This window comes from Lytechinus pictus, chromosome 12 (assembly GCF_037042905.1).
Source record: "Lytechinus pictus isolate F3 Inbred chromosome 12, Lp3.0, whole genome shotgun sequence".
NCBI classification, from domain to species: domain Eukaryota; kingdom Metazoa; phylum Echinodermata; class Echinoidea; order Temnopleuroida; family Toxopneustidae; genus Lytechinus; species Lytechinus pictus.
Genome location: NC_087256.1, coordinates 13,500,519 through 13,618,853, shown reverse-complemented (window position 1 = coordinate 13,618,853; position 118,335 = coordinate 13,500,519). Strand labels below are relative to the sequence as shown.

General features: G+C 36.3%; 4 protein-coding genes across 4 annotated transcripts; 2 read left to right on the top strand and 2 right to left on the bottom strand.

Annotated features, from left to right (window-relative positions):
* Window positions 1–33,502: 33,502 nt before the first annotated feature.
* Window positions 33,503–40,912, bottom strand: LOC129273570 (PWWP domain-containing protein 2A-like). The gene is made up of 2 exons (XM_054910626.2): window positions 40,332–40,912; window positions 33,503–36,912 (listed from the first exon to the last, which is right to left on the bottom strand). The coding sequence occupies exons 1-2, from the start codon at window positions 40,502–40,504 to the stop codon at window positions 35,340–35,342; spliced, it is 1,746 nt and encodes a 581-aa protein (XP_054766601.2). The 5' UTR covers window positions 40,505–40,912; the 3' UTR covers window positions 33,503–35,339.
* A 5,666-nt stretch (window positions 40,913–46,578) lies between these two features.
* On the top strand, window positions 46,579–54,674 carry LOC129273569 (mannosyl-oligosaccharide glucosidase-like). The gene is made up of 2 exons (XM_054910623.2): window positions 46,579–47,431; window positions 47,901–54,674. Exons 1-2 carry the CDS (start codon window positions 46,715–46,717, stop codon window positions 49,794–49,796), a joined length of 2,613 nt encoding a protein of 870 aa, XP_054766598.2. The 5' UTR covers window positions 46,579–46,714; the 3' UTR covers window positions 49,797–54,674.
* Window positions 54,675–56,459: 1,785 nt separating this feature from the next.
* Window positions 56,460–82,273, bottom strand: LOC129273568 (alpha-centractin). Its single transcript, XM_064107322.1, has 10 exons — window positions 82,149–82,273; window positions 74,507–74,571; window positions 72,788–72,902; window positions 71,411–71,497; window positions 66,663–66,787; window positions 65,477–65,693; window positions 64,114–64,206; window positions 63,381–63,617; window positions 62,669–62,709; window positions 56,460–60,979 (listed from the first exon to the last, which is right to left on the bottom strand). The coding sequence occupies exons 1-10, from the start codon at window positions 82,191–82,193 to the stop codon at window positions 60,877–60,879; spliced, it is 1,128 nt and encodes a 375-aa protein (XP_063963392.1). The 5' UTR covers window positions 82,194–82,273; the 3' UTR covers window positions 56,460–60,876.
* Window positions 82,274–82,692: 419 nt separating this feature from the next.
* On the top strand, window positions 82,693–106,758 carry LOC129272428 (suppressor of fused homolog). Its single transcript, XM_064107321.1, has 10 exons — window positions 82,693–83,041; window positions 87,018–87,152; window positions 88,676–88,815; window positions 89,482–89,624; window positions 90,982–91,067; window positions 92,869–93,065; window positions 94,607–94,838; window positions 95,356–95,494; window positions 100,741–100,809; window positions 101,447–106,758. Exons 1-10 carry the CDS (start codon window positions 82,896–82,898, stop codon window positions 101,516–101,518), a joined length of 1,359 nt encoding a protein of 452 aa, XP_063963391.1. The 5' UTR covers window positions 82,693–82,895; the 3' UTR covers window positions 101,519–106,758.
* Window positions 106,759–118,335: the final 11,577 nt, after the last annotated feature.

The window sequence follows — 118,335 nt, the reverse complement described above, 5'->3', positions numbered from 1 at the left end:
AAAAATCCCCACCACCAAAACGAAAATTGTACTTCTATCTTCTTTCTCTGTATATGTATGAGTGGAATATGTAGCTCGGATTGAAATTGAACTTCCTTGATTTAATTGCCCCCAGACACACACCATTTATGTGATAAAGTAAAATCCTTTTTTGTGTTTAATTTCAAAGCAATGAAAAACTGGTACTTACACATGAATTGATAATATATATTTCACCTACACAAATATAGTAATCAAAAATCCGGGTGACCTTTCATAAAGCCGTTTGTAACTTAGGCGAAACTTAAAATGAATGGTGAACTCATATGCTCATTTTTGTTCCATTGTTCAACCAAGGAAGGGGGGGGGGAGAGGTAACATAAAGATATACAATTGATATTTACATTTGATTGGAACTTTTTGTACATGATTTGATGCTTACTGTGAAAATTGTTTGTATTCCGATATAACCATGTTCATGAGGACTAATCACCTTAAACCATTATTCACAGGTTCATTGGACTTTTGTGCTCTGTATTAACCATCAGCACACAAAACCTACAATTAATATCGAGTTCAACATGTTGGCTATTTTAATATATATGATCCAGGGCATTGGTCTCGAGCCTTACGGATCGAGACAAATTGTACTTGCCATGCTCTATTTTTGATGGTTTCAAACTAAATGCTGACAAATTAAATAGCTAATCTAAAGAGATTTGCATCACATTTAACTGACCGTGCATTCAAAAGAATGGTTAAGGACGTTCTACCGCCTAAATGAAGCCCTTGTTTTTCGGCTGCTCACTCATTGTGACATCAATGTGCAGTGTGAAACCAAAATCAGGACATGCATAAACATGACTGGAACATCCCTAAGTTCAATGTTTGTTTGACATATGTTTACATAAGAATGTTGACTGTCTACAAACATGTCTACAAATTCTTGTAAACATCAACTATTAAAAAAAGAACAATAAACCATCATGTATACATAACTGCAGATGGTACTGCAACTTTATTATTTTACAAAGAACTACAAACTGAAACATACGACTCACATCAACAGAGGATAACAAAAAAAAAACGTTTTCATATTTTTGTCTCTGCATTTAATTACACACATGGAATGAATCATCTTTTTTTTTCCTTTACAAAGTTTTTCCTGTTTTGTACAAAAAAGGTCTAGAAATAATACTTCTACATGGTTTTTCTTTCTCATCTGTTCATCTACTATACATAGTTTTACATATTCACAGGTTATGTTAGTTCTACAACACCAAGGACAGGTGTTATTTTTACAAAATGTACAAGATAATGAACAGAGTACTGCAAGATAAGTTTTGTTTTTAATGATAGGTTTAAACCTGAGATATGAGGAGAAGTGAGGGATGAGAAAATAAGTTATACAGTTTTCACATTAAAAGCCAACTGCAAGTCTGAAACATGTATCATTCTCACTGCCTGCACAAAGCCAAGCCTTTTTACTGTGCCATGGAATTTGTGCTGTCTACTGGCACAGAAACATGGACACACAGCTACAGCAGCAAGGGAGGGCACAGCTCCCAGTCGCTGGCCAGGCTGAGGTATGTAAATGAGCACTGAGCACAGTCAGGGATCATCTCAACAGTTCTGTTAAGCAGCAAGTACCAACCGGCACTCTTGAAACTAGTCTGGGTGAAGTATGGAATTGACATGAAGTTTGGGCCTGTTTTTCAGTGATGGGAATTTGAAATTTCAAACCCTGAATACAATAAAGATGTTAGTGGAAAAAAAACATACAGATAACTTATTAAGAATTTATTGCATAAATCTTTCCTCTACATTGAAGTAAAATACAATGCACAAAACAGATGCCATGATCTTTTACCTCCTGACAGATATTTGAAATATTTAATATGATATGACTAAAAGCAAATGACCTATGTTATGAACACCAATTACACAAAACAATGATTGCTATCAAATAATCTTCCATCATCCACACTTTGCCACTTTCCACCCAGGTTTCAAATGGGTGCCCTTTAGGATGTGAAAGCCTATGTTGTATACCTAGCAATTGAATCTTGGTACTCTCGTTGGAATACTCTCCAGGACAGTGCATACATTGTGCGTGGGCATGCCAGGATACGATGACCGGGGTAATAAATAATTACAAAGTAAAGTTCTTTATTAATGCAATTAAATCATCATTATTATATTGCTCGTTTAATTACTCCTCTGAGTCAACTCAAATTGCCTTTCTGTTGGATAAAATTTTGACAAAAATTACCTTGCATAAAAAAAGATTATCACTACAGCAGACAGGTAGACTAATCAACGCTTCATAATCATACTTTTCCCACAATTATGTCTGCAATAGTGCATGAATATCACAAAATTATTTGTCATGACATCAATTAATCACTAATGACTTTACTATTTTTCATTCACATTACAAGCATTTTTTTAATTCATGTCTGGGATAACCACTTCAGGGCCATGTAATATTATTAAAACTGATTGCAACTTTTTGTACAATGGCTGCTATTGACTTCAGTTACTCGTAATTTTACAATAGCCATCTTTTGTTGCTGAGTCAAGGAGTAATGAGAAATCAACCAAACAGTGAAATTATGCAAACCCGATTACATCCAAACATATATATATATACTGTATATTCATGGCTGTACATAGAAATTTTTTTAATAGGGGGGGGGGGGGGCAGGGCACGTAAACCTTTCGTGACCAAGCTTGTCATTGGGGCACTCTTGCATTTTATTGAGTAACTTTCTTAGCCCCCCCCCCCCCCATGCGGTCATGTATATATTACAAGGCCTTGTGTAGGCTCCAGTGAGAATGATACATAATGCCACTTAAAGTTGCAAGAGGAGAAAAGAAAATAGTTTTCAATGTTCCTTTCAAAATTACACTTCTACCAACTACTGCTAATGTTCAGGAGGATTGTTCAAACAAAGAGGCCCACTTCATGTTTTTTTTAATTGAATAGATTCGTTTGTTGGTTGTTACTTTAGTAATACACACAGGGCATGGTGTAAAATCAGGAACTAAAGTAATTCAGGAGACACGATCATGAAATGGTTCTTGAAGTGCATGATATGAATGTGAAAGAAAACGAATCAAGGCCTTGGGTCACATGTTTATACAGTTTACATGGATAGGGTTTCCAAAGCTAATGTTACAATTTTCCAGTTGTGATAGTTAAACTGTAGAACTTCAAGAGTCACTACTCACTGAATAGATCACCGAGTCATGCATTCCCAATGGGTGATTGCTTGCTTAGTCATATTTCCCCTACGGTGGCCATACAGCGAGTCAAAAACAGCAATTTCAATCATTAAATCACTATTTTTATACCAGGCGGTTCGTATAGAATCACATTGAACAGCCGTTTTGGACTTGCCATGCAGGCACTGTAGGGGAAATGTGACTGCGCCACTACAGTGAGACACATGTTGTCCTTCCAGTCGATCAATCACTGTTTGCCAGACATTGCACTCACCATGTTGTGGCCCATATGTTGAACTAACTTGGCCGATGACTGTGACAACGAGGCTCAAACAGAGCCATCAATTGGGAGAGCTATAAAAAAAAAGCCAACCAGGGTCCCGTAACACAAAGGTTAGGGATTGATCGTACACATAATTTTTACGATTGATTGTACATTGTAGTCAATGGAATCATTCGTAGAAAATGTTCTACGATCATTAATAATAATAATAATTGGCATTTATATAGCGCTTCATCAATCTACGACTGTTCAAAGCGCTTCACAATTATTATTACCTGGTCACTGGATTCATAGCATTCCAAGCAGCCTGTTAGGCGCAAACTTGCTAAACCAACCGCAATGACGGTTGTTTCCTACTGGTACCCAATTAGCACCTGAGTGAGAATGGCAAAGTGTGGATTGACGCCTTGCCAAAGGGCGCGAGGCCATGGTGGGATTCGAACACATGACCCTCTGATTACAAGGCGAGAGTCAGAACCGCTACTCCACGGCTCTTCCACATTGCTAAGCTTTGTGTTACGGGCCCCAGGTGGGTGTTTTATAAAGCTGTTTACAGGTTATGAACGACTGGCGATCCTTTCTAAGGCGCTATAATCAACTTCAATGAAAATTTGGTGTATATCATTTACCACAAGAAAGGACCACCAGTCATTCATTAGTCGATTAGTCATTATTCATTAGTCATTATGAAACACAAGTTGGCTGATAGTGCTTCGTCAAGAAGACATGGAGAAATACATATACATCTGTTCTTGGTTCGTTGAGACTCAATTAAACCTATTCTGGCCAAATGCAGTACACAGCAGGTTTGCATGTAGATTTATGATTAACAATTGCAACAAATAGATACAAATTATGAGTGTTCATTGTAAAATTGCTACAGGTTTCAAACTGTCGCACAATCTTCCAGTTTTACAGGATCAAATGAATACATTGTGGATGGCAACATACAACTTAGAAAAATGAAATAAAAATACAAGTACTTGTTTCATATGTCAAAGTAATCCTTCCTTACTTGTCTATTCTTGCCCATCTTGCATATTCCAACAAAATTTATGAAAATTAGAAATTGACAGTAGAAATTTTGACAATTTATAATGATGATGAAAGTTTCGTTAACACATGAAATCATAGTAACCCAGTGCTTTGCCAATCAGACTCCCTATTAGGAGGACCATTTCACAAACAATTGAATTTGAATGCACCTCACAAAAATCAATCACAGGTCAAAACTGTGCATTATTTGCTTTAGCAATTTTGCATCTGTTTCAGCAAAAGGATCCATAATAATAATAAAAAAATTCTAAACCACAGATCACAAAACCTGCATAAAAAATATGATTTGAAAGGGTTCCTTGACTTTAAACAATGCTTGAGAAGATTAATGGCAACGATTGAAAATAAGTAATAACCATGACAATGAGCCAGTATGACATAACACTTTGGTATGCAATTGACAATAACTTAGAAGACAAAATAAAAACTTGAATAACTTTAGCACATGGTATTTACCTTAAAAAAATATACACATTTATACCAATAGAGCTGCAAAAGAAATACAAAAGCTCTCCTTCTCGGAACTCGGTATTAAAATATCTACATAAACGATTATATTGGAGTTGAATAAGCTCCTTGTCTCATGATACTTCTTATGTACAATATCTTGAGGTTTCCATTTATTCATGATTATCAACAAAAATAAAAATGAGTAAATGATTCCCTGATGGTTTTTAACAATTATATAACTACAGTGCATAACTAAATCTTAAGTAATACAATGTGTTAATAAATTAAAATACATTCTTTAGATTCTGGTATGGAGGATGGTTATAATTATCTGTACAATCTTTAAAAATCATGCGTATTCCGACCTGAACTTCAGCTGTTAGCTAATCGTAAAAAATGAAAATATTCAAAGTATTAAAAGGAAAAAGAAATATTTGGAAAGTATATTCCATGAGATGAACGAGATTTTGACAAGATGGATGAATGGCAAAGAGAAACACAATTAGAGACTCAATAAATAAGAGAGTTGGATTTTCATCTTAAATAAGGCCCTGTTGCATAAAAGTTACTATCATGGTAACTTACCATCCAATGGTAACTATCATAGAATCCTTGATTTTGATTGGCTGATGAGCACTGTTACCATGGTAGTTACCATTGGTTGGTAGAGTTACCCTGGGAATAAATTTTTATGCAAGGGGGTCCAGATCTGCTGTTGTGACGTCAATACGCATGATGATATAAATCATAGTATAACATGCTACATGTACATATTACAAAAACAAACAAAAACATTTGAACAAAGTGCCATATTTATTGGCCAATAACAAAATATTGCTACAGAACATAAACTTATTTTCCTCTGAATTTGGCATGAACACTTAAAGCTCTCTTTAAGCTATAGGAACAAAAGTAACAATGAAAAATAAAAACAAACATTTTCAACTACTGCATAAGATAAAGCATCTACTTGTATTGCTTTAGTTTGTGGAGTCTTTCCATACCTTCTTTTATTCACCCACCTCATACATTACACATCTACACTAATCTTTTTTTTTTAATGCCTGCAAGCGCAAGTGTATAAACCGGGGAGCTTGGGGGCACTGAACAACCCCCTCCCCCCCCAAAAAAAAAAAGAGAAAGAAATTCACGATTAAAAAAAAGGGAGAAAAGAAAGGAAAAACCGTTATTACATAATTTTCTGAAAATGTCAGTTATAAAATTAGATTTCATTTTATGGAAGTCAATTTTTGCTCACTCGTAACTTTTCAGAAATGTTGCCCTATACACCAAATTGTGCCCCCTCAGATATTTTGGCTCATTGCTCCAGTGCCTGCAAGAATTTTAAGACATAAGCATGGCAGTGTCAAAGTCATATCTCTTGGACCAAAAAGAAATCAGTTTGACTAAAAAAGAAATTTACTTACCGCCCTTTCATACGGTAAAAAAATCGTAATTTGAATGATTCCAGTGAAAAATAAGGCTAATGACGAATTCTTAGCACGTGTGAAACCAACACAGAACATGATTAGAATCACGAACACTAATCACAAATTCAAATTCTACTCCGGAGGTGAATTCCAGTTAAGTTTCACTCAAATCACAGTTTTTGAGTGAGCGCGTGAAAGGTCTGATGATTCTAAATACGAATGATTCAAGATTCATGTGTAAAAAGGCCCTTAGAAATGGTAAAATACTGGTTTTGCATAATATGGACCAAAATATTGCTTCCACTTAGGGGATTATTTGACTGATGTAGGGAAGGCTGACTGATGCCAACTCAATATGTTTTTAAACCAAACATTTGAAAAACCATTATTAAGTTTACAGCAATTGGCTATAAACATCTTGACAAGAATATTTTAAAGAATTTTCGTCTTTCTTTCGATTGGATAAGTGTGAAGTGGACAGTTCTAACAGACAGAGTCCTGCCTTCACAGATTAAATTATAAACCTAATTTTAGGAAAACAGTAAAATTTATTGTGTATCATTCTACTATCATAAGATGACATCATCAAGTGTAGAATGGGGGGGATTTCTATGGGACTATTAAATAGGGTACTGTAACAGAAAGGGTTGCAATCAGACACAACTAAACAAAATTGATTGCAGGTCCAACATGCATGCGCCTGATTTGATGAAAATCAAGTTAGGTTTGATTTGCATTTTTAATGCAACTCTCTCTGCATCAGGCCCCTTCTTGAGCTGATGCCATTCACTGTAGCTGTGACACCCTGACTGCTGACTTCGCAACAGAGGAAGTCTCACATGAATGTTTCCCACGAGGTAGATATCTCATGGGTGACTAACACAAAGAGCACTAGAAGGAAATATATATTACCTTATCTCATGATGGCCTTCCCTTTACATGCATGATCAACCATTGCATACCATTGCTCTGCTACTCTATAAATGAGTAATAATATACTTTGTGTTCTCTACCATTAAATGTTAATGCTGGGATTTTTACATCCATGGTTAATTGTATATCATGGCCATCCCATATGCATCGTCAAACTCTACATACCACAGCAAAGTGCTCTTCTATCGTGTAGATGTCCACAGATATATACACTTTGCTCAAGATCGGTTTTAAAATATAGTTGGTCAGATCTGTACTGAGTTTGTACGACATACATGTGCATGTATTTCTCTTTTTCCTTCAATAATCTGTCCCACAGAGAAAAATCTTTGTTGAATTTTATCAAATCCTCTAGTAATGCCTTTGAAGCCAAATTTGGTTGCAGTGAGCTATAAAATTTTAACTAAAAACTCTTCAAAATCAAGTTTAACTCTTACCATATCATCAATAATCTAAACCTTGTAAATTTATGTAAACCTTGTGAATTTATGTAAACCTTGTGTCGAGATTTATTGAAAACTAGGATGTAAACAAAATAGGCTGAAAATCGCCAACACAGATGAATATACGCCTGCAATTGTATTCTCATGATAATCATTATTACTGTAATTAATAGTGTAAGCTCAAGGGCAAAGAAGACTTTACTATGCACATCACTTCATTTGAAATGTACAGATTCTTGCTGGTATAGTTGTACCAGTCAATCATGCTAATGGACATCAAAAAGTCCTTTCCACATTCAAAGACACAATATGGCCCCAAAGATTTCAGCTATTTTTCTAATATTTTGAATACCTTTGAAGAGAACAGTTGCAGTAGATAATGCGATTCTTTCTAATCATGAAAAGAAGTTTAATCATTATAAGTAATATAAGGGAAGATATTATGTCCGAATGAGAGATGTCCCTGGTAGACACACAAGATTGTGCGTTTGATGTGTTAGTAGCGCCATATTGAAGTCTTGGAGAACACAAAAATATTCTATCATGACCTGTATCCTGTATTAAATACAAAGTTCAGCAATTGCTCATGGGGCTGGGTACTACTCCATGATCAATCGCTATGCTATGTGTTGTGGGGCCACTAGACCCAAGCCTATACACCAGTAGGACAGTAAGCAGTAGGGCCAAGAACAGGGTCATTGCAGGAAAGACGTCATGAAATGGCTTGTGCCATCACATCGGGTTGTCGCGTCAGCTCAGGCAATCGCGAAACCAGACCATTTGAGAGGACCTGCTAAATTCCTGAAAGGTCGGGTCCACTTTACCTGAAGTTTTGCAAAAATTATAGCAAAACTCTCAAATGCTTGGGTAAACTGGACCCGAAGTTTCAGGAATTTCGGGGTACCTTTTCTTGAATGGTCAGGAACACGGGATTCCGCAACCCGACGCATCAACCCGGTGTAATGGCACAAGCCCATGAAACTAGTTTCACATCCAGGTCTGTGGGCTTCATTCCACATACGAGCACGAGTACAGTCATGCGATGCTTCCAAGCTAGGGACGGACCATATCAATGAACTACATTATACATTGAGAGGAGGGATGTTTTAGAAATATATAAGTATGGCTAAAAGTAACACTCAAATTCCCAGTTGCGTGCGGTATTCAATGCATCACCGGGTTGGTCAAAGAATGTGTGCTACTGCGCAGTCATCGATGAGGTTGAGCATCATATACCGTAATGCACTGGCATCTAAGCATGACTTTAACTCGCACCTAACTCTTTGTGGAACCCCCCCCCCCCCTTCAGTCAACCTGCCTTACCTTTGGATGTCACTTTTTCATGCATTTGTTCCTGCTGATACATGAGTTATCAGCTTATCTCAAAAGATCTTTGATTTCCCATTGGTTCCTGTTCTGTAAGAGATTAACTTGTTAACTGCCAAACTCTGTAATTGCTGTGGGTTTTGAACAGGGACCATCCGGTTCATGTAGGGAAGAGATTAAACGGATATTATGACTCATTGCTGATGATCTCTCTCTACCTCAAAAGAGAAGAAAAAAAAGAAAGGCAATTCTGAAGATCTCCTTCACTGATTCCACTTCTGCATGAATACATTTTTTAAATAATGTCTAATATAGAACACACCATTCCTGTCATCCACAATAACATCCAACTACCCGATATGTTACTGAGTATTACCATATGAAACAAAGATTCTGCATACGAGCTGGTTTTCCTGCTACTATTCATTTGAATCACATTTTGTACTAATACAAAATATAATTTTTGGGAGGGGTAAGACTTATCAATTCTTAAATCCTTATTTGACATTTAAAGGGCAAATTTTCCCATCTTTATGTTATATATTTTTTCTTTGGTTCTAGTTACATTGTTTTACAACTGAATCTGTACTTTACTGTAATATTCTAAAGATGAAAATCTCATTCAAGTGAATGATCTATTCATCAGAATATTCTTTGGGTGGTGCATGATGAACCATTTATAGAGAAAAAAAATATTCAAAAAATAAATTCTCCCTCTAATCCATAAATAAGTGAACACACTATCATATACATTGTACCTCCCTGGCAGTTTGAATTCATTGTAAACCTTTTAAAGAAAATGGAGCCAAGAATCGAGACCCCTCTGTAGAAATACAAACAAATCGTCTGGTTAAAGACATCAATCCTCTTCTTCATCTCTAATTTCAAATACCTTGATATCACTTTATCTTGGTATCATTGATATCATCATTACATGTGGGGCTCACCATAAAAAAGTAGTGATTGATTTCATATCAATTGCAAATCATTTAAAGTGAACTGAAGAAACATCAGTTGAGATCAACTCAAAATCATGACTCATTAGAATCAATTGCAACTTGATGGCATCAACATGTAAATGGTCAGTTATACCCAGATCATATATTCAAAATGAAATTTGTGTAAAACAAAGGCTCATGGAAGATAGGCCACAATGCCCCCTTTAGTTTCCTCTGAGGTTGATATCATCTGCCTCTCCTTTAGTGATGGTGGACTTTGACCAGCCTTTCCTTGTGGTGGAATTCCTTGCATTCTTGAGGTTTGATGGAAGCTAACAAGGTCAGTTGACAATCCTCTTCTGCGGTTTCACAGGAGAGGTAGACTTGGCTCGTCAAGGTGGGCTCAGCGAGGGCCAGAGCTGTCTTCCACATGTGGGCTCCAGGATGACTTGATAGTGCTGCCGAAGTACCTGAAAGACACAAGCCAACATTCTTTCACATTATTCAAACTGAAAACAAATTGTAGCTGAATTGCTTTTAAGTCATTCAATGTAAATAAGATTAATTATGTTGTAGCCACACCAATTAAACTGACCGAGATCAGACCGATTGTATGGCATTTGGAATAATGCAATAGCTTTGGTCAATTTGGAATCGGTTTCATGACCTTTAATATGCATGCAATAAAAATTGTTTGGTTGTGTATAAAATGTCAAAGAGCATAAGGACTGGGATTCGAATCCCATCGCAACACTTGTGTCCTTTGGCAAGGCATTTATCTACATTTGCCACTCTCCACCCAGGTGTAAAAAGGAAGCCCTTGAAGCCCATTCCTTGAGTGCTAGTGCGTCTAATCAGGGTAGCTGTGCTAAAGCCGAGGGAATAATATGCAGCGCTTCGAAACGTTATATTATGCGCTATATAAATGTTGCAAATTGTATGAGACATTTTGAATGATGAATAATTATCTAAGCAGTTTAAAAGAGCGAAACAGAAAAGATCATGTGATCTCAATGTGCGTGGGTTCGAGCCCAAGCATGCCGCAAGAAGTTTTGAATAAACTGATGCGCATGCCGCAAGAAGTTTTAAATAAACTGATGCTGGCATTGTGCGTTAGCGTGCCTCTCCGCTGTATTCAGTGCAGGTGTGAATGCAGTTACAAAACACTCCGTCCATCGGAAAGGATACCAATGTTGGTCCAATGTATACAACAGTCATAACCTATGTATTCGAAAAAAAAAAGCGAAAGGCAATTGCCTGCCCAAAAATACTACTGCAAAAATCTTGAGAATTGAAGTAGGCAGTGTAACTCAAGAAGAAGGAATATTAATTTGTATCAATAATACAACTTCCTTCCTGTCAATATTCAAAGTCAATTTTTAAGGAAGTTGATAAAAACAGAAGAAATGCATTTTGAGAGACAGATGGTATGCAGTTCTTGTTTTTTTACACATAAATTGTTAACATAAGATACAAGCTAGTTTCATTTGTTTAATCCAAGATAAATCAATACTCTTTTTGTCGTGCCATGCCTCCCAGAAGAATTCTAAACGGTAAGGTGAACACTATTTAGAAATTGTAGATTATTGTCCGACTGAAAAATCTGAATTTCTTTTATGAAAGTAATCTGGAACGGTAATTTTGGTTTTCCAGGACAAAGAAAAAGACTGCCCTTAAGATAAGTAATATACTTTGTAAATCCAATGCAGTTCAGCTTAATTGGCTGCGATATGTGGATATTTCAATTAAACCTTGAAACCTTAACCTTATACAAGACAACCACAGTAAAAGAGGCACAAAGGAATGTGATATATCCCACTACTACAGGAGAAACGAAACCATTGAAATACTTCCTACATTGTTCTCTACTAAAATTCAAGCTACATGTAGAACCAGTATTAAGAATTTAACAAAATGCAATCTACCCCCCCCCCCCCTTTAGAAGAAGTTCACACTGACACCCAAGTTGGTTTTATTTTTTTGGAAAAATAAGAGAAAAGTGAAGGTTTGGCAAAATATCAACAATGAATAACAGAATTATATCTAAGTATTTTTTTTCATCAAAAGTTTTGATTTTGTGATGCAGCTCCCCAAATAATGTGTGATATGAATTCCACGACAGCCACTTTCTCAGAAAATAGAAAAGATTTCTAAAAGTTTGCATGTCTGATGAAATATATATAATAAGCCACATGATATTGTACACACTTCTGGGATTTAAAAAAAAATCAGTCTTCATGAACTAATACAAAGTGTGAATTCATATAAATGACATACATGTATGAGACAGCTATTAACAGCATCATAAAATCAAAACTGAAAGGTCAAGTCCACCTACAAAAATGTTGATTTTAATCAAAAGAGAAAAATAAAACAAGCATAACGCTGAAAATTTCATCAAAATCAGAAAAAAAGACAGTAATAATATTTTAAAATTCCACTTATAGAATTCAGTGATATGCAAATGAGAGAGTCGATGAAGCCCCTCACTATTTCTTTAATTTTCAATTGTTTGAGTTATACAATATTTCAATTTTAACAGATTTGTCATATGACCAACTTGACTGAACCACAAAATGTTAAAAACAATGGTATTTTCACATGTTAAGGGAGGAATCGAACTTAGTTTCACATGATAATTAGAAGAAAATTAAATATTTCATTTTTCCTATAATGAAATACAAAAGAATTAAATAGTGAGTGCATGATGTCATCAGTCCCCTCATTTGCATACCCACCAGGATGTGCATATAATTGTTTTGTAAAATTAAGCGAAACTTTAAAAAGTCACAACTTTCTTATCTTACATCCGATTTTGATGAAATTATCAGTGTTATGCTTGTTGGATTTCACCTTTTTCTTCAAATCAAATTTTTGTTGGGATGGACTTAACCTTTTAAAAAAATCATGACAATTGTATTCCTTTGATTTCTGCTAAACTTTCATCAATAACATTTGTCTTATATGATAAGAACCTACATGATGTATGCACTCAGGAGTTATTTTCAGATAATTTCATGTCAGAGTGACTTTCTCTTTAATATAAGCTTGCAAGGCTATATATTTAGGGCCTTCCTTTGCTTCAAGGAAGGAATGGTTAAATTGTGGAGATGTGAACCTGTGAAATACAAGCTCGATGTTGACCAACCAAGACATATCTGACAGAATTTGGATCTGAATACAGAGACATAAGCCTGCATTCAGAAGTATCCATAAAGTACATACATGAGTGCATGTGCATGGTCTGGAGCAGACACGCCCACTATATCATGGGTCAAGAAAAGGTCACTTATGAAGGACTGAAGGATCAAGGATTGGAAGGAGAATTAAACAAAATACACGTTGCTGGGTTGGGATGTGTATGTGTGATAACAAGGGGGGTCAATTGGTGATATCAAATACTTTTCCCTGTGGTTACCGGCATACCGGGGTTATACAGTACTACCACTACCATGCAACATCTTGGTGAAACTTCTTTGGCTACGAGTACAGCTGCAGTGAACTTTGTTCCTACATGTGCGTGTGACCATTGGTTTAAAAAACGTCCCCTTAATGTGTTCTTTTTATTAGTCAAATATCCCCTTAACATCTTTATTTCAACATGTTTCCTTGTGAATTGGCTCCTTAAGGTCATTACAATACATTTCATTTGTTTGTTGTTGAATAGTTTGAATTCATTTAACTGCATGGTTCATGTAAGCCTACAGGTATTATACAAATGCATGCATCACTCACGCTTAGACCAATCAACATGAAAGCCAGCAGGTACTTGACCTTTGACCTCGGTGCTAAATAATGCATGTAGAAACATCGCTCACTGCTGCTGTAAATGTAAGCATCAGACTTTGACTTTGATGTGCAATGATCCATGGTTTTGGAAAAGGTTGAAATTAGCAAATAGGGATCAACATGAACCTGTTTAAATTAAAATAAAATAGTATGGTATAGCCCATTTTGTAGGCCCAGGAATTTCTGATCTTTATTATTACATATATAGGGTACCAATTCGGAAATTGATGCCTCATATTCAGTTTCCAATCCAAGTTGAATGTATACCGACCATGATTTCATGATTCCGATATGTACAATTCTGAGTACATCAGTGAAATTTTATTTCCATGAAGTGAACAACAAATTTGATAAGGAAAGGGCTCTCTCCTGTCCTATATATATATATTGATATATATATATATATATATACTACCTCAATTTCAATTGATTGCAGAGTTTCTTTAAAAATTGCCTTAGAAAAATGTCAGAATACACATTCTGTGAAGCATGCATCAGTATTTCATTAGTCTAAATTAATTTGTCCTCTGGACCTCAGTCTGCTCGTAAGTATGATAAATGAGATGGGTATAAACCTAATTAATATATATAGGCCTACTTTTCCAAATTCCATGCAGTCATAAAATGGCCTTCAGTTTGAGTGTTTCATAAAGGAGCAGTGTACAGAAAAGTATAAGTTGAACTACACTGGCTATTTACCAGCAATTTACTTTTATTTTTTTCAGAAAATGAATATGAAATCATGTATGGTACATGTACTTCAAAGACTTACATGTAACATTCTGTACACAAAAGGATATGTTTTTAACCATTCAAAGTGGCATCTAAGAGGGTGGGATTCATCACATTCAAATGTAATGACTCATCTTGAATTCCCTGAACAAGCTTTCAGTCAGCAGCAAGCCTCCATTACTACACATACATTGTACCATGAGCGTTGAGCTTCCCCACAATGCACACACTGCAGAAACTCACCGTACAGTGCGTTATTGTGCAGTGTGTTGTGTGGGTTGACAGTACACAGATGTCTTTTTCACTTTGTACTCAAGGTTAGATATCTTCACTCCCAGCACAGTGGGCCCTTTAGAATCTGGCAGCCATATTGGATTGGGTACAAAAAAAAGAGTGATACAGAAACATCAACTGATGTCTTGCACACAGATCTAAATGTATTTTTCATACATTTATTGTGGTTTATTGTATTCACAAGTTTTTAGAACATGCATTCTCATCTCACCTACTTACAGCATAAAGAGTTATTGGCAACATGAAGCTCAAAAAAGGATATAATTCCAAAATAGAGATGCAGCTAGAATTCTTTCTGTTTCCCTTTGCAATCTACATTGTAATTCATGATATTCATACCATTAGTCACCCTTGCTGTGATGCCCTTAGCTGCACTAATGAAGAACATTTAAAAGCATTTCATTGTTAAGATTTCAAAGATATATTGCTATAAAAAATAAAAATAAACTGAAGAAATAAAGCTAAATTAAATGAAACAGTATTTGTGTACTGTAGTGTATGTGTTATAGATTTTCCGGAAACAACATGGAGTCCCTGGTTGGAAAAGCATATCAAACCATTTTCTTCAATTCTAAATGAGTTGAAATACATGCTCTTTTGCTTGATGTAGGCCTATAGCTCCCTCAAACGGCATGAAGCCTGGAAACACTATGGCTGGCGCATATCCTGACATGTTAGAATACATTTCCCCCGGCTGAAGTATATGCATTATGCTAAACATGTTGACCAGGGGCAAGGCATTCTGTATTAGTACGTGATTACTCAGTATTCATAAATCTGCTGTGCCCTTTCGTGGCATTTAACATCCAAATAGAGACAAATTGAGGCGATACTTTATATGATCTTTCAATGTGAATTCTTGCTGATAGAGAACACTACACTATTTCTGCCCCCCCCCCTTCTTTCCCAACATGTAGAATCTATGAGGACATCAAATGTAGACAATATTAATCGTTTCAATTATTAGCATAACAACATGTTGTGCCCATGAGTGAGTGGCACAAACAATATGATGGCCATTTCCTTTAACATCTGTTGTACTATTTTCACTAAAAGATACAATTTCTGAGAACAATTCAAATCTCATAAATGCATCTTAAAAGGATATAGTACGAATGAAAAAAAAGTATCAAGTACGATGTAGGCCAACGGTAATATTTTCTGGTTGACACCTCTTGTATTTACGATATAAAGAATTATTTCAATGGATCTGCTTACAAGAAATAGAGCATGGGAAGTTGTTGTTGATGAAGGGTATATCAACCTTTTTCCAACTGATCAGAAATTGTTGAGTCACATACATGTATGTAGATGTTGGGTTCCACGACATTTGCTCCGGCAACTATTGCTCTGCTCTAAATTCCACACACTAATAGAATGACCAACTTCAACCCTGGGTTTAAAACCATACCCTACCCTAAACTCAACCCTAAACCTAACATGAAACCCTAACCCTATATCTTAGACGAATTAAGCCCGGAGCAAATGCATGTTATCCGCCGATATAGAATACCGACGAATATTCTGCTAGGATCGAAAGCTTAGGCCCCTTTTTACTTTCTGATATAGAATACAAAAAGATTTGTTTGCTAATCAAGTTCTAAGACTTTCACATTCAACTCAAATGTGCAAACTGGACATAAATATCCCTATGGAGATATATATCTAAATGGCCAAACATTCCTGGTTTCCTATCCATTTTTTCAAAGGGCTATAAAACTGCAAGTTGCTCAGATCACTGTGATTAGATACATGTACATGGATTAACATTATTGGGTTAATGCCATTATCATTATCTTGGGTACATACAAAGGATAAAGACACACAATGTTAAAGTGTAAAGAGTAGGTCATCATGTGTAGACACTCAACAGCCAATCTTGACAAGGTCTATGGGTCTTTGTTCTCTTTGTTCATGTTTGAAGCAAGGATTGCTGCACCCTTCTACAAAGAGAAATAAAGGATGACTTGGCACCAGACAAAGGAACAAGCCGTATTGGATCAAGCATATTGTCCTCTTAATCAATGCTATTCACCTGTATGTGGATCCTTAAAATAATCTGATTGAGTTGCCAAAATATATCTGCAAAAAAAAAGCATGTTGCCATTAAAACTAAGCGTATGTTTTCATAGAATTTTTCTCTCCTGAATCCTGCATGCCAATTTTCATAAAAAATTCAACTTTACTATGTCTGTAGTATATTACATGAAGGAAATGATAAAATCAGACCATCATAATCTTGACTGATTACTACAATATCTCACAGATATATGTAGGCCTACATGTACATGAAATGCACAGTGTACAGAGTACCACCACAGAGATTGTTGGAAACTGAAAATACAAATTTTCTGTCAAAATGCAAAAGAAGAGTGAGGAAGGAAAATTCAGGAGTTCTGCCTCAACTTTTAGCTCAAATATGGCTTCCAAATCCATAACTACTTACATTTGAATTATAAATCCTTTTCTAAGATTAGTGCTACATTGATTTAACAAAGATGAAATTGAGTCATTAAAAGCTTTATTCATGTCCCTTTATATGCAGTTAAAAAGATTTGCAATACTGGTACATTGCCTGTTTAACAAATAAAATATGCATCAAAGGACATTATTATATATGCCAAATCTTTGTTACATTTACAACTTTTTTCCCAGGAATATAAGCTACAATTTTTTCAGTATGTTAATGGAGAAACACAAAACAGTGCACAGAGATCAACGTATTTTCTTTTCCGCAATTTCTAGCCCTTTCTCATAACGCTATCAAAGAGACAAAGGGACATGACTGAGAGAGCGAACATACCACAGGGAATACTCCCAAGTAGATCTTGGTGATATGAGAGATAATCTTTGCTTTGGTTGGCAATGCAGGTCATTGACACTGGGGTCAAAGTTCAAAGTGGATATTGAGGGTGTGGGGGTTCCTATACTTGCCATTTGGCTCAATGCCAAAAACACAAGTTATTTGTCTCTGAAAATTCTATCTCTATCATGTACGCCTAATGCTTCTCTCTCTCCCCCTCAGTCTTCTTCTTCTCTCTCTCTCTTTCTTCAAGATCTTCCAGCCTCCAAAGTTCTATGATATCTGTATCTTTATGTACTTCTTCTCTCAGTATGGCACATCTCCATCAATTTTATGATGTAAATAAAACACAAATACATGTTCAGCATTTCATAATGCACTATAAAATTCATTCTGAGGGATGGGTAATAATTCTTTGAGGAGGCCTGTTGATGTTTAATTGCTTTTGTAAGAGGATTATGCAAGTACTGTTGTTTCTTCTCTATAAAAAAAAAAATTGAGATGTCTTCAAACCTGTTTGAAGTAATTGAAGCTATAGCTTTCTTAATACTTGATACAAACAGTCAAGTAGAGAGATCGTAAAACTTAGGTAATTCTTCAAATTAATCACCGCCATCATAATTTTGTCCTACATTCTCTCCAATACACAGTGCACACACGTATATGGGCATTGGAGTCTGCCCCTACATGTAGCCATAGAGAAGTGCTGAATCATGCAGTTTGATTGACAAAGATGAAATATCCATACTGTGGATAACGGTGGGGAGGCTACCCAATAACCTTAACTTGTCCCTAGGGCATGAGTTACATTCAGGTATTCAAATTTAAAGCAATTGTGGGATTTGGAGTGGTGGCAAGGACCTTATCTGGTTCAATACACAAATTCAAATAAAATGAGATCTGTTCAAAATGTTCAACTTGTTTACCTTTATACAAAGGAGCCTATTTCTGGTCTCTCTTCCATATCATGTTACAGGAATCCTTGGTCAATATTGTTAAAACATTAAAATCTGTATAATGTTCAAGCAGATACACGAAGATGCAAGATCCTGATAGCACACATCGTGATTAACTTTTGCAGTCAATGACTGACTGAGACATCACAATGATTTTTATAAATCTACTAGACCTATTAAACTGCAGTACTTATTATGTTGTAAAAAAAAGCCCAATTTGATTCTGTTTTTTGGCTCACAATTGGCATTCTTTCATGGTATACTTGCATTCGCAAAGCAAGAACATTACAATCATCCTAAATTTGCGCTATATGGTATATGTATGAGCCAATTTCAATATCACTGAGTGACACTGACTCAAGGATTGCTCATGTAGTGCAACCTTTATCACAAATCTACTGATGTTATTCAGAAAAGGAATAAATGCATTGCCACCTCTTCCTATTCCCCTTCCTGAAATGCTGATTTACTTTTTTCCTTCTAAGATTTCAACTAGTTTCCTTCATGTAGCTATGTGATGTAAAATACACATACATGTAGATAACAAACACTGAGCATGCCAGTAATTATTGCAGCAAGAATCTATTTCCTGATGTAGAGGTCTACTCCATCTGTTATAAAGAGATCTATGAAAACAACTTGTGGTCAAGCACATCAGTGGTTTCAAAGGAAATTTTGAGAAGTGATTGGACAATGATAATAGTCAACAGTAACCAAGACGATTTAAGATGAGAGCCTATGGGATTCGTAATAAAAATTTTCACTTCAAAGGAGTAGAGAGTACTGTGAATTATAGATCAAAAGCCCAACATAAAGTAAAATCACTTTACTTTATCATCAGGATTCTGTATTATTTAGGATGAAAAGAGGAAACCACAAAAAGCATTATCTAACCAATTCACTGTACAGATACAGATAGCGGCAAAGACTTTGTGTGACAAGGAGTGACCATTAATAAATTATCACAGTGTTGTGGCAATTCTTGAAATCAGAGTGTTGTGTGTTCAAATTCCTACATGGCACTAAAAAAAAATTACAAGATAACAATCAACAATTCGCTACTCTCGACCCAGACCTTGGTACCCGGATAGTACAAAGGTCAAATTATTATGCATCTTTGAGCTTAATAGACGTTCATATTCTGATATTGTTGTCCATGTCCATCTTACGATTCGAGATTCAAGAACAGAGTAGGATTGATTCATAATGTTCAATTGGCCCCGTCATATAATAGTGTCAAAGGTACACACCGGTACACAGGGGTTTTATATTGTGCATGTATGGTGTTATATAACTCAATGGCATGCAAGGCATTAAGTGCAATTATTGCACTGTAATGTATTTTCTCTCCTTAAGTACGGTAATGAATGCTCTATACATGTATGTTTTTAAGCCTCTATTCAGAGCTGCTGACCTATGGAAGAGCAAAATCAGTGTTCATTATCTCCAATATGTGAATCTAATAATTTTCCACAATAATTTGTACGTTTTCAAAGAACTATATTTTTTTGTCATTTTCAATACTACCAATTTGCTCTGCAAGCTACAATGTGCTCTATAAGAATGATAACACAGATTCTAAATGCCGCTGCTGAAACTTCCAAAGAGGTTTACTACGAACGTTTGCTATATAGAGCACATGTACGCTAAAGAAGATACTCCACTCAAGTGAGTGCCCAATCCAGCTCTCACTTATTTAGCAGACAATGCACCGTAATACATATGCCTGTATTCCGAGGAAAGCTCTTTCATCCCTCTTTGCAGACAAGAGCCCCTATAAAAGACTCTGATCTCACTTCTAAATTATATCTGTAAGTCTGCAGCACGTTTTAAAGCAATGTGTCTAAATCATAAAATTCAAAGTGATAATGATTTTACCTCCCTGGGATGTCTCCTAGTCCTAGATCAAAATAAAACACTCCCTAGATGCGCACAGGGGGGCATGGGCAGGCCCAGGTTTAAAACATAGATAGCAGCACTCGTGAGAGCAATAAAATATAATACAATTTTTAAAAATATCGCAGGTGACTGACAAGGCATATACAAGCATTTTTTTTTTTAATATTTCTGTGAATAACAGGTCTATGGGGTATTCAAACTCTGACACCTATCTCAATTTCAAATTCAATCTAAATTTTTATTTGCAGATAGATTATCTGTATCCATATTCACAGCCTAAACCAATGACTTATCTGGATTTGGTTACAAAAAATTACACGCTGTCACACTCTCAGTTTCACTAAAGCTACTTGTCAAGAGTCTTTGCTATGTCTTTAAGCAGGAATACTGCTATTGATGATTTGTAATGAAAAGCTGCTTGCAGATTCCTGCAGGAAAGATGCGGCTCTGACCATTTGCAAGGTGCCTGAACGATCAGAGGTGATTTCAGAATATCAAATGATATTCTGAACAATCAGAGATGATTTCAGAATATCAAATGATATTTTAAAAAAAATTAGGTCTTTATTCTACTACAGATTTCCACCTGATGCTTGGTTGGACCTGTATGCTTTGGAGTCCAAAGCAGGAAATCAATGAAAATTCCGAAGAGTCTTAAAAAATTCAAATATTGCAATTATATTACTTTGGGGCATTTCTGGTTTCGCCAAGCTTCGAACTCCATAGCCCGAATTCACAAAGGTGTTTTTGAAAACCACCAGTTGAACCCATGGTTTATGCAGATTTCCTGTATAAATAACGTTAATAATTTGCCATGTATACTGAAAAGTGTCCAATGCTGATGCGCGCTTTGGTCACAGTGCGCCAAATTGACACAGGTTGCCATGGTTAAGTACGCTATTTCATTAATGAGTCCACTGTTTTGAACTGTTGAGACAGTGGACTCATGAATAAAATAGCGTGAATAACCACGGCAACAGGCATCAATTTGGCGCACTGTGACAAAAGCGCGCATCAGCACTGGGCATTCTTAAAATATATGGAGTAAATAAGTGCAATTCATACAGGATATCTGCATAAACCATGAGTTCAACCGACTGTTTTATAATCACCTTTGTGAATTCGGGCCCATGAATCTGCAGTGCAATACAATCAAAAGTCCTGATAGGAAATATCATCCAACCAGAGACCCCTCACAAAAAGCTTGGGGATTAATCATGGCTGATTTTTATTATTGATAATACACAATAATCAATGCAATCGATCATAGAAATCAGCTCTGCGATCAATCGCTAATCTTTATGTAACAGGGCACTGATCACACCTTGACTTAAATGAAGCTTTAATCGGCACTGGGTAACATCGCAGTCAATCGCTATTAAGCTTTATGTAACAGGCACTGATCAGACCTAAACTAAAATGAAGATTTAATCAGCACTGGGTAAAATCGTGTAGAATACAGACCAGGGGGTGTTTCACAAAGACTTAAGTATAACTTAGAGTCGCACTTGAATGACGCATACATGATCTTATTGATTAATACGCAGTAATGCGCATCCTCATTGAACGATCTGACCAACGCGGTCAAGCCTTGTTTATACTTAGTCTTTGTGAAACACCCCCCTGGTGGTGTTTCACAAAGAGGTGTGTGTGACTTTAAGTCATGCTTAAATGGCGACGCGCATATGATATTAAAAGCGCAATCCCACTTATTAAGGCACAGTAGCATGCATCCTTTGAGCATGATTTAATTAATGAAGTAATGTGATATATACCGCACACACTAAACTGGAATTTCAGTACAACTCTGAGTCACACTTGAATCTTTGTGAAACAAACCCCTGACAATTGAAAGACTGTTTCACTCACCTGTAAAATCTAAGCAGATTTCCCTTGAGACAAGGCCATCTTGACAACGAATCAGAAGGGAGAGGAAGACGAAAGAAGATAGTGAGTACAGGCATGGATGATGCGGATTGATCTTCAGCAAAGCTCACAAAGAAGATCTGTCTAAATTAACACTTTGGTCCGTCACTTGCTTACTGCTAAACAAAGAATGCTTCAGATGGAATTCAATATTATTAATTATCAAGTTAGGCTTAAATATGACATACATTGAAATATGACAGTTGGTAAAAGAGCAAGACACAATTAGGTATATGTGGTACTGATAGATGATAGTTCAATGTAAAAAGAACCTTAACACATTCCTACCCAACCCCCCCCCCCTTAGAAATATATTATAACCTATCATCTATAAAAAAAAAATAATAATAATAATTTTAAAAAAATGAGTTAAATTCATATATACTGTAAGTACCAAAAAATTTATTTCATGATTAAATTCAATTCGGTCAAATGATTCTTCAATTTGGGCCCAAGTCATAAGGGTTAAGTATAATTCAATCATTTACTGTTGTTTTTGTAAAAATAAAATTAACATCTGGCAAACCCTGTCAATGTCCATATTTCCTTGAAAATATTTTTATTTGGTTGTCTACAAGTAAATGAAAAGTTCATGTCATGTATGTGGGACAAGATCACAATCTTGTGAAAACACAAGATATATCATTTTTGAAGTACAAAATAAAAAATCCATTTCAAGAAAATGGAAAATCCAACAATCAATTGAAATTCCCTAAAGTCAATCTTTCGGAGTCCAAAAAAAGATAACATCTATTTTTTTTTCTTAGATTACACTGTACACCCAAACCAAAATAAGAAATAGAGACAATTGAGGGGTCGGATGTAAAAAAATAGGATATGAATTTTAAGTAAACTTCATAGAAGTTCTCTTTTTCTATATTTTTTACGGTTTAAAAAATTGCAAACAATTATGCTTTTAGCAGTTGTATAAACATATGTTTTTGACTCGGGCCTAACTAAATTAATGCAAACAATTAAATTTAGGAATGAATTCTCAGTAAATATACTTATCGCAAAACCATGACAGTTATAAATGAAGGTATAAGGTATGAAAAGCAGATTTAAATAAATAATTGCAAAAATTGTATAAGCTCAGCTCAGATGTTAAGCAGATTAGTTGAGATTAAATGCTTTGCAGAATTTTCAATCCAGTTGGGAAGAGTTTTCTTGAGGGAGGGTGGGTATTTTGAAAAGGTTGAAGCCTTACATGAAAATGAATTTAAAAACATAAATATTCAATACGAGAATTTAGAATCAATTACTTCTATATCAAATTTTAAAAAAGAACATGAATAAGTTGAACAAAATCATATTATAAGTGAATGATACAGATTATGCATATTGGCATTTTCATTGACTAAAATAATATAACAGCACAAAAGAATTTCATTTCTCTGATTACATGATGATAGAGACAATACAGTTAATGAATGTACAATATTGGGAATCCACATTATCATGACAGTTTGAAGGGAAAAGGAAAAAAACTGGACAGAACTAAGAACAAATTCTTAAATTTCACATTTGGAGCAAGATTTATTCAGAAAAGTCAATTCAAATTTCACTGACCTTTATAACATTTTATCAGTCTCTAAGTGCTCTACTATAAAGCAGCATAATTACCCTGGCTTTAGTTCAATTAGCAGTGCAGCTAATATCATAAAACAAATGGAGGTATAAATAATTGTCAGACAAGAAATCTGCTTGGGTCTGCAATAAATCTGTATGAAATCATTGAAAAGGTACAAAAAACAAAAAAAACATTGCCACAATCCACTCACCCGGGTCCAAAGCAACGAGTTGTAATATGTTCAGGGAACTGTTCAGCTAAACATTTTCTCCTTATCCCTTGAACCTGCTCAATCCTTATCTTGTACAGAACTAAGGGGGATTGGCCTCGATAGGTCTTTGGCCTTTGCCAATCCCATACATCCACACTGCATTTTGGTTTTAGCCTTTTCTTTTGTCATTATATTGATTTTTTAATGTATTGATTGATTTTGTTATTGTTTATGTAAATATTGTATGTGTTGTTGTACCTTTTTAATGGATGTGAATAAAGTGAATTTGAATTTGAAAAGAAAAATGATGTACATTGACTATTCATGGAAGCGATATCACTACATCATAGTATTAAAGCTTGTTACAATACTCAAATATTCTGCAACTATTAGGCCAACTATACAGTACAGTACTAAACAGTACTTCACCCCTTCCATATCCTTCCTCCTTACTGAACCCAACCCCTGTACAATGTCTACAGTACATGAACCTCCAACCTACAGTATATACCCCAGAATATTTGGCCTAAATTACCAAACCCCCTTCAACATCATCCTGAAGTGGAAAATTGACCCCCCCCCCCGTCATGAAACATCTTAAGAACTATTTGTACCCTGCCTTTATTGCCTACAGCCCCTCCCCATGCAACATTCTTCATTCTTGACAAACCATCCATTTATATCTATTCATAATCATTACAGTATGTACCTCTCCCTAAAAACAACAGGTTCAGACTTATCTAAGTTACACCTCCCCCACCACTTAACAATGAGTTTCATGTATGATTGAAGCCTTCCCATTCGCCATGAAGTATTGTCTGACATATTTTAGCCTGTCTTTATTCCATATACAAACATCCATCAATCTTCATTACTCTTAACATCGACAGCCCCCCCCCCAAACAATCATCATAAAAAATATCCAATACATGTACATGTAATAGAGAGCGGTTCCTTTACCACATCCCAAGTTGTAACATGTCTCACTGTGCTACGAAGCATGATTGATTACTAGCTAGTATTGTCAAGCTATGCATCTCACTGAGATCATAGAGTTCTTTCAGTCAGCCAGCCTCCAGGTACTTCCTGTTCATCAGAAATCCAAGAGCCTGAAAATCATATACATGTACATGTCTATAGCCAGGAAAATACAGAGCCAACCTGCAACTTTACCATACATGTACATGTACTGTACAAAGATACTAAAATAATATGAAGTGTTTTGTTAACAAACAACGTTTTTGTGCATAAATTTGAATGATTAATTCAAATCCAAGTACACTATCTTTGTCTGTATACCGGCATGGAGTCTATGCTGTAAGTGTAATGAAAATGAATGCCAAACTTTGGTGTGGTTGACTGCTAAGATCAGATAGGGATAACCAAAACCTCGTCACTCCAATTCCACGATACAGGTCTATGAAAATACCCAGTCCTGTTACAGTTAAAGGGTACATTTACTGCCAACTGACCAAATTCAAGCACAGGAGTCAATGACTATAAAAATTGAGCAAAAAAGACAAAATAAACAATGGCCTGTGAATAATTATTTGCAGTAATGACACATGAAAAGATCAAAGACTTAACATATGTGTGTACTTGAAAAGTATGGTTTTTACATGCTCACTCAGTCAAATGCATAAGCACATGAACATCCATGCACTTAACATATGAATTCCCTGTAGACAGGCCACCAAATGACTTCACGCTCACCAACAAGATCTATGAAACAGTGACAAGAAATGACCTTTGACCTCAAATTCATGTTCATGTGTCCTATCCAGTAAAGCACTCTCTTGACAAGTATAGCATGTGGACCTACATGAAGTGTTAGATGTCTTCATAGTTAGGCCTATATTGAAAATACCATCACAACTACACTATGTTAAATGTTTAATGGTAGGCCTACATTGTTATTATTCAACGTTACTACATGTATTTCTACTCTTGTTTTGCTAGACATAATTTCCTTCCAAATTCATAACAGATTCAAATAAATTGGTGTGAGAAAACTGTGAATCACCAACTCTGAAATGTTCCATATTCCTCCATGAGAGTGGAATTTGATCTTACATAGCCTTTGGCCTAAAGAAAAGAGCCATCTTGTCATTCTTTTTAACTATAAAGACAGCTATTATAGATGAAGTTAGAGTCAATGACCAATCTAATATAGACTTTATGGAAAATTTGAATACAAGATTTAATTTGACCTTTGACCAACCCACCTCCCCCCCCCCAAAAAAAAAAAAGGCAAAAAGTTATCTATTGCCTATTATTGCCCATCAATTGTCACATTAGAAAAAATATGTCCAATCTTATGTGACTGTACTTTGACCTCAAATTCCCCATTTGGGCATTTACTGATCAAGATGAATTAGAAATGAGTTATCAACTCCAATCATCCTAATTTGATATTTCAACAACAACCCCCCCCCCCTCTTATCTTAAAAAAAAAGAATTCTAAACATGATCTGCATTTCAAATGCACATTTTGATTCGAAAATAATATCAAAGTTCCTGTTGTCTAATCCAAGGGCACTGTATGCTGATCATCCATTACCCTATTGTGCTTTTCTTGTGTATACAAGAATTAGTGTGTCCTGACTCTTATGGCAATTCTACATGTAAATGCTCTGAAAAAGAGGATAGAGAAAAGAGATTGGGCTATAGTCACGTTACAATAAGGACAATGGATGCAAATTCAGAAGAAAACTGCCAGTGATGGCGCATTGAATACTACAGCCCCCCCCCCCCCCCCCCCCCCCGCCTTAAAGCTCATATATTTTAACCTTTGACATTGGAATACTTTTTCCACAGTAAACTTATAGCAATCCCTTTTATACTTGTCTAGTACCATCTAAGTTTTCAGGGACAAAAGCCATTATAAAGGCAACTTCATATAGTCAAAATCACCCAAATAACCCCTCAAAAAAAAAAGAGAAAAAAAGAGAGGAACAGCTAAAAGGCGATTCCCTATGTGTCATACGGGACATTTTGATAACAATTTATAGTCTCTTAGCTGAATGCTTGACCAATAAAACTTTCTTTTTTGTCAATAATGAAGTTAAAGAGGGTAGTGATGTGAAAAACTGATAACCAACAAAAAACGTTGGAGTACGGATCAATTAAAGGTGAAATGGTGTGTGTCGTACGGGACTCAGAAATGTCCCGTATGACATGCCACATTTTCACCCCTAATTCATTAATGGAAAACATATTTTTGTTGGTTGTCATGTTTTTACATGATTACCCAGCAGTACTTTAATATTACCGCAAAATGAAGTGCCTTTTTCAAGTAAGGACAGCAGGTTGAAAAGTGTTGTGAAAATGGCTGATTTTTCTAGCATGGAATCGCCCCAAACAGATAGGGACAAAAATTTTGAACTAATTCAGCAAATAAATAATTTTTTTCAATTCAAAATCATAATCTCCCTCTATCTTTTGAAATTTTATTTAATTTTTTTTGTTTCTGGGTGGACTTCCGATATGGAGCAAATACATGTATAGATCTCAAGAATACATTATTCAGCATGATGTAAAAAAGGGTATTAGTCTGACACAGGATGTGAGTCAGACACAAGGTCTAAGATTGAATAAATATCCAGTAGCTCTAGCTCCTATGGGTGGAGGGTTCTCTTTAATGCTACACTGTACGTTGTGTGTGTGTGTGTGTGTGTGTATTTCAGTTTTGTCAGACGTGTATCAATCAAATATGATTATTTACGTCTGGGACCGACCTTTAACGTCACCATTCGAAAGACGTGACCAGTGTAATGAGATGAGTTGTATCTATTTGTACTGCGCGTATGTACACCCCTTTGCATGCGGGGTAAGGCGCGGCACTGTCCGAAGTAATAAATAAAGGATTAGTCAACTTGTATTATGGAACCTTAACAAATTGCCTTCGAGTCCTTATTTGTATGGGAATACAAATCACAACATGGTGGCAGCGGTGCAGAACTTCTATCATAGAAATGACTGGATCGATTTGATTCGATATATCTACCCTAAAGATCAGATGAGAAACGTTTTATATTGTGCCGTGTGATTGACGGAATTGACTGAACCGGCCTGGTTGTTTGAGCGAAAGCCCAGTGAGACACCGTGCCGAAGTCTTCCCGTTGTGTGCCGAAGGAATCCACTACGGCGCTTGGGGTGATACGTTATGGTACACACACCCATGAACTTTTCAAGCGCAGGTTGCCATGACATCGACGCGGACTGATATTGATTGGTCAAGCATCGCGACATAAATTATGTTGATGAGGATCGTCGACGTCACAATACGACCGGACGGGACCCTTTTGTGATAACGTCTACATCTAGCTCTTTATTGGGAACGACAAGTAGACCAAGACTTGCTGAACTGGATCCCGGTGAAATTGAGATGTAACAGAGGGCCTGCAGTTCCATCATAAGAGAGACTTACCATAAGTTTCCACGGGCTGCCTAACTGAGTATCAGAATGTTCAATGATTATGAATCTTAGATTCCAGTTGAGACAATGAGAGACAAATTGGGTGGTTGACTTAGACTGGATCTGCCAGAAGATAATTTTCACAGATGACAAACTAAGACTAAGTGACCGCATCAGTGAGTATGTGAAAGGACATGTCAAAATCAGAGCCTATCTATTTCAAATGAGGAACTGAGACTATGAATGTATATTGAGCATTGAGGACACTTTCTATTGAATTTGATGTTCTTACTCTTTCTATTGAAATTGATATTCCTTGATGTGTTAGACTTAAGGCAATTCCCTGAAATTATTTATGTATGAATGATGAATTATTACATGTTTCTCTATTTTGTATGTAGACTATATTTGATGTATAGATTCTAGATTTAGATCTAAGGTGTAACACAAGGTTTTACCAAACAGATCTGTACACAAATCTTCATCTGCACAAAAGAGAAAATTAAGCAAATTTATCACACACAAATAGTGACGAGTTAATAATTTCAAAATGGGGGAAATGACCGGTATTATACCACCTTGTATGGACTGGAAGTCCCAAGATCCTCCGTCATCTTTTCAGAATTTTAGACAATATTGTGAAGTAATTTTCAAAGGTCCATTGTCAAAGAAATCAGATGAAGAGAAATGCAATTATACTCTCCTGTGGCTAGGACAAGAAGGGATACAAGTATATAAGTCCTGGGCTAAGGAATTCAAAACACCTGATGAGATTTTTGAAGCTTTCTCCAAGCATTTTGAGCCTAAATCAAACTTCCGTGTGAGTAGATTCAACCTCCAGAAGTTCAGACAAGATCAACATGAGACAGTTGATGATTTTGTGGCCAGGTGTAAACTTCAAGCAAGGAAGTGCAAGTTTACAGATGCTGAAATGGAAGAACGTCTCATCGAACAACTCATCATTGGTACCAAGCATGTCAAGGTTCAAGAGAGACTCTTAGGAAAAGACGAGACACTCAAGCTGGATGCAGCACTTGACACGGCCAGGACACATGAAGCAACAGAAAGCCACATGAGCATGATGAAGGCTGTTGGGAACCCCAAGATGAACATGGACGCAGTTCGAAAGAAAACACACACCGAAAGTAAGTGGCAGAAGAAATGCCAAAACTGTGGTAGATCTCATCCGAGTAAGCAGTGCCCAGCATATGGTACCCAATGTCGCGGATGTGGAGGACAGAACCACTGGCAGAAGTGTTGCAGGAAATCTTCCCATGGAAAGAAAACCACCTCGGGAAAATCATATCTGAAGAAGCAACAGGGTGAGAAGTATGAGATGGGACCAAAGAAATACCAAGGTCGCCATTCATCAAAGCAAGTCCATGAAATGCAAGAGGATGATTATCCAGAGGACGAGATTGAAGTATGCAGATTTGAGACAATTACTATCGATTACATTGAGAAGGATGAAGCTTTTGCAGACATCGATATCATGCTTAAGCCAAAGAAACCAGCAGTCCTAAAGGTTAAAGTGGATACAGGAGCCCAAGGAAACCTCCTACCTTTACGTCTGTATAAGCTAATGTACACAGACCGAGTGGGCAAAGATGGCCGACCACTACCTGGGATGCTCAAGAAGTCAAGGACAATTGTTACAGGATATGGCCAGAAGGTTATACCATTGCTCGGAATCCACACAATCACATGCATGCGAGGCAACAAGAAGATTGACGCGAGATTCTATGTGGTGAATGCTGATGGACCAGCCCTAGGAGGATTGCCATTATCGCTGAAGTTGGGTCTTGTGAAAATGAACTGTGAGGTGAAGGAGTCCTCAGACTGCACTATCACAGACAAGGAGCAGTTGAGAAAACTCTACCCTGATCGATTTGAAGGCATAGGACAGTTCAGTGGAGAATATCACATAGTCATTGATAAAGATGTACAGCCTGTCATACACCCTGCAAGGAGATGTCCAATACATATCAAAGATGAGATAAAACAAGAATTGGACGAGATGGAAAAACTAGATGTGATAGAGCCTGTTTTCGATCCAACAGATTGGGTATCTAGTTTGGTTTATGCCCAGAAACCAAATGGACGTTGGCGTGTATGTCTGGATCCCAAAGACCTCAACAAGGCAATCAAGCGGGCGCATACCACAATTCCTAACCTAGAGGAGATAAAACACAAGTTTGCAGGAGCTCAGGTATTTTCAACGCTCGATGCCAAGCACGGATACTGGTCAATAAAGCTGGATGATGAATCAAGTACCCTTACTACCTTTAACAGTCCATTCGGCAGGTACAAATTCAAAAGACTTCCGTTTGGATTGTCTGTATCCCAGGATATATTCCAGCAGAAGATGGACCAGATACTAGAGAAATGTCCGGGGGTAATAGGCCTAGCTGATGACGTCGCCGTCATTGGAGCAAACTCAGAAGAGCACGACCAGAATCTACACCATCTCATGCAAGTAGCAAGGGAACATGGTCTAGTATTCAACATAGAGAAGTGTAGAATCAAGAAGGACCAGATCCGATTCTTTGGATTGATTTTTGACAAGGATGGTGTTCACCCAGACCCTCGGAAGACTGCAGCCATTGATGCCATCAAGGCACCAGCAAGTACGAAGCAGTTACAAGAGTTCCTCGGAATAGTGACCTACATGTCTCCATTTATCCCCAACCTTGCAACACAAACAGCTCCACTTAGAGAGTTGATGAAGAAGGATGCAATCTTTGCATGGACAGCATCGCATCAACAGGCATTCGAGTCCATCAAGAAGCTGATCAGTGATGAAGTCACCCTAGCGTATTTCAATCCTGAGGAAGATGTGGTGATCGAGGTTGACGCTTCATCTAGAGGACTCGGGGCTGCCTTGACACAGAAAGGCAGACCTATAGCCTTTGCATCAAAGTCACTGACTGACACAGAGAGAAGGTACGCCAACATCGAGAGGGAAATGCTCGCTGTGATATTCGCTTGCGAGAAATTCCATACATTCGTGTATGGCAAGCCATTCAAGATTCTTTCTGACCACAAGCCACTTGAGATGATTCATCTAAAGAACCTCGGAGCAGCTCCCCCAAGGTTACAGAGGATGCTTCTACGCCTTCAAGGTTACGATGTAGTCATCAAATACAAGCCTGGACGTGAGATGTTGTTATCAGACGCAATGTCCAGACTCAATCCCCTACCAGGTCCGACTATAGAAACACCAGTGCGCATCAATCATGTCATGTTTTCTGAAGAGAAAATTCAGCAAGTTCGAAATGCAACTGCCCAAGATGATGAGTTATGCGCATTGAGAGATGTCATCCTTCAAGGTTGGCCTGGAGATCGACGTGATGTAGCACAACCACTGAGAAAGTACTGGGCATACCGAGATGAATTGTCCATTGAAGATGGTGTGTTGCTCAAGGGGTCAAGAGTGTTCATTCCAAAAGCCATAACACAAGAGTTTCTAGACAAACTACACGATGCACATCAAGGAGTGATAAAAAGCCAGCTACTAGCCAAAAATTCCATCTACTGGCATGGCATAAATTCACACATTGAAGAAAGAGTGAAGTCATGTCCAATATGCCAGGAATATGGAAAGTCACAAACACCAGAACCACTGCATCCTCATGACATCCCGACAAGACCTTGGCAAGTCATCGCAACCGATCTATTTCACCTGGATGGGAAGGAGTATCTGTTGGTTGCGGACGTCTACTCCAAGTTTCCGATCGTGAAGAAACTCCAGCATACAACAAGTGCCAATATCATCAGTTTGATCAAAGAAATATTTTCAGAACAAGGCACACCTGAAAAGTTATTGAGTGACAATGGCCCACAATACAGTAGCGCACAGTTCAAGACCTTCGCTGAAGAATGGAGGTTCACTCACATAACCTCAAGTCCAAGATACCCCCAGTCCAACGGTTACATTGAACGACAGGTCAAGACCATCAAGACAACAATGATGAAAGCAAAGCAAGCCAAGCAGGACATCAACAAAGCCTTGCAATACTTGCGAGCCACTCCCATTGACCATCACCTACCATCACCAGCAGAAATACTGTTAGGCAGGAAGATACAATCAGATCTTCCAACTAGGATCAGAAACCACGATCCTAACAGAGACGCTATCAAAGAACGCCTCCAAGCAAGACAAGATCAGCAGAAGACCTACTATGACAGGAACACACGTTCCCTTCCACCACTACATCAGGGACAACAGGTTCGAGTGCAGAATCAGGAGAGCGGAAAATGGGAAAAAGGAACAATCCTTAACAAGAGACCTGAACCTAAATCTTATGAAGTACGAACACCTAGTGGTCAAACTCTACGCCGCACCCGTAGGCATATCCGGGAAACCGGAGAAAAACATGAAATGCAACATGAAACAGAACAGGTCATTCCACAGCCTGATCATGACAGTACTGATGCAAGTAGTGATACACTCAATTCACAAAAGTTCAGTGACAAACAAACTCAAGACACACATGTCAGAAAAAATGGCAGACAATCCCAGAACACATATATCACTAGATCAGGTCGTCATGTGCACAGACCTGAACGTTTTGACCCTTAAGTGTATTATATGTAAATATGTTTAGGCACGCAAAGTTAAAAGTGCTAAAAGCTTGTTAAATATTATTAATATGTACGATGATTCAGATAACTGAGAACTGGAAAAATTTTTGCAAACAATTTACGTTAAAATTTATATGTGGATTGATGCATTACAAAGCAAAACAAGTGTGTTTTAAAGAGTTCAAACTTTTAACTGTTCATTTTTATAGTGAAAAATAATTGCCGAAATCATTGGCATTGTCTGGAATTTTTTTTGGTTGACATTGATGAAAAGAGAGATTTTAAATAGTTGAAGGATTGAGCATATGTACAGTTTTTTTTTGGGAGGGATAAGTTTTGTGAAAATGTATGACATATGATATTGCAAATGAATAGGAAATGTGCATGCCTAAAAGCTTTTGCAAGTGAGAAGAAATTAAGTAACCAAAAGAAATCATTCCAAAATGTTATGGAAACTGTTCAAATTGTTTTTAAGGATAAACACGATGTTGTTAAAAGAAGGGAGATGTAATGAGATGAGTTGTATCTATTTGTACTGCGCGTATGTACACCCCTTTGCATGCGGGGTAAGGCGCGGCACTGTCCGAAGTAATAAATAAAGGATTAGTCAACTTGTATTATGGAACCTTAACAAATTGCCTTCGAGTCCTTATTTGTATGGGAATACAAATCACAACAACCAGGGCTCGAACCCCGAACCTCTGTATCAATTTGTAACTTCCCCACAGCTTTGATTACAGGTGCACGCCACAACGCCTAGTGTATAAATACATGTAAATTAGTTCCAATATAGACCTCATTCATTATTTATTTCATGTATGTAAACGTCATGGTTAAACTAAATTGTATGGTACATCTGATAACGTTTGCACCGCAATATAAAATACCCAAAATCATTGTGGACAGACAGTGGACTACCTTTGTAATTTAGAAAAAACATTTGGATTCCTTGTAAATTTTGGATTTATTAAAGAAAAAGAACGTAAAAAAAGTTTCCTGCAAACAAAACCACATCCCATGAGAGTTCATAATTTCTACATGTATGTATGGACTAGTCTGGTATGGACTATAAGATGCCCAGCCAAACACACCCAAATATGAAGACTTTGAGAGAAAAACACAAGCTATTAAAATGATAATAATAATAATAGGCATCTTTACCCAGGGGAGCCACTATGGTTCCGAAGACTGTTCTCCCAGTGGGCCCTGCTATTATTATTACCCCGACTTTAGCTGGGCTGCCTAGGCACTCAAGCATTCAAGGAATTTCTTCCTACCGGGTACACATTCACCTCACCTGGGCTGAGTGCAGCACAGTGAGGGTAAATTTCTTGCTGAAGGAAAACATGACATGGCTTGGATTCGGACCTACATTCGTCAGATTGAAAGACCAAAGTTATAACCGCTAGACCACGAATGTCAAATATTAAATGTAGAGCGAATGTAGATGAGTACAGCCAACACAAGATGGTAATGAAATTAGATGCCAGTGCGTTGGACTTCTTTAACAATCAGATCATATACCAATAAATATCCACATTATGTCAAGATTTTTCTATCTATCAACATATCAGCTCCCAGAACTTATGAGTAACCCAAAGGGGAAAAACAATTATATCTTACCTTACTGCACATCAAGACCAGCCCTATATCAATCAGAAGATTTGCGAATCATTACTGATACTTCACAAACTGTTTTCTACACAAAGAGCTGAAATCTTACAGGATTGATGCTCATCAAGTCTGCACAATAAGGTTGGATGACACCCCTGGAGATATGTTGCTGACAGCTCTTTGACTATTAATAACATGTTATCAAAGAAGTGTCCTGGATGAGAGACTACCAAAGAAAAAATACTATGCATAAAAAAATCTGGAATAGGTAAATTTGCTAACATCTTTGTAAACAGAAGAGCTTGAAAGTATTGAAAGTTATGATCCCTCAAATTTAGAATGCAACTACGTGCCACAATTTTATGTCATTTTACAGAAAATGGTAGAAAAGGAAATTGTCATGATAATGTGGATTCCACTGGAAAAAAAGAGAAATGATGCAGGATTAGCAGATGAATCTACAGTGACTCACCTTGGGTTAGGATTTATTAAGTGGAGTTTCAAACATAGTATGGAGTTCTCGTACTTCACTGGACAGTGCCTCTGCAGCCTTGGTTGCCTGAGTGATAGCCTCCTTGTACAGCCCCTTCCTCTTCTTGTCATAGTACTTCTTGAACTCCCCCAGGAATGGTGGAAGCTTGGTGAGTGGCATGAAGGAGATGGAACGTGATGCAAACCAAGTGATCTGAGCCTCCTGCAGAGTGATGCTACCTTCGTTGCTTCGTGTCACGATGATCTGGACGATGCGACCTGGCCACCAAGGGAATCCTGTTATCTTCCCCCAGATGATGTCACCTACACAGACTGTCCTGCCACAAGGCATGATGCTCTTTGTCACATTCTTCTTGTGAATGTTGGATTTCACCTCTATTTTCTTAGAGGCTTCCTTTGATGAAGCATCAGAGTCAAACTCACATTCTGAATTGTTGTTGTTGATAGAGCCATTCTGCTTTCCTTTCTTACTCCCTCTTCTTGAACCCCTACTAGTATGAGATGAACAATCACTGGCTGTATCACTGATATAAAATGGTGGCAAGATATTAGGGGCGGAAGGCAGTTTCTCTTTCTTCTGTGGACTGTTCACTGAACGATACCCATTAAGTAATGGTATCGGCTTGACAGTGACATTTGCAACCAGTTTGTTTCCTCCGTTCACTATCTTTGGTGACCCCGGGAGAGGGCCATAAGTTCTTACAGGTAACTTTTCTGTAGGAATTGTGTAAGTTCCTTTGGACTTTACAATCCTGATTTTGTCATGCTGGGTTTTCACTGGTGAATTATGCAACCCATTCGCCAACGGTCTCTTCGTTATGGAGTCAATTTTATGCTTACCAAGTGAAGATAGTGGTGATAATGGAACAGTTAGTACTCTGTTCTTGCTCTTAGATCCTATCCCTTGAGAGGTAGAACTTTGCTTGAAATTGTTTGTGCGAGGTGGTATCCTCACAATCAATCTTTGTCCTTTCCCAGGTGTTGCATATGATATCTTTATCGCAGGGCTGGTTTTCTTGATAGACCTGTTTTCTGACTTTGCTGGAGTACTCAACGGACGGGAACTTGAAGCCCCTGCATTTGTTTTACCCACATTAGTTCCACCATTTGTTGTGACTCTCGGGTCGGGCCTGGGCTTTTTACGGACAACATCTCCTGAAGAATCTGCTTTCCGCTTCTTAAGACTACTCTTGTCAGTTCTGTTTCTTGTGGCAGTCTTTGCTTTTACTGACTGACAAGTTCCTTTGCAGTTGCTGCAAAGCAACTGCCGAGGTCGCAACCGAAACTGTCTGGACCTTCCATGAGCGATTGTCTTTTGTTTGATTTCTGGTGTCTTTTCTTTCTTACCAAAAAGAAGTGGTCTTGCGGGTGGCAATGGCATATTCTGGAAGTAGGATTGTCTAAAGCTCAAGGCTGAATCCTCTACTTTTGTAGCAGTGTCCCCTGTCCCTGGATCTTCTTTGGGTAGGATGACAGCTGTGTCCATGACCTGCACCCCAAAGTCCTTGTTCAAACGTGAACCAAGGTTGGTTGTATCTGGCACACCTACAGGACATGCTCTAAAGAGCATAAAAAACAAAGAATTAGAATGAGAATTGAGTATATTCTTGCCTGCAGAATAAAATATCTTTCAAAATGTGAATCCCTAAAAACTGTTTCAATTGTTGGAAATACCTGGATATCCGCTCTATTTCATTCAATTGGGCATATTTAATCTTGGCCTAAATCTATTTGTATTTTTCTATAGACCAAAGTTGTCATTAGATAAACGGAGGAGAAAGTAAATTAGACAGATGATGTTGCAACTAGGCAGTTTGATAATAACTTTAAAAAGTAATACTAATACTGTAGGTCCCCACAACGTGATAATTGGACTGAAAAATTACAATTAGACTAAATTTTTCTCAGATATAAATTATATATACCAAGGACAAAATTCCAATTGAAACCCATTAAACACCCACTGAATTTTCAATTTGGATTCAATTGGTATCAATTTGTTTTAATAGGTCTAATGGGTCCAAATTAGATACCATTTGAGGTACTATTTTATAGTCAATTGGTCTCAACTGGCCCCATTAGAATTCGCAATGTGGGGACCAATTGAACACCAATACCCATTAGATTTTCAATTGGTTTCAATTTGGATTCAATTGGTATCAATGGGTTTCAGTAGGTCCAATGGGTCCAAATTAGATACCAGTTGAGTTCCTGTTGTAGGGTATATTGGACTCAATTGGGCAAACTGGTCCCATAAGAATTAAATGGTGGACGAATTGAAGACCAATTGATGTCTAATGGGGCCAATAGACCAGTTCGTAGTTACTTCATGGACAATTTTGGTCAAATGACCTTTCATTTCTTTCATTATGATAGGCAGATTTCAAAGCAAGATATTACGTAAGCTTGCCTTACATAGCAGGATGAAGAAATTGAATAGACCAGGTGACTAGAATAGCACACCAATGAACACTTTATGAAGGTATTTGTTGCATTCCTACTTTGAATGCATATCATAGCATGTTGCACAATGTACTTGGCAAACTGTGAAATACCAGTCGTTCGTGGACGCATCAAGACATCAAAGTTGGTGCTTATCTCATTAGATTTTAAACCACCATGTCACTTTAGTACAAATGACCTTCCTCTGATCATGCATAGAATCTTTTGATCATGCGCAGAAAGGAACTACGAACTGGCTTATTGGTCCCAATGTGTCTTCAATGGGTCTTCAATTAGTCCCCAATGGAATTAAAATGGGACCCCGCAAATGCCCAATTGGTTTCTGACTCGTTTTAATTGGACCCACTGGGCCAATTGGTCCCCGAATTGGTTTTAGTTAATTGGGACCAATAGCCACTTGGGTTCAACTGGGACAAATAGCCAATTGGTTTCAATTGGTAATCAATTGGGATCGTGTAATACAATTTTATTGTTCTTGCAATATACTTTTTAATCATTTACCATTTTCCAGTGATACATTAGTTTAAGAAACAAGAATGAGTAACAAACAATTAATATACCCATAAATGATAAATGGCTCAATTGCAATAGATTAAAAGTTTATTAGTAGAACACACCCATTGCTTCCAATTGAAACCAATCGACTGTAATTGGTTTCAATTGGTGTCCAAATTGGGGACCAATTGAGACCAGTCCAATTGGCTTTATTTCCAGTTGAAACCAATTGGGACTAATAGTCAATTGGTTTCAATGGGGACCCATGGGTACCAATTGTTTCACTTTCCATGTACTCCAAATTGAAACTAATTGTCAATTGGTATTCAATTTGTATTCAATTTGGTTATTCAATTGGAAATTTATCTTATACTGCCATCAAGACTCTTGAAAAAGAGGCAACATTTTCAGACCTTGGGCCTGGTCATTGAAAATTAAAAGTCAGAGATGAGTATCCAGTTGTTGTTTTTTCTAATTTTGAGTATTTGCCCTAAAAATATTGAAGTTTAGGGCCTGCACACAATAACAAATCTTTTCTTTATTAACAAACTAGGTCTGAATTGATTCTGAATTTTTCTGGAGAGCACTTTTCTTGTTACGCTATCCTTCAGAAGTTCAGTGTGGGTGCACTAAATAGTCAAGATCTAGCTTTTCCTTTATCTGAACTTCAACAAAAAGTCAATATTTTTATTATCAACAGGTAAACAATAAAACACTGGATTATCAACAGCATCAGAAGACAAGAAAAGTTGAAGATTTTTCCAATGATCCAACCAGACCAGGGCTCTCAGCTTGATATCCTGTCTAAATCAGGGTAAAAAAAGAATTACAATAATAATATTTACATACCATGTATCTACCCACATACATATCTATTGAATATAGATTGGAAGCTAGATATATTGTAAATCACATGCATTAAGGCTCTCAGAAACAAAGAAAATTCTCTTTTGCTTTGCCTTGATCTAGGCCTAAATGTAATTTACCCCGGTAATCAAAAGAGCTGGCCTTTCAATTTCATACCATTAAGCCTAATCACCACAACATAATTTATGAAGTTTCTGAACAATATATTAAAATTCTACCAAGTTACTACTTTCAATGACTAACATGGCACTGCATGGGTACATTTTTATGATAAAAAACATAGATCTACATAGATCCATATCTTTAACGACTATTCCAACGCAATAGGTACAGGCCTAGTCTAGATCTAAAAGATCTAGACCTGACTACCCAGGCCTGCGACTACCTCTCCTTAATTTGTCCGTTATAATATTGTATATAAACTAGTTGTGTGTCCGGACTCCGGACGATCAATCTTAGAAAGTCATTTGGAAAAATTTACAAGCAAAGTTTCATCAATTTTTAGTACAAAATGTTAGGAAATATTATAAATAATATAAGAACAAAATAGAAGATGATTATAAACTATTGAATTCATATTTTTAGTGTAATCCAAAGACAAAAAAGAAGGCTTCAAAATATAAAGACTGTGTCCGGACACCCGACCCCCCCATCCTACACTGTACAGGCTACAGCATTATATTAGAGAGGTATTGCCGTACTGATTATTCATGTTTTCTTAGAAAAAAAAACTTAAAAAAGGCATTTCATTAACCGTCAATCAGAGAAAGAGACTTATATGCCATAATAATCAATATAGTGAATGTGGGCATTAACGGAAAGAAGAAGATCGAAAGAAGACTTGGTTTGGCATGTCATTCACACCCCATTAAAACTAAAAGTGACATTTTGTGATTTCATCACACACATAATTTTACAAAAACTGCAGAATATCACTTCCCCGTCACATTATTTCATCGTTCCAATATCATAATCATGTAATTTCATCATACTTAATAAAATTTAACTTGATAATATGAATACTGACAACAGTAACAAATTTGACAGCACCCCTTTTCATCAACAAAACATCTGCACTTCATTAGCTGTCATGTCAGACACTTCTCAATTTTCCAAATCCATAGACGTGCTTTACACTTATTTTTTTACTTACCCTGAATTCGTGTCAATCAGAACACCACGAAAAACTTTGCCTCCAGACTTCAGTGACACCATTAGCAGATCTGGAAGAGCTTGTTCTACTTCGACCGGCAAGACAGATCCAATTTTCGGACCGTCTTCAGCAATTTGCGAAGCCATTTTTGGCTTCGGTAATACAGCTGACATAGCCAGCTTTTATGCGGGATACGGGTTCGCTCTGTAGCGCCGTATAGCCTGTATTCACGATCGCTTGTATATATATACGCTTCATGAACACAAACGCAGCAGCATCGAGAACAAGGGAAAGCTGTGTGTATCCCGCGCAAGATAAGAGAGCGCATGCGTAAATGTAATGCTCTAAACCCAATCCGTATTTCGGGAGCTGTCAATCTGAATTTCAACCCAAGATTGCATCATTTTGTGTGTTGAATAGTGTAAAACGGATGGTCAAGTTACATAATTTCACAATCAAATTTAACGTTTTTATAAGTTTCAAAAGACGAATTATTCTTAATAAAATGTAAATTTGTTTTCAATCATTGGTGCACTTTGCGATTTATATGTTCACAGCAGCACAGACAGCATACCGAGTGTAGTATTATGTGAAGGGATCAGCTTGGAAGTTCAGAATCTTGCAACTGGGCTCTCCATGTCGAGGCCTACGACATGCAGCCGACATGATACAAACTATTTGTCAGTTTGGTAATTAAAAAAAAGAGTTTCATGAATATTTGGATAATCAGAAAGCTATCGATTTAAAACATAATTTAATTTCGTTTATTTCCATTTTCAACAATTACAGTTTGTTTGGTACATTTTATTAACAAAACATATTAAAAATACAAAATTTATATATCAGGTTGGAAATGGAGGAGGCTGCTAAAAAGAGGAGCTTGTAGAGTGCAGCCTCCTAATAAATATTCTTGTAGTTACATAGCATATAAAAATCAAAATAACAACTTAAGCATAAACCAGTTAAATGAGAAAAAAAATTAAATAGGGGGAAATTAAAACAGAAAAGGAAATACGAAAAAGAGAGATTAAATTAAGGTCGCCAGCATCCATGCAACCCCAGTATACTCACAAACGGACCTCGCTGATCAACAGGAAAACGAAAGAGATGTAAAAATACGTCGATGGGACATGATGATGTTTGATTTAAAAAAATACAAGAGTTTGAGTTATCCAAGTGGACGGATGCCACCGACCGGCAGATCGACCCCCCCCCAAAAAAAAAAAATAATAATAATAATAATAAGAAGAAGAAGAAATTGACACACGCCGCGCACTCATTCATCATATAGGCCTACATATATTAATATGGTTCCTAATCAACAAAGAGTTATTCCCAAAGTATTTTCATCTCCACTTAAACGACGCAGAATAAGGCCGATTGACCTATTTGAATTTTATACAGGTCGGCTTATTTTAAGTGACATGAAGTGACTTTGGGTTAAAATTAAAAGGGCCGAAAGTCTCTTGATTATATACGGATCCAAGATTGAAAATCACAGGAGGGCCGGAGTGGTGGCTTTCTGATGACTCAGAATTAAGGGCACTTTCCTGCGAGTAACCCCCCCCCCCAAAAAAAAAAAAAAAAAATAGATAGATAGATAGAAAATATAAATGATTAAATGAAAATGAAAATAAAAAAGTTTTTTTTTAATGGGTGTCTCGACAAGCGGGGGGGGGGGCACTGGCTGACATATGAAAAGAGCATGGAGTGATGAGGAAACGAATGAAAATATTATAAACAAAAAAGACAACTAGTGATCAGATCCAGTTGCAAATATTTTTCTGCAACGGGCCTGGGGGTCGGTATATATATGCCGCCAAACAAGAAAGAAATAATGAAGTTTAAAAAATGTGGATTATGCTTTTGATTTCAGTATAAAATTTGGGGTTTTTTTACTTATAATTGTTATTTGGATATTCATTCTAAAACCGATCTAAAGTCGATTCAAAACCATTCATTGGCTTTGATTTAAAGGCACAATCAAACATACAAGTTCATTTTCTAAAGATATACTCCGCTATATACTTTGCTGCGTAGGATGGAGGTCAGTCATACATTGAACATAAGATGCTACAGCGTATGATGCAGGCACCATGCAGGATTTGGAAGTAAAAGCATAACAAAAATATTTATATGATTCCTGTTCATTTCCCCTAAAAAGCCGATAAATAACTTTTTTTAATTACTATTCTTTAAACATAATATAAATCGCCACCAGCTATATTCTTGATGAACCTCACTCATGCATGGGAATTTTAAAGTGCATTTTACTTCATGAAATAAAAGAGGGGGACAAAGGCTTCACAGATATGAAATGTTTTGCGATTAAGTTATCAGTTTCGTTTCTGGTGGGAGGGCATAATATATTTTTTTTTAATCTGCCAAGCGGTCTTATCTAATAATTATTGCAGCTGAATATTCATCGAAGAAACTGACTTATACAAATCTATGGCTGCCCTTTTCAAAATTTTAATCGAAATTACTTGAATACCTTTTATGGCAGGTTTGACGAAGGGCCGATATATACTATTTTTATTATTTTTTGCTTTCATTGATTGGGGGGTCTATAGGGTTTTACTCTGCATGTGGGAAATTTGTCATTATGGCAGTGTATCCAAAAATTCAGTCCCCTCGATTTCTTTAACCAATGATTGAATGCTACTATACTTTTCAATTACCAATTACAGGTACATATCTTTTTTCCAATATGAAATAAGACCAGTTATTTTGATTATCATAGTCGGATTCCAACCCGACTGAATCCGTCCCATGAAGGTGGATAAAAATGATCAACGGCATGCATCAATGGCAATAGCGCCATCTCCTGCCTTTGAGCACCAGTATGAAATGTACATCGTACAGAAAATAGTCTTTTATGAAAAAAATTATAAGTCAAGCGTATGAATCATGGGTCACATGCACGGGGGTGCTGCGTCCCCGTGGCCTTACGCAGCGGGGGGGGGGGGGCAATCACCCCCAATTTTTTTTACTGAAAATTTTACCAAAGTATAGGCCTACAGCTATCCTTTAATTCCACTTTGTAAAAATGCAAAACCGCCCCAATGACAAGCTCGGTCGCTTAATCGCTCCCTCACTTTCAGCATGCGTGTTGCCCCCCCCCCCGCGAAAAATTTCTGTGTACGGCCATTGCTGCGTCACCTGCGTATGCTCATATAGACAGCACCCCCTTTAAATCTGATAATGCTAATAGCAAAATGTCGATCACCACTCATCTTCATTTCTTAGCGGTGGAAACATTTTTTTGCATTGCTTTTTCATGGACCAACCAACATCACCTTCATTTTGTAGCAGAACCCTTTTTTTTTGGGGGGGGGGGGGGCAGGGTTACTTTTCAAATTTCGGACACTTTCATTTTGTAGTGAATATATACCCTTTTTGTCTTGTTAGATTTAAACCAGCACCCCTTTGAAAAAAAAATTGTTTCTAGGGCCCTCACCCTGGCATGAATGATTGAAAACTGCTGCTGGAAAAAATAAAGTTTATTCACTGAACATTCCTTAATGTTTTAAGTTAACATCAATCATAATATTTTTTCCCAAAATGAATGAAAATTAAATTAATGAATTATTATGTCACTACCCATGTTACACCAGGTAAATGCAATGGTAAAAGTTTCACAATATCTCCCGTTGGGAAAGTGCCCGGGGGGGCCACTTACATTGACGACTGGATACCATGCGCGACCAAAAAAACACATAAAAAGGATGTCTTTTTCAAGATAGGGCACGTACGTTATTACGTACGTAACGTGATAAGGGTTTCAAAAACAAAAAAATAATGAAAAAAGGGTATCTACTTTCGCTAGGAAAGCTACGCGTTTAGGGTCAAATTTGCGGGGATGATAAAACAAAATTAAAATGTTTTATAAAGGATGTCGTTTTTGCCCCCAACACTACGCGTTTAGAGTCCGATTTGCGCCAGATGTGGAAGGTGGGGCTGTACTTAACCAAATGATGTGTAAAGGTAAAACCGACGACCGACGGACCCGTGACATAACAAATATTGCTGTACTTGTTTAGGGGTTCATTTCAGGGAATACTTGCCAAGAGTATCGTTTTGTTTCCAATACTTGTTAAAGGGATGGTCCGGGCTGAAAATATTCATAGCTTAATAAATAGAGTAGAATTCACTGAGCGCAATGCCGAAAATTTCATCAAAATCGGATAACAAATATCAAAGTTATTGAATTTTAAAGTTTAGCGATATTTTGTGAAAACTGTCGTCATGAATGATCAAGTATGAAATAATGAAAAAATTATGATTTTATGTAATAACATAAGAAAACGGAAAGTGGAGATGTGACATCATCAGCCCACCTAATGAATATTCATGACGACTGTTTTCACAAAATATTGCTAAAATTTAAACTTCAATATCTTTATTATTTGTTATCCGATTTTGATGAAATTTTTGGCATTTTGCTAAGTGAATTCTACTCTATTTATTAAGCAATGAATACTTTCAGCCCGGACCATCCCTTTAAGGGTAGGGTTTCACACGCCAATACTTGTTAAGGGGTGCATTTTCAGAATATGGAAAATACGTGTTTAGGGTGCTTTTCGAGACCCCATGGTCGCGCATGGTATCCACTCGTCAATGGAAGTGGCCCCCCGGGGAAAGTGCTCGAATTTTGGACAGAAAAGAAATAGCCTCATAATAGTCAATTAAGTTGCCAAAAACTGATCGATGAGACATCATTGGATTGGCACCCCAACGCGGTCGCGATCGTGGAGCCCACCCTCCTCCTGACTTCATTACATTTTCTTTATGGATTGTGTATATGTATTTAGACCTTTTGTTCAACATGCAACCAAATAATATGCCGGGATAATGTGGAGTTGTTGTGATAGTCATACCAGGAAGGGTATTTTCTAAAGCTTCCCTCCCTGATATGACAATATATATATATATAACATATAAATATATATATATATATATATATATATATATATAGTGTGTGATGATAATAGAACTTATCAGAAAACAGCATAAATCAATCATACTCAAACGAGAGTCATATTGGATTCTGAAACTTAAGACACTTGTACCAAACGGCATCAATGTAGAAGAATAGATATTTTCTAATTAACCTCAATCGTGTGTCACATTTGTTACATCAGTGTCACTAGTTAAATGATTAAATGATTTTTTTTAAATACTTATTGTTATGTATTTGTTATGTGCTTTCTAGATGACCTAAGCTTGAGAAGTGAGACTTTTGGTCATTACGCGAATTATCAACAATTTTATTTATAATCTCAATTTGATTTCAAAATTTATATCGTTTCATAGAAATTTAATTACTATGCTTGTAAGAAACAATGTTTTCGACATCATCCTCCAGCTTACGATATCTAATATCATGAAAATTCATATTTATTGTGACATAAATTAAATGCGCATACCAATGCGCTTTGCGCTTTCACCACCTAGCAACCAATGTTTTCATTGTGCAATTTTTGCCACTTTCCTAAAGAACGAGATAGGATACGGTCATACTTAACTATCACAATAGTCTGTAATTACAGGTATGTCTTCTTCATTTATATCATTATTATTTTAATTGAATTAATTATTTATTATTCATTAATTTATTTATCTGTTCATTCATTAATTTGTCATTATGGAATATATTCAACTTGGTGATAATAATGTGCAAAACAAACTTGGATGTTGTATCTCCTTATATTTTTCAGACGCTTCTGGGGCTTCTGACGAAGTCTCAATTAAAAGACGAAAGCTAAAGCAAATAATGGTGTCCTGCGTCATCTGTTGAGTTGGCCTCGCCTCATCTCATTATATATATATATATATATATATATATATATATATATATATATATATATATATATAAAGACGGTATATGTACTTGATAAAGACGGTATGTACTCGTCGAAAATTTGTGGACTTCAATAAATTTTGTTGGATTAAAGCATGAAAGTTTCAACCTTGTTTCTCTTAATATTACTCCAACACGTGGAATATCTACCGAATATATATATATATATATATATATATATATATATATATATATATATATATAACCAATGGGTCATTATCTTATTATTACTGATTCGTATGTTGAATATTGAAATAAACTAAAAAATGGGTTTAAAAATCTAGTTATGGGGGCTAAGGTATATGCCATCTGACGTTGATTTACGTCCGAAATATGAGACTACGGGCACGTGGCGACTTTTGAGAGTATATCCGATATCGATACCGAATGAGCTGGGTGAAAGACTAATACCGGCAACGCGTACGTAGACTTGTTTGAAAAAAAGGAATGAATGTTTAGCCATCAACCAGCATTTTGCGGTGCAAAATGCTAAATTAGCTGGAGTGGACTAGAATTGTTCATGAGTATTATATTTCAAATTTTGAAATTTATTCATAATAGTGGCAAAAACCTAGCAAATCGCGTTGCTTTCAATCACCCGATCAAGATGCCGAAGCAACGTAAGCAAGCGGGGGTATCTCCCCGATCGCGGTTCACTGACGGAGGGGGAGGGGCCCGCAGCCGTGAAACTAAACTTGCGAAACTTGGAAATGGAGCACAGTCTCGGAAGGCAAAGGATGAGGCGGCACAATCGTCTTCGAAGTTCATAATGTTTCTGTTGACATCTCTGATGATTAGCATACCACTCATGATCTTGTGGTATCAGCATGTCCTTCGATCAGCTGTGAAGACGCCGCTAAGCGCTCCACTTACCATAGCGAGTGATGCCAGTTCCGCCGCCAAAAGTCCCGGGCGGTTTTGGGGTACATACCGCCCCGGCGTCTATTTCGGCTTAAAGACACGCTCTCCAAAATCACCTGTCGTGGGTCTTATGTGGTTTCAACAACCAACTTCTCCTAGTCAAAATCCAGATCTGAAATTCAGGCACACATGTGAACAAGGAGATGGGTTGGACAAGTATGGTTGGATTGAACATGATGGTGTTAATTTTGGAATTCAAGATATTTTTGATGGTCCATTCCATATCAAAACGGCTTTTGCAAAGAGTGGAGGTGGACTTCAAGGAGGGGACTGGTCAGCATCTATTTCTGTCCGATACAAAGATGGAGTAGATATTGTAAGTAGTACTACAACTAAATACTGATGATACTAGGCAAAAAAACTTAGCATTATGAATTTCTACAAGATAAAAATTGGACATCACAGGTTGATAAATAACAATGTAGATCTACATGAATTATGAGTAGCTGTAAGAGTGCTACGATGATTTTGAAAAATATATTTTATTATATGGATTAACCAAATCTCTACACTGTTTTTCATATATCTTTTCATTCTATTTTGAGAATTCCAGTATTATAATGATTGCTTCATTGAATTGGTATCTAATTCGGGAGAATTGTATTGTGTTTGTGTTTATGTTTAACTCATATGCTCCACCCAAGGCTCTTGCCTAAGGATGGGGGGGGGGGGGTGTCGGCAGAGTGATTTGAATGTTGGTGATCTTTGTAATTCTTACCTTCTGAACTGATGAAAATAATATACTGATTATCATTAATATTATACTTGTAATGTTAATTCTGCAGACAAAGGGGAAGAAAACACTGAGCCTCATGTTTTACTTCGCTCTCGATGGTCAAGGATCAATTGAACCAATCCTGGATGGAAATCAGCTGCTGGGCATCAAGGGCACCACAGAAGAGCTCGGGAAGTTTGTCCTTCGATTCCCACAACCAACAAAAGTCAGGATGAACAACTACTTGGTGTCCTACACTCCTGGCCTCCATGCAATCAAAGACCTTGTCATGCGGCGGTTGAAGTATCATGAGTTGAAGAAGAAGATCCAGCTTCTTGGTCTTGTCGGGAATGACCAGCAAACGATTGCAGCATCACCTGATAAGACAGCAAACATCATCGTCTATCAAGTGACTGTAGAACCTCCATACATCATGGATGTTGTCTTTGAATCTGGAAGCAAAGCGGACAGGGAAAAGGAGCTTGCTGGTTCCGAGTTGACAAGTCTTGTGCAGAGCTTCAGCAATAATTTCAACCAGCTTTTTGAGGAGAAGTTCGGGTTGATTGAAAAGGGATACGCTCCTGATGAAGTAGTGTTTGCAAAAGCAACAATGAGTAACATGATAGGAGGTATTGGGTATTTCTATGGGAGTTCGGTTGTTCAATCCAAGCATAATACGGAACCGGTAGCATACTGGGTAGCTCCTCTGTACACTGCAGTGCCTTCACGATCGTTCTTTCCTCGTGGTTTCCTGTGGGATGAAGGGTTTCACAATCTGTTGATTAGCAAGTGGGATCCATACATCAGTGTAGACATCATAGGCCACTGGCTTGATTTAATGAATGCAGATGGTTGGATACCTAGAGAACAGATTCTAGACTCTGAGGCTAGAAGTAAGGTGCCTGCAGAGTTTGTAGTTCAACATGATACAAATGCTAACCCTCCAACATTTTTCCTACCCCTCCAATCATTATTGAGGGACGGATCATCTGTAATCCCAAAGAAAGAGTTCACATCCTTCCTAAAGCATATCTATCCCAGGTTAGGTAAATGGTTCCAATGGTTCAACACAACTCAGTATGGTCCAGTCCCAACATCCTATCGTTGGAAGGGTCGTGATAGCAAGACAAATCGCGAGTTAAATCCCAAGACATTAACCTCTGGATGTGATGACTATCCTCGAGCATCCCATCCCTCAAGTGAAGAACGTCACATTGATCTGCGTTGTTGGATGGCATTGGCTTCAAGTGTGATGGTTGAGATAGGCAAGACCATTGGGTTACCATATGATCAGTATGAGCATACATTGCAGGTCCTAACTAATAATGCCCTTCTTGAGAAGCTTCATTGGTCCCCAAAGGCAAAAATGTTTAGTGACTTTGGGAACCATACAGCTAGAGTTGTGCTAGAGCGCCCTCACCCACCGCCCCGCCAACCAGGTCAACAACCTGTCCAGATGGAGATGGTTCGTGTTGTCAAATCAAAAGTTGGACCCACCAACAAGTATGTCAATTCCTTTGGATATGTCAGCCTCTTCCCATTCCTTCTCCACATCCTTGACCCTAACTCTGACAAACTTGGCAAGACCCTCACCGACATGAAAAACCCTGACATGTTGTGGACCAACTATGGACTTCGATCCTTATCAAAGAGCGATCCGTTGTACATGAAACATAACACTGAACACGATCCACCGTACTGGCGTGGAGCTGTTTGGATCAATATTAATTACCTAGCTCTTCGTGCCTTGCATCATTATGCTAATGTTCCCGGTCCTTATGCTGCTCAAGCTAAAGAAATTTACAGTGAACTCAGGGCAAATGTTGTTAGTAATATTATAAAGCAATATAATAGGTCAGGTTATGTGTGGGAAAATTACAATGATATAACTGGGAAAGGGCAAGGATGCCACCCTTTTACTGGTTGGTCAGCTCTTGTTGTACTGATGATGTCAGAATCTTATTAGTCATGTAATTTTAATTTTTTTTCCTGAAATGATGATATTCTGTTATCTGATTTGTTTCTTGATTTTATCCCATTAAGTTCATCAAATCTTTGATGCTGGTACCTGGAATTTATCATGTGAATATAATTATTTTGAATCATAAAACTTGCCTTTGACTGTTCTTCTCTGGTATAAAATGAGAATTTTAAGATGAAATACTGTATTTCTGTACCATTTTGTATTTCTGTAACTTCCCAAAATTGATCACGCGACTTTAGCCAGCCCCCAAAATGCTGCTTTGACAACAACAGCTTGATCACTGGGTCAGAGAATAGAAACAAAACTTGCCCTTTAAAAATATGATGTGATGGGGAATGTAAATATACGTTGTGTCCCTTTGGCAGACATCAATTTCAGCAACACTTCGGCAAAACAATAATAATCCTCTGTTGTTGTTTGTAAGTTGTGAACAAAATAATATGAATGTCAATCTGTCCTTGTAATGATAGGTGATACACCCCAATAGCTTCCTGTTTTAACATAGTGGAAGTGAAGAAACCCAAATCAAGTTTGACAATGTAAACTGCATTTAGATGCTTGTAAGAATTCGAATCTACAAAGATTGGATTTCAAATTACGCTGGATGGAAAAGAAAAGGATTAAAGAATCTAGTAAGGCACCTAAGAACAGTTTGCCAGCTTCATTAGTACTGCATTACCCTTAATACTTTTGGACACATATTTGGTGCAGGGGTTAGTTAGTTCTTGAATCAACAGGCTATCGATAGTCAAATTATTATGTTGATACATACACCCTCCAAACATGGTTATTGTTTATAATATATGTATACTTTCTTATTGTCCATCTAATTCATTCCATTTTCATTTTGCCATAACCGTTAGATCTAAATGTGTGTCCCATTGTAAACTGAATGATTTTACCATAACACATATTCTCCATAGACTCCAGCCTGCATATATGCAGGCTCACTCTTCAACGGGTTAATTTGATTAGTTTAAAGGTATCTGCTAATGAAGTACAACTTCAAAGCCATTATACAGTACCTGCGAATGTCTTGTTCTCGTAAAAGAACCATTTGTTGGATAAACCTCAGACTTTGCCCTCAGGTGTTATTTGATGGACGATGATCAATCTAATTATTTTTGGAATAACAAGTTCAAAAGGATATAAAGAACAATAAAAAGGGATTGTTTTGCAACAAGCTGATTTAAACTTGGCTTATTAACAGGACTGGAAATTTGCACACTCAAATAATTACCTTCTACTTTGTGTACTTTCTTATGATAGACCTATCTCTAGTAATATGTTCATTTTATTTTCAAAGCAAGACATAAATGTTTCAGTGTGTGAAATTCTTAATACATTCAGTTTAATGTTTGAATAGTAGCACTCTGATAGGAGTACAAAAGTTTCGGTTTTAGTATATAATTTTTTTTTCTTTGTGTTGTGACTTTTGTTGTATAGTAATTAAACACCTCACCTACTTGAGTATTGTACTTTTGTGTATTTTAGATTGTATCAAGGAGCAATACAGGTATATTTGTGTATACATGTATTTGTCAATTCTAAAATTGTGAATTTTCTGTGGTATTTCCTTACTAGATGAGAGTTGTATGTTTTCCCTCCAAATTTAACATTTTAAAATCCTTACAGTAGATTTGGTTTAGTGCTTTATTAATATCTGAATCTTAGGACATGTTTTTAAGATAGCACGCACACTGGTTATGATCCAGTTTATACTTTTTGAAGGTGAAGGTGTACACATGGGCTAATATACAAATAATGCACGTAAGCGCGTGCATGCAGTGCCAAATAATGAACGATGTGCGAGAAGAGCCATTGGATATACGGCACCGAGGTCCACAGGACCGAGTGCAGTGTATCCATTTGGCGAATCGAGCACAGAGTTCATTATTTAGGTCCTCTATGCCCAAGAATGCGTGCTTTGTTTGTTTTATAAACCCCCCCACATGTTCCGAGTTGCCCCAAATGCTATATTTGATCTAAATTCTAGATTATTCCAGACCTCGCACTATCCTGCACTCTGACGTCAGAGTGCAGGATAGTGCATTTGGTATGACGTCAGAGTGCAGGATAGTGCATTTTGTATGACGTCAGAGTGCAGGATAGTGCATTTGGTATGACGTCAGTGTGCAGGATAATATACATTTGGATGACGTCAAAGTGCAGGATATTGCATTTTGGATGCCATAGTGCAATTTACTCAATATCATACGATCTGATTTGGACCAATCAGATTACAGAACATTCTTGGGAGTTGTATAATATGCACTTTTTTGCATCCATTTTAGTGCTCTTCGTGAAAAACATAAATGGTGTTTTTATCCCCATCTTGGCTTTAACATATTTGTGACTTCAACATATACAGTTGAGACCAGAAGTTTACAGTACATACACCCAGGATATTCAAAGAAAAGTTGACATTTGCCAAACATCATAAAATTTACTGTATCTTATAAAATATTTGCGCTATCATGACGAATTTGATATCAAACAAATGAGTATGTCATGCCCCTTCATCACATAGCTTTGTCGTCAGGAGCTGAAAAATATTTAGGTGTCATTTTTTCCAAAAAAATCTTTATATTTTAGACAAATTAAAAACAAAAACTTGACAAAAACATTTCATATTTGTACTAGTTACTTCTCAACAATTTTTTGTTCAGTGGTGACATATGATAGAAAATGTAATATAAATCATAAATTGACATTTCTGTATTTCTATGAAAAGATGTTTGAAAATATAATAACTAACAAATAGAATACAGGGAAAGAGCTTAATATGCTCTTTCATTTGATACCAAACTTGTTGTGGTAGTATTTATATTTCTGAAAATATAGTAAATTTTACGACGTTTGGCAAGCGAACACTAAATCCATGGGTGCATGCAAACTTTTTGCCTCAACTATATGTCTTTGTGATATGTATTATTAAAAGGGATCACCCATTGCCTTTCCTCCTGTACAAGAAAAAGGCTTTGCTCACAAGGAAAATTGAGAATTGTAAAATTCAGATTTCACTGTGATATATTACAATGACAAATCACATTTAAAGAATTATAAAGACTTGCCAGATTGATCAAGTGATGTCTTAGCAATTCAAATTCAAGTCCATCCATTCTCTTGATCAAGCGTGTATATTCATTCCAATTCTTAGACAGGAATGTGTTTTGCATATTGAAATCATGTTTAATCCTTGAATCCAATGTTTGTAATGTATAGCTGAGTTTATCCTATTGTATACCGTACTATGTTGTGGCATTGGCCCAAATCTGTACACTCCTTATAATATAATTTAAAATTAAAACAGCATTTTAAAACTCAAGCATTATGACCTTTGTTATCTATTTGTGCAATGGACATAGCAACTGTAAACAGTTTATTGTGATTTAAGCATTAGAGGAACTGGGAAAAAAATCTCCAAGAATTATACTTTCAAGAAGTAGTAATCATGCAGTACACAAAGAAATGACTGTACAGTATATATGAGGTATTTCCTTCGGTAACAAAACATAAAATTGAGCTCTATAAACTTGCACATATGTTTCAGTTTCACTGTCAAATTCAAACAGAGACATTGATTTGGAACCACTCTAAGACATGTATGTATTACAGTGTATCTGTAGTGATGTCATTTAAACTGGATAAGAGATGCTTTGTGTAGGGAATATGTGCATTTTCCGTCAAATCTTGTATGAAACTCCCAACAGAATTCTGATTTAAAAAGTGGAACTGCATTTCCTTTCATGCTTTCAGCTTTCCTCTTCTCTTTCAGTGAAGCTTGTAAGGAGAGATAAAAGGTCTGGTATTATTGGCAAACTCCTTGTTCCTTTTTTAAGGATCAAATTTAATATTATTTGATTTGATTTATTAAGGATCAAATTTAATATTATTTGATTTGATTTATTAAGGATCAAATTTAATATTATTTGATTTGATTTATTAAGGATCAAATTTAATATGATTTGATTTGATTTATTAAGGATCAAATTATATTATCTGCTCAGGACATCACTTTAATAATTTCCTATACTATTTGAATATTTCAGATGAAAGCTTGGGAGCAAATGCGGGTATGAAATTCTGCAAAATGCCTTGGTTTAAATTGTCTTTTTACACTGACTTTATTGCAATATTTAATTAAAGTGAAATGATATTGTTTTGCCCAAACATTTGAGACATCTTGTTTTAAAGAAAAAATAGATACGGTAACTGATGTATTGTTTGTGATTGCAGTGTTAATTTAAAATAACATGCAACTTATTATTCTGTGTATCTTACCATAATACTACATACACCTGTTGCATGTTGATGCCGGGGGGGGGGGCAGTCAAATTTATTGCAGTACACATGCGTGACCAAATTATTTCCAAACACCCCTAAACGAGTTTTTCTCTGTGTGCAAAATAACCCCCTAAACAAGTTTTAAGTGATCCAGGAGTACATAGATTCTCAACGATTGATCTTAATCCCCTTTTAACATGGGAAAGGGGGGAGGCACTTGGGTGGGGTGGATTATGCCCCAAAAGTGCTAAAAGAGCCTTCGAAGTGGGAACTCAAAAAAGAGCCATCCCTATTCATTGCATTGTGAAAGCTTATCCAATGATGCAGATTTAGGAAGTAAAGTCTTATTTTTTCTCTTTTAAGTGTTTTTTTTTCTTCTTTTGACTTGGGTATTGTTTTTGTTCATCGATGTAGACTGTAAAGTATTTATGAATCTGTTTGGGAATTGTATTTGAATATAATTTTCATTGGGGTCATATTTGGCTTTGAAGGTGCTTCATGGAAGCTTATGTACTTGTAAATGATTACAACATCATGTTGTGTAATGTCACAAAATAAAGATTTATGAAACTAGTAAGTGTCTCATTTGTGCAGTTCTTGATTCTGCATGGTTCATGTAAGTAATCAATTGCAAATATTCAGATTACACTCCATGTTGCAAGAAGCAGACCTGGGTCCCCGTCTTACAAAGAGTTGCGATTGATACGATCAGCCACAACTATGGAAAGCCAGCAACAGACTAAAATGCAAGTTTGTTCAAAATATTTACTAGATAAAAGCTAGCTAGGTATGAATGATGCGCATACATTCGTAATTCCAAAGCTTTGTTATTCCGAAGGTTCGGATATTCCGAAGGTTCCTTATTCCGAAGGTTCGTATTTCCGAAGGTTCGTAATTCCGAAGGTTCGTTAGTCCGAAAACGAAATGAGGTTCGTAATTCCGAAGGTTCGTTAGTCCGAAAAAGAAGTGAGGTTCGTAATTCCGAAGGTTCGTTAATCCGAAAATGAAATGAGGTTCGTAATTCCGAAGGTTCGTAAGTCCGAAGACGAAATGATTAACGAACCTTATTTCGTTTTCGGACTAACGAACCTTCGGAACAACGAACCTTATTTCGTTTTCGGATTAACGAACCTTCGGAACAACGTACCTTATTTCGTTTTCGGATTAACGAGCCTTCGGAACATCGAACCTTATTTCGTTTTCGCATTATCGAACCTTCGGAATAACGAACCTTCGGAATAACGCCACAAATGTTCGGATTAACGAACCCTTTTACGTTTTCTGATTAACGAACATCGAGGTATAGGCAATTTACGTGTTTCGGAATTACGAACCTTCGGAATTACGAAGTGTAACCGAATGATGCACATTCATCAACATCATTCTCTTGAAAATTCAGTGTGTTTCTCTTTGTTTACTAAGGATATTGTGCACATTTCCTGTAGAAAAAAATTATATGGATGGATTTCCATACAGTTGAGATTGATTGGATCAATTGTAACTCTTTATAAGATGGGGCCAAGCAATCAATCCTAAATTTACAATTAACTGCAAGACATATGATTGATAGACTTGCAATTGATCACAAGTTTCTTGCAATACCCCGTAACTCAGATAACATAATTCCTGGTTTCATTTTTTTTTTTTTGGGGGGGGGGGGGACGCTGTGTAGTAAATGTTTGATACATTGATATGATTTGCTGTAGGTCGTTTCCTGGACACCACCATCACCTTCATGATAATGGCATAATCCTCACCAGCATCAGCTTAATAATTTCATCATCACCAGTGGCGGACCGTGACCCGGAGGAGACAATGATTGGAGGGGCACTGTATTGTGAACAATGCTGTGCCCCTCCAAGGCTTTGTCTCCTCCGGGTCATGGTCCGCCACTGATCATCACCACCTTTATCCTCATCATTATCATTGTCATCATCCATAAAAGTACAGTCCACCAGGTTGGTGTATCATCGTACTTGTAGAATTGTGCAGGAGTATGTACAGTGCTGTGGAAGATCTATTCTACGTGCGGTTCAAAAGATTCAGCGCAGTCTTAGAATAGTTGGATTTTCTGCACCTCTGCCTTAAAGCTGGCCACTGAAGTGCAGTTTACTGTAGCAGCAGAGAGAATATTCCACAGGCATTATCTCCATGACTATCATCATCCTCCTCTGACACTTTCCCTCACAATATTGTTCTGACATTATTTACTCCATCTCTCCATTCAGAGCAATCTGCCATTCAATTTCATTACCCTACGTATGTTTTTTTTTCTTCCTCCTTATCCATGCTTAAGTTAAATTGCATAATATAGTAACACATTAACAAGACAAATGCCAAACCATAGAAGATCCAGTATTCAGAGTCACAGTTACTTCTTTATTTACACTACATAGAATTGCAGAAGTATCAGTAATATTTTTCAGCAGAAATGCAATTTCTACAGGGTTGATCTATTCTAAACATGCCATCCATGTATTATACAGTGGAAATAACTAGATCGGTAACAGTCTCAAAGGTGTATCTTCAAAACTCAAGTAACGTATCCATCAAAAATCTTCTTTTGGGGGTAAAGCCCATCAATAATAGATTATGGGTAAGGTATGCATCTGCACATTCTATAAAGCAAGCATCTTCAGCTAGTTACTCAGTGCAAAATACAGGAATGGAAGGTGCGATTCATCCGTTATATTCTAAAATGTGTTCACAATCAGTGACAACAATTTTGTCACATTTAAGTATAAAACAAAAAGAGGAAATTAAAAATTATAGGAATAGGTTATGTTAAATAATGTGTAACTGCATTTAAAAAATCAGAATATTAATCATATACACAATTATAGTTCTGGCCTACTGCAGAAAGAGCCGTCTTAAAACAGACATCTTTAACAATGGTAGAAAAATGAACAAGTATAATAGATATTTACTTCATGAAAAGCTCCTTGAAAAAAGATTTTGACTTTTCTAAACAATTGTAATAATTGATGGCGACATGATGGACAGAATACATTCATTACATGTATTTCTCTCATTGACAGATTTCATTTGCATGATACACCCCCCAATGAATAGTGATCAATTTGCTGAGATACAGATGACAGAATTACTCAAAACCACTGTAAGTTCAATTTTTTTTTAAACTCCTGAAAAGAATGAAAAAGGTCAACACAAGTGCTTGTTAATAATCTTAGATGTAAGCTTCATTTTTTTCAGCTCGAGAAAGAAAGAGCAAAACCAAATATTGTTGTCACCAACCAAACTGGGAAGATTACAGAACATGGTATCAAGAGGCATACAACTTAATTGTAGGGTTGGAAAGCTGTCCTTTTGGACCGACAAACATAAGTCGTTTCTTGTTATGTTAACAAGCATTTATGCTTTCTCAGAAGTAGAGTAAAATAGACAATGGAACACTCGGCAGGACAACTACAAATAACATGATACTAACAAACTAAAGAGCAATTTTCATGAACTAAAACAGTGATCATTATCACCACAAATCAAATACTCATTCCTTGATTCCCCAAAACAAAACAAAAACAAAACCGGTATAAAATAAAAGATTTTTAAAAAGAACTTTGTCATTCCTGTACATCTTTAAATTCATCTATTGAATTTTCATTCCTAAAATAAGATATATTTCATAAATAAAAACAATCAAAGATTCAATAGAAAGGGAACATATCAAAGCAAAAAGAAAAAGTTTACAGTGTATTTACAATAAATAATAAATTAAAAGTAAATAATGCTAAATGTTCTATGAAGACTTGCCATGATTGCTAATCATTACCCAAGTTCCAGATAAAAACAGGGCTCATATTAATCCATGGTAACCAAAGGTATGACCGTGGATGCCCTTAAGTTTGATTAGGCTCAATGCCTCTCTCATTAGACTTTTGCGTGCCCTTCATAATTTCACTTACATGTGCAGTGATATAGTGCCCTATAGATTATATCAATATTTTATTTTTATTTCCTTTTTTTTAAACTAAAGGACGTGTCTGAAATTTTTTTACTTCCTGACTGATATCTTTTTACTTCCTCATGAAGTATTCAGTATACAGGCAATCAATTGTCATGCAGTATTGATTAAAATACAGTATACTCTGCAAAAATCTACCTTACGTATTAAAGTAAAATAATCACATATACTCGAAGCATTATTTCAGACCAGAATATGCAAAACCTGTGTTAATAACATCAACGCCAAATTTCATCAAAGTCAAACCGTTTTTTTTTGTACCAAACAGGCAAGTTTCATAAAACTTGTTATAATAACAAATTGCAATAACAGTTTAAAGTTACTGAAATCCTGCAATCTGATTGGCTGATAGTAAATTTGTAATAGCAACCGTTCATTAGTTATTTATAAAAAGTCTTGAAGAAATGGGATCCAGTAGTGATTTCCATCATTCACTGTAATTCCCATGTAAATACAAGCTAAGGGCAGCTTTATCTGAAGTTAAATGATAAAATCTCTACCGATTAAATTTGGAATTAGGATTCCATATAGTCATAAAAACAAAATATAAATGTGATTTGAACAAATACAATCAGGAAATTTTTTATCACCTACAACATATAAACATATGTTCTGCCATGGAGTATAATGCAATTCATCGCATATTTCTGGTGCTTAATTTTGATGTATTCATGACTACACTGTACCAAAACCACTCCAGATTTTCTATACCAATACACTTAGAGCGGCTTATACTTTGATGCACATGCCTTCATTCATTTTGATAATTCCACAATAATAAATCTGTTTGCTTAGGTATGGGGCACTGAAACCAAAACAAGTATGCAGCACAAGATATTGGTACTAAAAATAGAAACAATAAATACATTTGTTACTCGTTCTTGTAATCAGAGTTTACACTCACAAAGTCTTCTATTTAAAACAAATGGAAATGGATTGATGATGGAACTGATGTTTCTTGTATCAATGTGTTTGATTAGTAATGGGTTTTTATCAATTATATAAATTTGGGGGACAATTTCATCAGGTATCTCGTCAGTGGTTTTCACGAACAAATATGTAATAAAATCATATTATATTGACACAGAATACTATGACTACGCAGAATACTGTGATTACACAGTAATGGGAAAGATATAATCATATTTTAAGAATGAAGCATTAAATATGAAACATTATTAATTGGTGATACTTGGCCCTGTCACATAAAAGAAACAATCAGTTGTACCATAGATTGTAACTGTAATGGGGTGTTGCAATAGTAGCAAGTCAATATAAGATCCCAAAATCAAGCATAAGTTTTGCGATTAATTGCAAATTTACTACTGATCAATGGTCTTCTTCTTGCATCAACAAGAATAACTTGATTTGTTTTATTCAAAATGGACATATCACTTGTAATTTTTCAACTCAAAATTGATTGCAAATATATTCTTGCAACACCCCCTAAGTCTGTGATAATCTTCATAAAGAAATTACGATCAATTACAAAACATTGATTGCATCTGTTTGTATTAACTGGCCCTTGTGAAATATATTTTAAGGAGACAAGACCACAGCACACATTACATCACTACATACATTGGTTTCAGGTATACAACTAGTCATAGGGAACTGACAGAGGAAAACATGCTCCTGGCTCATGGGATTTTTAACAAAAACAATGAAAAAAAAAAGAAATGGGCAAGAAATATATAGCACATTCATTTTTTAGTTCGTTTTTATTTCTTTATAGTGTGCAGATTTGCAAACTTTGAAAATCAAGGCAGCACTTTTTTTCGCTCTAAAAAGCTTTTTGCCTTATTGCTGCAGCAGAAAAGCATTGATAATGCATAAAGGCTAATCTTTGGAATGTCATACACAATTGATTTCAATATTCAATGTGCTTCTCGTTTTCTGTCTCCCAGCTAACACTAAGATGGTATCACTAAAATATTACATATTATTTTCTATAACATATTGACTAAAAAAAGAAACTAATTGTATAAAATGATATAACTTTCTTTATCACAATTATGAACCAGATCCTGCAGTAATACAAGAAAACTACAAAGGAAAATTCAACGAGGAAGGTTTTTTTCTGAATGTTCCCGCCTGGAGCACATTTTCCCTCTGCATGCATGTCAAATAGAAGTGGACAATGATATCAACATTGAATAGAAAGCTCTGTATACCGGTAGGCTATTTATCATAGGCATACATGTGGAGGGCGTGACAAACTTCTGCTGGGACTAGGACAACTGGTGACTACAGAATTTCTAAGATGCAAGTAAAATCCAAAGTTACCTTGGAATATTCTGTACAGCGATACTCAAACGTGCAGATTTCTTGGAATGCTGAATAGAAGATATGCAAAATTTCTTTTCCATTCTACCCCTCCATTTCCGGTTCTTCTGTTTCTTTGAAATGAGATAGTTTCTTCTAAATTCCCTTTGGTGTCAATTCACAAGGCAAGGAGGCTATTCCATAATGTATGTTTGGGTATAAATTGCAACATTGGCAAGTATTATTCCATTCACAATGCAGTACCCAACCTTGTGAATACTGGCCTTCATGATCAAATGCAAATGACTAACTACCCGAGGGTTACAATTTTCACTAGCAATGGAATATGTTTCCATTATTCTACATGATAAGGGAACTCGGTGTTTATCTACACTAGCTAAAGTCTGCCACACCCCGCATCAACATACAATTGTTCATTCATAATTAGTTATAACTGTACAGCTGTAATTAAGTATCTTATTTTACTGTTAAAGTTACTTGGTGATAATATTACACAGTTAGAGCTTGCTAGAATGTTTTCCGATGGATCGCTCTTACTCCCTCATCATCGTATTCTTTCTTGGAGACCCACATCTTCTTGAAGGTATCCAGGGAAGCCAAGATAGAGCCTCTGTATTGTGAATAAAACAGGGAGAGAACATAAATAACATGGTGATGAAGGTGGGAGTGGTGATGATGGTGATGATTATGGTGATGATTATGGTGATGATTATGGTGATGATGATGGTGATGATGATGAATGATGATGGTGGTGATGATGATGGTGATGATGAATGATGATGGTGGTGATGATGATGGTGATGATGGTGATGATGGTGGTGATGATGATGGTGATGATGATGAAGGTGACGATGATGATGATGGTGATGATGATGACGATGGTGGTGATGATGATAATGATGATGGTAGTGGTGGTGATGGTGATGATGGTGATGATGGCGATGTTGATGATGGTGATGATGATGGTGATGATGATGGTGGTGATGATGGTGGTGATGATGGTGATGACTGATTATGTTAATGATGGTGATTGTGGTAATGATGATGATTATGGTAGTGGTGGTGGTGGTGATGATGATGATCATCATCATTGATAATGATGATGGTAATGATGATAATGGTGATGATGATTGATGATGTTGATGATTTTGGTAATGACGATGATTATGGTAATGATGAAAATGGTGATGATGATAATGGTGATGAGGATGATAACAAATATGAAAATGAAAATATTATAATTATACTGGATGGGTCAGAGTGGGATATCAGAGATATTCAACAGGGATGCCAGTGGCAAATGGTCCCAGGGCCTGAACTTTTTTTGGAAGGTAAATTATGTGCGCAAAGCGCACATGACGAGCTTGAAGCGCGAAGTCCCATTCGGCTGGGGTCTAGGGTTCTAAATGGTCTCTGATGCAATCTGAGCCTATTTTAGGGATCATTTTCCCAAAAATTTAGCTCAAGTTTTGGGCATTTTTTTATGTTGCAGAGCCTCAACTTACAATTAATTCATGAAAAATAATCTGAGAGAAACGTTCCACTATTCATTGTCTTTGACTGTTCTCCAACCACTTCCACTGGAATTTGTTCTTGATTCCACTGTCTATTTGCTTAATGTTGGTTCCTCTTTCAACATCCATACTTGTTGAAAATTATGATTAAATCCACAATCGAAACGGAGAATCAGCTCAGTATAACAACGTGAATTGAACGGGAGCGCGAAAACACCGTGTACGGCCGGTATAGGCATACACATCGCGCAGCGAATGCATGGCCATGCAACCCATGCCACTACCGTTGTTGTTGTTGTTTTAGCTTATACGGCGTGTATCATTCATTAGTGAATATTTGCGCCAGAAAGTATCGCAGTGGTATTACACTAGACTCAAATACAGTCGTTTTATCAAAATTCAAAGTTACGTTCAGAATCCATACACATTATAATGTACGGCGATCAGTCACCACCAATCACATTCATACAGTGCAGTCTAGCAAAATGCGACCATATACACACACACGCACAAAAAACCTTGATTAAAACTAGCGTGTCTAATTCCATTATATCACAGGATTTTTTCTTGCACAATAGCTTAGGTACATAAAACAGCCGTACGGAGCAAAGACATCTCATTAAACGGCCGGATCTGGCCGTTGACAGTTCTGTCCGGCCTGAGAAAACTTGACCAGCCGGAAGGTAAAAAAAATGAAAAAGCCGGAATTCCGGCTATAGCCGGAACTCTGGCATCCCTGATTCAAAGAGTTAGGGCCAATATTTTACGAATCAAGTTACACTTACCCTATCCACGTTGAGTATAACCTCTCTTGGGGAGCTGAAATCTGTTCAAATTAATACCAGAAATTTTTATTAAAAAATTTACATAGATACACACATATCACAATGCATATGATAGAAAATGTTAACACAACAATGTGTTTTTTAAATTTCTTATCTGACTATACAAAACACTGACACAACAGCATCTTAAACCATAACTTCCAAATGTTGTTCTTTTCTTTTTGTCACTGTCACATTTATCAATATTTTATAATTTCTCTTGTAGTGTAAGATTTTTGAAAAAAAATAACCTGGTACTCTCAAAACACCCCTTTACTTTCAATGGGCTCAATGCAAATGATAAAGTTCAAACTACCTTTCTCTTCCTCCTTTAAAAAAAAAAATCAATGCACACATGGAATATTATCCTTTATCTATATTTAGCATGCCAAGCTAGTGAACCAGATCAGGGGCACTATATATTTGTTGTTAATATGTGTACATTACATCCACATAAACATAATTTTCAATTACCCATACAGGTGTTTTTTCTTTAATCAATATGATCAACACCAACAAAACATTTCTCAAACTGATAAGCAACTTGCATAACTACCAAGTCCCCAGTTTGAAATTTTCTAAGATGCAAATTCTGTCTACATTGGCGACTCGTACAAAACTTATACTTCTTAACAATCGTAAATAATGAAAATCTTGTAAAATGAAAGCTTACCCTAATTTTGACATCTTTAGGGGCAAGATTTTTGACCTCGCTTAGCAGACGATCACCAAAGCCTTTGAAGAGCGTTGAACCACCAGACAAGACAATGTTGGAGAAGAGCGTTCTCCTTAGGTCCATATCAGACTTGTCAATGGCAAAGGTCAAGACCTCATGAAGACCTTCACATTCCTCTCCTATAAGGTCAGGTCGGAAGAGAAGCTCGGGTGCTCGGAACTTGGCTTGACCAACCTGAGAACAAGAAAATTATTCTGAAACATTTTGGTCTTTTGTATTGAATTGTACATTATTCATTAAATAATGGGATATGGAAGTGGATAACATAAGAGGAAAATGAAGTCCAAGATTACATGGCAAGGTATATTGTGAAGAAGAAAAGCAGTAATGTTAGTCTGAATGAGGAGGATGCTCATGACTAAAAAAGGTGGAAGGAGGGAGTGTCATTATGGTGCGAGGGTCGGTAACCCTTCATAACAAGAAAAATAGTAACTGAAATAAATGATGATGTATTGCAGTTACCATTACTAAAATCCACATGAAAAATAAACAACTAAAATCCACATGATAAATAAACAATTTTGAAAATCGGTATGTTTTAAGCAAATTCCTTTCAATGAAATAAAATGCTTCTGGAGCCACAAGACTTTGGACAAACTAGATGGAATCTTGACTGCAAGTGGAAATTTATGCCTCTGCCATTAGTCAAATGAATTGCCAATATACTAACCTCTAAATGGCTGCCGTCTGGTAGAGTATATACAGTCTTTTCTGCTTCTGAAGTCTCATCCTTCTGAGGATTTATTGACAGGTAACACGATTGCTACATGATCAAAAGTAAAGGAGAGGAAACTATTAAAATCACTGTGTGCCTTGCCTCTACCTCTGTCTACAATAATTTGTTTCTTGAAAGGCAAACTACGTTCTGAGTTGATTTTAACTATAAAGAAAAAAATAGAAAGAGCATATCAATGTTTTGATTTAATAGCCCCAGCCACATTATTTACCTGTGTGATTTAATTATGTTGTATGTTTAGATCTTTTATATGTAACAATTTTGTATTTGTATTTCTGTGATTTTCTGTCTTTTTCTGTATGGTTTTTCATGTGGAATTAATAAATGCAATGAATATGACTTTAAAGGACAAGTCCACCCCATCATAAAGTATATTTGAATAAAAAGAGAAAAATCCAACAAGCACAACACTGAAAATTACATCGAAATTGGATGTAAAATAAGAAAGTTATGACATTTGTTTTGCTTAATTTCACAAAACAGTTATATGCACATCCACTTATCCACATCCACTTATACGTCATCCACTCACTATTTCTTTCATATTTTATTATATGAAATATTCTAATTTTATCCTTATTGTCAAGTGAAACAACGATTAATTTCTCCCTAAATATGTGGAATTAGCATTGCTTAATACTATATGCTTCGGTCAAGTTGGTCCTTATTGTCAAATCTGTAAAAAATGAAATATTGTATAATTCAAACAATAAAAAACAAAAGAAATAGTGAGTGATGGACATCATCATCTGTCTCATTTGCATGTCACTGAGTTGTGCATATCACTGTTTTGTGAAAATAAGCAAAACTTTAAAATTTCATAACTTTCTTATTTTATGTCTGATTTTGATGAAATTTTCGGCGTTATGCTAGTTTGACTTTTCTTTATTTATTCAAATCTACAGAGATAAGGGAGCTGAGGGAGGCAAAAATTTTATACACTTCATATTCATTTATAAGTTCATTGCAAGAAAAAAAAAGGGTAATAGAGCAAAGCTGCTTTTGTTGGTCAATACTGCACATTTTGTTTATACCATCTCCCGTAAGGAGGATGAAAATTCTTCATAAATGAATAATTTGATGATGATAATCTGTCACATATTCAAATATGTTCAGTTGTCAGAAATAATCAAGCTTGGTAGATTCACCAAAATGGACGATGTGTTAATATTAATATTATAAGTAAAAATAGATAAGAGCAATCGAACATTATTTAAGTTTCCCTAAACTATAAGGAGTAATGTTTGCCATCTACTATACAGCAAAAGACTTCTAAAGACAAAATTACAAGTGGTACCTCTTTAATGAACTTGACTATTTCTAGCTCAGCTGACGTATGGAAGTCAAAGCCCTCTTTCCTGAGTAGCAGTCGTAGATAGCGTGTGACATCTCTCCCGGCTAGATCTACTCTCATGATTGAATGAGGAAGCGTAAAACCTTCATAGATGGGTACAGCATGCGTAACGCCATCTCCTGAATCTAATACAACACCTGTCGTTCTACCAGTAGCATATCTAGGAAATTATAATAAGATGCATAATGAATATTATGATTACAATACAAAAACAATTGCAAACAGAATCCTACAAGACAAAATGACCGACATTTGTGTTTGTACATGTATGAATGAAAATGATGCTGGTCGAAAATAAGTTACGTACTAGTAATTGTTCAGAAATTAGCAAAATAAGGCATTTTGCTGGTTGATGGGTCTTTTTCCATGCAACGATAGTACATTTATGCCAGTGCGTTCATCTTTCAGGGTTCTAAACTTTCACCATAGATAACAACACAGCAGTCTATTCATTAAAGTAACAGCATCAGGACAATTCAATCTTATCCAATCTGTTTGATAGATGACGAGACGCAATCAAAAATCCAATTACATGTATCAAGGACATTCGTATAGAGGGACGAATATATTCACATCAGTTAATAAATTGACTATAATGAAGGATACATCACAAAATAAAAATATATTCATCACGGAAAGAGGGATTTGTCATGAATGAATTCAAATTAAAAATGAAAAGTTACTGGTACCATCTTCAATGGTTATCATATAACAATAAAAACTCTACTCATTTAGTAATAATTCTTTATAATTTGAAACATATGATATGTAATAATAATAATAATAAAAATTATAATTATCATTATTATGTGTACATGATTTGAAACATGTTGGTATTATTCACATGCATGTGGAACCAACATGATTTCAATTTAATCAATTTAACACACAATTCTGTGCAGGAGCTGGTCACACAAGTATAGACTACAGAAGTAGATATTTGATATATTTTTCCTGCCATTATAATTAGGGGCAACTTGGGCATTCAAAATGTGGTACAAAAACACTTAGCTAGCATCCCATGCCTATTGCATAATTGTATTATCAAGTGCAAGTCTTTGATTCCCTTTGATTTGTTTTCCTGTTGATGTTGTCCATTGCATTTTCAAGTGGACAATTCAATACTTACAAACTAAGAATGGCTTGCATTGAGATGTAAAGAGCTGGTACATTGAATGTTTCAAAGAAGACTTCTGCTGCTTTCTCTCTATTCTTTCTGGGATTTAGAGGGGCTTCTGTCAGTAATACTGGGTGCTGTATCAAGAAAGAACAATGAAATACAATACAGGTTACAAAGTTAATGGAATTGAAGATTTGATGAAGCAAGATGCCCAGAAAAATGTTCAAGCTACCAATGATGTCAATGCATCTATCTATTTTATTGGCATGTGTCTTATCGCACATGGCAAAAAATATGGACAATAAGATTTTCAAAATAAATTCTCTTTGCCTCCCGAACTATTTGATTTTTTTTTTGTATATCATTTTAAAGCATCTTCTATTGAAGCGAAAAATATAATTCATATTACCACATGGTTGTTTTGTTGATAGGTAACACTTCATTTCAATAAGCATTCCTCAACTATTCCAACATGATATATAAACCAAAATAATTGCCATTCTCAACAAGTCTACCCTCAAAGGTCAGGAAAGAAATGAAAAATATTAAATTGACCTTATATATCATAACATATATATCTAATCAAGTTTAGCTCATTGGTGCTGCATATAACACCCAAATTCTCAAATGATGTAAAAATATTGTGTGAAAGAAAAGATGTCAAAAGCCTGGTATAGTGCAGGCACATTGCTATGGACAGAAAATCATTCTGAATGGGCATCCACTTGGGCTCTTCTTAAAAAAAATTGAATGATTCTGGGTAGTTTGTAGTTTTCAGGGGGCCCATTTTTATAAAGGACTTTAAGGACGTTCCACAGTTAAAATGAAGTCCATGTCATTTTCACCAAATTTTGCAGAGAGTTACTCTGGTATTTATACATTATGAAAATGCAAAAAATAATATAGGTTCATGTGCTTATTTTTTTTCTACGGGTCTTCAAAGTCGCCGTATTTGAATGATATGCAATCTTGCGCAATTTAAGAGAATTTTGCCTCTCTTAGACCTCACGAATTCACCAAATGAGTTTAAATCATCTTTACTCAGTGGATATCGCATCAAACTTCATCAAATTTTCAAGATATATAACAAAGTGTATACCAAAGTAAGAGAAAGCCTTTTAATTGGTAAAACTATATCTATTTGGAGTCAGCAGCGCCCTCATTTGGCAAGAATGGTGCAAAAACTCGGAAAAAGCAAATCTTCAAAGACGTGAATCTACTAAAAAAGCTGCACTTTTTTCAAAATCCATGTCATTTTCATCAAATTCTGCTAATTTGTAGAGGAATGCATATCGAAGGTGTAGGGAAGTTAAAAATATGGGGTCCATGTGCTCGTTTTTTAACTATGAGTGTTCAAAGTGATGCGAGTTGGCATCGAAATCGCCGAAAATGCGCCCAAAACGTGCAAAAGTCTAATAATATCGTCTAAAATGCGAATGGTTCCGTAGTTTTGCCCCCGAACATTCAAAATCCATGTCATTTTCATCATACTCTCTAGATTTGTAGAAGAATATATTCTGAAGACATTAAAATTGAAAAATATGGGGTTCATGTGCTCGTTTTTAAACTATCAGTGTCCAAATTGTTGCGAGTTGGCTTGAAAATATTGAAATGCACCTAAAATGCGCCGAAAACGTGCAAAAGTCTATACCCTCTAAAATGCAAATGGTTCCGTAGTTTTGCTCCCTAACATTCAAAATCCATGTCATTTTCATCATACTCTCTAGATTTGTAGAGGAATATATTCTAAAGACATTAGAATATTAAAAATATGGGGTCCATGTGCTCGTTTTTAAACTATCAGTGTCTAAACTGTTGCGAGTTGGCTTGAAACAGCCCAAAATGCGCCGAAAACAAGCACAAGTCTTATAATACCGTCCGAAATGTATAAAATACGAATGATTCCGTAGTTCTGCTCCCAAACACTCAAAATCCATGTCATTTTCATCATACTCTCTAGATTTGCAGAGAAATATATTCTGATGATGTTAAAATATTAAAAACATGGGGTCCATGTGCTCGTTTTTAAACTATCAGTGTCCAAATTGTTGCGAGTTGGCTTGAAAATATTGAAATGCACCTAAAATGCGCCGAAAACGTGCAGAAGTCTATACCCTCTAAAATGCAAATGGTTCCGTAGTTTTGCTCCCGAACATTCAAAATCCATGTCATTTTCATCATGCTCTCTAGATTTGTAGAGGAATATATTCTAAAGACATTAGAATATTAAAAATATGGGGTTTATGTGCTCGTTTTTAAACTATCAGTGTCTAAACTGTTGCGAGTTGGCTTGAAACAGCCCAAAATGCGCCGAAAACAAGTAAAAGTCAGATAATACCATCCAAAATGTCTAAAATACGAATGGTTCCGTAGTTCTGCTCCTAAACATTCAAAATCCATGTCATTTTCATCATACTCTCTAGATTTGTAGAGGAATATATTCTGAAGAAGTTAAGATATTTAAACTATGGGGTCCATGTCCTCATTTTCAAATTATCAGTGTCCAAAGCATTGCGGGTTGGCTTGAAACAGCCCAAAATGCGCCGAAAACAAGCAAAAGTCTGTTAATACCGTCTAAAATGCGAATGGTTCCGTAGTCTTGCTCCCAAACATTGAAAATCCATGTCATTTTCATTATACTTTGCACATAGATACTTTAGCACCTGAATATTTCAAATATACAAAAATTTACATGGGTCCATGTGCTTGATTTTTTGCTATAGAGCTTCAAAGCTTCAAATGGATGATGTTCTTAATAATTGCGCATCCAAAATAATTTGGCATTTTTAGACCTCACGAGATCACAACAATGAGTTTAAAGCTCTATTAATCAGTCAAAATCTATAAATATTTCATCAAATTTTGCAATATGATTAATAATTGTATCCGTAAGATTGATAATTGATTTATATTGCTGTCAATTGTTTGCTCATTGAAGTTTAACAACACTCTCAGTTCTTAGAAATTGCGGGAAAGATACTCAACCTCAAAAATTTAAAATTTCAATAACAAACTTGAGAAGTAAAAGAAATGCTGCACTTTAGTCAAAACCCATGTCATTTTCACAAAACTTTGCAAAGTTGTAGAGGAAGGTATACCTAAGAGGTGCAAACATTAAAAAATATGGGTTAATGTGCTTGTTTTCAAACTATCAGCACTCTTATTAGAGCAAATTTGCTTCTTAAAACACCCGAAAACGCGCCAAAAGCTTTGTATCTATGTGAGGAAAAATTCCGAACCACTTTTCCATTTATTCAAACTCGGGGTCCGGCATATTCATCATACTTTGCGGCACTTCAGAGAAACTATTTTGAAATTGTAGAGGAATAAAAAAAATGGTCCATGGAATAATTCCAGTTTATTAGCTTCATAAAATAACACATCGGATCTGCAGTTAGTAAAGATAAGGAGAAAAATCAGCTCACAGTACAGCTGATTAATCACTAGTTCATCCATTGTGACGTCAGCGCGCAGAGTGTAAAATATGCGCAGATCATGATGCGCACAAACATAACTGTGGAACGTCCTTAAGTAAAACTGTTGTAACTTTCCTATTATCGCAACTACCATGGTAACAGGTCTCAGCAGCCAATCAAATTCAAGGTTTCCAAGGTATCTGCCATAATGGCAAAGTTACCATAATAGTCACTCTCTATGAAATGGGCCCCAGGCGGTATACGTGATCTCATTTAAACTTAACAAGTGGAATGCCTCTGGCCGTCTGACCTGCATCACGCGATTCAATATAGCAGCAGTGCTGATTTTGAAAACTACTATAACTCGCACAAGATGTTCAGTGATACTTGGTTACTCTTATTTCCACGTTTTATGAACTAGACCAATACACTTATAGAGATATGATGGCAATTCAACAAATACCCCCAACGTGGCCAAAGTTCTTTGACCTTACATGACCTTTGACCTTGATCATGTGACCTGAAACTCGCACAGGATGTTCAGTGATACTTGATTACTATTATGTCCAAGTTTTATGAACTAGACCAACACACTTTCAAATTTATGGCTGTAATTCAACAAATACCCCAATTTGGCCAAAGTTCATTGACCCTAAATGACCTTTGACCTTGATCATGAGACCTGAAACTTGCACAGGATGTTCAGTAATACTTGATTACTATTATGTCCAAGTTTCACGAATCAGATCCATAAACTTTCAAAGTTATGATGGTAATTCAACAGATACCCCCAATTCGGCCAAAGTTCATTGACCCTAAATGACCTTTGACCTTGGTCATGTGATGTGAAACTCATGCAGGATGTTCAGTGATACTTGATTAACCTTATGTATAAGTTTCATGAACTAGGTCCATATATTTTCTAAGTAATGATGACATTTCAAAAACTTAACCTTAGGTTAAGATTTTGATGTTGATTCCCCCAACATGGTCTAAGTTCGTTGACCCTAAATGACCTTTGACCTTGGTCATGTGACATGAAACTCAGGCAGGATGTTCAGTAATACTTGATTAACCTTATGGCCAAGTTTCATGAACTAGGTCCATATACTTTCTAAGTTATGCTGTCATTTCAAAAACTTAACCTCAGGTTAAGATTTGGTGTTGACGCCGCCGCCGCCGTCGCCGTCGGAAAAGCGGCGCCTATAGTCTCACTCTGCTATGCAGGTGAGACAAAAACAAGGTTATGCTCTCCAAGATCAAGATGCCTTCAGTAACACATAAATGTAAACAAATTTAGAAAAAAAAGAAAAGAAAAAGAATGAGTTTAAAGCACCTCACCTCTTCTGAAAATGTCTGTAGTTGATCTTTTGAATAAATATAGGACCATATCCTCTCCATATCATTCCAGTCTTTAACTATACCATGCTGTGAAGAATAACGAGTGAAAATAAGACCATAAACAGAGATAAAAGGTTAAATTTTTCTAAACAACACCCCAACCCTGCCCCCCCCAAAAAAAAATGTGAATGAGCACTCTTTTCCTTATAATACTGAGATACATGTATGATTCTACTCAAAACTTATAACAAATTTAACATGGCAGTGATTTTTTTTCAAATTTTCATGCAAAAATACAGAGAGATTATGAGTTTCATGATTCATGGGTTTCGCGCTTGCTATATTTAGAGAATATAAACCTGTAGGCCGCAATCACATTCACACTTCTTGCCAGAAATGCAGAAGGAATATTCAAATGAGGTAATTAACATGCACATATTCTATCATCACTTTGCATGGGTAACATTTTGTTGTGTCAGTGCAGGAACGTCCTTAGCACCACACTTACGTGCATTGCTGGCACACAGAAACGCAATTAGATGCGAACATAAGGGCATTGCGCAAGGGCCTTTCTGCACCAATGGAGTGCGCGGAAGTGTGATGCGAAGGGCGTTCCTACATCGACATGATGACTTGTGCCCAGGGCCCTATCTTACAAAGAGTTACGATTGATCCAATCAATCGTAACTCTATGGAAATCCATCAGTGTCATAATTTTTTATACAGGAAATTTGCAAAATGTCCTTTGTAAACAAAGGAGAACACACCAAATTGTCAAGAAATCAATGAATTTATGGATATACATACATACATCTAGAAAATATTTTGAACAAACATGCATTTTATATGTAGACTTTGCTGGCTTTCCATAATTGCGATTGACCGGATTAATCGCAACTCTTTGTAAGATGGGCCCACCCACATTCCAAGCGGCATCCAAATTTGAGTTTGCTTTCTTGGTCAGGTTCGCCTTTTTGTGGTGAAATGGTTGACAAGAGACATCCATCCAAGCGAAAGCTAAGTGTGCCTTCCAGCACGCTGGGCGGCCCACAAAAACTGCATTTCGGGGGTTTTCCTATCAATCAATTTTTTTTCCTTTTAACATCAACATTATGCCACATGACCAAGCAGAAAATTCACAACACAGCATCAACATTGAAACATCTGATTGAACATTCTAAATATTTCAATATAATTTAATATAATTCTATGGTTTTTGTTTTTTGGTTGTTAATGACTTGCATAACTTTGATTTTAATCACTTATAAAAGAACACTCTTGTGTAATTACTACCCGTGGGCCAATCAAATTCTTTTTTAAGAGTCATACTCATAAATCTGAACAAAGCTTTGATTAACAGATATGTTTTCTACATACCTCCATGGGGTATTTGATACTAAGAAGACCTCGATGTTCCTCCGCCTTTGGACCGATGAATATATCGCCCTCTAGGGCACCTGCCATGACACGTACATGCTTTGGTCGACCAACACTTCAAAAATAAAACAGAACTTATAACATTATTTAATCAGTAGTACATGTATGGTTTCGGCTGAGCTGGTGACAAAGGGGAACATAGCAATGACAGGACACTATATAGCTAGGTGAGTTTCACTGCAAATAAGTGCAATGGGGACGAAGACCCCATTTAAATGATATATCATTTAGTAGAAATTTGAGATTAATTCATGGCACTTTTTAGTTCCCTCAGTTTAATAAAACAGTGATAAGGGAGCTGAGGGAGGCAACTATGTTATTGCAATTTATGTTCATTTGTAACTTTATTGCAAAAAGACGAAGGGGAATAGAGCAATGATGTCTATCGCTTTTCTTGGTCCATTCTGCATATATTGTTTACAACCATCTCCTTTAACCCTAAATAGATTGGGCTATTTCGACGCCTAAGGAGACGGGGGGGGGGGGGGCTGAATCATACCCCCCTTATGATCTCGGCCATCGATCGTGCGATCATGACGAAATTGGCATGCCCATTACCCATGGCATAATCAACAAATATATTGGACCAAATTCTGCAAAAAAATATCTTTACTAATTAATTATGCTAATTGTGAGAGTTTCACTGCAAATAAGTGCAATGGAGACGAAGACCCCATTTAAATGATAAATCCCTTAGTAGAAATTTGATATTCCAGTCTGATGGTCAAGGTACCTGCTAGTGTCAAACCCTCCCTTAAATACAATAATTGAAACAAAACGCGAACGCAAAAGAGAAAATCAATAGATGACACGTTGACAACAAGATGGCAAAAATAATCACTCCAGTCTCCAATCTCATCCTTTTTATTAAAAACATGTTTCAGATTACTTTTTGCAATGGAAAAATAGTCAATCCTCCCCTTAACAGCTGGAATAGGGCGGGGGGGGGGGGGTTGAGGGTGAAATCAATTAAATGTACATCACATTCGCATTACTTTCTTTAAGACTAGTGAACTGTAAAGAGTACAAAATGACTGAAAGAGTAAACAGTCATGACTCATTGTCACATGGTATAATGCATGGACCTTTATTGACATTTCAAACAAATGATGAGCAAGCTCAATGCTCTTTAGTCTTTAGTATTTCAATGTATCACTTGACTGGATACAGTTTATAATCATTTGAAGCCAAAGCTTTATTACCAAAAAGTTGAATTATCACTATGAAAAGGTGTCAAAAATTCCCAGACACTTATATTTGTAGACAAAAATCTTGAATAGAACGTGACATTATATTACGAACAAGGCACGTTTCAATGTAATCGAAACCAATGCTCAGTCTGAAAATAATTAACTTTCACTTATTTTCTGAACAATTGAATTCACACACTATATCCCATACCTTTGAAATCTAATGTAACTGCATTCTTCAAATTTACCTGACATCCATTTGCATATAAATTCCAATGACTCTATTTATAATTTTCAGGCTGAGAATGACATTTGATTACCTTGCAACATGTTCTGTTTACTAAAAATTAATGTTCAATTCATTATTTTTCTCTTCAAGCTCATCATCTCACTGTTTTGGTATAGATTTGCATGTGATGAGAATTTCGTATTCTTATTTACACTTTAAAAGTTATAATTAGTTACTCACAAGTTTGGAAAGTGATATTTTGGAATTTGGTCACCAGCGAATCCCGCCTTGATAACGCCAGAGCCCTGCAATCAGAAGAAAAATATTGAAATACAAATATGACAATAAGGATTGTAATTATTGTATGTTGTGTTACAGTTTCAGTACTGAATAATGAATTAAGTACGGTATACACTCATGAATGGGAGTAAGTATGCAGTCATGAATGAGAGTTTTAACAGAAAATGGAATGATAAATATGCGCGATTTAGGTAATAAAAAACAAACAAACGAATGCTACCAAGCAAGATCAAGAAAGATTCATGAGCAATCACCAATGCCAGCGCAGCTAGCTTAGAGAAGTGAAGCCAGATTCCTTGGAGCAGAAGGCCGTGCTGATGACCTGAATGAAGCCAAGCCGACAAGTGCCAGCACAATTATCCCATATGAACGCAAATCGTACTTGGACTTTGGTACTCGTACTTGTGTGAATTGAAAATGGACAATCCAGAAACAAATGGGAAAACTTGAAATGCCAGACTTCTTTTTTTAGCATCCTTTAAAAAAAAAAGGGAAGAAAAAAAAATTACTGCCCTTCTTGTACATATGTGACGTTTATTTGGCGGTGCGTGCAGTGACAATTTATTCAACCTAAAGAGCGCCATGAACATCACGTGCACACTGCATTGTATAAAAAATGCACAGAGTCGAGTGATGTTCTGACAGGTACTACCCACATGTACCAACTCTCAACTCTCAGCAAAACTTTTCCAGCAAGGAACAGTTAATTTCACAAGGAATCTCCCGGTGCATGAAAGCAAACAAATTTGCCCTTGATGAGGTAGTGAGGTCTGAACGTGCAGAAGACCAGCTCAAGCAAAGGTCTTTTTTGGAAGACTGTCTGCATGTGAAGTAAACACGACTGCTCAAGGACATGATGAAGTGTCTGACATGCGAAAGATCCTGAAGGTATTGTTGAGGACGACATGCATCACATGGCTTTGAAGTTCTTATTTCAAAAAATTCTAATTTTAAAAAGGTAGAAAGATAGTTACCTACAATGATACCTCAATGATTCATTAAAAGAGGACATTTTATTTTAAGATGCCAGCAAAGTTTAAGAAGCAATTTTTAAATGATGACAGCTTTCATTATATATCCTTTATACAAAGCAGTAAGACCTTTTTTCTTTGAAAATCATAATTAAAGGAATGAAATTGATAAATTACAAAACAATAATAATATGTTACTGTCCAATTTTGCATTGTGTACTTTCACAGGTACGGACTGCAGGCTGAAGAAGAAGACTAGCAAGCTGACCATGGGGTGGAGCTCTCTTGGCATTTCTAGGTCTGGGTCCTGTTGCATAAAAGTTACTAGTTACTATCATGGTTACTTTACCATCCAATGGTATCTACCATGGTAACAATGCTAATCAGCCAATCAAAATCAAGGACTCAAAGAAAGTTGCCATTGGATGGCAAGGTTACCATGATACATGTAGTAGCTTTTATGTATTAAAGGGGGCCCTGCCCGGGGGGGGGGGGGGGCACTCACATATTGGCGGTACGGGGATGTGCCGCTTTGATGGCCCCTTTTTCAGACCTAATTTTCAGTTCTCTAGATACTCCGAATGACAAAAGTTTCGCAAGACCCCCGTTACGAAACATCTCAGTTCCCTAGCCCTGCCAAAATTGTCCAGCACGAGCACCGCATGGGAGAGCTGTATGCATGGCTTCACAACTTCCTCCGCTAAAAGCTCTATGCACCGCTTGTGCACGTATACATAGCACTAGTATGCACCTTACCTACTGTACTGCGATCCCGTTCTGTAGACCGTTTTTCACACCGATCGGTATATATCTAGATCCCAAGATGGCCGTATTTTACCTTTGTGGTCAGTTCATTAGACCCCCATTTCTGGGTTTTGTGAGGCACGCCCCTATCAAAATATAATTTGAGTGCCCCCCCCCCCCTGAAGGCCCTGAATCTTAGACAGTCAGAGTCATCAGATTCAGAAACAGTATCTTGAAAAAGGTACATGTACTACAATATGTTCCCTTTTTTAAGTAGTAAGTTATATACCGGTATCTTAATCTTTGCTGAAAAGGTTGAATATATACCTTTAAGAGTTTTGAGGTGAAGCTTTATCATATTGATCAATGTTGCAAAATTAATCTATATCTTAAGGAAAATATTCTTAGTCTGGAAATGTTCTTGAGACACATCAGCATGACCATAGAATCTAAAAATGGTCATAGATGCAGAGCTATGAATCTTAAATGTGAATTTTTTTAGCCTGAAATCCTAGTTTTGTTTTATTGGAAAAACATACCAAAAAAATCATCATTTTTTAATACATGTTTCAAAAATCCTATTTTGAGGGGAATAATCCTATTTAGTGTCACTTTCCCCTTAAAAATACAAAAAAAAGGATAAAATCCTACTAATTGGCAGCTCTGATGGTTGCTAGCATGTCTCTAAACTTATAATGAGTTTCTGGTTGAAAGTTTAGTTGAAACATTAATGTGTTGCAAAATTATCATCTTAGAAATTTTATCTTCTGAAAATTAGGTCCTACATGTATTTATATCATATGAGTCACACTTTTTCTTGAAGCACCAAAGCATGAAATTAAGATAAAATTAGTAGAAACATTCAATATTCCGATATTCATCTATAAATTATGTAATAAATTCTTAATCGTAAATATGACAAGAAGTTATGACATGAAGCACATTAGATGCCCCAGTATGAAACTGAACCGATTCTGTCAACATTTCAGATTTTCGGTACATGCACAGCTGCAAGTTTTAATGTAGACTTTGACCTATCACATCACATCACGTACAGAAAAAGAAGGAGTTCTAGTGTACTATTTTCAGTTCTTCGCTTCAGGTATTGATACTTTATCTAAGTTAGACAGTTTGAACTGTTGTCACTTTATGTCTTTCCTTTGTCTGCATGTAGACCTACATATCTGCTAGGTTAGTAATAGTATAGTAGTGGATTGTATATTACTATTATTACCTAACACATATCAAGAATTCCATTATATTAAACACAATTATAAAAAATAGATCCATTCTCATACAATTCATCAAACTATCACCATAAATACACAAACAGGCGCGTATCCAGGAGGGGGCCGACCCGGCCCCCCTATTTTTTTGGCAACCTGCAGAAAAAAGTGTACTCTTTAATTTGAGAGAAACGATGAAAAACAGAAAGAAAAGTAAGAGGTATTATACCCATGATGTGTAATTTACAGCCTCGTAACAGCCGGCCCAACCCCGAAAGGAAACAAGAAAAAGGTGAGGGGAAGAATTGGAAAATAGACTTTACATAAAAAAAATTTGCTCGCGCTTCGCGCTCGCATTAATTGCCTGTGTAATGAATGTCATTCAAGAGGATTAAATGACACTTAATATATCCAGTTCTGAAATCAATTTGCACACAATATTTTAGCTCGCATATCCAGCTTTCATTATTTTGTTTGATTTACACAAATTGTTAATATTTACCAACATTTTCAGCTCGCACTGCGCGCTTGCATTGTTTTATTTGTGAGATACCTATCCTCTTTGGAAATTCTTACCAAAATTTCTCAAAATGCCCCTTTATCATGTGAGTATATAAAAAATTTAAGCTCGTGCTTCGCGCTCGCATTTGTTTGAGACACACAGCTTGTTCTAAATAAAAACGTGTTTAGACTGTCCAGTTTTCAGGTCGGAATATCAAACATTTTGAGCTCGCGCTCCGCACTCTCATTATTTAATTGGTGATACTTGTATCCTCTTAATTAATCACTAAAAACAGTCGACCCTAACTGAGTCCCTTATCACGTTACTATATTAAAATTTTGCATTGATAAGTTGGATACTTACCTTTGTTCATAATTATAAAAACTGCTCAGAATCTTCAGGTCTAAGGACATAATATATTTGAGCTCGCGCTTCGTGCTCGCATTATATACTAAGACCAAATGAAATACCTTATCTAGTTTATAACAATAAAAGCTAAAACTTCAGTCTTTAGTTAGGACTACCCCCTAAAAAAACAAAAAACAACAGATTTATAGTGGGGTTAGTGGCCAATCGAGAAAATTGATATTCAATACTGCCATTTCATGGTCTTTTTTTCTTTATTCTACAAAGAAATAATTTATATTCTTTGAAAAATAAAGTTAAAGAATGAAGCAACCATTTTTTAAATACAAGAATTAGTAATATATCTTTTGATCTTTCATAGATTTTCAGTGAAATTAGCTAACCAAAAATGCTATCAAATTCACTTTGCCAATTTTTTTTTTTAGCCTCCCAATATTGGGGGTGTGGTTAATACATGGCCACGGTTTATATTCCGAAAAATACGGTACCTACAAAACTATTATGTAAAAACGTCCGTAACGTTGGCGAAGAACAATAAGAAACAAGATGGCGGTGTTAACATCGGGCAAGTCTCCCGTCTTTTCATATTTTTCTCATTTTTTTATTCTCTTTTATAATAAAATCGATAGCATAGAAATGTCTGAAATGAAGTTGTATCCCATTTACATGATTTAGGGCCCTATATCTTTTATAAGTAGAAAGTTTCAGGTTTTTTGGCGGTACAAACAGATGAATGGGATGGAATCCCTGGCTCCGTAGAGAGTAAGCATACGTTAGTAAAGATTTTTACTCTCTAGGAGCCTCCTGGCTAGTGACAGGTCCTTGACCCTGATCATGCTGATGACACAGACACGTTAATCCTTTTATTCTTTATTTGATTTTTGGCTTTACGTTATAAGTTTTGCTCTAGAAAATGTAGTCTAATTTATTTTTCATCAAAATAGTCTTACGAGACACAACCCAAATTCTGCTTGAGTGCTGTACAATATGGCTCACTGCCTTAATCAGCTTTGATTGTACAACGCTGATTGTACAACGATTGTACGAGGCTGAATGTCAAACATTCGTACCGTTGCACACAAGAAGTACCATCCAAAATGTAACGTTGCAAGGCTGTACTAGGTGATGTCACAATCACGACAATATGATTTAATTCATTGTGCTCAGTAAAAATGAAGATGCAATACGCGTTTAAGCCTGCTGGCTAAATGCGCAATGCTGCCCAAGGGCAAGGTCATGTGGGATTTTGCTTTTCGCTTTCAATATTTTTGCTCCCTTTTCATTGATTACTGCAGGGAAAAACTCTGTTTTTTCTTATTTTCGCTAAATTCTGAGGCGTTGTACAACACAAATAAAGAATATTCTTATTTGCGCAATGGTGCGAGATTTCGCATTTAGCGAAAGAAAGAGGCCCTCTATTCAACTCGGCTAACGCCTCGTTGAATAGAGCATCTTTCTTTTTCACCTCATGCAAAATCTCGCACCATCGCGCTCATGTCTCATCATGGCCACTCACACTAGTACGAGGTTAGTATTTGTATACTGTTAAGCAAGGCTCGACATTAGCGGTGGCCCGGGGCCACCAGAAATTCACTTCGGGCAACCATTATTGATAAAATGTTAAGTTTTGGTGGCCCGAATCGGGCAACCAATAATTTTCAAAGTAGCGTAATTTTTCTCCCGATTTTGCACGCATTTATCAACATTCTACAGTTCAAATTGCAAGCCAGTTCGTCATGCGCCCTTTTTGTTGATCTACACACAAATACACACACTCAAAGTTTGCATATTAGGCCTACAGCTATAGCATACAGTAGCTATTATCCAGCCAGCCGCGCCGGCCAGCTGGCGTGAGTTTGCATGAAGCCACTGCATACAGCTGTGCTCTAGATCTAGCTCAGCCTATTCAGACTCTGGGAGCTGCGATAAAAAATGCTGCTGCTAAGAAATCTTCCACAGAACTTTGAAAATCTAAGTCAAAGTCACATTTTACACCAATGAAATGACATTCTACAGTCTATATTACGAAAATTTGGTGTACCCTGATTATTTGCAAGCATTAAGAAGAGGAATTATGACCTCTCTTTTGACTACAAAAGACCGATTTCCAAATGAATTAATACACATAAAAACACATAGGCAAGTACATCACAGTCCCACATGTGCATTTGTATGTATGTTGATAATTGGTTTCTTTCGAAGCTGTGTCTTTTCTAGCCAAACATGAACAGACAGTTTCTTTCTTTCTTGTTTATAAATGACTTCTTAAACCACTCTTGAGAAAGTAAATACTTTGGGAAGGCATTTCATCGATATGAAATGTGAATTTTTCCAACATTTTGGCAAATATAGGGAAGGACTTTTCCCACAGTCACACTTTTTTTCCAGATATAACTTTTGCCGTTTTCTTATTTTTTTTCTTTCATTTTTTTTACAGTGGTTAAACCATTTATACCCCTTCCCATTGAATATGCCTAATAAAAAAATATGTTTCTACTGAAAATTAAATAATACAAACTAAAGGATATAAAAATAGAAATGTGCCATTCCCAGAAGGTACAGTAAGTGAAAATTATTTGCTTGGCTTTTAATTATATTCCAGTCAGAATAGACTGTTGCCACAGCTGTTAAAAAAACATTCGTAATGGCTTCTTAATTTTCCCCTTTTCCCCATGTTTATATCAATTTTGTTTAATTCATTTTTCTTTCATTTTCTTTTCTTTTTTTTCTCTCTAATTTTTTTTTTCCCTGTTCTTTGTTTTTTCTTTCTTCATTTTCTTTCTTTTGTTTTATTTCACTTATTTCTTTTATTATTTTTGTTTTCTTTTTGTAATATACTTTTTGAAAATTATTTTCATTTGTTTCCCCCTTTTATGCATTGTTCTAATTTTGCAGCATATTTTTCTGTGATTTTCTCCTGCTATAATATGCTGCAAAAGAAAAAACAGAAATAAACTGGATTTGGGGCCTGCATAATCTAGATTTCAGGATTCAAAGAGGAAGAAATGAAAAACCATTGTTTTGTACATCTATCTGAGTTTGCTATGCATTATTTATTTACTTTACCATTATGAGTGTGTGTCTATATGGAGATTAAAAAAAAGTCCACACAACCTGTGAACAATAAAATTCATTTATTCTCTTTCAATCATTTCATTTTTACAACGATAGAAACAATTTATATTTTACCACAAACCAATTAGCAAAGTAAAATAACAGCAAACAAGGTTTACATACAATACAAGATGATAAAGTGAAAGTAACTTAGTGGTAGTGGCTGCAGAATTAATATTTCAGAAGTTTGTTTTATTAATTTTTAATGTTTTTCTTTATATTTTTCGGGCCACCAAACTTTAATATCGGGCCACCAAAAAAAATTATTTGATGGTTTTGGTGGCCCGAACGGGCCACCACCAAAAAAAGTTAATGTGGAGCCTTGTGTTAAGGGTTTAGTAATTCACAGTCATTAAACATTTATAGGTAGACCAACTACACGTAAATCACTCGATCTGTATCTCTCAAATTCAGTGATACACATTAAAGACATGCATACTGCACAGACACAGCCAGGTGTCAGTGGATTGCAGTCTCTCAGCTCAGTCACACATTCATACGCACAACCGCCCGGTCAACAATACCGGTATGTCACCGACTCGGCTCAGCTCAGCTCAGCGAGCAAAGAAGTCGCAGAATACAAAACTTAACATTTTATCATAATCTACATGGTACATTGTAGTAGCTTAATGAAAATCTTGTCGACGAATCAAACTTACATTATCAATAACGACTGGTTGATTTGCAATAACATCATAAGACATATTTAGGGATGTATCTCACACGCCCAACTCAGCCAGGAAAACGATCAATTAAACATCACAGATGGAACTGAATAATGACTAAAGTTAGCTCTTAATATGGGCGCAAATGTTATTTTAGCTGAGGTGCTATTTTATTATATTATTATTTATCATAGATTTGTAGATTAACTATCTATTTATACTTTTAAGAAAATTCAATTAAAACTGAACATTCAACAACTTAGGAAAAACGACAAATTTAAGTTGATTGCTAACAATGAAATGTTTTATTTTTCCCCTTCTTTGAAAGCCTACAAACTATGGGGCTGTTACATGTATGGTTTTACTGCGATATACCTTAATTCTTTTACATAATATTCCTTCAAATATGCTCAAAATTTTAGTGAATCTACTTTTTTCGATCTAATGTTTAATATAAATTGAATTTCGCCCAAAGACAACAAAATATTTGCATCTTTTCTTAATTTATTATTTTTTTCTCAAAAATTATAAAGGGAGTTTAGATATACATTTCAACAGCCAAATACCTTAAACGGGATCTCTCAATCCCACGCTTAAAATTGTTATAAAATCACTAAAAATCAACAGGATTAGACTTTGAACTCGGAACATCCGTTTCAAGAGAAATTTTGGAAATCTCAAGTCACTTTTGATGAACATCTGATGCTTTGTTAACGTATTAATTTATATCTCTTTTCTTAAATGGAGCAGCAGCAGAGCGGAGCGGAACACGGAACAGCACCTGTGCCTGCACTCCCGGCGGGGCTTGACGCTGTCTATTCGGCATGTCGGCGGCTGTATGTTGATCAACCAAATCCTTTGCAAGTGACCGCCGTCGTGAAATACTGGTAAAATAAATTTAAAAAAATCTTTCCCAAAATTTCCACTCTTTGAGTATTCAATCTATACTTTCGGCGGCCTTATCGTGAAATTTGTCACCTCTTGTCGTGTGTGTCGGTGTGTGTGCGATCGTTGTGTACAATTATTAATTAAGTCAATGACAATGGGAGTGGAAAGATGTCACCACCGCTGACGAAATAAACGGCAATGAATGGACTGGTGACATAAACCACGATAATGCCATACTTTCTTGAGAATGTAACAAACAAGTGTGGTGATATTAGCCGAGTCTGACTGAGAGCTGCGGGCCGGAGCCCGGGGGCCGATTGTACGAAAGGGTCTTTCCAAGGACCGTCTTTCGTGTCGCCCATCTTTTATGATGCGCTTTATGGGGAATATTTGTGAAACGTATGATTGACAAAAATTTGTTAGCTTGCATTTAAATCAATTTGTATCCGATTTCATGATATAGATCTAGATCTATCACATCATTTTATAATATAAACAAAGATTTTGTTTATACTTTAACAAATTAATAAAAATTTAAAATATGTTTGCAGGTAATTCATTTAAAATGCGTTTCACATGGTGCATCATAATAAATGGGCGACACGAAAGACGATTCTTGCAAAGACCCTTTCGTGCAATCGGGCTCCGGCCCGCAGCTCTCAGACTCGGCTAATATTAATCTTCTTTTTTTTAATGATCACCACACCTGAATTTAAAACCAACAGGTACACTACAAGTCACAATTTTTTGACTACCTGTTTCAACCAGAGAACAATACATTTGGTCCACTGAATCTATTGCTATCCGGTTGAAACAGGTAGTCGAAGAATTGTGACTGGTACTGTAGTTAGTCATATCTATTCTTATACCCCAACCATGGAGTTAGCTTCAGTCTTGCTAAAACCCATCTCACGAAATCAGAGACAGAGGTCCTTACATACGTCCCCTCCACTACAATTGGAAAAAAAAACGCGAATATAATAAAGAGTGTAGGATAGTTATTTTGTCATTTTCCTATTTTGTTTATTTCATGTTGTGTTTTCTTCAGCTGTTTTACATTTCTGTTCAGTCTAGACTCGAGTTCATTTGCATTTTTTTTCAGCACTGCTCTTGCTCTTGCAGTCTGAACTTATTATTTGGGTTTAATGATATTCAGTTGCCATTCATCATTCTAAAAAAGGGTTCTTAATCTTGACCAATATGTTTTCATGAATAATTGCACATAGGCCTATATGTATTCAGAAATCATGCCCAAAATCATTAAGTGTGAGTGACTGATTTTGAACCCCAAATGCGTTGACTCCTCTGGCAATACCCATGTTTCTTCCTGATGGATGGCAAACTCTTCCATAAATGAACGGCAACTGAATATCATTAAACTCAAATAACCTAAGTTCAGCCTGACACCAGTCATTTCGATGGCATGGGCTTGAATCCCACCGCTGCCACAAGTTGTAAGGTGTAAAATTATAAGTTCGGGGTAGAAATGATAGAAGTTCGAAGGAGCAAACACAAATTATCCAATCAATCAGCCAAAGGGAAAATAAGTGAAACTGTAGAAGACACAAATAAATCGAACAGAAACCAAAGAAGTCTGATAGTGCACTGATTTATTCTCTGGGCCACTTTGCCTCAGTTAAACTCAGAATGATAGTATAATTTACATAAATTTATATTTAAATTAGAAATAACAACCAATCAAACTAAAGATAATGGAAGGTTTGAACTTAAATGTAAGAACCTAATTCAAAAGATAAACCAATATGGAATGAGATGAAGATGATAAAGGATATCTGGGTGATTATGTAATAATGGAATTGGAGTCAGGTCAGGGATGGAATGAGTGGAACACCTGAATAGAGAATAGAGAAGGAATGAAGATGACAATTTAAGAAAATGAGAGGAAAGGAATTCATTGTGGAGAAGGATAAATGGCAACTGAATATCATTAAACTCAAATAATCTAAGTTCAGACTGCAAGGGCAGTGCTGAAAGGAAATGCAAATGAACTCTAGTCTAGACTCAACAGAAATGTAAAACAGCTGAAGAAAACACAAGTTAAATGAAATAAACAAAATAGGAAAATGCCAAATAACCATCCTACAAGAGTAAGGAAATAATTGATAAAAGAGATATATTGTAATTAAATTTCTATATGTACATGTTATGTAAATAATTTATATTGTCTGTTTTTAAATTGGATCAGCACACGTCACACCATTTATTTTTTGTTGGGGTCGTAAAATTCAGCTGCTTGATTGATATAGAAATTCATTGTTTTCATGTTCAGAGTCTCAGAATAATTTGACTAGGCTGGGTCATTACGATTATTTGAAATAATTTAGATATAAAAAAATGGGCGGGTACATTTTACCTTTTAAAAAAAATGTTTAAAAAGTTATATCACTGAAAACCCCTTTAAAATTGCAAAATATTCCCAAATAATTCATATCATACTGCTTTGAAATGAATTCAGAATTTATGTTTCAATAATAATTCATTCTGATAATTGAATGGAAAATGAAGTAAAATTATCTCAGATTTCTGTCCAAACAGACGGAAGATCACATTTTTAAGTCTTGATTGAACAGTTACCAAATTGAGCATGTGGGACAAAGTCACATGGTTTGGATGGTTTTACAAAAGCCTCCCCCACTTTTTGCAATAAATGTGTATAAAAACGTAAAAATAACCATCTGATTGTAATTTTCATGTGGTCAGCACCCCCACTTTGGGCTACCACCCCCCCCCCCACAACTTTCAAAACCGTTTAGCAGCCCGTTAAATTCCATGATGATTGACTGATTTTAGCATTGTTATGTCACAAAACAATATATTTATCTAACAATAATTTTGATTCAATGATACGATTGTTGCATGCATTAGAGTATAGGCTACTGTATTCAAGGTCTGGGCCCGTTTCTCAACACCTGGACAAGTTAGTCATATCTTTATCCACCAACCACGGAGTTAGTTCCAATCTTACTAAACCCGTTTCACGAAGGGCTTCCTAACTAGAATCCCTTGATATCGATACTATCGGTAGAAAGAGCAGACGAGACGTAGCCTTAGTCACAAAATAGCATAATTTTTGAAAAGCAAAAATGTGATAAAACTGCAATTATTGTGATTAATTTGGAAATACATCTAATAAAAATAATAGCAGAGGCAAAATATGAACCATGCATACTTAAACCATGAAGACTTGAGCATCTAATTGCTGAGAAAATCAAATTATGAATATATCATTTCATGACTAAAAATTCACATGGGGACAATGAGATGGGTATCCCCGGGATAGTAAATTTTGATAGTTTACGAAAGTAAACCACAATTGTTATCTTTGTAAAATAATGATAATTATACGTTTATTTATGGTTCCAAACATCATCAAAATATAGTTTAAATTATTTTTTTTAAATTTTTTTACATACCGAAACACACGATTTGACAAATTCTTTGTTTGAAAACGACGAATACGAGTCCAGTTATGGATGACCTGCCGTGGTAGAATCTTTATCGATTCAATTACTTTACTATTTTAAAATGAGTGGTTTTGCTGCGTTTTACCAACAGTTTTGATAGTTTCTGTGCATAGCAATTATTATTGAATGATCTATCACACCTGTTTTGCAATGTAATTTCAACTTCTATGAATGATTACGTAAGATTACAATTTTCAAATTTCGAGGCAATTTTGCATGTCATAGTCTACCCACGTGATGCCACTACGTCATTAAGAAAGAAGTTATGACAGGTTCGGAGGTGTCATAAATATTTAGTGAGGTTGTTGTACCCGATCTTGGTAAAGAGGGCTTCGTGAAACGGTTAGCGGACAAGTAGCTCACTATCTCCGATTTAGTCAAGAAGTTAGACTTATGACGGTGTTGAGAAACGGGCCCCTGTATACCAATGTAGTGAATCCAATAATCCTAACTGGTTGAATGATTAATTCTCTTTGATTGACTATTACAGGTTAAATGGACCAGACCCACTAGACTTTATCAGTATGTACAGTAACCCAGGAGAGCCTGGTCATGGGATCCCACCCCATTGGCACTATGTTAGCTTTGGCCTCTCGGATCTTTTTGGTGATGGCAGAGTTCATGAGTGAGTAGAACATTTCATTGATTTTTTTTCTTACACATTTTTGTCTCACCTGCATAGCAGAGTGAGACTATAGGCGCCGCTTTTCCGACGGCGACGGCGACGGCGGCGGCGACGGCGACGGCGGCGTCAACACCAAATCTTAACCTGAGGTTAAGTTTTTGAAATAACAGCATAACTTAGAAAGTATATGGACCTAGTTCATGAAACTTGGCCATAAGGTTAATCAAGTATTACTGAACATCCTGCCTGAGTTTCATGTCACATGACCAAGGTCAAAGGTCATTTAGGGTCAATGAACTTAGACCATGTTGGGGGAATCAACATCAAAATCTTAACCTAAGGTTAAGTTTTTGAAATGTCATCATAACTTAGAAAATATATGGACCTAGTTCATGAAACTTATACATAAGGTTAATCAAGTATCACTGAACATCCTGCATGAGTTTCACGTCACATGACCAAGGTCAAAGGTCATTTAGGGTCAATGAACTTTGGCCGAATTGGGGGTATCTGTTGAATTACCATCATAACTTTAAAAGTTTATGGATCTGATTCATGAAACTTGGACATAATAGTAATCAAGTATTACTGAACATCCTGTGCAAGTTTCAGGTCACATGATCAAGGTCAAAGGTCATTTAGGGTCAATGAACTTTGGCCAAATTGGGGTATTTGTTGAATTACAGCCATAAATTTGAAAGTGTGTTGGTCTAGTTCATAAAACTTGGACATAATAGTAATCAAGTATCACTGAACATCCTGTGCGAGTTTCAGGTCACATGATCAAGGTCAAAGGTCATGTAAGGTCAAAGAACTTTGGCCACGTTGGGGGTATTTGTTGAATTGCCATCATATCTCTATAAGTGTATTGGTCTAGTTCATAAAACGTGGAAATAAGAGTAACCAAGTATCACTGAACATCTTGTGCGAGTTATACTAGTTTTAAAAATCAGCACTGCTGCTATATTGAATCGCGTGATGCAGGTGAGACGGCCAGAGGCATTCCACTTGTTAACATCTAATAATCATGATGGTTTTGCATGTTTGAGCATAATGCAGTTCTAGAAGAAATAACAAATAAAGGGGCTATAAATAAAAAAAAAACATGAATGTTTGCATTGTTTAAATGTTATTTTATATAAGCTGTCCTGAGGCTATTTCATCAGAGTTGCCTGAATGGTAGAAGTCTCAATTTCTAAATACAATATCTAATGCATTTCTGAAGAAAAAAAATGGAGACCTGGACATTAGATTTGTTTCAAGTAATGCTTAGTATTTTATAATACAATGTCAGTCTTGGATAAGGATGTTTTCATTTTTGAAATAATAAGAATCAATAATACATGTTGAAAAAATACCGGTCAAAGACTAGATCAAATGACTTCTGATCAAACTTTACTTGACACTAAAGTACCAAGTTTAATCCATTTAGATGGAAAGATATGATGTATTACCTGATATGGCTGCTGTGATGATTTACATGTTAAAATCCCTATGTTTAACTCTCTCTTTTAAAAATAAAGAATACCTACAGGTCCCAATGGGCCAAGTGGTTTTGGCTTTGAATTAACGTTCAGGTTGAAGAAAGAGCCAACTGAAACAGCGCCCCCTACATGGCCGGCAGAGCTTATGCAAGGTCTAGCCAGATATGTCTTCCAGTCTGGTGAGATATAACATCTTTCTTATTCAATCCATTTTTTTCTTTTTTTTTAATCTTGTTTACTTATTAGAGTTTCTTATGAAAAAGAATCTCTGATATTTAATTTCAATATTTAGAAACTGATGATCACAAGTCAATCTTGAGTCCCTAAATCAATAATTTCTGTTATTTAATATGGAAACAGAAAGTATGAAGTGATTTGCTTTTAGTAAAATTCACCTCTTAACAGCAAATTTTGCATACTTGCTGTTGATTGTAATTCTTTTTTCTTTTTTTTTACAACACCCTCTTAAAAGTAAGTTATGTTCAAATCTGTGTTTAAGATATCTTCACCCTGATGTTTTCTGTACAATTATAAAATTTCATATATGTACATGTATATGCATATATTAAAAATGCTTACAAAATGTACGTCACTGGTTTTCCACGTAGCTGTGTATGCAATTTTCACTTTACTAATACTTTTATTGCGTAAAGTAACCTTAGAAAATATAAATTAACATTACAAATTCCTATCAATGACAGTGATATTTAAAAGAGGAATAACAAATGCATATCACACACCAGGGATATATTGATAAAGCATGTCTCGATGCAGTCCTAACAACATCACGGAATTGTGAATTTAATAGCACGCTTGTCCAACATGTACTTTTGTTTTCTCAACAGGCAATACTCTTTGTAATGGAGACCATGTTTCTTGGCATAGTCCTTTAGATAATAGTGAGTCTCGTATTCAGCATATGTTAATGTCAGATGATCCTCAATTACCTACTATCACAACACCACATGGAACTGTCAGCTTTGTTCAGGTAGGTCTTGAATATTGCACAGACATTTCTATGTAGAGTGATTAAGATAAAATAGAAATAAATCATATTATCATTATATAATGGGAAAATAGGCAGCTCCCATGTGATATCACAATAATCAAATGTTTAAACTTAATTCCTGTTATTCTTTGCTGGATTTTTGTTAATCCTATAATGTGTTTCTCCCATATTTCTTCTTTTCCCCTCAAAGGGGCATTGAACTCAAAACACAGTTTTAATCTCCTTCTTCTAGTCTTTCTCGTGTAAGCTTTAATCAAACAAATATTTAGTGTGAATTTGGTTTAAAAAGTATGTTGGTCATTTGATCTATAGTAAAAAAAGACAGGGATATCTGGAAGTATACTATTTTTTTCTTGACAAATTTCATAGTATGAATGTTGTAATTCTTCAATTCAATTTTGGTTTATTAAGTACATACAGTGCAGTATAAATTACACTAATGAAGCAAAGTTTACGTAGAAATATGATTTACATACAGAGATTTATATACATTTAAAAATATTAAATATTAGTTGATTTGACATTGATATAAGTAAGATTGGTGTAATTAATACCAGTTTTAATTAATGAACTTGCAATTTAGAGGATGAATTTTTGTATTGAGCATGAAGAAAAATTGAAGTTCTAGGTAATTTATTAGAGTTGTAATTGAGTTATTGCAACAGAAATTCAATGGAGCTATATATAGTACAATTGTGAGAAGAAAAAAAAACACTTCAGGATATAATCCTGGAAGGATATGAAAAAGACATTCAGAATCGAACTTAAGAAAATCAAGATTTAAACAAAGTGTTTAAAAGCACTTAATAATACAAACAATAAGAATATAAAAGTATGAAATTTAAATTTCTACCCGTACATGGCTAAAACATCTACAATTGAGAATTGACCAGTTCGACAAGTGTAGGAACACTTCACTTTTTATATCGTTCAGTTCTTGTACAAGGCATGTCCAGATGGTGAGTATTCCTTAGTCGAACTTGCGAGACATGTTGTCGTTCTGCAGGAAGCAAATCACGGTGTCGCGAGGAGACGAGGATTGATTTGGCAAAGTTGGAATGTAGATCTTGTTTCTTTGATTGCCAAGCGATTGATTAGAAGGAAGTATTAATCTTGGTAGTGAGTGCAAGACTACATATTAGAATGTTGCATCCTGGATAAAGATGCCAGGTCCATATGAATTAGTTAGGGTCTTGAAATAATGCTGTTCAAATTAACTTTGGCATAGTGGCTTTAATGGTAAGTTTCACGGGATAACTGATTCGAGGTACATTTATTTGAGTGTGGACCTTAACTTCTATACGATGTTAATGAATTTATTTGATTTTGAATGTAGATTATTGGAGTGTGTGCTGAGGAACTGCAAGCTTCACAGAGGTGGAATGGTCTTGGCATGCTGGAATTACTCAAATCTATGGAAGTGTAAGTTGACCTTTACATTTTTTCATCATTTCATCATCAAGAGTTGATATTCTCGATGTCTAACACCAACTGGCAGTGTAATTTGTCTCACCATGTTTGAAATAATTTGAAAAATTATGCCGAGTTGTGTTGCATAATAATCTGATCATAGTTTAAATCTCTGGAGATATGTTGGCTGTCAGAGATATTAGCTAGACAATTCCATAAGATAATCAACCTGTTTGTATGGCCAACCCCCATTTTCTGCACTTTTACTCCGCTTAATCAGCTGTTGAAGCCATGATAACGTTACAGTCTGCCAGGATTATCTTGCATGAGTAACATCGCAATAAGTGTGAAATTCTTTAATTGCTATGAGTGTAGAGTTTTTCTCTTGTGGGCATGTGTTGGTCCTGGAATGAACTCGCATACATTCGTAATTCCGAAGCTTCGTTATTCCGAAGGTTCGGATATTCCGAAGGTTCGTTATTCCGAAAGTTCGTATTTCCGAAGGTTCGTAATTCCGAAGGTTCGTAAGTCCGAAAACTAAATGAGGTTCGTAATTCCGAAGGTTCGTTAGTCCGAAAACTAATGATTAAAGGACAAGTCCACCCCAACAAAAACTTGATTCGAATAAAAAGAGAAAAATTCAACAAGCATAACACTGAAAATTTCATCAAAATCGGATGTAAAATAAGAAAGTTATGACATTTTAAATTTTCGCTTCATTTCACAAAAGAGTTATATGCACATCCCGGTCGGTATGCAAATGAGGGACCTGATGACATCACTCACTCACTATTTCTTTTGTATTTTATTATATGAATTATGAAATATTTTGATTTTCTCGTCATTGTCATGTGAAATGAAGTTTCATTCCTCCCTGAATACGTGGAATTCCATTATTTTAACATTTTGTGGTTCAGGCAAGGAGGTCCTAATCATCAAATTCGTAAAAATTGAAATATTGTATAATTCAAACAATAAAAAACAAAAGAAATAGTGAGTGAGTGACATCATCGACTCTCTAATTTGGATGTAACTGGCTCGTTCATATAACTATTTTGTTAAAAATAAGCGAAACTTTGAAATGTCAGAACTTTCTTATTTTACATCCGATTTTGATGAAATTTTCAGCATTGTGCTTGTCTGATTTTTCTCTATTGATTCAAATCAACATTTTGTTGGAGTGGACTTGACCTTTAACGAGCCTTATTTCGTTTTCGGACTAACAAACCTTATTTCGTTTTCGGATTATCGAACCTTCGGAATAACGAACCTTCGGAATAACGCCACAAATGTTCGGATTAACGAACCCTTTTACGTTTTCGGATTAACGAACATTGAGGTATAGGCAATTTACGTGTTTCGGAATTACGAACCTTCGGAATAAAGAACCTTCGGAATTACGAAGTGTAACCAATGAACCACCCAAATCCAATGTTTCGAACTAGTGCTGCGTTCTTGTCGTCTTTAGGAGAAAGTTGTCTTCAGGTGAATGCTTGAATCGCTATGTCTTATAAACCAACATCTCCTTATGTGGGTGCGTCATGGTCTAGTGGTTCTGACTCTCGCCTTTGAAACAGAGGGTCTAGGGTTCGAATCCTAGCCATGGCGTGTTTTCCTTCAGCAAGAAATTTATCCACACTGTGCTGCACTCGACCCAGGTGAGGTGAATGGGTACCCGGCAGGAGTAATCCCTTGCATGCACTGAGCGCCGGTGATGGTAGCTCGAGCTAAAGCCGAGGTAATAATAGCAGCGCTTTGTATCCTCAGGCAAAAAGCGCTTTATAAATCCAGCTATTATTATTATTATCCTCAGTGCTGGTGGATCATGGCTTGTGACTGATATGCGAAGGGGTGAGACCATCTTTGAAGTCAATCCGTTACTGATGGAGGAAGTAGAGAGGGGGATCGATACGGAAGGCTCAAATCTTAGTGGCGTCTGTGCAAGGTGTTCCTGGGACCCTGTCGGTGACTGGACGGATGAAACGGATCCACCAAGGATATCACAAATAGGTGAGTCTCAAGTTGTGTTTTTCAAAGTGACATTACTCATGATTTTGTTTCTGACATAACTCATGATTAAAGATAAATGCCAGTCGTAATGATTTCACCATGAGATTGTACAGAATCCAATCAAATGATCACCCATATGTCTGAATGTATTTTCAAAAAAATGTGCCAAAGGATTCAGGAATTTATTCTATAATTGCTGAGAAATTAGCAAATCAAGCATGAAATTTGAGCGAAATGCCACACTTTTTCCAAGCAATAATAATACACTTTCCCACATGTGCTTATCTGTGTTAGTGATCTTCAGTGTGATTGTTTTCCAGCATAGATTTTATGATTTTACAAAGTTCAGTTAATGTAACTGTACCAGATCTATACATACAATGGTAAAATGACAATCAACCTTGGTTTTAGATACTTTCTCTTGAAATCGGTGTTTACTACTTTCATTTGTCTTAAAAGATAAAGAGAAGTTTTTGGGCTACATCACACAATGGTTTGCAATTGATTGCAAGTATGAAATAAGACTCCCGGGGGGCGTTTCATGAAAGGACTTGTCAGACGTTTTATCCGACAAGTCCCATTTTATCCGACAGTTACCATAGTAACAGTACCTCTCAGCCAATCAACATCAGAGAAAGATGTCAGATCTGACAACTTGTCGGATGAAAATGTTGATGAAACACTCCCCTGGGGCCCGTTGCAGAAAGAGTTGCAATCAATCGCAACTCTAAAAATCAATCAATTTGATTTTCAACCAATCAACAGCGCGCATTTGGGACTTGCGATTGCAACAGACCCCTGATTGGCTCCTGGGTCCCGTAACACAAATAATTGTACTCTTGATTTTCACGATTAATTGTAGTCAATGCAATCAATTGTAGAAATATGTTCTGCAATGATTGCTTAATCTTTGTGTTACGGGCCCCAGGTCAGTGTTATGAACAAAATGAGCATGCCACAATGATCTTGATGGGCACTGTCATTTATTGATTGATTGCAAGCTGTTGTGTGAGGAAGCCCTTGTCTTAAGATTAAGTTGCAGAAGAATCTCTTCCAAATTATAATGCACCTAAAATCCTTGGTTTTAAATGGCTGACAAGGACTAGTAACTTCCCTAGTAAGGCAACGTGTCGTTGCAGCCAAGCTTCATGAGATGGTGCCGTGAGCTTTTCCCGTAACATGACCTACTTGTGTCTTGATTCTGGTTGGATTTTACAGCTTTATATTTTAACAGCAGGTAGAGGGAGAGTTACTCTTGTTTATGGGCTGATTGTTAAGATTTGATTTTGAGATCCATATCGGACTATTTTAGGTATTAACATAGCACCTGGTGTAGCCTATTTTTGATTTATTAAGGTGGGCAATCACATTCTGGAACACAATGATTGTTTCCCTAGGAATAGATTTAAAACCTTCAATGTTATACCCCTGTCACACTGGCAGAATAAACTCTAAACCATTCAAATCTAGTAGGTGAACTTTTGCATTACTGTTTTGACATCAATTCGATAGTATATTTTTCTTTCTTATGATCTTCCCAGAAACTGAACAGATAAGACAGGCCTTGACCAGAGGCCTATCCAACGACAGACCTGTCCTTCCACCTATCTCTGGTAAGGAGGACACCAACCAAGGCTTGAACCGCCGACCTTCCACTGAGAGTGAGACAGACACCCGCAGCTCTATCTTTGAGCTTGGTAACTCAAGGTACCTGGATGGTGTGAGCATTAAGCTGAACCTTGAAGCCGCTGCACTACTGTCATTAGCAGTAAGGTGAGTATAGTGGAAAAAAAGTCTGTTTGAGTAGGTGGTCTGCTGAGGGAGCGAGTTAGATCAGTCGGTAAAGTGTCTGCCCTTTTGAACAAAGGTTGTGGGTTCGAGTCCACCCTGGGTAGATGACTGAAGCCTATGTTGTTAGTAAACATGTCCCTCCCCTGTTCCATAGATGCAGGCTATGTTACAAAGAAAACAGTGTCCCTTGGATAGGATGTCCAATGGAGGCCTCATTATTATAGTGGTCCTCCATCACCCCCCCAATCCTGCAGATTATGGTGATTCAATTCGCTTTTAGTCTCCAAGGCAGAGAGATAATAATTATTAACAGGGTCTTCAAGGGTCCTGTGGTAGGAAGAAAAGGAAGTACATGAATGTGTAGAAGTTGTTTAGAAAGACCACTTGTCACATATTTTACAGTGTATTTTCATATATTCACTTCTCATGTTGATTTTTTTAGTCCCGATGTAACCAATAAAAATAATGGAAGTATAAATTTCTCATGTTTTATCAACAGAGGGCGTCTTACCCATGGTCGTCACTTTACCTTTAAGAACGTAGCCAATGACTGTGCAGTTACCTTGGTCTCACCGAGTGTTGAGGGATCCTTTGTTGAAGAGACTCATCCTTATGTGGCTAAGGGACCATGGCTGCAGGTAAGGCTATTCTTCTTTCATGCCCAACATCTTGGCCCTGTTTCTTACAGATAAAGACATAGTCAAAAATGTTCTGTTTATTTATATTGTATATTTCTCATGTTTACTGTGCCCTTTCCCTTTGCTTTAATGGTGAAGAAAACTATGTAAGTTATCATTCCCAGAGAGTTCTGAATGGTGCAAGTGTTAAATGGGCTGATAAATTGAATCAGTACTGTTTGATATTTGTATCATAGTTAACCCTATCTAGGCTAGGGTATTTGGGAGTTCATATGGCCGGGGGGGGGGGGGGTTGTCCTGGAAAGCCCCCTTTGAGATCTCAATCGTGCCGAATTGGCATGCAGGTTGTCTTGGACATGATCTACAGAATTGTACAGTAATTTATTTCATGCAAATTGCTCTTAAGTTATTATGCTAATTTACGCATGGTTAGTATGCAAAATCATACTTTTTCCTTTAACTCCCTACATAAAGCTCCAAATGTTCTAAATTTTGGTATAGAAACTCTTTGTGGTAATCTTAGCAAGTGTTAATGAAAAAATTGCGATATCAGATCAATTTCTTATGTATTGTTTTTTGCAATTTCTTATGTATTTCTTTGGGTTTTTTTTTACCTTTCGTTTTTCATTGTTTTTTCAATGAAATTTGTTGGGGACTCTTCTGAGATCGTTAACAGCATAAAATAAATACATTTAGACCAGCAAAACTAAAAATAATCATACATTTGAAAACACAATTTGCATTGACTTTGTACACGAAATCACGTTTTTGAACAATTTTTTGGTCTGACATGCACTTACATAATAATGATAATGATAATAATATATGTTATTTGTAATGCGCCAAATCCACTCTGCAGAGTGCCCAAGGCGCAGTGAAAGAAAGAGAGAAAGAAAGAACGAAAGAGAAAAAGTACAAATATAATAGTAATAGATTCAGGAACAATTAAGAGTACGAAGCATTTAATAGACGAGTCTTAAGGTAACGTATAAATGTGTCAATGGAAGTGCATTCACGGATTGCCAGGGGAACATCATTCCAGAGAACAGGGCCAGCGTGAGCAAAAGCCCGAACCCCCCATGTCTTAACGGATTTAGGAATAACTAGGGAACCAGAGTTGGATGAGCGTAGGGACCTGACAGGAGTGTATTTGTTGATTAGATTAATATTGTACTGTGGAGCAGAGCCGTTAATTGCATGGAATACAAGGAGAAGGATTTTGAAGATGATGCGATCATTGACCTTTAACCAATGAAGAGATTTCAGAATGGGTGTGATATGACATGTTTTTTAGATAGGATGACCAAACGTGCTGCAGCGTTCTGGAGCTTATGGAGTTTAGACAACTGGGTGTTGGGTAAATTGTAAAGCAAGGCATTCCCGAAATCAAGTCGTGAAGAAATCAGTGCATGAACCAATTTTTCAGTAGCAGATTTTGACAAATATTTCTGATGAACCCAATATCACGGAGCTGATACCTTACAGACCTACAGATGTTGGTTATTTGATTAGACATAGACATTCCACAATCTAACATGACCCCTAGGTTACGACACGTCTGGGACACACTTATGGTACATCCCGAAAAAGATACGGATGACAACTTGACTTTACTAAGTTGAGCCCTTGAACCAAATAGAAGGAACTCAGTTTTGGAAGGATTCAATTTCAATGAATGACTATCCAGCCAGGAGTGAATGTCAGCTAAACAATTCTCAAGAAGGGTGATTGCATTTGTTGCATCAGCCTGGTTTGGTTTGAAGGAGAGATAGAGTTGGATGTCATCGGCATAGATATGATAATTGATATTATGGCGTCGTAAGATATGTCCCAAACCAATCAAGTAAATCGAAAACAAAGTGGGCCCGCCCACAGAACCCTGCGATACACCATGAGAAAGAGGCATGTTAGTAGATTTGCAGTCATTAATACAGACAATCTGCGAGTGACAGGAAAGATATGACTGAAACCATTCATATGCCTGACCCCTAACACCAAATGAAATGAGTGTATTAAGTAGAACAGTATGATTGACGGTATCGAAAGCGGAAGACAGGTCGAGGAAGAACATGGCTGAGATATTTCCTTTAGTGTCCATACCCTAAAGAATAGAGTTGGACACATTGATCAGGAGAGTTTCCACACTATGGTTGGGACGATATGCAGATTGAAAGGGATCAAATAAATTGTTGTCCGAAAAATAATCAGTAACCCTTTCAAGAATTTTGAATAAGTATGGCAGATTAGATACAGGACGGTAATTTTGCAGTACCTCTGGATCAAGTGAACTTTTCTTCAGAAGTGGAGTGATATAGGCAAACAAGTGGGAACTTCAGCCTGATCAATACTTAAATTAACTATCTGTGAAATAATGGGAGCAAATGTAGAGGAACAATCTTTTAACAAAATGGTAGGAATCGGGTCTAACTGGCATGATTTAGGGGGTATTTTTCCTAAGAATTGATTGAATCTCATCTGGATTGGTAGGATGCAGAGTCTCAAGCGAGGTTGCAGTGAAAGGTTGAGGACGTGACTCATTTGGATGAAGAGTGTCGCAGATAGTCCGAACTTTCGCTTGGAAGAACTGGATGAACGTCTCAGCTAAAACATGACTATCAGTGTGACGCGGTAGAGGGGTAGACTGCTTGTGATTCAAAAGACAGATAGCAAGAGAGAAGAGCTTGCGTGAGTCGCTACCACAGTCCTCAACGAGACCAACATAATGTGAGCGTTTCGCCTTCATCAGCATGGAGTTTACCAAGTTCTTCTGAGCACACCATAGTTCTCTGTCGATGTGTAGCTTATCGTTGGAACGCCATTTATGTTCAAGTCTCTTGCGTTTCCTCTTAGCTGCGGAGATATCAGGATTGAACCAAGGACAGTTGTTACGGTTCTTGATGGTTCTCGTCATGGCAGGTGCATGAGAATCCAGGATTGTGCCGAGCTGAAGATTATACAATCGCACAGCATTGCATACACTGTCCGTATCAGAGGCTGTAATGGTGCAGCTGGCAACATCATTGGCAAACGTTTCTCTGTTTATTGCATTGATGTTGCGACAGGTGAACGTGGAGTCAGTCCGAAGAGGCCTTTTATGACGAAGCTGGCAGGTGATGGCAGAGTGGTCTGAAATACCAGGAATAACCTTCAGACCAGAGCAAAGCAGATTATCAGAGTTCCTCACGATGGCCGAATAAAGAGGATGACCTTTGTCATGGGTAGGAGAGGTGACAATTTGAGATACACCATGATTACTAAGGAGATCGTTGAACTTCTGTGTGTTCGGTGAGGACAAACTGTCCAGGTAGATGTTCAGATCGCCTGTGATGACAATAGGTGATGGCTTGAGGAGAGTCATATCAAGAAGCTCAGAAAATTCGTCGAGAAAGGCAAAAAAAGACTGATTACCAGGTGGTCGATATAAGACCATGATGTCCAAGCATGATGAACTGTTTGAAATGGTCCCGTGCATTGATTCAAAAGTGTCATGTTCTTGTGGTGGATTCAAAACCACATTGAGATTGTTCTTGTATTGGAAACTGACACCACCTCCGCGCTTGGAATCTCTAGGACGATGGAGAAAGGTGTAACCGCTAGGTCGAAGATCTTCAATGATAGCATCATCAGAGGTTTTCATCCAAGTTTCACAGATACATGTAAAATCAAAATGGTGATCTAAGACAAAGTCATGGAAAATAGAGGATTTGTTGCGAATCGAACAAACATCAAGAATACCTAACCTAATATAGCTACCTACATGGGTATGGTTACTACGCCTACCACGATGTGTCTTCCGCTTTCTGTTAATTCCAAGAGATACAACCCGATTCCAGGCAGTTTGATTGGTATCAAACCAACTCTTGAAAAGAGAATTATTCCTTGTATTGAATGAATGAAGTGTTTGAGAATCATATTTGTAATGAGAAGTAATGGAACAAGTATTGTCTTTTTGAGACAGGTTAGATTGAACACTATTAGGACCTGGATTCGGATTGATATCACCAGATATCAGCAACAAAGTCTGAAATGTAGATTCGAAGTTTGCATAATATTGTACAGGGGTTCCAACATACTTCCCCTTTAATACACAAGATTGAGAGGAGTGTACATGGGTCTGCATACAGCTGAAATCCAGTGCACATTTATGATGCTGGAGCTGACAACCACAGCACAATAGGATTAAACAAAATCCAAGAGATACCAGGCAAGCTGGCTTCATTGTGTACAAGATTATTAAAGTACTGTTAACAAGGTAACAATAGACCTGCTGCACAAATTCACAAAGTAACAAAGGTGCATTCAACAAAGGTGACTAGCAAACTTATCTAGCAATGTACATGGAGTGTAGCTAAAATGGCTATACACTGAACAGAGTGGTCAAGATCCAAAAATCAAAATGAGTTATAACAACAAAATACAAGCTTACCAGCCACTCAAAATAATCTACCTGCTTCCTGACACAGTAACAAAACACTTGATATGATCAATAGAACATAGAGATTCACAAAAATAGCAAAAATGAACAGAAAAGTAAGAGTAATGTGGAAGGGCCACCAGCAGGCGCACACAACCACAAAAACAAAATAATAATATTGCGTTATTTCGGAACCACGTACCCGGGTGACACAAAATTGGTCTCAAAAGTTGCGCAAGACTTAAAAGTAAAAAGTCAGCGAGCGTTGCGGTAAAAAAAAATTTGCATGGCGAAAATATTGCACGAATCGACGAGGGGGGCCTCTGAGGCCCCCCCTGGCCTAGATAGGGTTAAACCACAGCTTAAAACCAGAGTTTAAATTGAACTGGAGTTCAAAATGCGGGCCATGAAGACTCACAACTATGGTAGCAGGGCTCAGATTCTAATCACAATCAAGGATTTCCATGGTAGTTACCATGAATCTACCAGATATTTGACCATAACTCACATCACAGAAACTTCTCTTTGGCAGCCATCAAGTCATCTTTGATGTTTGGCTTCATCTTAAAACTATCTTATCTACATCTTCAAAACTATCATGTTATTCAAAACTCTTCATTTTTGTATTCTAGAGTAACAAGTCTCTGGGACTGTTTCATTCAGTCCTTCTTAACCTTTAGCCAAGGAGGGGGAGAGAGTCAGTTTTAATGTGCACAAATTTTGTTATAACTGCAACTGCAAAATCAGCATCTCTTTTCATTTATTTTTTGTTGTTGCAATTTCCCTTTACATTTTTTTCATTCTACCATTCTCCCCCTTCTTGTGTCCTCAGCTCCTCATCAGATCAGAATTTGCAGAAACTATGGCCAGCGACTTAGAGTTCTTGCAATCAAAAGAAAAGGTAAGTTATGCCACCCCAACCCTAGGATCTACTTCTGCGTGAGCTGATGTATCAATGAGTGCCTTTGAATTGTTAACACCCTTAACTTATCAAACATTTAGTGTTGTGTGTGTCCCACAAACTAGTTTAATGCCCCCTCCCTGTTTTTGTCACCCTACATATTACACATTAATGCACATTTGCCAGCAACCTCCCTCCTCCTTTTGTATGTTTTTCTGGTTGTGTTTATATTATTAGAGGTGAGTCACCCCCCCCCCCTTTTTTTCAAATTTTTCACCCTTAATTTGTTCATTTGTTTTGATGTTGCCAATTCATTCAATTTCTACATGTTATTTTTACTGTGTACGATGAAATGAGAGAAAAAAAAGGTAATTTATGGATAAAAAAACCACTCATTTCATAGATTTGTATATTTTTTTTCTTCAGGAATATCAAAAAAGTTAGATGAACCCTTGTATTTCATAGGCATATGAAATAAAACTTTTGTGTAGTTTGGATTTAAAGCTTGGTTAAATCATGAAAATACCACCTTTTTAGTGTTATTCCGAATAGAGATTAGCAGAGATCAATCACTGAAGGAGCATAACCTATCAAGTTTTTAATGAAATTTACTTTCTTTGTCCCTTTTTCTTCTCAGTTGGATCTACCCAAGGTCATCGACTGGAGGGACAAGAGAATAACACTGACCATTACTCCTGATGAGACGTAGTGACCGGTGTGGAGTGACCAGTTGATTGGTCAAAGCCTTCCGTAGTGTGCTTCATGACCCCCCAATGTCACAGGAGAAGATATATTATCATGTAAGAATACCTGTCTGTCAATACATAGCTTTAACATAGAGATTTCTAATAGAGTAGCAGAAATATGAAGTTCTTACATGATTTTCTTTCTTGTGTTGTGTTCATTTTAGAGTACATTGGGTAATACAAGTATGATAATGTAAATCATTATACTAATTTTTCCTGTTCTATACAAATTTATTGTTCCGTATGTTTGATAATATTTTTTGTAAAGAAATATTTTTTTTGGGTTTGAGCTCTCATGTGTGATGCAGTAGTATTTCCCTTTTTTTTTTTTTAATAGAAAGCTCTGTTTATTTAAGGGTTCTGATTGGTCAGAATATCTTATTGATCCCTCCCCCTCCATACAGTCTACTGTTTCATTGGATTGGATTGTTGATGTGTTATTCATCGATGAAGTAAGGGTCATTCATACACTCATTACAATCGGTTACAAGTTGATTAGACTTACAAGGTATTAGGGGAAAAAAAATTGTTTTCAATGAGATTGTATTGCAAGAAATATCTGTCTCATTTTTGTATGCATGATCAAGCAATACAGGTTACTACAGTAATAGTTTCATACCTCTATAAACCTCATTCATTCTGCTGGGAAAATGTCTCAAAATTTGTACCTAAATCATGCATCACTTTTCATTTGAGAAAAAATATATGATGGACTCTTCATGATCTGACTGCATGTATTACTGAAATGATAACTTTGTTTAAGTCTGTATTTACTAGAATTGAGAATTTTTAAGCTGTAATTACCAACAAGTAACAAAAGCTTGTAGAAGTCCCCCCCCCCCCCCCCCATGCTCTATTCTGTTGTTGAACTATGCCAAGTGAATCCAGGGTTTGTTTTTGGTAAAGCAGTTTCAAAGATCAAGATTCCCACCAGTCAAAATATTGATGTGATATCCAACTCCATTTTCAATATGAAGATTGTACTGTGAGACCTGTAGCTATTTGATCAGCTCTAAGAGAAAGTCATGTGTAAGCCAATTAGGAAGATGAAATGGATATGTCAAAATATGTCATCCTTCTATACCCTCGGTATAAATAGTAATAATAATGATAATAATAGGCATTTATGAAGTGCCATCTGTGTAGAAATAATATATTTCTTGGTGTTCTATTATTGTAACACCATCTTTAGCACGAGCTGCCTTCCAGTGCTCCGTGCATTCAAAGAATTAATCCTGCCAGGTACCTATTTGCCTCACGCCCTCACCTGGGTTGAGTGCAGCATAATGTGGTATGGTGAATGCTCATTAATCAACTGTCAGAGAGAGATGGGTAACATGACAGTGAATGGCTTCAAGAGTTTGACTTTGAATGGAGCAACCTTCGAACTACATTTGTGTTTGCATGCTGATCAAGGAAGAGGGAAGGGAGACCTCCCCCTTCCTGGTCCCATGGGGGGGGGGGCTTCCAAAATGTTTAAAAAGTTAATTCTGTGGGTTATATTCAAAGTGTATTGTGTTGTATTGTTGTAAATCTGTTTCAATGATTGACCCCCTCATTAAAATAAAAAACAGCCCCAAACTATCCACTTTATACTTTGTGATTAATACATATATGCTCTAATCATTGTATAGAATTGATATTAACTACATTAGAAAATGAATATAATTTCTGCGACGATAATGATAATGTACTAAGTTTTTAGTATTATATCCATTGCATCATTCACTTATGAAATATATTTTATCTGCAATTTGGATACACATGGCACATGTATTCTAGGTTATTTCCTTTCACCCTTTTAATGAACTACATCAATTTGAAATAAAGTGCTTCCATTTTCTGTCACCTTGACCTTGTATTTTGCCAGTTTTAATCTTTTCTGCTATGGATTTATTTTGATAATACTGTTGGGACAATCTAAGATAGAGATTGTTAGTGTTGTATTGAAATATGTATGTTTTATTTTATTGACTGTAATGGTCAACACATGGAATCTATAAATCATGCTTTTCCTATATGCACCTTTAATTGTTTGATGTACTTTTAAATATAATTTATTCTTATTTTGACTTAAGTAGATGTTTATTCACTGTTTTTTTAGCAAGGTCCTGCTACTTTTGTGTTTTCTTACTCAATATATATTGAAATTCTGATTTATTTGTGATTTTAGTTAAGGTATCGTTCAAATTTGTTACTCGCATTGTGCAGCTAATTTTAGATGAAATCTGTTGAATGTATAGTATAGTAAAGTAATGGTTTATTGAAAATTCATTCACAGCCAAAGGCTGAATTGCAGAATATTTTACAAAACAAGAATATACAATCAATTGCATAATGACACAGTGCTTAAGAAATTAAAATATTTAAAAAGAAACTTGCCTAAATAGATGGATACAGGATTTTATTATCCATGCATAAAAAATGACTTCTCAGTTGAATATTTATGAAGTCACTGGTAGATGTAAGATGTATGTATGTTATCGGTGATTCGGTTAACCCACATCTTCAATTTTTTTGCATAGATTGGTGAATGGGGGGGGGGGGAGCAAAGGGGACACGTGTACAGGTGCCATCTTCCCGGGGCTTGAAAATCTTAAAGAAATAGTCATTGAAAAACAAAGAGACCAAGACAAGAGTTTGAATGGGTGCAACGTTACCGCTAACTAGCCAGGGTGCTAGATGTTAGAAGGTGTGTGACTTTTGCTCAAGATTAATTCTGAAGTTGGAAGGGCACAACTTTTGTGCTTGCCTGGTGGAGCATTTATCAACATTTGCGATCTGACATGATTTTAATTTTCTGAGAGGCACATGTGTAAAACAAATTTGTCAGAATAAAAAACGTCTGAAAAGTCCTTTCATGAATCCTCCCCTAGCTGCTATTTGAGTAAATAGGCACCACTGTATGCATACATCTCAATGAAAGCATTGTTTGAATGTCCCATAGATATCAATGTCCATTATATCAGCTGAATATCAGGATGAAAGAAATGCAGCTATGAAATACAAGTAGTAATTGATAAGCTTTACTTATTTGGAGATTTTTTGAAGAAAATAAATGATTTTTTTAAAAATGCTGCAAGCAAGGACTGTTTTTTTAAATAATATCTTGTTTTAATAGTTGAAAACCCAAAGAAAACCTATGCAGTTGTTTGGCTTGATGTGTATGTTTCCGTCGAGGTAAAGTTCTGTTCTGTTGTTTGTGGGGTTCATCTGATATAGAATAAAATCAAGTAATACTTAATGCAAACAGTAAAGAATGCCAACCATAAGATAACATTCACTTCTGGTAATACTGATAAAATTGTTTGAATTGTTGAATGTTGATTTAAGTGAATGAAAATATTATTGTATACCACAAGAGAAAGTTGTAATTTAAATATTAAAGGATGCTACCAACTCTGTTATCATGTCTTCAAGAGCTGAATGAATAATACACATAATTGTACATTAAAAATTATATATAATTGAATATTGGTTTATTCTCATAATGTAGAGGTGTCCATTCTTATGATTTGTAATTTCAATTGAATTGAATTATAGGTTTATTTATAAGATGAAATGTTGTGTGATCGGTTACAGGAAACAATTTTTTTTAAATGAGATATTTGTATGAAGAGAGAGTGTGATGATATTGTAATATTAGTTTGATGTACCGGTAATGCATGCCCATATCTTACAATGTATGTATGAAATGATTTGAGTAGGGATTTTTTTTTTATATACATGTAGATGCTAGTGTAATGATACAAATGTACTGGTACTGTTAACAGATTTATTTTGTTTGGGGGTACTCACGTGTACATGTACTTCATGTAGGCAGTAATTTATTGTAATATATTGTGCACATACATGTAATTAGAAGTGATATGTGTCTTACATGTAAATAATAATGTATTTTTCTCTTATACTAGCCCAATATTGAGACCTTTCTTCATGCCTTTGATATTTCCATATATTTTTGTTAGAATGACCTCATCATACCTAAGATGACTGACTTGGGCTTTTTATTATTATTATTTTATTGAACCTGGATTTGTGTTCATCACTGAAAAAGTTGATCTTTAATGACCAGTGAATAGTAATCTTTGAATGTTTCAATTGTGGAAATGAGAGAGGGCAACTTATTAGAATTCTTCTTGTGAGGGTCATTTCTTGCATTACAAAATCAGAATAATGATCACCAACTATCTTCCCTCCTTCATTTTATTAGAGTTTTCCCCATCTCCGAGAGAATTTGTATGAGTTACATTTTTTTTTTGGTTAAGCCATGTTTCATATCAAAGGGAAAAAATAGCATTTACCTGCTAAGAATAATTAGGCAGAACATGAATCATGTACATTATTATTTCTTTGGTTTTGCAAACATTGTTTGCTCAACCCAACAACTTGTGACTTCATGAAATTCATTATATTACCATTGAAATACAACTATTTTTCACAGATAAAGGTGGTTCACTTAACAAAGTCGCATACCCGCTTTATAGATATTTTTTAATTTGTCAGTTGTTCACTACTTGTATGTATTGCCCTTTTATTTTAATTATAATATTTATTTCCATTATCGTCATGTTACTGAATTCTTGATCACATGATTTTCGAAGAATAATGTATAAGCATCCCCTGTTTATTTTGTATTTCAAATAACTGTGTCAGGTTCAATTCTAATATATGCCCAAATTCACAAAAGAATATTAATCACCTTTATATATTTTTTTAGCATCTGCGCACCCTGAATATGATCCAATTATACAACTTATTTGTGTTTATTTTAGTACTTCCATTTTAGAGGGGTATGCTTGGAAGATGAAAAAAATATGTGAAGGGTGTATGGTGCCCATTCTGAGTTTGAACGTCTTTTGTGAATTTGGGCTATTGTGTTTATGTATATGTATGATGTGAAATGTTGGGGAACAGAATTTCTCCCTCTTTTCTATCGTTGGCTTAAGTTGGTAATGTCATGTATCAAACAGTCATTGTATATTGTAGTTTTTATACTTGCTACCATAATGGTGCTATTATATTTGTATGAACAATTCTATAGAATAAATGAAGTTGTCATTCTGTCGTGGAACTCATAATTGGTAGTAATATATTCAAAGACACTATTTTGTTCATAGTCATGTTTTCTATTTAAATATTCAGTAAGAGAAGTGAACTGTACCCAGAAGAAATGAATAAATTACTTAGTACTGCTGAAACTAATTCATTCTTCTATTGTTTTTGTGTTATATGTTGTTGTTTGTAAAATCAATGCTAAAGTTTTCTTGGTGATGTAGGTATTGAAAATAATAGGGGACTTCATGCAGGTCAGCTGATGAGTTTCCAAAAGCCAATTGCATTTAATAGGCCTATGCAGTGATTGAAAGAGAAAACAGTGAAAATCAAAGTTTAAAAACAAATTCTGATAATGATGATGATATCTGATGATGATTATGATGATGATGATGTTGATGGTGGTGGTGGTGGTGGTGGTGGTGATGGTGGTGATTATATATTTATTTGAATTTTACAATTATAACTATAATTATGATCATATTCATTAGGGTTACGATCACACCTATCATGGTAATAAGTATGGTTATAAAAAAAGAGATAATGAATAAGATTAGTATCTTTTAGAGAAATAAAGTGATCAACAACATCAAAAATATTGAGTACGACTGCACTCTATAAAGAGGATTGTACTTAATGGATGAGGAAGGAGGGGGAGGGGATGAGTATTTAAAGTCATTTCAACTTACTTATATCTCACTTAATTTGGCCAACTTGTATTTGATTACAGATGAAGATGTCTTGCCATCCCTCACTGTTAATTGATAACTGATTTTTTTTGGTGTTTCAGGGTTTTGATTTTGAAGATAATTTGATTTTATTCTCATTTTATCAAGTTTCTTTAATTCGTACTTGTTTGATTGATGTTTGTCGTTTCCAAGAGATGTTAATTGACATTAATACATTTAAAAGACTTTTGTAATTTAGATATAATTTGTGGAAAATTTATAAGGTTAAAATAACTTATTGCACTTTATTGTCTGAGCCACTCGCGTACTTCCACGTGCATACCATGAGGAGAGTAATTGTTCTTTCAGTAGAGTTCTTTTACATCAATACCTTTGGAACAACTTGCATTTTGTCCTCAAAATATTATTTCAAATCTAAAAAAAGGATTTATATCATTTGCCCTTTTGAATCCAGCTGTCATCTGATCCGATTTCTATCTGTCAACATCTGAAATTAATTGAATGTGACGGTTGAGGTGCGGTTCAGCTGACTTATGATTTTTAAAGTTTGTTTATCAATATGTTAGGTGTTATTTTTAACACTAAATACGCCGTTTTAATACTTCTTATCACATACGTTCTATTTGGCCCATGATCATGATTCATTCATTTACATTGATTAACCGATCAAATTCTTCGTATCTTATTAAATGTATAATAATAATGTTTGCCTGTCAACAAAATACCCTAGGATCAGGAAAAAAACATACATGTAATTCAGTCATGATTAGGTGCGTTCTATAAAATCCTCTCATAACTTCGGCACAGCTGGTTTGATTTCCGCAGACAACAACCTTCAACTTGGATAGCGATACGTCGCCCCTGGCAACCGAATATGATTCGTGAGCTGCCCGCTGACAAGTCTAACGCCAGAGATAAAGGCAACATACTCAAGTATCATATTAGCGAGAGCATTCACAATACCCCTGACAAAAATGCCGTTTGGCGGGACTTGTCAAATCTCATCAGTGGTCGGAATACAAAAGAAAAGGTAGTGCCTAAATAGAAGAGGAGCACGAAATCATCAACTTTAGCCTGAGGAGAGAACTTTTAAGGTTTTCGGATTATTGGTTGGTTGGTGTGTGCGAACCGGTTGCGTACTCAAGGATGAACTGAGCCACCACATTATTGTCTCGGTTCAGAGCTATTAATTCTGTTGACGACAATAAACCCCAGCACCGGCTTTTGAAATCACCGAGATTGCACAAAAGACATGTTTATAGCAAAGTAGCACCGATTTACCATGTCCACATAGTTACGGACTACATTTAATATAATACCGGTATATGGACTGTAGTAATTGGATCCCAGTTGGAATTGTAACGCACCGACAAATTTCCTCTTGAGAAAATGACATCAAACTAGAATTACTACGAAGAATCCACTTCGGCATGAAGATTCTGCCAAAAGGATTTTAGGACGTCGATTTTTTTAACAACACCGTGTAGATCGACTACCTATATGTTACGCGGTGCACATTGCTTGACAGGAATATTAAGCTGCAAGTTTGGTAAAATTCAGCCCAATTGTTTTGGAGGCGCCTGAAAAGACAATAAACTGTTGGTCACGAGTGGCCGGTCTGTATGATGGCGGATTCTTGATTTCGAGTTTGGATTTAATGAGTAAGGTTTTGGAGGAAGTTTACTTCAAATGGAGTGTGTATCGACAACATACAAATACATTATCCATGATGTGGAATCCAAATCATCTGAAGGGGTTTATTCTAAGAATTCTCGTCGATCGTGACAGCGAAATTGATTTGTGCATTGTGATTTAGAAACAGGAGACTTTAAATCTCACATGGCATGGATTTCTTTCCAGAATAATGTTGTGGCATCATTTGGACATTTGGTCATTCTATAATCTGCATGACATGTTCTTCAACAAACAGACACAGGTATCGGCGTTTTACCAGCATCTTGCGTTGGTGAAGACTGACCAATTAAAATCTTAGATTTGTATATTTCAATTCGAGAATTCTCTCAGCATTCCAATGGACATCATAGACAAAGTACAAATGGAATTTTTGCTAAGTCTCCTTTTTATAACAATTTATGGTTTAGATGTCATAATGTGAGATGTTAATTTTCGTTAGGAAATGGCGACAATGATTGGAAGATTCGATGACCCCCCTCCCATTTCTGTTCCTCGAAGATTGAATTACTTTCCTCCCATCACATCCCCGGCTACCATATTTAAGAAGAGGAAGAAACCGTCTGCAAGGGAGCTCTATCATCTTTCTCCTCAAAACCATGATCTCATTCTCAGCAACCCACCGGTCACCCCTTGGGATGACCCGCCGGAGTTTTTCAGGAATTTCATCCAAACACCCGATGACGTAAGACATAAAGGAAAATCAACGTGGCCGTTTCTGCGACAGATCGGTCCAAAGTGCGCTTTCAAAGGAATGCGCAAGAAGACGAAAGATGACGAAGACGCGCATGACGTCTACAAGTTGCCGAACACGAGAAATTCATTCAATGAACGATTCTTAGAGCCGGAGTGCGTCGGAATCGCCCGGGAATACCCGAGTCCACAAATGCAATTCTTCTCGCCGCGATTCGTAGATTTGCGAAAAGTTAACCATGATAGGCATACCAGTTCTGCTCAATTTACCGAATCAGCCGCCAGCCATCGACAAAGTTCGTCAACACGAAAGGTAAAAGCGCCGCCACCAAGTGAAACGAGGAGCGTGAAGTCGGACGATAGTCCACGCGAATACGATCAGTACCACCTCTCCCCACCATTCGGCAGTGATAGGCATTTACTCTGTCAATCTTATCCTCAACGTCCTATCCGTGTAAACGATGCCAAGATAAGCTTTGAAGCATTCAAGAAGAAACACAGAGGATTCGCAGATAGGAGAAGGGTTGTTCGATTTGAGGATTCGCCACTACCTGAGAAGCTTCAGAACTTGAATGTCCAAAATCCAGAATCATTTGAAAGCGCGCAAATGAGTAAACTAACATGGCACGATATCGTACAAGCCCCCGTAGTTGGGACTTTGATATCGGTTGATGGCGAAAAGCGAACGTCCAACGTTGATCCAGATCGCATCGAGGTCGACAACGAAACTTCCTACATACCTTGGCGACTACCGAAATCAAAACGAAGGGTCGTCACCCGGATTGAGCCACCGGTCAGTTTGGAGAAACAGCGAGTTGGAGTAAAAGTTAGCGATCGCGATATTACAACTTGGATCGATAATGTGAGAAGAGCACAGCCTTCAACCGTCGAGATGATGCAGTGAATTTTATTAGTCGGGGTTTTCAACAGTTGTCAAATCTATGAAGAAATTCGTATACCCAGATGTTTTATGTCCGGACATGTAAATTTAAGATTTGTTAAAACAGTATTCATAATACATTATTGTTTAGAAATGTCGGGCAATAACTGATAACAAAACATTTTTGTAATAGGTATTTTAATAAACATGGAACATAGTATTTTTTTAAACCAGCCCTAAAAGAACAGCTTTTTGGGGTTTAATAGTATTGATGACTTTGAGGTACACCACCCCATCCTTCGTACTGATCTAGAAACTATAAAACTGAATTAGTTTTAGTAATATACCATTGCAATTGCGAAACAAGCCAATTGCCTATAAGCCTATTATGCGACCTAATTTTCTGTTGACTGTGTTATATGATTATGAAAATAGATGCCGATATCTAATCAGTGGAAATTGCCCTAGTATGGTCATGCATTAATATGATACGTTTTTCATCGTAAAATATGGTGTACAATTTTGTTTGCAGTAATTTACCAGCTATTACAGTATTTTCTTTTCACAACAAGTGATAAAAAGGGTCAGGTTTGATATGAATAAATCGTCAGTTAACGAAAAAAAAAAATGACGCAGTGCTTTACTATTTTTAGCCGGTAATTACATTTTTTATAGGATTCTTAAAGTGTACAGACGCAAATAGGCCACAGATGCGACAAAAACTTATAAAGCTGTTACTCTCTAGTACTTTGCTCTGGAAAATCACGAATCATCCATCTATTCTATTAGAATAAACTACCTCCGATATATAACCTCACACTCTCTTCCGTCTTCCTGTAACGAATGTTCTCCAAGAAAAGAATGGAATCTGAAATCCAATGTCTTTCTATATAAATACCAAAATGACACTAACTACGCTTATATACTTATACAGGACCTCAATCTCAGCAACTTTTAAACAGTTCTTCCTAAACTCGAGTGCTGCATACAGCATGTACAGGATCATTTTAACAGTCTAACATCATTGTTTTTTAATAGATATACAGTGTGTTTTAATACAACCATCATTTTCGATCGTTGTTATTTTCTTATGTTGCACACTTGTGATATATTTTCTGCAAGCATCCATGGTATTTACTCGAAGATGTTTATATGAATATTGTATGAATTTGTATCAAAGGTGAATTGTTGTGAAAATGGAAGAAAATAATCAATGTGTTAATATGAATTAAAAAAAAGTTTTCCACGGATACAACGTCCCTTAAGGCTACATAACCTTCGACCGATATCCTTCCACTTTCTTTAAAACATCGATCAGAAGGTTCATTAAATCAAGGGTATAGGCCTATATAGTTGTGTTTTTGGATTTTATTAGCCTTCGCTCACGATTTCCTGATAAATCATTAATGATTCTTTGTCATTTTCTTGAATTAATTACGAAAGCTGTAAATTGTCATGACGAGATTACGGTTTTATTTTACCTTGCCAAAATGCCAGGTCGACTTAATAGCGTTATTGTATCCATGGCGAGATAGGTTATCTTGCCGAGTCGACTTTAAAAAAGTTGTATGTCGTCATTGCGAGTCAATTATCGTTATCTACAATGTATCTCATCAAATCGACATTATGACTTCAACATGACTCTACTTGATGAGAAAGTGCATCTCACCATGTCGACATAATCATAACTTTTTATAAGTCGGCTTGGCAAGATAACGTATCTCGCCATGGCAACATGATATGGAGTTTGTGCAAGACTACGCAGACACTTTCTGGAACGTAGAGAATCTATTGTCAAATGCCCTTCATGGCGATGAAGTCTTTGTCGAGGGATGGTGAATCGAAACAGCAGTTACGTCAATGACTCTGGACAGACAACAAATTATTTTGCAATTTTTCGTCAGCTCCGAAGCATCAGACGAAAGTGCTGTTCCGAATACCAATTTTCGACAAAGACCTCCCAGGTTTCCATTGTCATTTGACTTGCATTTTCAGTGCATTTGCTGCGTGCTAGGATTCATTCTGCGTCGCAATGTGATAACTCCTTATGGCAAGATAAAATATATCTCGTCATCTGGTCAAGTATATATTATGTAGATAAAACTTTAAAACTGCTATAAATTGTTATAATTTGAATTTAATATTGCTGGGCTTCTTGGTATTGTGTGCTATTTCCACATTGATCTACATGCGATGGCTTTATGTGTGATACTAGTTTACAGTTGCACGTTTTGGAATAAACAATGTAATACCTTCGTATGGCCCGATTTCTAAGACTGCACGGTTTAACACGATCAAAATTAAGTGATAGCCAGATGTAACATTCCCTACAGTGTGGTGGATTTGTCATATTTTTTAAAATTATTTCCTCGATACTATTCAAAAGAATCACCTGGAAAAGAGAGGTATAATTCATTTCTTGAAGCTTAACACCCAAAATTCTATTAAAAATAGAAAATCAAATACAAGCTAAATTCGACATTTTGCTATGATCTATACATTAGTTTTTAAACTTGTGAGATTAACCGATTAACCACAGGAGTAAATGATGTGGAACTATTATAATCTCTTATTGTTTCACGAAAGACAAGTTATCTTGTAAATTCGTTACCCATTTTATTGTGTGCTTGATTGCAATATTAAATATACAGCAAATAAAATTCTGTCTTGTCATAATGAAGGCTGGATTTTTCGTGTTTTTCATGTGCAATTTTAGGCTTATGTGGTTCAATTAAACTTATCTGGAAAATTTAGTTGTTTAAATAACTGGAAAAGTGATGTTATTGGTTTCAATGAAGTTCAAATGAAATGTAGCAAGTGAAAAACTGAAAATTTCATCAAAATCAGATGAAAATAGTATTTTAAACAATTAAAATGACTGATTGATTTAATATTATCAGCTTGCTCGGCATTGAATACTTAGGCCATTAATGTATCGCCAAAAATATAAAACTTTAAAATGACTTAAGTTTCCTAATTTCATCAACGTTTAAGGAAGTAATTTGCTGGTTTAGTTTTACTCTTAATGTTCAAACGATATTATTTTCATCCGTTAGTATCCCTTGTGTAAAAACGGTAAGAATTGTAAAATTAAAGTGAAATAAATTCAATCGAAATTAACTGGATAAATAATTAACGATTTTCAAGTAGGTATATAACCATCATATCTGAAGTCAGTGCAGTAATGTCTATAATTTCCCTGCTTTTTTAAACCACGTCTTCTTTCTCTCTTAAAAACGCGACACATGAAATAAACTGTCATGATATGTGATGGTAAAGGTTGCGATGGCAGCGATGGTGGTGTTGGTGAGATGATAATGTTGATGGGATGATGGTGATGACGATGATGATAATGATTCTGCATGGTGGTGGTGGTGACGTTGATATAATGATGATGATAGTGATGACGGTGGCGGTGGTGGTGATGACGATGATAGTGGTGATGGTGGTGGTGGTGGTGGTGGTAGTGTCGGTGATAATGATGATGGTGATGACGGTATTGATGGTGATGATGATGATGATGATGATGACGGTGATGATGATGATGATGATGATGATGATAATGGTGATGATGATGGCGATGATGATGGTGGTGATGGTGGTGGTGATGATGATGATAATGGTGATGATGATGGTGATGATGGTAATAATGATGGAAATGGTGATGACGGTGATGATGATGAGGATGATGATGATGATGATAATGGTGATGATGATGATGGCGATGATGATGATGGTGATTATGGTCGTAGTGGTGGTGGTGTGGTGGGGGTGATGCTTGATGACGATGGTGATGCGTAACGATGGTAATGGTGGAGGTGATGATGATGGTGATGGTGTTGGTAATGGTAGAGGTGGTTGTGGTGGTGGCATTAAGTTTATGCGTAAGGGAGAATATTTTGCGAAGATCCTTTCCGGATCCAATGCCCTCCGTCTTACGATAAAATGCATGTACCGGTGGCAGCCACAATAATTGTTTAGGAAACCACTGGATGTCCATATCTTTAAAAATCTTCACCATCCTAGATAATGAAGAAAATAAAGACTGGGTGCATCCGAAACCGATCCTGGTAGAATACCCTACCGATCCACTGGATCGCTCCCGACGGGGGTAATAACCTTTGACTCCCCCAGAACCTCTCAGCGATGCGCTTTGCGTGGGGTAACATGCAATGTGGGATATCGACCGGTTGCTATGACTTCCATACTCTGCTACGTGAATAAAGTCATGTAAGCTTTTGTTTCACATGGTATTCTGTTTTATTAATGTATGAAAAAATGGCATTGGTAAAGCTCCTGCGTTGATTCTCGCCCCACCCCCTTCGGACCAACAACAAAAAGGGGGCACATAGAGTACAAATTTTCTTATAACATGTTTGCATACCTGATTATGTGTCTGTATACATATAGTTTCTTACTATATTATATCTTGTTAATTGCTTGTTTATTATTATTGTTATTTGTCGTTGTTAACAGGGCCGCATTGAAGCATATTGGTGATAATTATGTGCCACCTTGTATAAATATCATGAATAAATAATTAATCAAATCAATCGATCAATCAATCAATCATTCAATCAATCAATCGACCAATCAATAATTCATAATTAGAGAGAAAGTGGACTTCTTCGGGATATGCAAAATAAATATTCCCGGTAAAGGGGGGGGGGGGGGGTATAACTACAAAATCATTTGAAACCATAAAGTTCTGTTTTCCTTCCTCATTCTCTCACTCTCTTCCTTCCGCTTTTCTTCCTCATGTCTACTTCTCCCCACCCCAACCTCTCTCTCTCTCTCTCTCTCTCCCATACCCGTCTCACTAGAAGTCAGCTTATTTTCTTTACAATTAATATCCCCCTATTTTCTGTTTTCTACTCTACTAACCCCCTCTCTGGACCAGCCCTAGCCCCAAGCTACAACTCTCCTGCTTTTATCTCTCCTGACCCCTACCCCTTCCCTTCTATATTAATTAGTTCTGAATTAATCTTCATCATACTGTACTATGTTGTTGTTGAATATGATGGCGCTCTTCAATCTCTCCAGATTATACGCGCCAGTCACTTTCGTAAGTAGGACGTCAAACCATTGGTGACGATTAAATGACATATTAATATCGATTAGTCACTCATCCACCTATTATATTAGTAGGTCCTAAAAAATTAAACATCTTCGTGGAATAACACTTTAATACACATAGACAAATTAAATATGGCGCGTGCTAAATGATTGTTCGTGGAAAAGGGCACACCAGCTAACCTAAAGGCTACTAGTTATTGCATATAGAATTTCCTAAAATCTTCATCAAATAACAATTCAAATATGAAATTACATAATTGTAAATAACGCATGTGATAAATAATTGTACATTGTAAGGACAAGATTGGATGGTGTACTGTTTTTATTAACTTCTATATGATATATTTTTATCAATATCTTTCTAAATATATTCCCCCTCTCTTCTAATATTTCTCGTCCTTCTTATTCTTTTGTTTTGTATTTTTCTTTGTTTCTTATTAATAAGGATTTTAGATCCCTTTTTCATGTCGTGTTTGAAAAAAAAAAAAAAAAAAAACACCGCAACTGTCAAAACGCTTAGTGGTATATATAAAACATAGTAGTTCCCGTGTATAATCGGGATTAATTAACAATTGTTTAAGATTCGGGTAATTCATCTTAAGTTTATTAAACATAATGCGTCTCTCTTTTTCATATTTTGAACAAAATAAAACATAATGTTCAAAAGTCTCAAATACTTTGCACACCTCACAGAGGCCTGAAGAGTGCTGTTTAATTTGAAACATATAATAGTTTAATTTGCACTTACCTACTGTAATTTGATGGAGGAGAAAAACCTTTTCTATATGCCTGCTTAAAAACATTATCATGAATAGCTTATAAAAATCTACCATTTTCTAGAGGCATTCCAATCTGCTTGCCAGATATATTTACCAGTTTACTACTACAGTGCGTATCAAAAAAAAGTTTACACTTTGAAAAAGCCCTGGGAATTAGAAAATATACAACATGTGGGTAATTTTTTGACATATATTTTTGGGTTTGGGTCTCATCTATCCAATGAAAGTAAAAGTTTTGACAGAATGTTACACCTGAGTGAGCACTGTCCATCTTTGTAAAGCTCGCAGAAATCTGTTTGCGCAGAAATGCTCGTTTTCACGCTGTGTCAAGGGGAAAGGGCGAAATGAAACTTACCCTGCGAAACATTTCTCATACATTTCCCATGCAATTTTAGTCAATTGAAATAAACCGGATACATTCAAGCATTTTGTAACAATTTTGCCACCCAAATTGAAATTTTAACACTTAGTAAGCACAACCTTTACCCTCTTTGTGCCAGCTGGATTTGAGGACATAACTAAATCTGAACAAAAGTTTATAACAGACATCTCTAGCATTTTGTCACTAAGTTTTTATCATTTAAAGTGGCTTAACATTTCATTTTTCATTTAATACTTGTTTCTCCACACTTTTCCCAAGCTTGACAATGATTATCAAAATGAAAATCAAGCCTAAGCCATTTCATGTAAATCACAGCTCAGTGTAAAGCAAATATCGTCACGATGGCCTCGGTGTGTGGGGTGGGTCGCAATGCACTATTTTTAATTGTTTTGGGCAAGGAAACAAGTTAAAAAGATAAAAGATATCTTCAAATCTATTTTACTAGCTAAATTCCATGTGTTCTTCATGATTAAGGTCTACTTTTATTCGCATAACTATTTCAAAGTTCTGCGCAAATCATTTTTCACTAACTTTTCAAAAGTAAGTGGTGCTCGCTCAAGCGGAAATATTTTTCGACAGTTATATCGTCATTTGCTTTAATGGATCTGTACCAATGTTAAAATGTGGAAAAATCTTCAGGATATTACAAATGTATAATTTTACAGGATTTTTTCTAAGTACAGTAAACCTTTTTTTGATACGCACTGTATATATACTATTAGTCTTCAATCATGTCAATGATATGATGGCGCCCTTTGTTAAACTTTTCACGAGTGCATGAGTCTGTCCATGTGACATGGGCGTCTGGTTTCATTCGTACGATTCATTTCTATTAATTGAGGATGAGTGGCGTAATGAGTCAATGAGTTTTTGAGAGGGCAAAACATTATGGTGTACGACGAAAAATATTAAATAGTAGCAATTAAGCGAGCAAAATATCTTACGTTCTTAGAATGATATTTTAAACAACAAAGTTTAAGATAATATCCAAAAAAACATTTCATATTGAACCCCGTTCCTTTCATTTCAGCACCCCTTCCCTTCCAGTAAGGAAACTTTGGGTTGAACCCCCCCCCCCCACCCAGCCGCCCCCAATCTCTCCACTAGTGATAGACTGATAGTGACCAACAAATGTTTCAATAACCAACCAGGGTGACATCAAAGGGTATGTGGGGTGGGTGTGTGTGTGTGTGTGTGAAGGTGAGGGTGTGTGTGTGTGGGGGGTTGGTTCTGCCCCTATAGTTCTCAGGTAGAGGAAAGGGGGGGGGGGGCTGAAAAAAGGGAAGGAAGAAGAACGAAGATTAAAAAATAATTTAATAGAAGATTGGAAAAGGACTAAGGAGGGTTGTCTGTAGTGTAGTTATATTTATAATGACCCTCTTTCTGTCGGTCGGTTTCTCCCCCCCCCCAGCTCCATGGGCGGCTGAGCAGAATATCAACAACAACAATAATAATAATAATGATAATAATAATAATAATAATAATAACAATAATAATAATGATAACAATAATATTAACAATAATAATAATGATA

Coding starts and splice junctions, on each gene's coding strand:
- LOC129273568 (XM_064107322.1), bottom strand. CDS start 82,193: ATGTCTTATGATGTTATTGCAAATCAACCAGTCGTTATTGATAAT. Junction 62,710..63,380: donor CTAAAGATGTCAAAATTAGG/GTAAGCTTTCAT, acceptor TAATTTGAACAG/ATTTCAGCTCCCCAAGAGAG. Junction 60,980..62,668: donor TTATACTCAACGTGGATAGG/GTAAGTGTAACT, acceptor TTCACAATACAG/AGGCTCTATCTTGGCTTCCC.
- LOC129273570 (XM_054910626.2), bottom strand. CDS start 40,504: ATGTCAGCTGTATTACCGAAGCCAAAAATGGCTTCGCAAATTGCTGAA. Junction 36,913..40,331: donor CTGATTGACACGAATTCAGG/GTAAGTAAAAAA, acceptor TATGCTCTTTAG/AGCATGTCCTGTAGGTGTGC.
- LOC129272428 (XM_064107321.1), top strand. CDS start 82,896: ATGGAGCAGCAGCAGAGCGGAGCGGAACACGGAACAGCACCTGTGCCT. Junction 88,816..89,481: donor CAGATATGTCTTCCAGTCTG/GTGAGATATAAC, acceptor TTTTCTCAACAG/GCAATACTCTTTGTAATGGA. Junction 94,839..95,355: donor CTACTGTCATTAGCAGTAAG/GTGAGTATAGTG, acceptor TTTTATCAACAG/AGGGCGTCTTACCCATGGTC.
- LOC129273569 (XM_054910623.2), top strand. CDS start 46,715: ATGAGTATTATATTTCAAATTTTGAAATTTATTCATAATAGTGGCAAA. Junction 47,432..47,900: donor ACAAAGATGGAGTAGATATT/GTAAGTAGTACT, acceptor TTAATTCTGCAG/ACAAAGGGGAAGAAAACACT.